This window comes from Medicago sativa, chromosome 1, assembly GCF_051527215.1.
Source record: "Medicago sativa cultivar Bolivia chromosome 1, Bolivia_mono, whole genome shotgun sequence".
Taxonomy (NCBI): Eukaryota; Viridiplantae; Streptophyta; class Magnoliopsida; order Fabales; family Fabaceae; genus Medicago; species Medicago sativa.
This window is the reverse complement of record NC_140749.1, coordinates 11,749,333-11,857,158: the sequence shown is the minus strand read 5'-3', so window position 1 is coordinate 11,857,158 and position 107,826 is coordinate 11,749,333. Positions and strand designations below refer to the sequence as shown.

At 33.2% G+C, this 107,826-nt stretch overlaps 7 protein-coding genes and 1 long non-coding RNA gene across 11 annotated transcripts; 3 read left to right on the top strand and 5 right to left on the bottom strand.

Moving 5' to 3' along the window:
- Positions 1 to 2,064: 2,064 nt before the first annotated feature.
- Positions 2,065 to 5,825, bottom strand: LOC146952682 (E3 ubiquitin-protein ligase, putative (DUF1644)). 4 transcript variants are annotated; one of them, XM_085704638.1, is made up of 4 exons: positions 5,630 to 5,825; positions 3,467 to 4,494; positions 2,997 to 3,033; positions 2,065 to 2,419 (listed from the first exon to the last, which is right to left on the bottom strand). In XM_085704638.1, exons 2-3 carry the CDS (start codon positions 4,354 to 4,356, stop codon positions 2,997 to 2,999), a joined length of 927 nt encoding a protein of 308 aa, XP_085560764.1. In that variant the 5' UTR covers positions 4,357 to 4,494; positions 5,630 to 5,825; the 3' UTR covers positions 2,065 to 2,419. The 4 variants fall into 4 exon arrangements, with proteins under 4 accessions (XP_085560764.1, XP_085560778.1, XP_085560772.1 ...); XM_085704652.1 differs by having other exon boundaries at positions 2,065 to 2,405; XM_085704646.1 differs by having other exon boundaries at positions 5,678 to 5,825.
- Positions 5,826 to 14,889: 9,064 nt separating this feature from the next.
- On the top strand, positions 14,890 to 16,836 carry LOC146952681 (multiple organellar RNA editing factor 8, chloroplastic/mitochondrial-like). The gene is made up of 4 exons (XM_085704566.1): positions 14,890 to 15,458; positions 15,576 to 15,673; positions 15,771 to 15,836; positions 16,210 to 16,836. Exons 1-4 carry the CDS (start codon positions 15,097 to 15,099, stop codon positions 16,605 to 16,607), a joined length of 924 nt encoding a protein of 307 aa, XP_085560692.1. The 5' UTR covers positions 14,890 to 15,096; the 3' UTR covers positions 16,608 to 16,836.
- A 3,567-nt stretch (positions 16,837 to 20,403) lies between these two features.
- On the bottom strand, positions 20,404 to 30,154 carry ACDO1 (Protein kinase superfamily protein). The gene is made up of 14 exons (XM_085704556.1): positions 29,793 to 30,154; positions 27,863 to 28,069; positions 27,697 to 27,786; positions 27,451 to 27,597; positions 26,661 to 26,825; positions 26,364 to 26,504; positions 26,077 to 26,256; positions 23,705 to 23,900; positions 22,665 to 22,792; positions 22,329 to 22,400; positions 21,552 to 21,664; positions 21,292 to 21,439; positions 20,763 to 20,832; positions 20,404 to 20,676 (listed from the first exon to the last, which is right to left on the bottom strand). The coding sequence occupies exons 1-14, from the start codon at positions 30,033 to 30,035 to the stop codon at positions 20,612 to 20,614; spliced, it is 1,965 nt and encodes a 654-aa protein (XP_085560682.1). The 5' UTR covers positions 30,036 to 30,154; the 3' UTR covers positions 20,404 to 20,611.
- Positions 30,155 to 38,251: 8,097 nt separating this feature from the next.
- Positions 38,252 to 39,042, top strand: LOC146952679 (uncharacterized). The gene is made up of 2 exons (XR_015025350.1): positions 38,252 to 38,326; positions 38,707 to 39,042. It is a non-coding gene; the product is annotated as an uncharacterized LOC146952679 (long non-coding RNA).
- Positions 39,043 to 44,047: 5,005 nt separating this feature from the next.
- LOC146952678 (replication protein A 32 kDa subunit A-like) lies at positions 44,048 to 49,125 on the top strand. Its single transcript, XM_085704545.1, has 10 exons — positions 44,048 to 44,222; positions 44,317 to 44,427; positions 45,237 to 45,334; positions 45,448 to 45,489; positions 45,579 to 45,656; positions 47,698 to 47,773; positions 47,996 to 48,094; positions 48,168 to 48,244; positions 48,681 to 48,743; positions 48,843 to 49,125. Exons 1-10 carry the CDS (start codon positions 44,127 to 44,129, stop codon positions 48,916 to 48,918), a joined length of 816 nt encoding a protein of 271 aa, XP_085560671.1. The 5' UTR covers positions 44,048 to 44,126; the 3' UTR covers positions 48,919 to 49,125.
- A 5,580-nt stretch (positions 49,126 to 54,705) lies between these two features.
- On the bottom strand, positions 54,706 to 55,456 carry LOC146952677 (flowering-promoting factor 1-like). Its single transcript, XM_085704533.1, has one exon. It carries the CDS (start codon positions 55,341 to 55,343, stop codon positions 55,014 to 55,016), a length of 330 nt encoding a protein of 109 aa, XP_085560659.1. The 5' UTR covers positions 55,344 to 55,456; the 3' UTR covers positions 54,706 to 55,013.
- Positions 55,457 to 87,919: 32,463 nt separating this feature from the next.
- On the bottom strand, positions 87,920 to 88,916 carry LOC146952676 (fasciclin-like arabinogalactan protein 14). The gene has a single exon (XM_085704526.1). The coding sequence runs from the start codon at positions 88,869 to 88,871 to the stop codon at positions 88,008 to 88,010; it is 864 nt and encodes a 287-aa protein (XP_085560652.1). The 5' UTR covers positions 88,872 to 88,916; the 3' UTR covers positions 87,920 to 88,007.
- Positions 88,917 to 98,951: 10,035 nt separating this feature from the next.
- Positions 98,952 to 99,998, bottom strand: LOC146952675 (fasciclin-like arabinogalactan protein 14). Its single transcript, XM_085704521.1, has one exon. It carries the CDS (start codon positions 99,959 to 99,961, stop codon positions 99,098 to 99,100), a length of 864 nt encoding a protein of 287 aa, XP_085560647.1. The 5' UTR covers positions 99,962 to 99,998; the 3' UTR covers positions 98,952 to 99,097.
- Positions 99,999 to 107,826: the final 7,828 nt, after the last annotated feature.

Here is a 107,826-nt window from a genome sequence, read left to right as displayed (position 1 = left end):
TTTAGTAGTGATGTTCATCACCTATCAAATCCACTATTCTTTTGGCCACTTGGAGCTCTAGTATTATAACACCCAAACTAAAGACACCTGATAAAGGTGAGAAATGTCCATGCAGTGCGTGTCATATACGTATCAATCAATGAAAGCTCAATTAGATTAAATAATTATCAAAATAATTCAGTTTTTACAATTTTTTTAGTCAAGGATCTTGGTTAGGAACTAATCGCCCTTGGTATTATAATCAAGTATGACTTTTCTTAGTACCCAACTATGGTTGGGTAATCCATTGATCAACAAAGATTACAATTTGATCTTTCTTCTGATCATAAGAAATATATTTAGCCCTCTCTTTAAATCAATTTAAGTTTGGTTAGATCTTTAAAAAAAAAAAATTGGTTAGATCTTTAGTCATCAAAGGTTTAATCTTTCTTCTAATCGAATGAACTATAATAAATTTTCTCTTGATAACGAAGTTAACCAATTCTTTGCTAATAGCCTCTGCTATTCTTTTTAGATTTATATCAAACCTCTCTAGAAAGAGATTCTTAACCTATTTCAGTTGACTAATTGGAATGCCTCTTTCGTTCAATGTTCTGTTGCGAGTTTATGCTTGATCACAAGTCACAAAAAGCATGGTGCTCCTTTCACTCTTGATTTACTTGGTTATACTTGTCCTTCTCTAAACATTCTTTTAAGGAATGATTGCATTGGACTTCCTTTCCATTGCTGAGTTCGTTAGTAAAGTGCTTCTTTTCATAAAAGAAACTGTTGTTCAAAGGTCCACTTTTTTACTGATTATATAAGTTGAAGATTTTTTTCTTAACCCTCTAAGTCAGTAAAATTTGACTATAAATTGTTTCCTCTCAGAATCAAACCTAGTACTGCTAAAATAGTACAATTTTACATAATAAAACTCGACAATTTCTTGGGTCCAACCACTTGATTATGATAATTTTAAGATTAATGCTATCCATCATATGGTAATTTAGTAGAAAAGTAAGACTTGCAATGTGCATTATTCTGTATTAAATTTTGATTCCATTTTTTGTTTTTGTTTTGAGACAAACTTCAAAAACTTAAGTATAATGGAACACCTCTATATTTTTGTACATTCAATGCATTTAGTATTTCACAAAACATTGAAGAAACTCAGTATTTTGATACATACTTCTAATTTTCATAGACATTTAACTTCACAATGGATTGAAATTTGATTCTCTTGATGATGTTCAAAATTTGTAAAAGAAGGGAGTTTATTTTTTTCACCTTCAAGTTACTTCAAAATACTTTCATAAAAATAACAGTTGCTTTTCCGTCTAAAATCAAACATACAAACACGTGTTGGTCAAGTAAAAGGTTGCAAGATTCAGACTTGTTCAAGTAAGTCAAATTTATGCCTCTGTGTGCTCGAGTGTTGGTCAATAATAGTTAACCAACTTGTAATGACGATATATATCAATACAATCACATGAAAAAGAAGGAAGAGATGTCCCAACTTTGAAAACTAATTGTAAGACACTTTTTGTTTCAAACATAAGAAAATAAGCACACAACAAAGAACCGTATTGAAAAAAATTGATTACATGGCAATTTTAAGTGACCCATTTGATACTCCATTTTTTAAATGGAAACCTCTATTTATAAGAGATAGTTACAAATGAAAGATTGTTGAAACCTAATTTTTAGATTATTTTTAAAAATTGCTCTCATCAATCTGTCATAGATGGAACTCTCAAATTTATTTATTTTTGACAAATGAAGAGGATCTTGACTCACTTTATAGAAGGAGCGATAGAGTGCCAAATTATCAAGACCATTTGAACCGATATACTCACACTTCTATAAGCCTAAATATAAGACAATTCTACAATTGGAACTGCAAAAATTCCAATTAGTATCAGTGTCCAATATGAAAGACTCATATTGGAACATGCATTAGACCTATTTTACAGAGGTGAGAATCATGTGAATTCTCACATATGAACTCATGTCAACTATACACACACAAACATGCATCAGACCTATTGTAACAAACCACAATCAGTTAATAATATGTACGAGAAATTTAAGATTCTAAAATAGTCATTATTGCAAAGTATGCAGCGCAATGCTGGTGGCGAAATCACTTTGGTTGCCCATGAGTAAATAAAAGGGCAACTAATTGCTAGCATACTTTCTTCACTTGGATTTGACAAGTGAATGTGATTTTTAAAACTAAACAAATAAAAGAAAAAGAGTATGCAACAAAATGGAAATGTCTAGTTCATAAAGTCTTCCAATCAACACATTTCATTGGAAGTGCAACAGTTGATCAACATGTAAATTTTGCATGGATGAGTTGTCAAGGTGTGTTTTCCTTGTCCATTCCTCATTCTGCTCTTCTTTGATTCATGTTGCCTCCAAACCTAGATAATGAAACCTAGACAATGATTCATAAGTAAATTTAAAGGTAATGGTTAATGGAATAAAAAGTCCACAACACCAAAATAGACAATTAGCATTTACTATAACACTAAGACCTTTGTACAAGAGTTGTGTTATTTTGACACACAATTTCGACATCAAACTTCAACATCAAATTGGATGATTAATGCAGTTGAAATGTGGCTAAGAGATGGTTCATTAATCAGCTTTCAAACGCATTTAACCACGCTTTTGAACGTCATTAACCAAAATTTGCAACACAAAATCATGGGTTAAGGAATATCATCTATTTTTGAATACAAATTGCATGATAAATGAATATATGTATATTTGAACACGTAAACATTGTGGTTAGCGACATTCAAAGTGGTTAATTGTGTCCAGTTGATGGTTAATGAGTTGTGTCAGTTTGTTGTATTCATTAACCATCAATTGAACATTGATTAACCACATATTTGAATTGTACTAACCACTAAATTGAGTCAAACTTTGATGCCAATTTTATGAGTGAAAATATCATTCCTCTTTGTACAATAACAAAAAAAAAAAGCAATTTGGCAGACAACACATACCTAAATGTCTTGAAAGCGGGACTGACGTCTCCGTGATCTGTGAATATAATTATCAAAATAATAAATCAAACATATCATCTCAAAATCTATGAATGCTCTAGGCATCTATATCTTCTCTATCCTATTCTCTTTATGCCCGTTTTATCTTTTTTCAATAATCACAGTCAAATGCGAAGTAAATATCGAGATATTAATATATAATAACTAGCAAATAAACATCTAAAGTCTTGTAGAAACATTGACAATCAGCTTAGGATTTGGTGGGGGATAGCTTCAGAAAAAAAAGCAGCTTTACTTGTTCTAAAACATTTATCATAGTATCAATAGAAACAATGAAAATGTTTTGCATAAGAATTCTTAAACCTATAAATTGGCAGACCTTAACAACTCAAAAAGTAATGTCGTGCGAGGTAAAAAAATATAGTATTACAATACAGGAAGAGTAAATGAAGAAGAAACGGTCTATGCACCTGCGATAGTTACTGTTACGCCTTGAGGAACCACTTGTGTTAACAACCTCGAACTCAATCTCGTCTACTAAAACATCGCCATAATCCCCAGATGCTATAGAACCTTCATCAGAATTTGAAGTATCATAACTTAAACGACGATTAGCCCTTTGTGTATCACTGTTTCTTGTCCTTCTTCTATTTCTAGAACTTCTGAAGTTGTCGAAGACCTGATACAGAATACAAGAGGTCCACCAGTTTCCGTCATCTCCAGGGAAGTCATCATACTCATCTCTGCCATCATCGTCCCCATATTCAATCACATAATCTCCCAAAACCATCCCCCGCGGGATTTCCGAATGGATAGTGCTCAAAACATCTATGATCTCAGAGGATTGCTGAAAATTCTCCCAGTCGAGCACTCGAGCAGGATCAATTTTCGATGGACATGCATGAGGGTGTTCAATTTGAGCATGATTTTGTAGCTCCAAGTAACTTCCCATGAATTTACATTTCACCTCATCACAACAACGTTTCTTGTCATCAAGATGCGTGCGAGCTTTATCCACAACAATCCAGCCAGATACTTGGCCTCTACACAAAGGGCAAGTTAGATTGGATTGACCATCTTCATGTACCACAGGCTCGTTAATTTCAACAGACGTTGCATCAGACACTGAAGAGGATGGCACGCCACAGGCAACTTTAAAACGATCCAAACAATTTGAGTGCGATTGATTTGTGTCGCAAACTAAAGCACGACACCCTTTATCATAAGATGAACACTTAAGGAGCACACAATTATGAGGAATATCCAGGCATATTGGACAAACAACATCGTCCCAAATGATATTCAATTGAATATCGTCCATGTTGTTTACACTAGTTGAACTATTACTATCACAAGACATGAAACTCTTCAGAGGTCCCTTATAGCAAACTCGTATTTGCACCTCAAGTCAGCGGCATGATCCTTATTATCCAAATATCAGAATGTCAATGAAAACTTGGAAATGAGTAAATCAAACTTTGTACTGTGTTTTCGAAACCTGAAAGAATAAGAAATGAAAACAAAAATTAGTACTTAAGAATTCAAATAACTCATAACAATTAGGTTCAACTACAAGCAACACATAAAAACCATTTAGAATGTTACTTCCATCCATCACAACTTCATTTTCAGAAAACCATTCTAGTCTCTTTATGTACCGAGGAATATAAAATTCTATCAAGTAAAGACCCAATTCCCAATTTGGTCTCTCACAATTTTCTTGAGGCCCAATTTACTACACAAGACAAATAAAGCCCAAATTAGTCCCTAGTATTTTCATACTAAAGACAAATTTGTCCCTTTGATATAACGAGTGGGGGACTAATTTGTCATCCGTATAAAAATGTCAGGGACAAGTTTAGGTATTATTTTTTGTGAGGGACTAAATTGAACTGCGAGAAAATTGTGAGGGACCAAATTGGGTATTTGCTCAAATTCTATCTGATAAGATAGATGAATTTTCCTGCTCCTCAATGAGATTACTACAATACATATAAGAATTCAAAGTTAACAGAGGTCAACAACAGCCCTAATACCAATCAATCAACTAATAAATTGATACACAAACAGGAAATAAGCTAACGTAATAGCATCTGAGATATCTCATCAGTTAAATTCTACAATCTAACATTTTTTTTTTCATTGAACAATGAAAATATCACCCAAATATGAAATTTTATGAAAAAATTATGACTAGAAAAATACATATCTACATCTAATTTAGCACAAAACACACAATCACAATTAGGCAAAATAATCACATATTAACACTAAACCACCTAGTTCATTGATCATAAAATGAGTAATTCAAATTAAACTATCCATCAACAACAACAAAAATGAATTTACAACACAAGAACAACCCTTCATCCAACATCCAAATTTCCCCCAAAAAAAAAAGAACCTAATTTTCAGCACTGCATGAAAATGATCAAAGTTGACCAATCCAAAATAAATAATATTCTCCTAAAAATCAAATAAAAACACCTAGCACATAAATTGAGCCTGACCCAGATAATAAAAACTAAAACCCAGTTAAGAAAAACAAAAAGAAACAAACTTTGAGAAAAAAACATGAATAACTACATTAAAAAAAACAAGTACAAGTGAAAGTGAAAGTGAAGATCACAAACCTTAAACACAAGATTTGATAACTGAAGAGATAAACATAAACCTCGTACCTATGGATTGATGTTTGGGTGAAAATGGATTATGCCGGTTTGTGAGGATCAGTGAAAGTGGGTGGTTCTCTCTCTCTCTCTCTCTCTCTCTCTTCTTTCCTTTTGCACTTTGCAAATGCAATTTTTCTTTTTCTACTATTTTTTATTTAGAAATTAGAAAAATGAAATGAAAAAATATATATAATGGTATTAAGACATTAATACCCTTTTGTGTCCTTTTGTGTGACTTTTTTTTTTGTAAGAAAAGTTTATTCAACGGTTTCAAGGGATAATTTTTTTTGTAAGAAAAGTTTATTCAACGGTTTCAAGGGATAATTGTGGTCAATTACGTGATACTCTTATTTTCAAGTTGTTTTTTGGTAATTAAAAATTTAAAGTGAGGGGATGATGCCCCATTTAGTTGATAAGAACAATATATATTTTTTTTTAAGGAAAGAACAATACATAATATATGCAAGATCCGGAGTTCGAATTTCAGACACCATAAAAAATAAAATTCAAGCTTAATGAACATTTATATTCTTTTAAGATATAAGGGTGTTCGATCTCGTGATTTTGAATTGGTTTAAAGCATGTCTTTTACAATTTGGTATTAGGGCAAGTCGATTCAAATCGTGCATTGGATCATTAGAATTCAATAAATGTAATGGGATCATTTGGTTCCAGATATTTATTCTGAATGTCGCATCTAACTGAGCCTGATGAACTCAATCTAGTATGTGACAGTTAGACTAAATGTCTGAGAGCTGAATAATACCTAGGAGGAATGAAGCATATGAAGAAGATGGATCATGTGTAATAAATAATAAATGAGTATTAATTTTGATGTGCATGGGTGTCCAAATACTTCTTCGAATAAATAGGATTGTAAATAAATGTTGGTTATATTTATTCAACTTAAGATATTAGTCTTTATAGTTGTGTGCATAGAAAAATAAATTTACACAAAAAATAATACTCATATTTTCAACCGATCAATCTAGTAAAAAAAATGCTCCACTAAATTAGTACTATAGTATTTGTAAATAATACATTTCTAAATTACTGTCAATTTTTATTTTTGATGTGGTATTAATTTTTTTAAAAAATTATACTCCCTAATTAATAATATTTTTTTCAAGCAGTCTAATAATAATATTTCTTGACTAAAAAATTGACTATATTTTCATTATTTTAATCATATCTCTCTCTCTCTCTCTCTCTCTCTCTCTCTCTCTCTCTCTCTCTCTCTCTCTTATATTTAGAATAAAAATATTATTTTAATTTCACTTTTTCATTTGTATATTTTTTCATTTAAGTGAAAAGATCACATATATTGATTATTATGGTACGGTTGAATAATAAATAAAATCATAATTAAATGAAAATAAACGATTTTTTTTAAGGAAAATGAAAATAAATGAATTAAACCATAAAATTTTCATTGAAAATGACAGGTAAAAAGTCAAGGGTATCTTCCCAAAAAATAAACCAAGGATCAACATACTTATCATGTTTTTTAATAAATAAAGTAATTATCTTTGCACCTAAATACAGGTTCTTGAAAATATTAATTTTATGTCTAAGTTTTCTTGAATTCCATTGAAAAAACTTACATTTTTATGTTACATCAATTATTATATTTTATATTTTTCTATGCAGCAATAAAAATTCTTTAATTCTCTCTAAGTAATAAACTAGAAAATAAATAAATTAGCAACATATTTAATAATGTTTTTTATAAAAATATTACTACTACAAATTTCTTAAATTTATTAATAAAAACAATTTTTACAGTAATTTTTTACAATAGTTTTCTTAGATATGTGCTCTAAATGAAATTCTAAGAAATAGGACCATGGACATGTCTTCTAAGAGGTCACTTGGTTGAGAAGAAGAATTAAAGAATTAGGACCATGGCACGTAATAATAATACACAGTTTAATAACACCGAAATTTCTATTCACCAAATGTTCGAAAAGGTTCAAATTCATTCTTACTGGTGGATGAAGGCAGCAAATGCAGTTTTTGTATTAGGGGTTCATAACTAGCTAGCTTGCCCTGTTCTTTGTTTGGGTATAGGTTAGCTGCCCTTTTGCTTATTTCTTTCTTTTTGACCGAACACTTTGTAATTATGGTCGCTCCCTTTTAGCACATCTTGTGTGGAAGTAGCGATGTTTGATTGTTAATATAAGTCTCATTTTTGCCTGTTCAAAAAAAAAAAAAGAATTAGGACCATGGTCAGTTTTTTATTTTTATTTTGCAGTTGAATCCATTCAAGACAATTTTGTCTTACGAAAGTTTTTTTAAGACAAATATTGTATTGTATTATAAATGAATGAAAAATAAGCTATTTAATGAATTAAAGAAAGTTTAGCATGTGAATCAAAATGTCTCTTTATTGAGGGGGCATGAATCAAAAAAGTTATGAGTCGATTAATTTAATGTATCAGCTCTGTTATTATTAATGAAATGCTATAAGCATTTTTCTTTAAAAAAAAAAGTTATGAGTCAATTAATTTTGAATAAAAATAGAGCCACTCTTTCTAACAATAAAAAAAAGGTGTTACGTTCTATCAGAATTTTTTTTGGTGGTGGCCGAGAATTTTTTTTTGGTAGTGGCCGGGATTCGAACCCCGGACCTTGCATATATTATGCATTGTCCTTACCAATTGAGCTAAGCTTACGGGACATTCTATCAGGATTATATGAGGAAAAAAATACTACTATTATAAAATATAGTCTTTTTTTTTTTTAGTTTCCTAAAATGGACTCACTCTGCTAGAAGCACGACTATTTTTACTGCCATCTAATTTGAAATTTGAATGTCATCTATTAAGGTTACAAAATTAAATGTAAGTTCTTTCAAAAAAAAAAATATTAAGTGCAAGTTTTTTATGGATTATTTTGTAATCCTTTTTCTTGTCTCCTTTACGCATATGTTATTCTTAGCATTTTCAAGAAAACAATCTTGTGTGATTTACTAACGTAAAATTTCATATTTCCAAGTACACCGGCTATCTCGTTCGAGCCAGTAGTTTACACTCTTAATATTGAAGTTTAGCCCCTTTTTTTTTTCCTTAATCAGCAAATATTATTAAGGTTAGCACAAGACGCGCACAACCCGCGTATGAGGAAAAAGAGTACAAAGAATGGTTTAACAAACAACACCCCTTCCCCACCAAACAAACCTCAATAAAAAACCTCCTATATTCTTGTTCCCAAAACAAAGTATAAACAAGAAAAGAACAGCTAGAACAGCAAAAGAAAGACAAAGCACCCAAAAAAGGCTTCCCAAGCTGGTAGCCCATCCATTCTCATCTTTGGCCCATCGATTCTCCTCCTCCGACATCCCCTCCAACTTCTTATATATAGACTTAACCGGGAAAGACCCTCCCTCTTCTAACCTTCAAAGCCGCACATCCTCATCTTGAGACCTCTCAAACCCTTGAAGATCACTCAACAAATTATTAAAGAGCTCTTCCTTCCAAACAAACAACCGGCGCCTCCACTCAAAATTCCAATTGGAACTCGAGTCTCTATCCAATCACATATCTGCCACCTTTGACTCTTTTTGATTTGAAATCGCAAAAAGTCTTGGATATTTCTCTCTAAAAATCATGTCACCCCTCCGCTTAATATTCCAAAAGGAAGTATTACGACCATTATGCACCTTCCTAGTCACCTCCTCATTGAAACAAGTTTGGTCACCTCCATCATCCAACATCACAATATCTTTCCACCATCTAGAGACAAACCGAGGCCAATTATTGCTCCCACCCAACAAAAGATTTCCCACCGTCGGACCATATTTCTCCTTCAACATCGCTTTCCAAAGAGTATCTTTCCCCTTGAATAATTCTCCACCTCCATTTTGCCAAAAGACTTAAATTAACAAGTTTTATGTCCCGTATACCGAGACCCCCATTTTCCTTGGGTTGACAAACCTTACTCCACTTAACCCAATTAATTTTCCGACCTCCTCCCACCCCTCCCCAAAGGAACTCCCTTTGTATGCGAACCAACCTTCTCCAAACTTTTACCAGCATTCTCATAAAAGAAAGATAAAAGATGGGAATTGCGTTCAAAACCGAGTTAAGGAGCACCACCCTCCCGCTAAAACTCAAAAACTTATTTCCCCAAGAATTCAAACGATTATTGACATGTACCACGAGCGAATCCCAAGTACTTGTACTTTTATGGTTTGCACCTATTGGGAGACCCAAGTACTTGAAGGGAAGATGTTTTTCACTACAACCCAAAAAATTATACGCCATCTCCATAAAGTCTCTAAAGACATTGATCCCAATTAAGCAACTCTTACCAAAATTCACTCTAAGCCCCAACGCCGATTCAAAGCCATCCAACACCGCCTTCAAGGTCCATAAATTCCGCACCGTCGCCTTCCCTATGCTAACAGTGTCATCCGCATATTGGAGGTGCAAAATTACCAACCCGTCTTCCGGAAACCGAAAACGAAATGAAAGAAGTTGAAAGAAAAGAGATTAGCACAAGCGACTCCTCTTGCACCCTCTCGCAGAATGGCTAGCACTCCATACTGTGAGCTATTATTAGCTAAGAAGCCAAAATAGTTTATGTAAATACGTAATGAATGGTCCTTTACATTTTATACAAGTGACTTGACTTGATCTTTTTTCTATTTTCTATTTAAGTGTGTGGTACTTGATAAGTGTTTGGCTAGCTCAAGTTCTTTAATTAAGAATATATGCATATAAGAAGCTTTTCTGGTGAACTGAATTTTGACTTTGCAGTGTTGGTGTTTGTTTGCACCAATATCTTCCTCATCTCACGCATCAGTTTTACTATTAAGTCAACCAATATCTTTTTAACTGTGATTAAGAAATCTCTACATGTTTTTGTAGAGTGACAATAATCATGTGAAAGCTCACAAGTGGTGGAACCCTGGTTTTATTCAGCTGTAATTCACATGATTGCAAGTTTCTTAATATAAAAATTGATATTTCTGTAAAAGCAACTGTCATAAAAGATTTTTCTGTAAAAGCATATAGTAAAAAAGAAATCACATGTGTAAACTACCGAAGAAATTTGCTTAATCGGTGACTCAGAATTTGCTTGTTGTGATGAGCATAATAGGAAAATCAATTGGAAATTGATACACTTCGTAATAGAGGATAGTAATTAAGTTTAGAGTTAAAACTTCCGCTATAAATAGCAAGTTTAAAGTTAAAACTTAGAACGCAATTGGGTACATCAAAATAACTTGTGAGACTAGTTGAAAATGTGGTTTCTCATACAAAGCATGAACTACCTCATTGGTTTGTGTTGTTGGAACCCTACTAGAGAGTTTGTGAAAAGAGTGGTAAAGAGTCTTGCAAGCTGTGATGACATTACCAAATTATGTCACATCAATTCGAGCATATGGAAATCATCCAACATCTTTTTTGAATATGTCACAAAATCAACATTGAAAAACTGCATGTCGCTAATTCATTGCAAGACATGAAAGAGACCCAAAACCTCTCCCACCGAGACGGTGCACAAAGGGGACAAACTCAATGTTTTTGCCAAAACAAAAGCTCCATCATTATCTCTTAAACACGTTCCGATTCCAATCCAGTTCAGCTGGGTCGAAAAAGACGTATCAACGTTAAATTTGAGTCACCCTCGTTGCGGTCTTTGCCAATGAATCTGAGTGGTGTACCTGATGAAGACGCAACCCCTACGGGATGGTCTGTGAGCTTAGCAGTCGTGTTAGAAACTTTAGATGACCCGCGATTTCAATTCCATGGTTGTCTAGCGTTGGCTGTTGTCCAATCCCTAATTAAATGATACGCCCGATCAACAATGTGTACACACATTTTGATTCATTATTTGAGTAAAAAAAAAAATTAGAACATTCACAACAGGGTCATTCACTTTTTCTTTTTTTAGGAGGGGGTCATTCAGATGTTTCTATCAACAAATATCACTTGTCACTGATAAAACCTTGATATATTTTTTTTACACGAGAACATCTCATAACATGGATTCTACATTTCTAGCCAGCCAAGTTCTTACTTGTTTCAACAGAAACTAAGCTAATATTTACCAAACTAAAAAGTAAATTCAAGACAATCAACAATTATCATATCAAATGCAAGGAGAGATTGGATACCTTGGCTAGAGGTCTTCAAAGGGTGCATATGATCAGCATAATCTTTGATCTCCTCTATAGTAAAAGGTGAGTTACACCAATCATTATGTTCCAAGAGATTTTATGTTGGATTACCTCACAAAATTGATGCATATTTGTTGGAGTTACACCACGATCCTTCTTTACTTTTAAATTTCTTGATCTGATTGACCTTCTTCCTGTTGTTTTCTTTCCCATGAAATAAACTTGATATTCTTGTCTCCATTTTTCAACCAAATATAGCTCGATCGGCTTCTTTGTCGTCACATGATCTCTTCTTTTTTGAGAAGGTGCACGCATGTAGCTTCTCTCGGTCATTGAATTTGTGTAAACCCTTAGCATCCCATGACCAAAGGGAATCATCTTTCACAAGAATTTATGTTTTCACTATCTCCTTTCGGATCTGCAAATTTATTGTCCATGATCTGGGTTTGAAATATTCAAAGTGCTTATCAATTCTCAGTTGTTTTTTCCCAAGCATCTTCTCGGAATCCATAAATCCCAATGATAAACCATGAAGGCCTCCCATTTTCCGCTTTAACTTTCCCATCGATATGGTTTAAGGGGCAAGACAAAACAACATTGCAGTACCACCAACCAACCCATTTTTCCCTCACCAGTACAACCAACCACCAAGCTCAAATTAAAACCAGAACGAACTTTGTCGTCATATGAACTTCATAAAGCTTAGCCTCCAATAAGAACAATAATCTGAGATTTTCAATACAAATGAGCCTTAATTAACAAGGCTCGAACTTATCGAGAGTTTTCCAACCCCTTGTGGTTTCCGCTTATCATTTTCATCGAGGTAGGAGGTGTTGGTCATCCAACATCACCTTTCGAGACTGCAAAATTGTTGTTTTTATTTGTCAGTATAAAACATTTGAAGTATTGATATATGTGCAATGACGAGTAAAACCATTTTTACACATGTAACCAATTAAATCATGTCAAATAGACATTTATAGAGCTATTTTAGGAAATAACCTTAGAGCATTTTCAAAAGAAACCCCTATTTTTAAATATTAAAGTGGAACTCACATCTAGACAACACTCATTTTTTTTTAAGGATCCGAGAATCATATGTTGTAACTGCTCCACGCAGTTTCACGTAGTAGGCGACTCAAGCCACATAAAAGCAATCTAACAGTTCCGATTTATGTAGTGCATTTTCAATTTTAGCCAATTATTTTTTATGGGACGATACTTACCGATTACTGCATTAAAGCATAACCGCGTGGAATCCATTTCGTGATGAACAAGTAAAATCCTTCGCTGATATTTCACACTTCACAATACTTTATGTTGTTTTGATTTCAGAAAAGAACTTCACAATACTTTATGTTGTTTTGATTCCGTAAAAGAAAAAAAAACTAAGGCTCTGTTGGTAAAAATAAGCTATAAGCTAACTGATAGCTGAAAAGCTAGCTTATAGTTGATGATTGATAGCTGAAAGCTTATAGCTGAAAAACTAGCTGTTTGAAATTAAAGTGTTTGGTAAAATTAGCTTCTGAAATAAATGATAATATAAAATGACATAAAAGTACATGTATGTTTATTTTTTTATAAATTACATATATAAATATTTTTAACTGATATATTTATCTTAAAAATTTAATTTATTTCAAAGTATTTTTTATCTTTAAAATGATAACTGTGATTTATGATTTTCTTGTAAAAAAAAACTGTGATTTATGAATTTAATTGATATATTTTTTTAACAAATCTTGTCTAACTTCATTTTTATATCTTTTTTAATTTTTTCTATGGTTTTTTTTTTGAGTAAATAGGCAATTACCCCCCTGAAATTGTAAGTTTCGTCAATTACCCTCCTGAAATTAACAAAACTTCAATTACTCCCCTGAAATTGCATAACGTTAATCAATTTACCCCTTCCGTCAAATTTTTCTGTTAGTCAACATGACATTTTGCAAATACCCCCTGAAGTTTTACACTTATGTGCAAAATACCCCCCGAACTTAAAAACAAGCATCATACATCCTTTTTAATGTAATTATTCTCAAATTAGACAAAATACTGTAACATGGGAAATTGAAAAGGAAAAAAAAACAATTGTTTCAGTTTTTCAAATCACATAAATTTAAGAACAAAGACAATTTTAATATAATTGAAAGAGAAATGTGATAGATGTTGGTAAACATAATTGATCAATGATCATAACTCTTGCAGATGTTCTTTCTTAGTAAGTCAAATTAGCTAAAACCTATGCTAAATAACACCATTGTATGCATTAATAGTATATATCTCAGTTTGGTGTGACTAATGCTTTAGCTAGCTATGCTGCCAAAGGAGCAATGTTTGGTACATACTCATGAATCCAGAAATGTTTAGCATAATCTAAGGGTACTGTTTTGAGTTGACACACAATCAGTTGGAAAGAAAAAACCAAAACAAGGATACTTATTCTACTTTGGTGTATTAAAATTGTCTTTGTTCTTAAATTTATATGATTTGAAAAACTGAAACAATTGTTTTTTTTTTCCTTTTCAATTTCCCATGTTACAATATTTTGTCTAATTTGTGAACAATTACATTAAAAAGGATGTATGATGCTTGTTTTCAAGTTTGGGGGTATTTTGCACATAAGGGTAAAACTTCAGGGGGGTATTTGCAAAACGTCATGTTGAGTGACAGAAAAATTTGAAGGAGGGGGTAAATTGATTAACGTTGTGCAATTTCATGGGGGTAATTGAAGTTTTGTTAATTTCAAGGGGGTAATTGACGAAACTTACAATTTCAGGGGGGTAATTGCATATTTACTCTTTTTTTTTTCTTTTAACATGTCTAACTTGTCCTCGTGAGCTTAGCTTAGTTGATAAGGACAATGCATTAATGCATTAATATATGAAAGGTCCGGGGTTCAAACCCCGGCCACAAAAATTTTTTTTGTCTAACTTCATTTTTATATCTTTTTTAATTTTTCTATATTTTTTTTTCTTTTTATTTGAATCAGTAAATAAGTTAAAAGGAAAAAAAAAAAATTTATATCTTTTTTAATTTTTCTATATTTTTTTTTCTTTTTGTTTGAATCAGTAAATAAGTTAAAAGAAAAAAAAATTATAATATGAATATATAAGTTCAATAGAAAGTGTCCCTTTTGGATCAATATTTCAAAGAACTAGAATTAATCCTTTAAAAAAAAAAAAAAAAAAAAAAAAAAAAAAGAACTAGAGTTACCAAACACAGCCTAAAACCCTAAACCCTAGTCATTCTCTATTTCAACTTGTTTCATTTCGTTTCTACACTCATCGCTCACACACAAACTATGGCGAACCAAATCATCACCCGTGTCATTCCTAAAACCCTAACTCCCTTCTTCTCTCGCTCCCTCTCCACAACCACCACTCTCTCCTTCCTTTGCCGTCGTCTCCGTCCTCTCGCCGCCGCTGCCGTAACCTCCCGCCACATTCTCCTTCCTTCCTTCCGCGCTCTCTCAACATGCCCTACCACCTCTTCCCTCAACGATCGAAACCCTAACTGGTCTAACCGTCCCCCTAAGGATACCATCTTGCTTGATGGATGTGATTTTGAACACTGGCTTGTCATTATGGAGAAGCCTGATGGTGACCCAACCAGAGATGAAATTATCGATGGTTATATCAAAACATTCGCGGAGGTTATCGGAAAGTAATCATCATAATATATAAATAAATGCATGATTTGGTTTAATCTTTTAGTGTGTTTGATTTGTTTTTTTTGTCTTGGTTTAATCTTTTAGTGTGTTTGGTTTGTATTTGTTTATAGTGAAGAACTAGCTAGGAAGAATATATATTCTGTTTCAACTAGACACTACTTTGCTTTTGGAGCTCTTTGTTCTGAAGAGCTTTCCTATAAATTCAAAGGTATACATATACATGGTTCCAAAATTCTCTTTAAACTTTGTCTTTTATATACTATATACCATAAAGGGTTTTAATTTCCTGTTTTTCAAATTTTCAGAACTGCCCAAAGTTCGGTGGGTTCTTCCTGATTCTTATTTGAATGTGAAGGAGAAAGATTATGGAGGTAATTTCTCTTGTTTCATCACCTAGCTTCTAATTATAATCACTCTGTGTAAGTGGTGTGTGTGAATAAGGAATAACATGTTCAATTTGTATTATGGTGGACTGATATATGGTGTGGCAAATAGACTTGTGTTATGCCATTTCACATATCTATATAGCATGTAAAAAGTTTAAGAAAAAAACAGTCGGGGCCTTGGCCGAACACGTCCGTTTTCCCTGTGAATCGATGTTTTGTAACCTTTGTAGTACATTAAGCTGTTATATATTGGAGTTATAGTATTATTAGGTGGTACAATAAGCATATCATATGTGAAGTCTTTCCATATATAGCATATAATATTTCTTGGTGGACTTGTTTGTTTCCCTCTCACCAGGTGAGCCCTTTATAAATGGCCAAGCAGTTCCATATGATCCCAAGTATCATGAGGAGTGGGTTAGGAACAATGCTCGTGCTAATGAAAGGAACAGGCGGAACGGGCCTCGTAATAACGACAGGTCAAGAAATTTTGAAAGGAGAAGGGAAAATGTGGTGAACAGAGACATGCAGAGTAGGCCTCCAGTGCACAATTCTGGTCCACCTCCAAACAATGCTTACCCTCCCAACAATGGTGGCCGATACGCTCCTCCAAATGCAGGTGGTGGATACCCTCCTCCTCCCAACACTGGATATCGTGCTCCTCAAAATAACTACCCAGGCAACATGGGAGGGGGGCAACAAAACCAGAACATGGCAGGGATGTCTCCAAATGCTGGCTGGTCAAATAATCAGTAGACTCTCGTCCTGACCTCCGAGTAATGAGATTTTATTGATCTTAGGTCTAGTTTCCCTTCTTCTTAATGAATTTGTGTTCGGGTATTGAAGTTTACAATTTTTGAAGTTCATTCTTTTGATGGTTTATTCGAAAGTTAAGTGTCGTAGTTTATTAAAACAAAATTGTCTGATACACTTCAGCCGAATAGTCGTGAGAAATTTATGATCATGATCTTTGTGATTTGTCTTACTGATTGTGATTCAACAAAATATATTAATGACTGAAGCACATAGCACCTTCAATTCTTCACTCAAACCACATTGAACTATTGTTATTATCATCCGGTTGAGAGTTGTTCACGAGCTGGAAAAAATGTGAAAAAATGAATTATTGGAACGTAATTACGTGTATTTGTGTCGTGTTTGTCCCTTGATCAGAGATATCGGTACTATAGGAACAGGAATGTTTTTTGTTAAAGTTCTGTTCTAATTTGGATATGGAACAAATAATGAATGAGTTTGTCATGTAAATTTGATAATTATTTTTTTTATTCTTTAGAGGACCAAGTCAGAAGACTCCTAGATAATAACGTTGGATCGTGGAGGCCTTATATGCAAATTAAAGTACAAACTAATTTTAATAAAACACTAAAGTGTAAACTGATTTTAATTTCATGTCAATAACCATATCTTTTTTTTTTTTTGGTAGATAGACGAAATGGCAAAGTCATTATAAACTCACACACACAAGTAGAGGTACCGGGGTTCGAACCTCGGTCATGGTATACAGCCTAACAATTTCGGTATTTTGCCAGTTGAGCTTGGACTTCTGGATAATAACCATATCTTTAATTTCATTCATCTTGAATTGAAGAACATATTTTTTTTGAGATGCATGAATTGGAATAAAGTAAATATTGAGATAAAATAGCCAAAACATTGTCATTGAAGTAACTTTTTGTGTGTGCTCACAGGGTTTATTTACATGAAAAAACATACAGGATAAAAAAAAAATGTAAAGATTAAGAATAACTTCAACCAAAGTTTCCTACACTCAGCCAACAATACTCACTATTAATTCTCACTATATTTTTGATCATGTCACGTAAAAGTAGTTCACTACTAACCTTTTTAGTACTCATCATAGATGAGAATTTAGGAAAAGTTCTAGCCTCAGGACTCATAAATAATGGAACAATAATTAAAATGAGAATCAATGCTCTAGACGTTGTAGTAGCCATAAGCTTACAAACTCAAGTGACAATAAAATTACAAATTCCTAAAATTGCTACATGTTGTGTGTGTTTGTGAAGTAGCTTAGAAGATAGCAAGGGTAACCTATATACATATACATCCAAGGTTGTCTAATGAGATAACTAAATAATTAAAAAATAAACAATGATATGTCTTATTCTCTCTTTTGGATTCCTCTTCATATCTATTGTGTTTAATTTGTTTTGTATAAGTGACAAATGCATATTGTTTTATAATTAGATTAAGCTAGTTTTGGTTGGTACAAATTTTAACATGTCAGATATTGTTCATTAACATGTGAGATATTGTTCGATTTGATAAATATAAAGTGGTTAACCGCGATATATATATTTTAAATCAGAGAGAGTGATACATTTAAGACATTTGTTAGCATTTACTTTACTGTCTCCACTAAAAAAAGTTAGATATTTAAAGAAAAAACACTTTTAAAAAAATAGAAATATAAAGAAATAAGCATTTTTTTTATAAAGAAATAAGCATTTATTTCTCCATGCTCGCCACTAAAAACATTTTTTTTATACTTATTTTAAAGTGAGCATCTAAGCAACACAAATTGACCAAAAAAAAACTAGAATATTTTTTATTTTTGAGGGAAAAAAAAACTAGAATATTGGGATCAAAATCATATTCAATTCTTCGAAGATTCTAATCTACCAGACGCCGCCAACATCTCTCCATTATTTATTAAATTAAATTTCTCTCATTGAATTTCCCATTTTTCTAAGAGACCACAATGACTCGCACTCTAAGTTAACAATTGAAACTGAACAATTGCAATTTTAGGGAAGCAAAGCATGTATTTGATGTCACATGTAAAGACTAAGAGAAACAGAAAGTCACTTCATAGAAAGTTTTCAAAAATTGAACAAATATCCTACCATTCTCCTGGTCAAGATCATTAGGAGTCCAGCCATTTTCTTCCCTTTTTCTCTTCACCAAACCATTTTCAAAAGTCAAGTTCTTGATCATGAAGACTATCAAATTTTTGTTGGATCTTAACGAATGACCAAGATAGTATCTAGTCTAGACGGAGTGCTAGATATTATTGTAGGAAATGGAGAGGATCTCAACTCCTAGATACGCAAAAATAATTTTTAGATTTAAGTGTAGTGGAATTGTGAAAGTGTGGGAATACGCTTATTTGACACACTAAAAAGAATTTAAAAAAAATGTGTAGAGGAATCGTGAAAGCGTGGGAGTAACCGATATGAAGATCTATGCAAGTCACAGATACCTAATTAAATATGGTCTAATGATTAAATCAAATATCTATAGCAATGGATAACATATGACAAATATTTATGTTAACACAAAGATGATACTCAACACATTCTGCACAGATGACTCAATTATTTTTTCATGTCAAAAATATCATGAGAAATTGCGAGTAAAGACAAATATGGTCTAATGATCTCTAACATGAGACTCATTTTTGACACATATCAAGGATAAATGGAAACACGGCGTTTATTGGAGAGATCTTCATGTGTTTCCATTTATCTTTGGTGGTGCTTTCAAGGATTTAACTGAAAATGTACCACAGTCAATGCTTCAACCATGAGACTCGACGTTTATTGGAGTTGTCATTTATCCTTGATAGTGTTTTTAAGGATTTAACAATGAATGTACCAAAATCAATGTTTCGACCATGAGACTCGGCGTTTATTGGAGAGATCTTCGTGTGTTTCCATTTATCCTTGATAGTGCTTTCAAGGATTTAACTGAGAATGTACCACAATCAAATAAATATTAAACTTACATTGTTTCTATTACAATTTCCATTTTAGTGAAATTGTTCCTATTATAGTTGGATTTAACTGATTTTTTAATTAAAGATTTATATAATATTATAAAAAGGATAAAACTGTAATTATAATAGTTTAATACGAAGATATAATTAGAAGAAAAATACTACACCAAAATTATGTATTTCCTTTATATATAGGTATAGAAAATGTATAGAAAATGTATAGTTATAGATATATAATCAGATAATCATGGCGTTTGGGAAACTCAACTAAATCAAAATCACATAATTGAATGATAATGTTTAAAACTCAGAGTCGAAGCAAAGTGTCAACTTTCTGCGTCTTACAAGCAAGCTATAAACTGAATTCCCAGACAACAAATAATAAACAAGTTCAAGTTCTCAACTTGAATAAAGTTGGAACAAAATAAACAAGTTCAAGTTCTCAACTTGAATAAAGTTGGAACAAAATATCGACAATAATTATTTTATTTTATTTTTATCTGCAGACGGAGTGGTAAATACCACTTAAAACTCACAAGCCCAAATAAGAGAGTGAGATCATGGGTTCAAACCCGGGACACCACAAAGATCCAACACATAATTTCGACATTTGTCGGTTGAGCTATGTAGGACTTACGGATATAGTAATTGTTTAATATAAACAAAATTATACAAACGGAAGCAACATGATAAGTGGAGTCTAGTGAAGGAAATTATTTGACATACCAATGAGCAGCTGCAACAGAATTTAAAGAACTGAATGAATAATATATGTTGAAGGAAGCTCGAGGATCAATATGGACTTTTTTACTTCTTCCATTGAAAATTCAACTTAATATTTACTGAGAAATATATTGTTTCCTATACAAATTTACTAGTTATTTCCTTTACCAACCAAGTCTTGGCGGTCATTTATAATTTCATATAATAATCCATATGCAAGTATGCTCATCTGACTGAAACAATATTTGTATTTGCTATACACCGTTCAAAAATTCAACTATCTATCAGATAAGACTGACTCGCTCCATGAAAGTAGGAGATCCCTGACAACAGTTGGGAAGTCTACACCAAAAAGATATTTATATTCAGTTCACCTCATGCATATAACAATTGAACTATGACAATTACAGGATGCACAGGAACTTTACCTCGAGCTACTTCTACGGCCACTGAGGGTATATCTATCTGATCTTCAACCAACCTATATACATCAACAAGCTGTATAGAACACAAGTCAGATTCTCCATCACATAATTTGGATTCAATGCAGTCATATTATGACCGAACCACTGCAGTCATGTGATTGGAGCCATTGGATGAAATCAGATGGCTCACATTTGACTCTTTTTATTAAATCCAATTTACCAACATGGTGTTGAGAGAGTTGGTAACATGGAAGCCTAACTCTACAAAAAAAAAAAAAAAAAACTGGTTGTCCCACTGCGATTTGGATATTAGTAATAGCAGGTCCAAATGACCTAAGCTTGTAGAGATACCCTGAGGCACCCATTAGGGCATCAAAGGCCCTAATTGCAATGGGTTAGCAAGATAAGCTATTTTGCTAATATTGAATATGGCTTGTTCAATCATTCATCCGATGACTAATTGCATGATTGCAGTAAACCAAGATTGCAGGCTTAAAGATAGAGGAAAATGCTAGATATCATCGGGACAAACCTCTTCTATATGAAGCTTTGAGTCCTCGGTCAAAGCAAGTAGAAGCTGCCGGCGGATTCCTTCGTCAACAAAGAAAAGGCGAGCTCCATCTTTGATTGTATCAGTAAGGTCCAATTTTTTATTAACTTTCCAGTTTCTCTGGGTTTGCCTGTATAGATATGGTCTAGTGTGTAACATTGGAAGATGAACGGAGGTAACTAAACATGAAATGCAGGTTTTGTTTCTGCAATAATGTTATAAACTTATAATAAAATACATACGTGTTTTTCACTTGCAATGCTGGATTGCTGCTCATCTTGGCCACATTTTCCTTTGCAAGAACAATAAGGTTTTCAAGCCGTTTCCACTGGAAAAGGCCATCTTTGAATAGAACCTAAAAGATTAAGTGAAGTACATCAAATTACGAGCAATATATATTCACATAGCAAGTGTGACTAGGTTAGATTGACAGATATTGATTACTAAGTTATCTCACAGGAAGTGTACAGAAAAGTTCACATAGGTATAAGACCACTTAGATTTAGTGCTTTGACAGGCGGCAAGGAAGAGAGAAAGTGATTTACTAGCAAATCAAGTTTTAAGCACATCTGACTGAATTGCGTGCCCATATATTTTACATGTTTAAGACGGATTTGAAAAGAGAGCTTGTATTGCTTCCATATCCCAGTATAACAGAATAATCTTCCACTACTATAACACAGGTGAATGTTGTGTCATCAATTCATGACTTCTATCTAACCAACTTCAAAATTAAACCCATGACTTCTAAACAACTATATCTAGAATGACCGTGACAAAAAGTACCCTTGGCTCATGAATTTGAATATAATGGGTAAAATGGCATCAATTCATACAGTATGAAACCTTGGAATGCATAGGTCACCTATTTTCAAATCCCCCCTCCTCCAAACAAAACATATGATAGTTGATACCAAGAATGAGCTCTCTTTTGGTTGATAGTCACAGACTAAACAGAATAGTAGTTGTATATTATATGCACAAAAGCAAGTATATACTCTTTGAAAAGCATTACTGACCTGTACGAGTCGTTCACGTAGAGCTGGATTTGGATCTGTTAGTAGTCGCTTAGCCACATATGGATATGCAACCTATTTGACATCCTGATGTTAATGTTGCAGTGACAAATAATGATAGAAAAGGGACAGTTGCCACACCTTTTTTTATTTACAATAACAAACGTATATAGCAAAATATTAGTAATTATTTTTCTTCAAATACATATTATGAAACCGATTTCGTTCTTGAAATACAGCATTATTTAAAAAATTAAAAAAAAACAATTCTTAAAATAAAGTGCATACAACCTTTAAATCAAATTGAAATCCGGACAAGTCAGAAATGGGAATATTTACCTCAAGAAATTTGAAGTCAGGCTTCAGAGTAAAACAGATGCCTTCTTGAGTCAATAAAGAACGAATTACAAGTGAAAACCTTTCTGGGATTCGAATGGGATAATTGTAAACCAACTGGTTAAACTTCCCTGTAGTATATTCATTAAAATATCAGTTGAGAATTTATGAAATTGGGCATGACAAAAAGCTTCTATTCTTGCCTTGTTCCCTCAAAAATGCCAAAGAAACATTGCATCATTAGACGGAAATAATTTGAAAAACCATGATTCCATAAATGATGTTTCATTGACACATTGGTTACGATGCAAAAACAAAATATAATAATAATTAACAGATAACTACTGAATCCTAGATTACCATGAACTCATAATACCAAACTAAACTGAACCATTGTAATGTACAGATATATTACTACTTTATCCCTGTATAAAGCAACAGATTTGTCCCTTTCTTACGATATCTCTGATACCCTCTGCACGTTATCATTGAAGAAAGCTAAGAGGTAAGATGCAACAACAGTCACATAACCTGTACTGTAACTAGGGTCCTTAACTTGATTGGATTTCTTTCTTTCAGATTCAGGCAGTACATAGTATAGTGTCTTGTTATTTTAAATTTCACTTCCAATATAAAAAAGCATTCAAACCAGATTGAGAAAATTTATTTCAAAAACATTAGAGTTTGGATCAAATGGCCGCTGTTAGAATCCTAGAGTATTTTAGATAATCTGGGATTAGTTTCTTATCATAGAATATCTCACAATATTTCTTTAGACTAGTTTTCACATTTCTTTGTTATTTTCAATTTATCATTATTTGTTTCCTTATTTAATTAGGATTTGGAGTCTAATCCTATATTAGTATAAAAGGAGTTAATGTTTAGTTTTTGTATCAAATAATAATAATCATCATCAATCATATCAAACCACATTCATAATTCAAAGTCCGCATTTCTTTCTTTTTTTTAATCTGATACTCTATAACTTAAAATGTCACATGGCAATAATTGTTTATATTAAGTGATGAAGTGAAAATGCCTACCAGTGACACTACGAAAATTAAAATCTGCCAGTCCTTTTCCAGCAGAGTCTTGCCAAATTGCTTCTAAAGCAGGAACTATTGGAGAGACATCAGTCCCTGCTGCCAGGAAGCCTAATCTGGTGAAATCATTAGCCATTTCATAATAGTCCTCATTCACAGCGTGTACAACAGCATCAGTTAAAATCTGTTTATTTTGCTGAAGAAAATGGAAGCAGATAAACATGTCAGCCACAAATTTTTCACTATTCTGCAAGAACAGATAATATAGCATACGATTTAAATTATTATATATATTATTTTATTTTATTTTTTATACACACACATTCAAGACTGGAAAAATTAGAAAAAGAAAGCATGTGGCATGATTACCAGTTGACTCTTTATTAGTGTACAAACATTTTTATGCAGTTTCATGTAATTAGGAAGACAGGTTTGATTTGAAGAGATTTTGTAAGCCATTATCTCCTTGTAATATCTTAATTAGGTTGGATTGGATATATTCTAATATGTGTTGTAAACATTCAGCAAACTTTGTAATCAGAAAATTAATATTTAGACTCTTTTCCTCTCTTTTCAAGTTGGAATTAGAACTCTTGATTTGGGAAACTTTGCTTCCATGGTAGAACCCTAGCTCCATTTCAGCCAGCCCTTAGGTGCTTTCATTACAATTCAGCTTTCTTTTCAACTTCACCATGCGCAGCCATCGCTGACAACTGCCAGAAGTTGCTTGGGAAAGCATTTCATGCACCTCCAGTTGTGCTTCTCATCATTGGCACGTGCTAAAAGTCCCACCGTCTCATTCTTTATTTGCAACACCACTAGCATAGAACAGGTCGTCAACATTCTGTGGTTCTATTTCAGGGTCGATTGGTTCCAACTCTAAATCATTTTACTAATATTTGAAAGCCCCAGACTATTGCTTGTATGCTACACTCTTCTGTTTGAATCCACACCACTTTAACAAGAAATCATCCCCTATACTGTTGAACCACAATGACCTCTTCATATTGCAGGGTTCATATCATAGAAAATGGATCATCAGGCAATTAGATTGACAATCATCATGATATCATCACCAAATCACCATGTCTTATCTCCAGGGATGTCACTTTCAAGATAGAGTCCTTTTACGCTAGTTCTCAACTTCAGGAGCAGAATAGTCTAGAAGTTCACTCTCTTGAGTCGTCACCTCTTAGACTAATGTTGGATCATCTTGTGCATGATTTGCATTTTCTTCTGGTACTTCTTCTGAGGACAATAGTACTCATAATTAAGGACCCTCAACCAGTATTAGTTCCAATATTAGTATCAATTTCGAACAAAACCAGAGATTGGAACTGATATCAGTACCAATATCAGAGATGGCAAAAACCCAACTTGATCCAACAACTAGGGAAGTCAATTTGCCCCCGTGAGTAGGGATCCCATCAAGACTGCCCTATTTGGGGCCTGCAGGAGGCATTTTTTTCCCGTGAGGACAGGAACGGGGAAGAAAATCCCTCCAAAGAAAGTTTGGGGATGGTGATGGCCCCCACCATGTAGGTCCCCTTCCCCAACAATATCCTCTACAAATATGTTACAAGTACGATTTTCTTGTCATTTTTCCTTTTTTTTTTTAAAAAAAAAAACATAATTTAAACAAATTAACACATCACATTACTCTTGTTCCCATTATTTCCAAAAAAAATCCCGTGTAGATCGAAATTCATCCTAAAAATAATATAGAATTTACAACTTTTTTATGTTGTTAGATCCTCACGGGAAAGGGACGGGAGAAAATCTCCTTGTGTTCAGAATGGGGGACATTTTGAGGGGCAGGAGAGTACGCCCGTCCCCACCCTGCCCCGTTGACATCCCTGCAAACAACAACTTATGTCATCAAAATTAAAGGTGTTTAGGAACTTTATCAAGGAGAAATTTGATAGTGGTCTCATAGCTATGACGTACATTCCTACAAGGCTTCTGTTGGCAAATGTATTAATCAAAGGACTTCCTACAGAGAAACTTCAAGAACTAACTTGCAATATAGGAATGATAGAAACAGATATAACTCACCAGTTAGAGAGTGTATTGTGTGCATAATCATAACAATTATCGGGATTTGACTCTATTATTGTACAGATTTCTTTTTTGTAGTTTCCTGTCTTTTATTAGATATTATTCTCTTGTAATTCCCTAGTTAACAGACTTGATATAGCCTATATATTGTAATCTATTTATTTCTATCAAACTTAACTCCACAGCTGTCTGGTGAAGAAACACAACTAAACATTTCATTACATGATATTTACAAGAAGGAGACACAATTACTGGTAGCCATAGAAGGACTAACACAATTTTTTTTCCTCCATGCTAAGCATGTGAAGAATTACCTGACTAAGAACAGCAACATTGCCAAAGTCCACATATGCAATCCGTCCATCACGCATGGCAAAAATATTTCCAGGGTGAGGGTCTCCATGAAATAATCCAAATTCCAACAATTGTCTAAGGGCAGCACTCACACCAATTGTTAGAAATCCATCTAGATCAATACCACCTTCTTTAATTGCCTGGGTAACAAGATGAAAACTTATTAATCCATGAAATATAACAAACCACTTTCACTGACAACAGATACAATATATTGTAAAGGCATCAACAATCCAAGTAAACAAACCTGTGGATTGGTGCACCTAATACCATCAATCCATTCCATCACTAATACACGTGGCCCAGAAAGTTGTTTGTAAACCAGAGGAATTTTGACAGTAGGGTCGTTTTTAAAATTTTCTAGAAAATCTTCAATATTGCGGGCTTCCTGAAATAAAAAGAGGGAAATCAGAACATTTGTTTAGAACATATATACTGAGAAAAACACACTCAATATGCCAAGCAATGCTCTTATTTGATGCTTTAAGAAGTTCAAAGCAGAAAATAAACTACTATGACAAGCACAAAAGGTTCTGAAAGTTACCAATGTATAATCAAGCTCTTCCAAAAGCTTTTCGCCAAATTCATCAACAATCAGCTCGGCATTACAACCCAGTTTCTGTATACTGATGCCGTTTAAGAATGAAGCTAAAGTACGAAACAGGAAAAGATCTCGATAAATTATGGGCTCTATCCCGGGCCTTTGGACCTGCATCACCAAGCTATGTCTTTAGAAGTGGATTTTCCCCTTTGCTTATATTTTAGTAAGATATATGAATCACTTTCATAACATACTTAAACAAAGCCAAATTTTTCAATCATAAATAGAAGACAGCAAAACGAGTCTAACTTTTTTTTGGTGGTGGCCGGGATTCGAACCCCAGACCTTGCATATTTTATGCATTGTCCATACCAACTGAGCTAATTTCACGAGGACCAAAACGAGTCTAACTAGAAAGGGGGGAAAGGGTCAAAATTTGTATACCAACAAAAATAAACAAACAAAGAAACAAATGAAAGTAACTGAACTGGAACAGTATGGGTAAGAAAATATCAAAAAATCACCCCAACATGATGAAAAAGTATAATAAAGTGCATGTGATTCAGGCAACAGCAGGAAATAAAACCATTATGAAAGTCTAAAGGTGATGGCTCAAGTACTGCAGTTATAAAAGTGAAAAAGCTAAACATGTAAATTTTAAGAATATTAGTTGATCAAGCTATGGAGACTGCAATATAATCTGATGCCATGTCAGAACTTCTAAAAACCATGTAATAAGGGCTAAATTGGAAAAGCATAACAGAAATTTAATACAAGGTGAGTTCAATGAAACCTTTATAGCAACATCCTCGCCAGTGGCACGTAAAGTAGCACGGTAAACTTGACCTAAACTCGCAGCTGCTATAGTCTCTGATGAGATGCTGCTGAAAACAGTTTCAAGGGGCTGACCCAGTTCTTCCTCTATGATACCGAAGGCAATCTAAGACATTATTATGCCATACATCAGATGATAATTCTATGCTAACCACTTAGCATAAAATAGATTAAAAAACAGTTGAGGCTCGGTAATTAGATTTACTTGATTGGGAAATGAAGGGACATCGTCTTGAAGAATGCAAAGTTCACTCATATAATCTTCTCTAATGATATCTGGCCTGTTTGCAAGGACCTGTCAAATGAAAGAAAATCTATGATCAACTGGTAAACACAAAACAAATGTTTGACAGAACTGAACAACAACACACCTGACCAGCTTTAATAAATGAAGGCCCCAGATCACACAAGAGGTTCCTAAGCTGTCGAGCACGAAATGGAACAACTTCTTCATCTCTTCCAACAAGGAAATCATACACCAAGGCAGACCAATACAAGCCCAGACTCAAAACTATCTCCACTCCTCGTGAAATTAGAGACAAAATAGATCCTCTTGATCCTAATACCTTATTCCTCACCTAACAGACAACAGGGGAAAAAATAATCAAACAAAATTTTCTTCGATTAGGAAACAAACATTCACCATATTGAAATAATTTTGTTTAGTTCCACTACCCTCCCATGCTGAGATCAACCTATCCCCTTTCAATCAACAAGAATAACGAAAATGTACAGTGACAATATTTCCATCTTATACTAGAATGCTTGACATGTTAATAGTACAGAATAATGTGAAGCTTTCTAAATTGGTGATAAATAAAGTATACTCTAAGTACATTCACTACAGTGATAGTAGGTTGTTAATTCTGTAATGAAAAGAAAATATTAAAAAATAAAAATAATGGATGAAAACAACGCCCAAACAGCCCTACTCTCAATGGTTTTTCCCATACAAATGAAGTTATTATTGCATTGTTAAGGGACCCAAACCCCTTCCTACATGTTAATTAAAATACACAAAAAATAAAAGTTTTTTTAACATGCAAATATTAGTCATTGGTAAATTAGTAGTTGTTACGTTTATTAGTTTTCAGGGTTTAAATTTTATTCAGCATCTCTAGAACCGGACTACCAACTTAGAACTAGTATCCAATAAATAAATAAGTTGACTGTGACCAGCACCCAATTTTGTTTTCCCAAAGAGACCCTGCTCTCAAGTTCAACAAGGTTTATCCCATACACATAAAGTGAGGATCTCATTGTTAAGGGACCCAAACCCATTCCTACATGTTAATTGATGGTATGTTTGGATAGATAATTTTGGAGTTGAAGGGTGGGGATGATTTTTTTTCTTTTTTAAATTAAGAAATCTATTAAATGTTTCTAAAAAGAAATTAAGTGTGGTTGAAATGTTATATGATCATATAAAATCTCGAATATATAACGAAACATAGACTTAACCCTTCAAGACAATCCAAAATTCTAAAATATCAAGTGTTATGTTTGTTAGTTTTAAATTCGAATTGATCCTCCTTGTTAAAACTTCTCCGACGTCTCTCAGATCACCAATCTAGCTACCTACTTGACACTTGTGTCTCTTAGCTCAACAACCAAACTAACTAGTTGGACCATCACTCAAGTGCCAAATAAGTTGAGTGTGACTAGCACCTAAAATTCAAAAGTAATAAAACAAAAATAAAATAAGTTGAGTTATGTTGTCGTTAATAGTTAAAAAGCTACTATTTTCTCAAGCGTTAGCCAAACACAATTAAGGGTCTGCTTAGATTGTTTGGATTAACTTATTTGAGATTATCTACTAGCACAAGCACTTGTGAGAGTGTTCGGGAGAAGTTACGAAAACAGCTTATTTTTTAGCTTATGAAAAATAGCTTATGCAAATAAATAAGCTTTTATGTTAATTCATAAATCATAAGTTCTCGCTAACGAAAATTGTATCTTCATAAGCTGATTTTTCATAACTACCTTGACAAGCTTACGAATAATGCATAAAAGCTTGTTTATTTACATAAGCTGTTTTGCATAAGCTCAGAAATAAGTCAATCCAAATGGGCCGTATTTGGAAGAACTTATGAAAACAGCTTATGACATGTGCATAAGCTCAGCTTATTTTCATAAGTTCTCCAAAATAGACTAAGAGAACAATTTAACTTCATTTTATGACTTGTTTTAGAAATAGCTCGTATTGTATACATAAACACTTGTAACTATAAGCTGCAATGAACGATAAACTTGAATGATAACGCAAAACACAGCAAGAATGCTAAAATAAAAAAAACGTACAATCTCAGGTGAGTACTTGCGGAAAGGTATACAAACACCACGCTCAATATCAAGCTGCTCCAACGCACTATTATTCGACTTTGAATTACTCGGCAGCTGCAACGGCCTCACAACAGCACCGTTTCCCGTCGTCGACGCCAAATTCGAAATTCGCACTCGCCGTACATTCTTCCGATTACTTCCCGGCGAAATAGTCAATTGAGGAGAAACTGTGTACAAAGAGTTGACGCAGAAGGATTCCATGGAGATTGAAGATGAATAGAATTGAGATTTTGAGAACCCTAATTTGAAGAAGAAATTTGGGGCATTTTGATGCTGAAAGATGAAGATGAAGATTCTGAGAGTGAATAAGTTGAGAAGTTAGTTATTTTGAAAATTAGTTTTTGATTTAAATACGGAAATTGGGATGTGAGAAAAGTGTGAGGGTGGGGTTGGGAGGGAAAGGACAGCCACATGAAAGAAGTTCCAAAAATTTACAATGCTTTGCATTTTGTGGTCTACCGTCTACGTGGCCTAATAGAAAAACATTCATAAATGCATGTGCTTTTTTTTTTTTTTAAATTTGGTAAGAATGGTTGTTATAAATGGATAACAATAGATGAATGTTATGTGCATAAGTCAATTAGCAAGGATAATATATTTTTTTTTTTGTTTTTATTTTTGAAGAAGCGATAATACATTGTTATATGTAAGAAATGACGTTCGAATCCTAAACATCTTATATATTCATCTTAAAAGATGAATTTTAGACTCTAAGTTATTTGTCTAAAGAAATCATCTTTAGAGTAGATAAATAGAGAATTAAGATTTAAACATGCGATCCTACATATATATATAATATGATGTTCCTATCAATGGGGAGCATAATGGAGACTAGAGGAATGTATTTTAACACCCTTTTCTAATTCATAGCATTTTATCATATAAAGGAGACAAAATTGATAAAAAAATAAAATAAAATTCTATTTACACTATACATGGATTTTTTTTTACATGAGAAAAAGAGAAGAAAAAAAAAAAAGAAAACTGGTATAAAGAGAAAAAAAGACCCTTTTGTGGTATTCAAAACGAAGTGTGGAAGAAAGACAAGATAAGTGGTTCATGAACAACGATTAAGAGTTTGACGTCATTTGCTCTCGGCTTGGCTATAATATTTGCATGGTGGTTCCTTCACGAAAAATACGATGTAAGGAAGCGTGTTTCAATTTTCACATAAAATTGATGGATAGACACCAAAAGTTGGCATAATGAAGTTGGCATAATGATGAGATCTATCAATACTTATTACTCCCTCCGTTTCAAAATATAAGCAAAATTAATGTGGTCCATATTATGAACCACATACATCATTAAATAAATAAACTTAAAAAGTGAATTTTGCTTATATTTTGAAACGGATGGAGTAATTGTCACCGAATGCATCACATACAAAAAGTCTAAAAAAAACATACTCCCTCCGTTTCAAAATGAGTGTCGCTTTAGCCAAAAAAAATTGTTTCAAAATGAGTGTCGCTTTCAGTTTCCAATGCAATAATAATTTTTTCTTTTCAATTGTACCCTCCAAATAATACTTTGCACACTAGTTTCAAATTATTACTTTTAAAACTAACTAATAGTTAATAAGGATAATTTGGTAAAATAATCATTCTCTTTCTTTTAATCATTGCATTTCTTAATATGTGTGTAAACACCTAAAACGACACTCATTTTGAAACAGAGGGAGTAATTTTTTGAAACCTACGTACCAATAAAGACTAAGGCCCCGTTTGGATTGGCTTATTTTGAGCTTATGTGAGCTTATCTACTCCCATAAGCCTTTTTAAAGATGTTTGGGTAAATAAATAAAAATAGCTTATCATAGTTTCATAAGCTGCTTATGTCATATTTTAATAAGCCTAAATTTTCAGCTTACCCTCCGGCTTAACAAGGAGCTTATGAATTTATGTAACCTCCTTCGATTCTCTCTGAATCCACTTTTTTGAAACATATATTTTAATTATAATGTTAGTTATCTTTGGCGGTGCATGAGTAACAAAATTGCTATATACTTATCTTAAGTAGCACACGTACCTAAGATTTTTTTTTTGAAGAAAGATTTTTATTATTTGAAGATTTTTATTATTTTTTTGTTACGTAACAAAATGAAACTGAATAAAAAAACAAATTTAACTTGTCTTTTTTTGCTAACAAACTGTACCCTAATATCTATATATGGTAAGTTTATTTACACCTTTAATGTTAATTTTGTCTTATATGAATATTGATATTTTTTTAAGGACGAATATTGATTATACTATATATATAATTATAATTAATATATTATAATATTGTTTTTTACATCTTGATTAATTTGATAAAAAAAATCTTGATAATTGTGGTTCGATTCTTTGATTTTTTTTGTTAAATTAAAAATATTTAAAATTTTGATAATTGCTTATGTAATGTCACATCTAAACACTTCAATTTATGTAAGTACTTTTTAGTGTACATATCCAAACATAAATAGCTTATCAAGTATAAGAGCTTATGATGTAAGCTCTAATGTTATAAGTCATAATGCTATAAGCATCTATATAAGTTGTTTATCCAAACGGGGCCTAATTCAAACCAAAAGAGATCTCAACATGAACCACATTTGAAATGCATATACCGCTATAAATGCAAATTGGAACAAGTTTTCATAGAATTATCAACCGACTCAACATAATCCAAGAAATTAATTGATTGTAAAACCCCCTTTTATCCCTATAACAACACGAGTGTAGTCCCAGACAATTTTGTCAAAGGTCTTATTGATATCAAGTGTAAGAGCCACATCAGCTATTCACCCCTGATCTATCGGGTGCATAAGTTGACTAATTATCTGAAATTCGTGCAACACCACAACCATTACAGCAGAATACCGACCTCCCTTCAATACTCCTGGAGCAGCTGATGTAGTTCTACGAGTACATATGTTCCTGCGAATATGTTGCCTTTTGTTTCTCCATTACATTACATTACATTACATTCGTGTCATGGGCTCCTAGCGTGCAATACTCAATTGTCATTGCTCTTCTCGAAATGGTCTCTCAACTCTTTTTTGTATTGACTGTATATTCATTGCAAATAATTCTTGGGTAATGAGAGGAAACATGTTTGCAAAAGCTCTCAACTCTAACCTGAAACACACACAATCCAATCTTTGATTGCCAGGGATTTAGGACCAATCTATCAAATACAAACAAAATTGACTCCATGTTTGCAAAAGCTCTCAAATTCTCCCTACTACAATTCAGCGTCATTGACTAATTCTTTTTTGTACTGAGCTCTACTATTTTTAATCCACTTTCTTGGGGAACAAGTTATTAATGGTACTACTAGTAACCATACAATCTCATTTCATTCCCTCGCGGTGAGTTTACACTTAGAAAGAAGAAGAAGAAAAATAGAGAGACTCAGCGGTTAAAACCACAAAGGGAGAAGTCAGCAAGAAGAGAAACAACTTATGATTAATCTAATTCGTCAGAAATGCTAATAAAATACTAGTTTTAAAATCATCAGGACCCGGGCAGTTATCTCGTTTAACGAAGCACGTGACATAATAGGAAGAAGAAGAAGAAAACAGGTGAATGGTCGATTAAATCAGTGCAAGTTTGTAAAACTGTGTCATCGACGTGACATGAGAAGGGCGTAATAGAAAAAGTGGAAAAAAAAATGTTTTCTCTAATCTTTCTTCACAATGGGTTGTCTGCTCCCACTTTTTTTTAAGTATCTCTTTGTCATCCTCGTTAGTTAATTGCATTGTTATTCTATCTATATCCATTATTTAATTTTATCTTTTTTAGATAAATAATTATTTAACGAGTTGTGTTTATTAATAAATCAATGATTTATTTTTATGATTTGGCTTTATTTAATTGTTTTATCAAAAATTGCCGCTGACGCTTCTTCGGTGCCGCCGTCGCCCGGAGGAAGAAATTTTTGTTCCTCCGGACGAGTGACTCGTTCCAACTCCGAAAATCCTAGGCTTGTCTCGTTAGAAGACACTCAGAAGAAATCTGAACTGAAGGATAAGGGAAAGAAAGCTGCTAAAGGTGAAGGTTAAGAGCTTTAGATGTTCTTACAAGGCAAAAGTAGAGGATAGCAAAATCTAAGACTTTCGCTATGAACGATTTGGTCTAGAAAGTTATCTTACCTATGGATAAGAGAGATCAAAATCTTGGAAAATGGTCACCTAGTTGGGAAGGACCATGGAAAGTTCTAAAGGTATTTTCGAATAATGCTTACGAGATCGAAGAGTTAGCGGATGATAATCGAATTATGCGCATAAATGGAAAGTATTTGAAAAAATATAAACCATTACTACAAGAAATCAAAATAACGCAAAACTAATTTGATTCGAAAATATAAAAGTTGGCATTAATAGATTAAAGCCACTAATGGGCAAAGTACAAAAGTGTCGAATGATTAAAACATTAAGTGAGGGTTTCATTACATAACATTCGACACATACATTACAAGAAAGATAAAAAGCCCTAATATAAGCTAAAGGCCAAAGAAGATTGGGCCAAAACTGAATGTTCTTCGAAAGTAGCGAAGTTCGCTGTCGAATCGGCAGAGGATACATACTTCAGTTTGGGAGTATTCATAGTCATCCCCAGGAGCAGGCCAGTTGTAACCTGTCAGCCTTCCATCTCCCTTGCAGGTGTCTTTTCATGGGCAGAGAGTCCTGAGAACTAAACCTTCTGGCATACACCTACTCCAAAAGAGAGAACGAGTACGAGCCAAATAAGGGGTTCCCCAGCCAGTCATATGCAAACGAAACGCACTTAACTTTTGTGCCCGAAAAAACCTGGTAAAGGTGGAGATAGCTTCTTTGATGTTCTCACCTCCTGCATCAAAAGCATCTAGCAGTGCTAAGAAGTTACCCGCGCTTTTGACTCCAGCAGTTGACGCAATATTCAGGACGCGTCGAACCTCTATTACATCAGGCTCATAATGATACATGAGACTATATGCACGCAATATGCAGTAATATGCATGCCCGTTCTCAATCATCAAATTGAAAAAGTTCACTTGGTTGAGGGTTAATTCATCATCATCAATCCAGTTTACATACTCTGGGGGCAAAGCCCTAAGAACAGTGGGGAGTTTGCATACCCTTGCACGAGTTTTTGAAGTTGGCATAAGATGATGAGCACCAAACTCAACAACTTTCTTCGTGACGAGGATGAGTTCATCGTCACTTAATCGCTCCATAGTTTCAAAGAATGTGAAGAAGAAAATGATATACAAATAGTGCGTTCTCTGAGAAATGATGGAGATAAAAGATTAGAAGGAAGATGAGGAAGAAGAAAGGTTTGTTTATATAAGTGTGTGGGGGTTTTTAGAGAAATTATGGTTAACCTTTGGTTTAATTAATCAAACAAAGCCACGTGGCCACTCCCCAAAATGGGGTTTTCGAAGAAGTGAGAAGTTGAAAGGTTTTGGTTTAGAGGGTTTTTTTACCTTTAATCCTCCATTTTTTTAGGGGATAAAACTTTTTCGTTTTTTCTGGATTATTTTCTCTTGTGTTCCTCGTATTGAAAGGAAAAGGACCCTTTTTAGTTTCTCAAAACGGATCGAACCGTTAGATATAAAAAAAAAAATTACAATCGCAGAAACAACTAATACAAGGGGATCGAAGCACTTAAGAACTATAAAGCACAAAAGTTTTTAACCTCAAAACTCAGTGGTGAAGTTCGCTAAGTCTAACCATCTCTGCGCCCAGGCAAGTCAACCACAATGTGACCCGAAATGAGTTCCAACTCAATAGCAAATTGAATGAATTTGGGTTCAGGGCAAAAAAAAAATTGGTAGTTGAGTTAGTAAAGTGCGAAGAATTTTCTTTGTCTTCACTTTGCTTCACCTTCTTCAAGAGAAGCGTCAGCTTTTACCTTCGATAACTCTCTTCCTTCGATTGCATCCCTCTTTCCAGATGATAGCAATAAATCTAGAGATACATCGAGATGTAGGGAAAGAGGTGACAAAGTTTCGTCATGGAAGAGAATAAGGAGAAAGTATGAAGAATGGACGAATTGAAGAGGGAAAGAAGAAAATGTCCATGCCTTTTTTATAAACTTCAGATGATCAACAGGTGTCAACAGATCTCAGGTTGACAGTTAACAAAAGCAGAAAAGAGTGGTAGTTCCTAAGTACGGAACATGACCCATTACGCGGGATTTCATAACATAATAAAAGGTTTTTCAACTGCCTTTGGATGTTGGTGATAGTGATGTTATCTGTTTCGACGGAAAGATATGTTCGACGAAGTTCAAAAACATATTTTTCTTCTTCTATATTAATATATAAACGAAAAAGACATTTTCGGAGGGCAATTTGTTAGCCTGTATTTTTGACAAGCTACAATAAATGCAGTCAATTAACGTTGACTTAAGTTTTGAAGAAATCTGAAAGAGTTCGACGCACAAGCTGGATCGAGTTTATGAACTTAGAGAGAATACAACATATCAACTAATTGTTCACAGTATTTTGAAGTGGACGTCGTTTACTGCAACAAAGAGATAATGAAACTCACGAGTCTAAAGTTCATAATAATTTGAGTTGATTGACGTTTGATACATCGAATGGATAATGCAGCCCACATATTAGGGGCTTGTAGTATCATGGTTAACTATAACATAAGACCTAGTACATAGTTTGATCTTTACAACGAAGAGATAATGTGGTATGTATGCCCATAGTGAAATATAGATTTGTGAGGTGAGACCTTGACTCAATGAGATGTGTTACATTTGTTTTCATTATATATTTTCAAGTTCAAAAAAGAAAAAAACATTCACTTGTTTTATGAAGTTTGTCGTATTTCATATGATTTACTCCATTTTTTTTGTGTTTACAGTAATGTTGTTTCTCCTTCTTATTCACTCGGTGTTTTATGCTATCACTTAGGCTATGTGACTCACCCATTTTTATTTCATTTTTTTCCTTCAGATTCATAAGATTGCGTTATAAACATTTCCTGATAATTGTAGACGCCCAAAGTGTTTGCTTACTTAGGTAGGCATTTATCTTTAATGGCAGCCATTGTTCTCCAACTTCAGTATAATACAACTATTTTGGTTAGAATTGCTCAGTAGTTTAAGTTATGTGTAGCGATATGTGTTTTGAAGTTCTACCTGTGTAACCATTGTCCTTTTGAAAAAATGAAACATTAATTTAATATATGATAAATGTAACTATTGTTGGATAATATTTTGGCATAAATATTTAATGCTGATATTATTGATATTTTGAAATTGTAGGAAAAATAAAGAAAACTCTGCCAAATATTTGATAAAATCTCATAACTTAAACAAATGTGTATTTTTAGGTTAGATATGTCACACTTACTGATTTGTTAAAGAATGATATTTTATACAACTATTTTGCGATAACTTTTTCTTTCATTTCGTTTGGGATAAAACCGAGGCAAACAGGGTGTAAGTCATACCGGTTTTGCAATCAGACAATTTTCCATGAATGCCAATAGGATAGATAGTCTTATGCAACTGATATGACAATTGGAGCTGCAAATTTCACTTCCACGTGAGACATTTCACAGGGTGTGTAATGTTGGTATGGGTTTACTGTCAAATCAAACCGAAGAACCAATCATTCATGATCCTAATGATATGTTTTTGGAGTACAGCTTAGGCTATAATGCAAGAAGCAACCGATACAAAATTGCTGAATTCTCACGTTCTGTTCAGGTATGGGGAGAAGGAACGAGAATACTTGTTTATACCTATTGATCAAGGCTGGAGATATTTTGGTAGAAATCGCTTTCGTATCTTGTTTGACGAGATACCAAATGTAGGAATTTCAATTATAGACGGTGGTTTGAGTACTGTGAGTTTTCTCGGTAGTAGATTGGAGGATAATATATTGAGGGAACGAGTCTTATCATTCAATTTTTCAAGTGAACAAATTCATATTTTTCCAACTCCCAAAAATGTTGATGGAGATCCAATTCTCTGCAACTTGAGCAACAAATTATGTTGTTCATTTTATAATGAAACAACTTTGAGGATATTTCAGGCAAGGTCTGACCACACTTGGCAGCTTACATTACATATCAATTCACTGCCCAACTTTGGTGTTTTGATAGATTTCTTTCCTATTCCTATTGGAACACACAGGACAAAGCTCCTCGTTGCTTTTGTTTGTTGGCTTAACCCAAGGGATGGCATCCCACCAGAAATCCCAGTGGACGCCCCAAACTTTTTCAACCTTGATCACGGGCTCTTTTTTTACCGTAGAAATTGTGGATAGATATATGAGCAACTGGGATGAATGTTGGTCATGGCGTTTTTTACGATTTCTTTTTGAACAACGAGACGGACTATTGAATTCATATGCTATATTATTTGACTAGTCCTTGTTGTCTTAATACTCTGTTTTTTATGTCAATAATACTTGATTGATCCAACTTTTTCCTTAAACATTTACAGCCAAGGAAAGGTTGCTTTGAAATACGCCAGCAAGGTGGCCAGACATTCATTAGCCTTTTGGTAAGTCCTGCTCTCTTGTTATCAACATGAACATTTTTTAATTGGCAAGCTAAATCAACCTTTGTACTTTTTTTTCTATTTGTTCATATGCTATGTTTGAAGTTTTTTGGATATATTGGCCATTATTTTTTAGTCATTTTTCTTGCTCAAGAAAGTATTAAGATTTTTTAGATTGTACCATTGTATTAAGATCTCAGTCTCTTCAATGGATTATTTCATTCACATGAAAATATTTCTTTTCTGTATGTTTTAAAGAACTTCAATTTCTTATTAGTTTAAAGGCATCCTACTGACAATCTAAATGATACATGCATACATTTAATTATATTTTTATGATATTCTGTTTTAATACTAACTTATGAAATACTGCTTAATTTCAGGACATGAGTCGTCCATTCAAGCCAATGAAGGATCTTGACATGGCCAAGGTCATCGCATATATTGTTGCTGATTTATCAAGTGCTGGTTGACTTTAGTTGTTTCACAAATTCTCTTTTGGCTTGACTTGTAGTTGAGTTAGATAAACTGATTTTACCGTACAAATTCTTGGATAGATATATGAAACATGGTATTAAATGTTGCATTTGTGATTGTTATTTTGGGATGAGGCAACTAGGAGTTTATGCAGTCATTTTGGATATGTTAATTGTCTCTAATGAGTACCATTGGTTTTGGTTTTAGGAAACCACATTCAGGCTTCATTTTGGATATTCAAATCAATTTCAAAGTTAAATATTCATTATTAAAAACAAATTGTTTTATAAATATAGTTGTGACTAAATAGTTTTTATTGGTCAAGGACTAAATAATTTTTTATATGTTAAATTGATATTTTACTCTTATCTTAAAATATTTGATTCTATTTGGTATTGAAATATTTAGTTCATTTTGATATGAAAGCATCTTACCTTTAGTTCATTTTGATATGAAAGCATCTTACCTTTGTTTGTGTTAAAAAAAAAGGAAGAATAATGACTTGCATATTAACAAGATAGAAGTTTAGTCACAATAGCCTAAACTATATAATAGTTGACTTAAGATCTAACATGATTGATTTACAGGATCTTCTGGCTGTTTAGTATTTTGATTTGAAAATCTGCAACTAAATTATAAGGAGACGACGCCAATAGATAGAAAGTATTGTATGTGAATGACCATTCACTTCTTGCAGTAATAATTCATATTCATTGCAGCTATAAAAGCAATTACTGTCAAATGCTTTGTAATGCATTATGACGTTTCCAATTCCAAAAGTTGTTAGTGTCAATCATAAATACCAATAGTTGACATTTGGCGTGGCCATTTGATAGCGTTAATGAACTATCTATTGATTGAAATAATTTCACCTCTGCAATAATAAGTATTAATTTATCTTTTATTCACAATTGCGTATCATTAAGTTCCATAAATATTTGCAATTCGAATTGTAGGTCTTTAAATGAGTTTTCAAACTCAACTGGTGTCGCCTATAAGCTATAACTAATATCATTAAGTTCCATATGAATGATGTGATTGAAGAAGGTTTAGTACTTGCTAATGATATTTGAAAATCTGCAACTAAATTGTTCCATATGAATGACGTGATTGAAGAAGGTTTAGTACTTGCAAATGATATTTGAAAATCTGGAACTAAATTATAATGAGATGACACCAATATATAGAAAGTATTATATGTGAATGACCATTCACTTCTTGCAGTAATAATTCCTATTCACTGCAACGATAAAAGCAATTACTGTCAAATGTTTTGTAATGCATTATGACGTTTCCAATTCCAAAAGCTGTCAGTGTCAATCATAAATACAAATAGTTGACATTTGGCTTGGCCATTGGATAACATTAATGAACTATCTATTGATTGAAATAATTTGACCTCTGCAATAATAAGTATTAATTTATCTTTTAATCACAATTGCATATGATTAAGTTCCATAAATATTTGAAATTCGAATTGTAGGTCTTTAAATGTGTTTTCAAATTCGACTGGTGTCGCCTATAAGCTATAACTAATATCATTAAGTTCCATTAAGTTCTATATGAATGACTTGATTGAAGAAGGTTTAGTACTTGCAAATGATATCTGAAAAATGTTAGACTTGATGAACAACATATGTATGAAAATAAACTAATTATCCTTTCCTTACCATACTTAATTGTTATATGCTATTTCAAATTGTTTTATGTTGACATAAACTTTTTGACATGCTAATACGTTGACAGTACATTTAAATTAAAAATGTTAAACTTCAGGCACATCTAAGAAATGAAAGTATATACAAAGCCTTAATTGTCGAGTCGAAATAACCACTGAAATAAGTTTTGAATAATATTGTTTTTCAGAGTTTTAGCCTAACTGTAAATACACATGTGATTAGCCATCGTTGACTTCATAACAGATCACACATATTACTCGAAGAAATTTATCAAATAGAACTTGAAACAGAAGTGCAGAATTATGAATTTTATCCATAGATGTTGTTTGGATTACAAAACCATCAACACATAAGATAAATACTCAAACTAAATAGAAAAACGCAGAAAAGAAAGCAATTAAAAATGAGTCGTTGATGAATATCACATCTGCATCATACATGCCAATAACCCCTTGATCACATTTACGACAAATTCATTGAATGCAAAAAACCAAACAAAGAACAAAATGAATAACAATGAATTATTCAATATCAGAAATGAGGAATACAAAAGCTGAAATTAGCAATTAACCTTGCAAAGTAAAAGAAGCTTCCGAGAGCGACCCAACGCAATGAAGAGCGAATTCCGACGTGGTGTACAACGGCGGTGGTTCAACTCCGACGTGGTGGAAAGCGGTGGGTTTTGTAGATGATGAAGAGATGAAGACATTGATTCTTTTACTTTAGTGGGAGAAGGACGAAAAATGATCAAAATGAAGGTAGAAGATGAAGGGTTGGTGTGTGTTTTTGAAGAAGGATAAGAGAAGGGTTTGTGTTGTTACGCGTGAGAGAGGAAGTGGGTTGTTAATCGAATTGGCATTAACTACGTTTTCAATTGCCATCAAAAGCGTGTTATTCATTTTCAATTGCATTAAAAGTGTGTTATTCGTTTTCAATTAACATTAACTAAGTTATATGAGAGAAAATGAGGAGTTTGAAAATAGAGATCAAATCAACGGGTGAGATTAGATTGGCATGTTTAGGAGGGAAAAATGCTAGGGATTAGGGCAAATTAGGGCAGCATGTTTGCTAACCAAGTCTAGCTTTTATAATAAAGGATAAAGAAAATAACTCTTTTCAATACTTTTTGGCCGGTTTTTTCTCTTTCCAAAAATGCCTTCAATTTTCAATACAAATAACACAGATGTTGAATTTTTTTTCTTTATCATTTAAAAAGTGTAACAAACTAGACGAGTTTCATTATCTCAATTATACCTTCAAACAATAATTTTTTTTATAATAAAGATTGTTGTTGGTGTCATTAAAAAAAATAAGAATTTAGATTATATTTTTTTTTGTTATATTGTTGGTTTCATTGAAATAAATAATCAGAGTTAGTTTGTTTTGTTATAATTTGAAAGCAGTAAGCATTTATATTTTTACTTTTAATCAAAATTAAAATTTCATAAAAAAACACTATTTGTTACCAATGTTTGATCTATATTATATATCAAGAAAACACTCATTTCAGCTCTTTTGGGCTGACTTTTTCTTTCCAATGATGCCATCAATTTTGAATACAAAAAACACATGTAACAAACAGATAAGTATAAATTTAGATATTAAAAAAATGTAACAAACACGATATGAATATATGTATATATATATATATATATATTTTTTTTTTTTTTTCCCCATTATCATTTAAAAAGCGTAACAAACTATATGAGCATATTTATACTTACTTTTTCATTATAACAATTATACATTGAACAATTTTTTCTACAATAAAGCATGTCATTAAAAAAAGAATTTAGATTATATTTTTTTTGTTATATTATTGGTGTCATTGAAATAAATAATCATGATTAGTTGGTTTGTTATAACTTGAAAGCAACGAACATTTATATTTTTAGTTTTAATTCAAATCAAAATTTCATAAAAAAAATACGGTTAATGATTTTGAAACGTTAGCCCAATAAAAATAGCGAAAAGACGAGCGCTATTTGAAATAAATAATCAAGGTTAGTTTGATTTGTTATAATTTGAAAGCAGAAAACAGTTATATTTTTACTTTTAATCAAAATAATTTTTTTTGTAAAAAGCACTGTTCATAATTTTCAAACGTTGGTGCAATAAAAAGAGCGAGTCGTTTGCCTGGTTGATAATAAAGAAAGTGACAATTAGTCAACTACATATATCATATATTCCAAAAAGAGAACATCATTACTTAGTCGATTACATATATACCAAAAATAATATAAACATCATGTATCCCGCACGTATCAACTTTTCACCGCATATCCAATGCGTATCCCCGATGTATTTGAAATGTACCAGACAATTGTTTTTTAATAAATAAAATTCAATCTTATGATACTCTCGAGACACATATCGGGGTGTATCAAACAGATGTCAGTGCAAATTACGTATCAGATACCAATACATCAGAGGTCATGACATTTGCCTCATTAAAAATAGAAGTATTATATTCATATATTTTGGGGACATAATAGTCATTCAATGTATCGAAATTTTAAAATAGTCTCTGATTGTGTATTTTTTTAGTCAAAATAGTCTCCGACGCTAAAACAATCTCTCAATACTCACAATAACTCTTTTCATATAGAGAATGAAATGACAATAATTAGACCATCTCCATTGGGAGGGTCTTAACTATTTAAGACCTGGTACCTATTAGGTACCCCAAATGAGGAGAATCTTTTCCAGGGTCTTATAAGACCCGGAGTCTTATTTAAGACCCCCAATTTTAAGCGGGACCCACACTCTTTTAATATTAAAAAATTGAAATATAATGATATAAAGTTATTGATAGTTGATTAGTGGGTCCCATTCAAGAACTTTGTGTGAGATCTAGGTTGGAGTGATTGAGTGCTTATTAAGCACTACTATTAAAAAAAGGCTAATGTTAACTTCTGCCCTCAAGGCACATGTTAAGATACTCATTATAGAAATACACATATCAAAAGGCTGCATTCAACTTCTTAAAAGTTGTTATATTGTGTTTTCCAATGCAAACTTGCTCTATTTAGGTTGCTTAACAGGTGCCCTAAGGGCACAAGTTAACATGACCCTTAAAAAAATTATAAACGAGTGATGTGTAGACGTGAGACCCATTTAAGAACCCAAAAATGAGTGTCTACATTGTAGATGCTCTTAAGTACTTATAAAGACCGATATGGTAATAAGTAAATATATTGAAGGACTAATATAACAATATTAACAAAGTATTTTAATGTCATGAATTATTTTGAATAACAAAGCGCACAACCAAAAACTAGTTTAAAATTTTGATGCATTAAAATATCAGTGTATCTATATGTTATGAAACAAAATATTATTATTACTCCATTTATTTTTGTTTATATTAGCCCAAAAAAAAACAAAAAACAAATAAGTAAACAGAAATTAGACTTGAGAGGGAGAGAGCCATCTTTCATTTCATTTTCGAAAGACGAAAGATAAAAACCGTCAAAAGTTGAAACCCTAAGCGGCGGGAAAAATCGAAGCATTTCTAGCGGGAAACAATAATTAAAGTAACAAAATCACATCACGCTATTTCTAATTCACTCACTTCACTTTCCACAAATCTCTCTCTCTCTCTCTCTCTCTCTCTCTCTCTCTCTCTCTCTCTCTAGGGTTTCACGATGTTCTCCAACTCCCAATTCGATGCCTCCAACGCCTTCTCCGGCGGCGGATTCATGTCCTCGCAACCCAACGATTCTTCTCCGGCACCGACTAAAGTAAGCGCTATCTTTCTCATCTCGCTGAAACGAAAATTTCGCTTTAAAGATTATCGATTCACTAATTTTTGTGTTTTTTTGTTCTTTGTTGAAGAGTCGTGATTCTCAGGGTTTGATTCCGGTTACGGTGAAGCAGATAAGTGAAGCTTCTCATTCTGGCGATGAAAAGTCCAATTTCTCAATTAACGGTGTAGATCTGACTAATGTATGATTCTTTCCTTTTTTTTTTTTGAATTAAAATTGTTTTAGCGTTATAATACTTGCTTAATTTGCTACAAGATTAGTGAATTATGTTATTTATTTCTTTTGTATGATTTTCGTGGATCTGTTGCAGTACTTTCATGCTGTTTGATTTAAATCAATATTGTTTGCATATAATAATCTAGTAAACTTTTTATGTAAATTTGAGATTAAACCAGCAATTTAGTTCATAAACTGTTGTAAATAGTCCTTAAAATATATGAAATCAGTCAATTTAGTTTATAAAGTACTCTAACACGTGTCACTGTCATGTGTGATTATGTTAAATCATGTCATTTTCTCATATTATTATGGGTATTGATTTGTCAGTGGGTTGTGTCTCGTGTACATGCTTCATAGCTAAGGTATATCATAACCTGTCAATTTAGTCCTAACAACTTGATAGCAGGGACTAAATTAACAGATTTTATATACTTGAAACACTAATTATATTTGTATAGTTTATAAACTGAATTGAAGAGAGTGAGATTTTAGAGACTATATGAATGATTTATTCTAAATTTGAAGCTAGCTTTTGTGGTAACAATTATAAATTTTTTTTTTTAAAATATCACCCATTCATACACAACAGTCATTATTGTAGCATGGTTATTTTGGGACAAATTACTAGCAGTTGATTATTTATCTTGCAAAGTTGATTTTTTTTACAAAATATGAATGAATTTCAAACAAATGATTTTTTACATTTTTTTTGTTTTTGTTATGATGCTTTGTTATTCCTCTTATTTAACTCGTTGTATATTTTTGGTTCAGGTTACATTGGTTGGAATGGTGTATGAGAAAGTGGAGAGGAACACTGATGTTAATTTTGTCTTGGATGATGGAACTGGACGGATCAAATGCCGAAGATGGTACTTTCTGCAGGCTAAATGCTATGTTGATTATTTATGACTTCTTTTCGGAGAAATTTCTTAACATGTGTTGTGGAAAGTAGACTGAATTTCATTATTGGTTGTTTAATCAGGGTAAATGAGAGTTTTGACACAAAGGAAATGGAAGAAGTACTGTAAGTACTTTAACTATGGTTACACATGATATAGATTTACGAGTCTGGGGTTGTAATATTTCTCACCTTCTCTAATTATTCATTGACAGGAATGGCATGTATGTTCGTGTTTATGGGTCCTTGAAAAGCTTTCAAGGTGTAAGGCAACTTGTCGCCTTCTCTGTCAGGCATGTTTGCCATACCCATTTTGTTTATATTTTATTAAATATTCCATGTTGTTTATTTGCTTTCAGTTTGTTGCCTGCATGGTTTGATTTTCTCTTCTGAATCTTTGATAGCATATGTTAGCCTTTTGTCACTAGTTCAAGGAAATTACACACGAGGTGTCTGCCTCTTTCGTATCATCACATAAACTATATAATTATAATTTGGATCGATAAGTTCTAGAATGTGTTTGTCGATATCCAACCTCTCGGGTGCTTGATCATATATGGGTGATTGTGTATAGGCAATTGCTTTGTCCCGAGGGTTGGATTTTCATGTTTTGTCTCATGGGTCCGTTCAAATTATGGGTTATGGTACTATTAACTGAAACATTGTTGTTCAATCCCTTGTCTCTCATCTGCACCTAAGTGAGATCCTTCTGTGGATACAACTCTGATTTGTTGCTTTCTCAGGAAGGGGGTGGGTTGTCAAAGGGTAACTAGTGTGTAACTGAATGCTTAATAGGAGCAAGTTGGAATGGTGCTGGGGGCGGTGAGATTTAAATTTAAATGGTTCCAGAGCCTGAAGATTGTAAAATCATTTTACAGTCCCCTGATGGATGACACCGACAAGACATATCCTACAGTTCAGCTGCAGACTTGCAACCATTGATTAATGATTCAAAACACCATCTAGTGTATGCTTCCAATGTTGAGCTTTTGCTTTGTGGTTTGATCACTGAGCTTGGGAGTCATTACTGATATGCATTTTGTGTGATTGGTGGTGTTGCATTTGCCTCTAGTGTATACTTTTGGCTGCTTTAAGAGGTTTCATTAATGGGTGTTATGTAGGTTCTTACTAGATATTTGTTTCTTCCATTATCTATAACTGTTCTATTTTGCTAAGATTAATAATGCATAGAGAAGAAACTTTTGCTGTCTATTCTTATTGGAAAATTTGTTTGTTTCTGCTATGTCAGCAGTGTTGTATTTTTGCTTGTGTGCCTGCCTGTTATGTCTTGTGACAGTGCGTTTGTGCCTAATAAAATTTTGCTATTAACAAAAATAGTGCATAGAGAAGAAAAGAGGAGAGAACAAAGGGAATGAAGCTCTGCTAGGTTTCAAGCAGTTAGTGTATACAAATGTGCAATAAGTAAAAGACTAAACTACCCTAAAGCAGAGTGAATAATAAAAGCATAAAAACCTATTATCTAACAGCCGACACATTTCCAGTAAAATAAAACATATTTAAGTTTTCGACATATCATTTAGTTCTCTCTGTTATTGGTTATAAAATCCTAAGATCAAAACAAACAAAAAAATGAATCTGCGTATTTTGTAGCTGAATTTTTCTTGGTTGTGAATGTTTTATTGCTTCTAGAATTTCACTGTCAGTTTTTCATTTTCTATCTCAGTTACTTTTTTTGAATTTCATCTTCTGTTTTTCATTGTCAGTCTGAATCAACTTTGACAAATGCGATGTCAAAATTTACACCTTACAGAACATGGGGATGATGTTTGCCTTATTTAGCCTGCTTTCAGACTATGTTTTTGCAAAACTGTTAGTTTAGTTTGCGAGTACACCCAAGTTTAGAGTCAACTAGGCTAATTTATTTTAACTCGGTATTTAATTCTGTCAATGAACATCAACTGGTACATGATTGTTTTTGCCTAATGTTACTCTGGTTTGTGATTATATTTTCCACATTAGCTCAAAAACTTATAAATCGTTTGTCTAATAGCTGGTATCTAATTAGTTTCAATTCAAATTGAACTATTAGTAAAGACAATCTTATACCTGGTTATGGGTGTCCTTGTTACATTTGTGGAGGTAGAAACTGCATATTCAAAAAAATAATTCCCAATAAAATGATTTTTTGGTTTGTAGTTGAGTGTTTTACCTGTTTGTTGAATTACAAAGCATGATATTTAGTAGTGGAAAAGTGACTTGCTAAGTTGCCTTACATATACTAGCGTGCTCAAGTTTCACTATTAGAGATGTCTTTGATTTGTCAAATTGGCTGTTTTAATCATATGGTTATTTCATATTTGTGATGTTTCACAGGCCCGTGACAAATTTTGATGAGATCCCGTTTCACTTTATCGACTGCATACATAACCACCTCCGCAGCAAACTAAAGGTAAACATAGTTTTTGTATTTTATCATACTATTTTTTGTTATATTATTGCATGATAATTGATGGCAGTGGATACTGCATAAACTTTCTGGAATTTAAGCAATAAGAATTGTTTATAACCCATTTATAAGATCATTGGAAGTTTTGACTATTCTATTGTCTTTCTTAAGTTGTCAAACATGATAATTTAACATAATGCCTTACTTTTGTTTTTTGGATTATAGATAGAAGGAATCACTTCTGCACTTCCTTCATCAAACTCGTCTATGAATACTCCTGTCAGAAATGTTTCAAATGGATCTCAGGCACCATCATCAAATCCGGTATGATATTTGATGTAAGTAGCTGTTTCTTTAGTTTTTCATTGGACTGCTGATATAATTTTTCTAACTTCAGGGATATGTACAATATAGCACTGGACTCAAGGATATTGATAAATTGGTCCTTAACTATCTGCAGCAGCATTCAGACATGTGAGTTACTATAATTCAGAAAAGAATTAAGTTGTATTTATTACTTTTCATTAATGGTTTCAAGTAGGATGACTAAGGACCCTTGTACTTGGTGAAAACATTTTCTGTTTTCACTTTCTTAAATTTGTGTTATTTTTACATGTTACAAGGAGATAACAGACTCTTGAAGTGATTAATTGTATGCATTTTTGGAAACAATGAAAATGTCATAAAACTGTTGTCAATATTTCTGGAAATCCATCATCTTAAACCAACATTTCATCTTTTCCGTTACAATCATTCACTTCAAGATTCTCTCAATCAAAGCAAATTGAACGTGGATTTTAGAAAATGAAACAATGATTTAGCAGACCCTAAATTTCTCCTCTTTCAACAATATTTGCCAATTTCAGTTTATATGATACTGAAAGATGTTGAAATTGATTTTAAATTGCAGAGATATGGGAGTACATGTTGATGAGTTATCAAGAGAGCTCAAGCTTCCAGTGGACAAGATCATGTGAGTTCTCTTATTTTTTTTATATATTTTTGTATTTGTCTCATTTTGGGTTTGCAAAATATTTGCTTTGATTTAACCCAATGCTGTTCATAATGCCAGGTTGTCGCTGAAGGCTACTTTAGAGGACGGTACGGTTTACTCCACCATAGATGATTCCCACTACAAACTTGCTTGATATTTTGTCATCTAAAGAATATAGCTGAGGATCGGGCCAAGAACCACCGGTGATATTGATGTTGGTCTGTTTTGGTTCATAGGTTGATGTAGATATTTTCTGGATCAATTAATCTTTTACTATGTTGTTTTTTTTTTGACGATCTATTACTATATGCTTAGAAACCGTATTATGTCTTTTGACTAAATTACCGAGCACTTTAAATGATCTCACGTCTGAATTTAACATCTATCTTCTATTTTTATTTCTTCAACATGATCGTGTGATTTTTTTGTTTATAAATAACCTATTTTAGGGTCGGCAATACTCATACTCATTTTAAATTAAGGGAATAAAATTGCAAAATTAATATTTGTATTGAAACTCTAAAAGACCAAGCTAAAAACTTGTTTCTTGTTCCGAACACCCCACCTACAAAACGCTTAAAAAAGTTAAGTTTTTTTCTTTTCTTTGACCTATTGCAACAATTTTTTTTTGAGGAATGCAACAAATATTTATTATTAATGTAATATTCAAGTGGATTTGTTCAAAAACCAACAAATTTGAACTATCTATTGACTAATCGGTGTGCACACATGCCTCTTCAATGTGGACACTAAGCAGCTTTTTTTACTACTGTGGTTGATTGTGTTTCTTTTATCTGCAATTTTATAAAATACTTCATTCATCTTAAAATATGAGTAAAAATTGATCAACAAAAATTAATATATTTAATTTAAAAAAATTAAATTATTTAGTTTAAAATTGTTTACATTTTGAGACGGAGGAAGCATATGTGATGCTAGCGGTATTCCTTCTCGAGTTACTGAATCAACCTCTTTTATAAAAGAAAATATGTTTTGACTAAAAAACGTGGTTCTATATAAATACATTTTCAATGTGTAGTGAAATATAGACAAATTTCATCTTTATATGGACACACAGTACCTTTATAGAATAGGATAAAATAAAAACTTAGTTATTGTTTTATTTTATTTCTTTCAAATCAAAGGAACAATCTTTCACGATAGCCTACGAAATTATTGATGGGTCCAAAGCCAAAAAGAAAATCCAATTCTGTGAGCGTAATGGTTGAGGTTTTCGTTTTCACAAAGTTTAGATTCTACAAGAAGCACATGGCAACCAAGGCTAAGCTAGTGTGGTCAGTGACCACTACCTTTGGCTTTCACAATCAATCTCACGTGAACTCCATCTCCTCTCTTATAGACTAAAGAGTTACATCTAAACACTGTCATGCTTGTAATCCTTAACATCGTACATTCATTTCTAATTGCCAATCCAAAACTTTTTCAAATAAATATCCTTATCCAAAACAAGATTGTATGATGTGTGGGTGGATTTACTTACATCTCGCGTTGCTATGAAAAGAAAATAATTAAAATAATAAGATACTGTATTTATTTGAATGAAAGAAACACAACAGGGGAAGGAAAATATACTATATTTGCCAGTAAAAGATGTTGTACTTGTGAAAAATCTCTTGCTTGATCCTCGTATAAAAATTAAGGGTCTTGTTAACGAGTGCTCCCGGAGCACTCTTTAAACATTCCTAATGAAGAAATTATTCTTTAATAAAAGTAAAGATTTCAATTTCCAATACATGCACAAAATTTTATAAAATATTACTATTTTGGGTGCTTAACTTAACTAGTGCCCCGGTGGCACTAGTTAACATTTCCCAAAAATTAAATATACATCCTAAAATATTTCACTTTATAACATCAAGTTATGATTATTTTTTGACTAATTTAACTAATATTTTAGTCAGACATTTTTTCTCTATACATTGGTTTTTATAATAAACTCAAATTAGTATATTATATTCTTTTTATTTTTATTTAGCAAGGCGATAATGCAATGGTTTAGCACTTTAGCTATTGAAGACTAGAGCATTAGCTTATTTTATTATGTATACTAATGAACTGGTTTCATGTATTTAATTGAAATTTGCATCTTGTTCTCATGATTAAGGCAAGTATTTGAATTAATCTTGTATTTCAACTATATTTTTTCAATTATCCAATATAGCACTCTAAATGCATTTTTTTTTTTTTTAAATATATCACTTATTAATATTGGGTTATGCTAACAACTAAGGACATTTGGTGGGTCGGAAACCGGTGCGAAAGCCAAAAAAAAAACTAAGGACATTTGTTAAGGTAGTCAAAAGTAATAGACTTGAAAATTACAACTTTTAAACTTTTAAAAAAGTTGAATTTATTACTTTTCAACATTTTTCAACAAAATATATCTACTCCCTCCGGTCACTATTATAAGCAAAAATCAATTTTTTATGTTCATTCATTAATTGATGTATTTAGTCTATATTATTGACCAAATACATCTATTATTGAATGAATCTAAAAAGTTGACTTTTGCTTATAATAATGATCGGAGGGAGTATTTTGTTTCCTCAACCAATATCCAAAAGACATTCTTTAACATTTCCCATAATATTACAGATTTATCTTAGGATTTTTTTTTTTTAAGGTGGCATACAAAAAAAGTTAACATCGAACATTTATAAACAAAGAATGCTAACGAGTGCTCGATGGCATTGGTGAAGTATCTCAACTAAGTTTTCATAAAAAGTGGTGTAATCATTAATTGATTAAAAGTAATATCTTCTAATATTTTATAAACAAAATTTTTATTTGTGAATTTCTTAACTAATGTCTCGGGGCATCCGTTAGAAAGAATTTTTTTTCTAATCCACTTGAGTCGGTCTGGTGGTATTGTCTTGAGGTCTGGAAATGTGTTATTCCTCAAAGTCCCAGTTTCGATTCTCTTAATTTGAGTGGGCAAATTTAGATTTTCAGAAGGAAAAAAAAATGACATTTTTCTTGATATGATTTTTGTTAGAGGTTTTCTATAATAAATGGACGGAGCAAAAATTTCTTAGTATGGTATGGGAGAGTAGACAACTATGAACAGCATAATGATACAAAAAAGGTAAACGACTGTTGGCATATATCACTGGCTGTGAGATTCTTCTAATTCAGTCAACATTCTCTTTCACTGACACATTACACATATAATTGGATGTGTTGTCTGTCTTTTTGTCCCTTTCAAAACCATTCTGATTGGGTGACATTTTTTATTCTGGCGGAGGTTATATACTGTAGTCGTGCCACTCCCCATGTTTTCGGCATAGTAGTTCACACTTAAGATTCTAGAGAAATGATATTTTGACAACCACTTTTTGACAACTTTTGGACAACTTTCTCTCTCATATTCACATGATGTTGTTATCCTTTCTCTTCCTTTTTCTCTCTCCATTGTTTTTGACCAATAAAAAGTGAGAAAAACAAGGTTGTCAACAAAGTTGTCATCAAATGGATGTCAAAATATCATTACTCCAGATTCTATTAGCCCTATGAGGCACCCAAAATTATCTCACACAACTTGCAAACTTTTGAAAACATAAAGTAGCATTTATTTAAGGAATTTTTTTTATCATGGACAAGGGGAATAAATGTCCATGGTTTGATGTTGAAAGTGAAACTCTGCCTCATCTCTAATGATGTATTTTTTTATGATGACCTACGCCAATATTAGTAGTATTATGTTAGGAGTACTAAGGTTCTTACCCTACTTGATCTAATAATACCATTTAATCAATTCAAAACTCATTTCTTCTCCTCAATGCTATGTATTTTTTCAGTTTGAAAATGTTTGTTGCATAAAAGTTAGGTCACACCTTGCAGAGAATGAAGAAAGAGGGAGCAAATACCGAAGGAATTGAAACCACAACAACAGTTGGGGTTTTAGTAGAGAAATTTAATGATAACTTAACAATTTTTAACAAAAGTGGCGTAGAGCACTACCGAGGGTTCAACAACGAGTCAATAATTCAATGAAGTTTTTTTTAGTCAAGAGTAGGTGATGTTTGAGAAAAATATATTTTGTATGAATAGTAGTGTATCATTCGATCTATCGAACCTGCAACATCTATCGTGAGTTATACATTGTTCATGATGGACCATTTGTCTCACTTGTCCGTGGAAGCATTCATCTTTGCTAAGGACATATATGTTTTTTTTTCCCTTCTTATATCAAGGTTGGCGAAAATATCTATTTGGTTTTTCTTTAAACTTGATTATATAGAATCTTACTATAATTGCAAAGAAGAAGAATATGGCAAGATATACATCTTTTTATAGAGGAAAATATGTTTTTTTCCCTTCTTATATCATGGTTGGCGAAAATATCTAATTGATTTTCTTTAAACTTGATTATATAGAATCTTACTATAATTGCAAAGAGGAAGAATATGGCAAGATATACATCTTTTTATAGAGGAAAATATGTTTTTTTTCCTTCTTATATCAAGGTTGGCAAAAATATCTATTTAGTTTTTTTTAAACTTGATTTTATAGAATCTTGCTATAATTGCAAAGAGGAAGAAGAATGTGGCAAGATAGACATCTTTTCTATAGAGTAAATTGAAAAGAATATTGCTATTTTTTTAGTTATTATATTATAGGCACAAAGTTTCCACCTCTATTTAACGATGACTATAATCTTCGTTAGAGAATATGTTAAACATACAAAGTGAATTCTCTCTTCCAATCAATTTTCTCCATACAAAAGTCATATATCTAACCTCTGACCACTTCTTAAGGGGTCGAAATCACTTACCCCTTAAACCAATTTATTGTTGGTATAGAATAATTGCTACTTTTCTTACTACTCTAGAACCTTTTCTTTTATTTTCTTTTATTAATTTCATTTTTAAATAGTATGAGGGTAATGGGATTTAAAGTAACTTTAACTATTTTTTATTTTGCTCCCTCATAAAAACTACTTTTTTATTTTTCCTTTTCATTTTACAAATATTCATGTATATGAGTTGCAAAATACCAATCCGTGTGTGTAGTTTATCTATCAACATTCTCAAATTTAGTCTGTCAAAAAGAAAAAAATTCTCTAATTTTGTCTACTAACTTTGTAATGAGATGTAATTTTGTCATTAATATTCCTCTTTCTATAATACATGTCTGTCTTATTACATAGCTACTATTTCACAAATGAGAAAGTTATGTGACAATACCATACTCTTATATAGAAAAGAGATGTAATGTATTTGCCACTTCATTTTAGAAAATTGATTAAATATTTCAATTTAACTCTAGAATTGCTTATTTGTAGTTAAAAAACTCTAAATTGCATATACATTTTGAGAAAAGATAACATGAGATCAATTTATTCTCTACCTTTTGAGAATGTGAACAGGTGGCCCTCGTGCTCATACTCACAGTAGTACTACATATGTTTCATGGAACCAACCACATCATGTACTGTATTTTTTTTTTTTTTCTGATGTATTTTTTTTTTTTTCTGATATATTTTTTTTTTGTACTAAATTTTCTTCTGTTCGGTTTGTGCTGAAATGGCTTTTCCTAGTCAGTAAACAATTATACTCGTATAAAATTTGAGAAACATTGGACTTTTCTCTCTCATCTCAATTTCTCCCCCGAAATAAAGTATTAGTAATAGCTAAATTAAGCCACCAAGATATTAAAATTTCTTCTTCATTCTCTATTATTTTTTGTTGATAAAATCCATTCTCCCTTTCTCTTTCTTAGAATTCTGATTTCCTACGCGATTAGAGGTTGGCCATCAAATTCCTTCAATGATCAAGTCCATTGATGCAATGACCAACTTCTAATCGCAGGAATATCAGAATTCGTATCAAATTAGGAAAATTGTCGACTATCGAAGATCATATATATAGATGAGAATTTTTTTGAAGCCTTTAGATGAAAAATTAAAATAGAAGAGAAATTGTTGAAATGCAAGAAATAAAATTATTATTAGAAACCAATACTCAATATGTTACAAAGAGCACTCCAAGCAAATATACATTAGTCAAACACATCAACACCATCAATCATCTATATTTTACTTATTCCCCTCTCTATGAACATAAACCAAAAAGAAATCAACAAGCTTTATCACTAGAGTTTCCAGACAAAACTCTAGCCATATATATATATGTATAGAAAAACACACCAGCGTCATAAAAAAAATCTAAACCCCTAAAAAAAGATAAATGAAGGAGCTAGCTACTTAGCTAGTAGTAGCATCCAAAATTACCACTTATCCCTAACATGGAAAACATTGGGGTTTTTTATGACAATATCATACATATGTATGGAATTGAACTTGGAGAAATCTTTAGGCAGAGAAATTAGGTCAATAGAACAGTGTTTATGAAATTGGTATAAATCAACATCTCCATCATAGTACCTCTCCCAACCTAAACCAATCAATATTCTCTCAAGAAAAGCATAAGAAGTTACCACTTCCCCTGTGGGCAAGTGAACCAACATCTTCCTCTTCCCATGCCTTCCTTCCGATTCCGCTTGAGGATTCTCGACCAATCGAAACACGCCATTCTTGAACACCCAAACCCCAGACATTTTTTGTTTTGTTTTTGTAAAGGCAAAGATTATGCAAGATGTATATAGCACAAGAGAAGAAGAGAGAAGTGAGATTGAAAATGAATGAATTTTTTTTTCTTCTGGTTTTGGATGAGGAATTATGAGAGGGTATGAAGGGGTATATATATGTGTCAAAAGTGGATACGAGGCTAAAATAAAACAAGAGGAAAATACTCTTTGTTTGAAGTGGAAGAATTGAAAGTGATGTATATGCTGCATGTTTCACTTTGGCATATAGAATCTATAGTTTTGTGGGGCATAGCGTTTTTTTTAATGTGACTACATTACTTATGATATGGGGTGACCCTAGGGCTTGCACCATGGGGGTTTATTTTGATAGAGAGAGTATCTTTTGGTGGTTTAATTTTGATGCAGGCCTTGCTTTTGGATTGTGTATGTTGTGTGCTAGAGAGAGCCTAGGGAATCTAATATTATTTATTTAACAAAAAAAATATTAGAGGAGGAAAAAAAATGGTATCTAGCTTAGCTACAATAATTTGTGAATCAATCACACGAGATGTCCACGTGAAGATTGTGGGGCTCCCTTTGTAGCTGTTCCCGTTTGCGTTAGGTACTCATCATTGGGAATAGTTGACACCCTTAAAAGGCATTTTTTAGTACTTTTCTATTTAGTCAAATTTTATATGCAAATGATATAAGGTTATATATTTATTTTCAACACGACAAAAATGATTTGTAATCAATAATTTGTTTATCCATATAGCTAGATTTCCCCCTAATATACATGTACACATGTTTTTTTTTTTTTGAATGCAATGTTGTTGTAATTAATAATTTTTTTTTGACTAAATTTACAGGGTTGATTAAAGATCGCAAAGTTTCAGAGCAAAAATTAGATAAACACCAAAATGCTAAGTATGGACCTTGACATATGAGTTAATTGGTGTACTTAAGCAGCCAAATTTGTTTCTTCTTTCACTTTATAAATTACTGCTTCCTTTTTAGTCGCACTCATTCTTCAGTTAACCACTATATCTATTTACAACTATAATTGCCAAAAGGTTAAAATAGTCTTGGTAGGATTTGTTTAAGAAGGCTCCACTTGATGAATCATCTAACATTAACCTTATTGAAGATACCCGGTCATCATAGAAAGACTTCGTTTAAAGGATTAAACAAGTAAATGGTCCCCATAAATATACCAATACACCCTCCGGTCACAGATATAAGCAAAAAATCATGTTTTAGATTCATTCAATAAATGATGTATATAGTCTTTATTGTAGACAACATACATCATTTATTTAATGTATCTAAAATATGAATTTTTGCTTATATTTGTGACCGGAGGGTGTATTTGATTTTAGTCTTTTTAAAATTTTTCTTAGGTTTTTGGTCCCTCTAAAATTTTTCATTCATGAAATTAGTCCATATTTTTTAGTTAACTCATGTCTAACTTTCATATTTTTTAACGAGATTTTCAAAAAATGTGTAGAAAATTATGACAATATTTTCCAAAAATAATTAGAATTTTTTTAACGTAACATGAATTTAATGTGAATTTTTTAGTACCAAAAACATAAAAATTCATATTTAATCCATATTTTGTTAAAAAATTCTAAATTTTTTTGCGAGAGATTTTCATAATATTCTACCATTTTTTTTGGAAAATTTCGTTGAAAATTATGAAGTTTAGACATGAGTTGAATAAAAAGTAATGATTAATTTCATAGATGAAAAATTTTATAGGGACCAAAAGCCTAAAGAATATTTTAAAGGGACTAAAATCAAATATTGGTATATTTACGGAGACCTTTTACTTATTTAACTCTCGTTTAAATTTGCACTAGTATCTATTTATGAGGAAATTTCTTGAATCTTTCCCATGCCTCAAGTAAGTTTTTTCATTAGTTTGCTTAAAAAATGTGATGTAATTCGTCTTTCTTGCACTCAGAACAAGAGGAAGGCATTTCACCAAAATACTTTTATGCTAATTCATTCTAATTATTGACCGAGTTCGGCTCAAATGGGTTTAGTCAACCCTTGCATCAATCTCTCAGTAAGGGTTACCTTAGGATATCTTGAAGATCCAACCCTACATCTTAAAAGTGGTAGCATGAGTTAACTCACGTAAAAAAATGTCGAGCGGACTCACACTGAAAGAAGGAAATGAGCAAAATTCAAAATGAGAAGAGCAATTTTCAAATGATTAAGATGTAGGGTTGGATCTTCAATTAGTCCTCCACTAAACTGTGCAATAGCTTGTAACATTTGGAACATCATTGGCAACAATTTGATTTAGTGCAAAGTCGGTCTTGAATCTTTTGAACGTTCTTCTATTTCTTCTAAAAGTTCTCATTATTTTCAGATTAAATTACAATTTTGGTGATGATTTTGACCTATAAATTTAAGTCATACCCTCCAAGCAATCACCTAAATATTAGTAACAAAAGCAAACAAGTAATCTATCTAGACAAAAAAAAAAAAGCATCAATCTAAAAAAAATAAACAAGTAATTTATCTAGAAAATATTTGAAAATTTTAACTCCATTCAAGCCTCGACAATATCACTAAAAACATGTTTGAAAAATGAAAGAACGCATTGGGTAAAGGAAGTTATCTATACAAGGGAATTATCTTGTGATCAGGTAGATATATCACTTATTTAGAGGGGAAAATCAAGGTTACTGTTAGAGCAAGTAAACCAGCAAGAGTTATTTTTCTCTATCTAATTCCAAGTGGAATAAGGGTGCCTAACATCTAGTTTTCTGATTTTAAGGCGCAACGATGATACTGTTCATGTGCAGTCGTTTTCGTTTACGTCAAATCATATCATCACTCAGAGTTAATGAATAACGCAACACATGAGGGATTGATTTGCAATTAAAAATAATTATCCTTTTACTTGAAATCGACATATAGACAACAATTTAAAGATAGATGAGCACAATTTCAGCTTAAAAAGAGTCAAATGATTCTTTCTCGAGTCTACTAAAGAGTAAGCGGGTCTTAAAGACATCTAACTTAGTCAAAATTCCACAAAACTGGACAATGTCAATCCATGTTCCATATTTATAGCACCACTAACCACAAGGAAGAATGACCAAGGACTAGGGGTGGGCAAAAATAACCAAAAACCGAACCGAACCGAACCATATCAAAATTAACTGAACCATTTCACAAACTTTTGAACTGAACCATTATTTTGATAACAGTTAATTAACCGAACCGAACCATTAATAACCACAGTTATCCAAACCGAACCGAACCGAACCATAACCATATAACACAATTACACAACACCTCTTAATTTGCATATAGTTCATGTCAGTAAAATGGATCCATTTGCATACTAGATACACAAAATCGAACTTATCGTGATTGTTCTGTTCTTGTATTAGATCAATTTTAGTCAAAGTTTACAGTAAAATAAATTACATTATACAAAATTCTTGAATGAAACTGGCCAAACTCCATACGTTTATTCATCAACAAGTGCCAAAATATCTGCACTATATACAATAATACACATGATATAAATTGATGAAAAACCTTGACAATTAGAAGTATAAGGTTTACATTAAAGATTACTCAGCAGCTTTTCTCTCCTTCAAAGTTATAATAACATTAGAGCCAAAAGAAGAAAATACATAGTGAAAACTCTCATCACCACTATTATTCACAAACAAACATTTTATCAATGGATTACACTTAATACAATAATAATGTTTCGAATACCCTACAATTAAATTTAAAAGGACAAAAAAACACAATTAAATTAGCAAAAGGATAAAAAAATACATTTTGATTCAAAATTTTGGTTTTGGTTCGGTTCGGTTAATAAGCAAGCAAACGGTTAACCGAACCATAACTTTGGTTCAGTTCGGTTAATTCCAAACCTTAAACGGTTCGGTTATTCCGAACCATTTCAACACTTCGGTTCGGTTCGGTTCAGTTAATATGGTTAACCGAACCATGCCCACCCCCTACCAAGGACTCACATTTCAAGAAAGGTTGTGCACATTGGGTTTTCTCAACAAATTATGCTGAGAATAAATCATATAGGTTTTTAGTGTCTTTTTAGATTTATTTTAGAGTAAAAATAACAATTAATTTATTTGTATTTTAGTAGAGTTTTGTAAAGGATTTGTTCGAAAATTATGAAAGAGCAAAAATGGGAGAATGACCTTGAAACCATAAAAAATCACTCAAACTAGACAACTTCGTGACTTGTACTATGCTTACTACAAATTTTCACATTTTAATTCTTGGGGTATAGTCGTCATAGACTTTTTGGTGAGAAGAAATGGGATACGGAATGAAGAAAAGAGAAGGGTCAGCTACTACCTATCTCGCATGCTACAAGCCACGAATCGCGACATCGAAGAAATTTCAGAAGTGTTTTGCTACTACTCACCCCGTGGACCATAAGTTTTGTGTCATGGTATATAGAAGAACTCTGAACCAATTCTTCACTGTTTAAGTCACATTGCGGACTATAGATTGTGTCACGAGAGCTGGAAAAATTCAGAAGAGCCACGAGTCGAGAAAGTCACTTACTGAAGAGGTTGAGTGCAGATTGGAATAATATTTGGGTTATTGGGATTATTTGGAGGATCCAAATAGAATTTTTGTTTGCTTAGAAACTAAGTCAGAATACTCCTATAAATACAAAAGGTAAGCAACACAAGAAGTAAGCGATCAGAAGAGAATAGAAGAAACACACAAATCAGGGTTTTAGAGAAGCCTCAAGATGAGGCAACCACAACAAAGAGAGGAGAAATAATTAAGGAGCAACTACAAAAAATATCATATACTTATTCTTTTATTTATTTTCTATAAACAAAACACGTGTCTAATGCAACACTCCTCCGGTGGCGGAGCCACTTATAGTCTTGTGTGGGCATGTGCCTACACTACTAATTCATTTTAGTACATAATGGTATATATATGCCAACTACATGCCCCCATTGCAAGTCTATGTTTATGAGGTTATGTTATGGTGAACATAGTCAACCAATAGGATGAACACCTTGGTTTGATGGCTAGCCTTAGCAAGACTATGCATATAATGGATGCAATTTCTAGATTCTCATTAACTAACCTTGAATATCCTATGGTTTTTGTAAGCCTCCACTATGACCCTTTCATGTTCCTTAGATGTGATGGACTTGCACGACGTGCATTGCATTTCTTTTGAACAATTAATGATTTATTTGTAGTAAAATTTTGGTTAAATAATTTTTTTTCTTTAAGTTTGACAAAAATATCGAGTTAGTCCTTTAAGTTCATTAAATTTTGAATAGGTCATTTAAGTTGTTAATTTAATACACCGTTAACCTTTTAAGGACCTATTTAAAACTTAAAAAACTTCAAATATGTGTATTAAATTAACAACTTAAATGTCATATTTGAAACTTAAAAAATCTTGGGACTTATTTAAAACTTAAAAAACTTGAAGGACTAATTCGGTATTTTTGTCAAATTAGTTTAAAGGATGAAAATATATATTTGGCCTAAAATTTTGTTTCAAATTAAATTATCATTTTAATTTTCAATGCAATTTTAATTACTTTTTCTAATTACACACTAATATTTGCATTACTTTTTTAGGCATTATTTTCAAGTTAATAATTTCACTTTGTATCGATAAAAATGTATTAATATTTAATAAGAGTAATTTTATAAAAGTATTATTATTTCTCTTTTATTAGGGGTTTAATTTACTTTTAGCTTGAAGAATCTTAAATAATATGTATATTTTTTTTTTAGAATAGTATTTTTAACATTCAAGTATAAGAATATTGCCCCCACAATCTAAAATTGCTGGCTACGCCACTGCTCCTCCCCCTATTTACACATCCTATTAACAATTGATATTGGTGAGTATTCCGTGGAGACAAAATTTTAAAATTTAAGATTTAATTGCATTTTTGGTCTCATATGTTTATTTTAAGGTTTCAAGTTGGTTCTTTATGTTTTAAACATTTCAAGTTGGTTCCTTATGTTTTAAAAGTTTCAAGTTGGTCCAAAACATTACTCACAAATAAATAAGTCACTTCCGTCACTTGAGTGTTTAGAGATCTGGGTTGAGAATATGAGTGTTGGAATTTAACTTACAAAACACCGCAAAGGGGAAAAATGTAGATGAACACGAGACGTCACACACTACCCGCACAAATAGCCAAGCAAGACAGAACATTGCAGGCCATGTTGTTGTTTTGCCAATAGGGATAATTTTTCCCATTAATTCTCATCTTGTACAATGCATTACACACATAATCAATCAAACTCAACCTATTTACACAATTTTATTTATTTGAATATATGTCTTTATCTTTATTTTACATGCATCTCCTAGTTCGTTAGCTAAAAACCCAAAAATACCGTACTTAGCGCTATATTGAAGTAGTTAAGGAGCACGTAGCTAAGGGACATAATTCCTTCCTAGGGTAATCGCTTGAAGAAAAAAAATCACAATTGAGAACTATAAGCAAATATCTTAGCTAAATCTCTCGTTTGAGAACAAGAGGACTTAAAGGAGTGTTATACACACCCTCTTCCTAACACTATCTCTAACATCTTTTTTATTAGATGAAACTCATCTAAGTTTCTTTCTAACACTATCTTCGCTAATTCCTTCAACCTTCCTTAGTGTCTGTAAAAGAGAAGATGTTAGAGGAGTGCTACATACACTCTAGCTCTTTTTAACATTTTCTCTAACATCTTCTCTTTTATTAGATGAAACTCATTTGAGTCTCACATTTGCGGTATTAAATGTTCTAGTGAATAGTGATTAATAAGTAATGTTGCACTAGCCTTGTCTTTCCCATGATATGCGGTGGAGGCAAACCCCAATATGCCTAATTGCCAAACCCGAAAAATATTACTCCCTCTGTCCCTAATTATAAGCCTCTTAAAAAAAAATTGTCCCTAAATATTAGCCCTTATACACATTACTATGTGCATTTAATTTTTTTTTCTAAACATACCCTTAATTAATACTTGCCTTGAAATATGAAGAGTCAAATGTTAACTTGTGCCCTCAAGGGCACATGTTAAGGAATTCATTATAGAAATATACGCATCAAAAGTTGTGTAGTCAACTTCTAAAAAGTTAAAATATCATCTTTTCCAATACAAAGTTGCTTTTTTTGGGTTCTTTAACATGTGCCCTTAGGGCACAAGTTAACATGATCATTTCTTAATATATTAAAATTAGTCAAAGAGATAGGACAATGAGAGTACCACCACGATCTTCTCGTGGTATGATTTTTGGGGAAAACTAGCATTTCCCTCAACTTAATATGCTCTTTTAACTATTTTCTCGGTTAGTTCTAAGTTGCATAAGTCAAATAGGGGGCCTTTTTTTTTTCTCCACAATTTAATCTAAAACCATATTTCATTTGATTTAATGATGATATTTGTCAATTTAATAGAACACCTACCATACTGATGCACGATTTTTTTTATTTTTTCATTTTTCCAGAATTTTTAAATGTTTTTTATTATTTTTCATTTTTCCAGAATTTTTTAATATTTTTTTATTATTTTTTTCATTTATTTAATTTAAAAATTAATTTTTTCGATTTTTTATTTTTTTAATTAATTAATTACACACGTGGCATGCCACGTATGCGTTGACTTGGTCAAAATTGACCAAAAGGACCAAATATGCAAAGGGGCTAAAACATAGGGGACGAAAATTGTAGTTTTCAAACTTAGGGGGCCAAAATCGCAACTTTTTAAAAGATAAGGGGCCAAAGTTGCACTTTAGCCTAATTTCTAATGAAAAGCTATAAGCTATTTTCTAAAAAAACAAAATACCTTTTATTCTTGTGTGGTCCTACATTGGTTACCAAATGACATACACGTACACAACTACTAGATAAACTTAGTTATCCATGAAATTTATATATCACTTCTAAGCTCTACCCAATCTCATCCTTGATAGTCATTGGTTTTGTATCAAGTCACTTCAAAAATGATTGGGTTCCTAAAGTGCTCCTCAATTTTAAAAGGACCACACAAGGGTCTCATAAATCCTATAATGTTACTAGTAGTCTAGAAGCAACATATTCTTCTTTCTGTAGCTTGAAATTAAGAGTTGCCCATATGGCATCACATGGGCATTGTAGGTTTCATGGTCCTCCACATCAAAATATCCATAACCAGCCGCCTTGTCAAATCTGTCGTCAATACAAGTCTCCCCCCAAAAGCTAGGATTTTAGTTTGCACAAAAAATATTCTACATTATTTTTATAATGAATACTAATGGATAAATTTTTGGATAAGGAAATACATATGATCCATCCTTCAAAAAAAAAATATGATCTTAGCAAAACACATGTTAATATTTTAAAAATGGAAGTTATGTATTGAATATTATGTTAATTTTTTTATCAAAAAATTAAAATTATTTTTTAATAAATACTTGTTATTTGTGAAATCACTAACATGTGTCTTTAGGACACATGTTAGCTTAACCTTTATTTCATATGAAACTTTAAAAAATGGAATCATTACCATTTTTAGTAAAAACAGAAACAACAATGATAGGTAGACACCCTTAATGTATGCACCCCTTTGTATCACTCTCAAAAATTTCAGTTAACCAAATATATGGTCCGTGCGACCATATTTTTTTAGTTGCGTGACTACTATTTTTTCAGAATTTATTTGGTTAACTAAGTGGAAAAATAGTTGTCACGCGCATTTAGTTGCGTGACCACATTTTTCAGCTTCTAAATAGTGGTCACACAACTGAAAAAATGTTGACACACAGACCATGTATTTGGTTAACTGAAATTTTTCAGAGTAGTACAAAGGGGTCTATACGTTAAAGGTGTCTAACTGAAATTAAAAATGTCCCTGCAAAATATTTCCAGGGACTATTTTTCTATAAAATAGGTTCAGTCATCATGTGCCACGTGTGCAAATCATCACAAAAGTAGGGTCGGGAACCAAAACCAAAACGAGACATATTTGCAGGGACTAAAAACTACAAAATTTTATAGAAACTAAAACCAAAACAAGACATATTTGCAGGGACCACAACTATATTTTAGGTAGAAAAACGGAGTGAAAATATTCACTAAAAAAACCCACACAATAAGTGAGAATTTTAGATTTGAACTCGAATCGTGAGTAATCCCACTGTCTCAATATCAGTTCAAATCTAGCATTAATAACTGTTAGGTGGATATTGTTGAACTCCGATCATGAGTAATCATGAGATTTGAACTTATTTGACACACACATCTAGCATTAACAAGGTAATAATTATGTATGATTATGTGTAGGGATGTCAATGGGTACCCATGGGTACAGATAGTATGATACCCGTCCCCGCCCCGTTGGATAAATATGTTACCCGTACCCGCCCCATACCCTCGTGGGTACCCACTATGCGGGTACCCGCGGGTATTGAGGTATCCATGGGTACCCATGGATTTTTGAATTTATTTATTTTTTTGTACAAATAATAACTTTTATTAATTACCTACCAAAAACTTCAACTTTTAAACATCCATACATAATCCATTCAAAATTTCATAAATCATACATAATCCATAGAAAATTTATGATTCTTATATAATCGATATAATATGTTTTATGATGTGAATGAAGTGAAAATGGTGAACTTAATAAGATGAATTAAAAAAATTAAAAATAAAAATAGGTTATCAATGAGAAATCTTAGGTGGGCGGTAAAATTTCCTTCAATAAGGTAACAACTTTAAGTAATAACATAAGATATATAAAGATAATTTAGTAATTTACTTAACTCATTATCGGGTATGGGTACCCGTGGGTATGGATACAATCAAATCCATGTCCATATCCATATAATAATGGGTAGTCAAATACCCGTTATTATACCCGTGGATACCCGTTTAGCTACCCGCCCCATGCCCGTGACGGATTTTACCCACGGGTACCCGTGGGCATGGGTATTTTTGCCACCCCTAATTATGTGTGTTCAAATCATTTATTTATAAAAACTAAATTAACTCACCCAAATTGAAACTAGAGAAAATCAAACCTGAAACTTTGAGGAGAAGTATATTCCCACCTTCTAATTCAATACTACTAGGCTATGTTCAAATCATTTATATTTATGAAATATGCTCAAACAAGTGCCGCTCGCATTTACATTGTTATGTTGGTGGTGTTGGGGTTTGTCCATGCGATTTCTATGCATATATAGATATTGCTCGATAAACAATATCATAGCTAGATTTGACTGTATAAATATATTGGGGATGAACCCTAAGGTCGACTGTTACTACCTAAAATTATCATAAATTATCTCCTAAAAAAAGGAATTTATCACAGATTTTAATGATGGTATTCTTGAAAAGTAAAAACTCATAACCCTCTAATTTGTATGGCTAAAACAATTATATGATTGATTTTTGAAGGAAACAATTATATGATTGATGTTAGTTCAATACAAGTTACATATTTAGTTTTTATTATTTTAATTGAATGAATATCAATTAAATCAGTATCTCAATCTTAAAAACGACAACACGATTAATCGCTACTACCAAGAGACGACGCATATGCCACTGTTGAAATTTTAAATAATTTTTTAAGTATTTATTCATTGTGGACCATTTATGAGGATGACCTATATCAGAATTTGTTATATATTGGTTCTAAACTAGAAATTGATGAAGAAGAATAGTAAAAAGCAAAATTTGTGTGTGTGCCTTTAGGCATCCAAGGGTGAGTGCACGTAGCTGTATGCCCCTCTTTATGCAAACAACAAAGTCATTTTGATAAAGACGTGTAAGAGGCGCCCATGGAACTAGACCAGACCATATGGCATTGGGAAATCTAGGTGGTGCAAAAGCTTATGTTTATTAGTTTCATTTTAATAGGGAAAATCCTATGTTTTTTTTCATTATTTTGAGAGTATGGAAAAAGCCTATATTTATTAGTATCCCATAAGAGATTATAACAATAACAAGACACACCATAAGATGCAATTATCTACATTTATATCTATTTTTCTAAGTGCATCACTTAAGTCTACCAACTCATTAAAACAAAGGATAAACAAAATGAAACAGTCCAATTTGATACTTGATAATAAACCTCACAACACAAAACATCCCCAACAAGAATCTATTTTAGATTTTTTTTAAAAGTCGACCCTAGTTTTTTAGTGAGAGAAACTAATTTTTTTAAGTTCTTTTTTTCCTAACTAATTGAGGATGAATTGTTTTAGGTCATTTTTTTTTACCTATATCACCCATTTGCATATTTTCTCCTTTCTTTCGATCTAAATAAGAGGTTTCCACATATATCAAGTTTATCTTTTGTGTCTTTTCATGATTTTGTCGTCTTCAGCGGTCTTGTTTGATTTTGCGTCATGTTGTGGTGTTCGTTTGATTCCTATTGAAAGATCGACTTCAGTCAATTACAGATTCAATCAATGATTTGAACTTCAACATTGCAGATGCGGAAGCACGTGTATTCCAGTCACTTGGATTCATATTATTTGCAGACATTTTACAGTTGTATGCTATTAGTTTGAGTGTTGTAAGTTTGTCAGCATATCATTTATATTTTTAGTGATATTGAATATGTAGTTGTATATGATATACTTTATTAATTTGAATGCATAAATATCGTTTTGTTTTTATAAAAAAAAAAGTCATCCTCATAATTTTTTTGTCTATATTTCTCTAAATTGAGTCATCCTCATCCATCTCTCAAAAGAAATGGAGAAAAAATTATACCATTATAAATAAGGACGGGAAGAGAGTGTGTACTTGTGTTGAAGGTGAATTAGGATTCTCTCAATTTACTTTCTCCATCTCGACTCATAAGATACAAGGAGTAGTGCCGACAATTCCTTGAAAAAAAAAAAGCGCTAACAACACTAATTTTTTAACACTCTCTTTAATATTCATTTTCTTATCAAATGAAATTCAGGTGACTTCACTGCTTTGTGTTAGACCTATTTCTACGGTGCGAGACATTCATAGATTTAACCAATAAAAAGTGAGTGTTAAAGAAAATATTGATAACACCCCTCTTACAATATAGTTTTTAATGACAGCAACTTCTCCGTCACTTAATTTTTTTTAAAGAAGTGATATTTATACAGCTATTTTTTGAAAACTTTTGTAACAATTTTTCGTCTCATACACACATTGTTTTTTTTTTACTTTCTCTTTCTATTTCTTTAAATTTCGTGTCGATACATAATTTTCTTTGTATATATTTGATTGTCCCATAAATTGTACAAATGATTGTTTATGTCCGATTAGAACAGCCATGAACTCAATATAGTTGGCGGTACCGAATTTTGGAGAACAAATCCAACTCAGCTAAGATTTGATTTCCAATTCCTTTTATAGCGAAAGAAACATTAATTCCATTTTAAGGGAAAAAAACTTTTTTTTTTTTGAAAGGAAGGAAAAAAATTTTGGTGGGGGATAATCACTGAATTCCTTGAGGCACACACAAAGAACATGACAATATGAGTATTTCATATATTTTTTATGAACCCTTTAGTTAATAGGGAAAGAAGACTCTAATAATTTGAAATTCTCGTCTAGGTAAGTAAAGTTTGTTAAAAATTTATTTTATTTAAGAATCAAACTCAGATTTTCTCAAACCATTTACTCTTAAGTTGAGTTTATCAACCACTTGAACTCATTTACTTGGTTGATACATCACCTATTTAACATCAAGCTAAACAAACACACTAGCTGTGTATTAAATGTTATGTGATTATAGAGAATAGTGTTTATGACTTTGTCCCAGTCAACAAATTGTATTAAAATAAATAAAATTTATTGAAATATAATTATATAGAATAATTAATTAGTGAGACCTATTAGTAAAGATATGAAGGTGTTAGATTAGTGGAATTGGATGTTTGTTAGATTTTACATTAAAAAGTTATAAAATGGATGATATTTACATATTTTTTTTTTGAAACAGGATGATATTTACATATGAGACCGCTTTATTGTGGATTTTTTTAGACGATGAGTGTTAGTTAGGACTGTACTATTTACACATTTGGCTTCTGGAAATTCCATTGGAACCTCTCTTCAATCAATATGCCCTCCAGCTGGATGATGCATGTAAATCCTTGATTGAATTTGAAGTCATTAATTACGTAATACTAGTGATATTTTACTAGTAGAAATATGGATGGAGATTATAATATACTCTAAATATTATTTAACTATATAATAAGATTGCCTTAAAAAATTATAAGATTGAGTGAAAACTTATTAGTAACATAATTGTAAATGAAAAAGATAGATAAATATCTTATTAGTTGTTTATATTATATGTGGCGATATGTAGTTCATTTGATTTAACTAAGGGATAGAATGATTTAAAGAGTAAATGTCAGAGTTTGAATCTTAATAAAGAAGAAGATACTAATACAACAATTAACATATTAACAATTGTCATTAAAAAATATTGTTTATTTTTTTGAGAGAAAAAAAAATTGTTTATATTATATAAAATAATTAAACATGTTAGAATAATTTAAAGGATAAATATGCTTATTTATCCTAAAAAAAATTCTATAATCCTCCTTAGTCCCCATTTGAAAAGTGACATGTTATCATCTTAAAACTTTAAGAATAGGGTTGGCAATGAACCGAGTCAACTCGACAATAGTTCGGAACTCGATTCAACAATTAACTCGTTGAATTTGGTTCATGAACCAAATGAGTTGAACTGAGCTAAAAATTAAGTTCGATAAATAAAATAAGTTGAACTTAAGTTATATATAGTTCGACTCGGTTGGTTTATGAGCTAACTCGATAATATATATATATCAGTTTGGTAAATATTAATAGTACAAGTTTTGATATTAAAAACAAACTATGTAATTTATTAATTAACAATTAACAATAATTATAATAAAAGATAGAAAGAAAAAAAAACTAAAAAAATATACTTGTGAAGGCTTTCAACCAAAGATGTGTACTAAGAAGATTAGTCCCACAACGGGAAGTTTAACAACATTAGAGAAGGGGAGTAGATATAAAACATGAGAAATTCAGCTTTTTACCCAAAAGAAATTGCTCGCTCTCAACCGAAAAGACTAAAATGCTCCTGCGTGAGTTAACCCACGCTAGTGTTAATTCTGCGTGAGTTAACTCACGCTGCATGGGTTAAGTTACGTTGAAAAAAACATAAATTTCAATCATCATGATTCTCCCTCTTCAATACTGTTACGTTTTCAATTCCATCCCACACACCCTTTTTTATTGCATCAATTTATAATCTCCCTAATGCATGTGTTGCAATTGTAATTGTTACATTTTCATCATGAATCAAATTAGTCATACATGAATTCATAGCAGTACTGTTACGTTTGTGAAAATTAGCCATACATGAATCAATTAGCGATACATGAATTGCATCAATTAGCGATACTTGAATTCTGGTTCTTGTATTTGTGTAATTGTGAAAATCGTGTGAGTTAACTCACGCAGGGCATTATAGTCATTTCAGTTGGGAATGAGCATTTTTGGTTGGGTAAAGAGCATAATTCAAACAAGAGTGCATGTATACTAACTGCGCTGCAGTAGCGATGACCAACTGCTACTACTTTTTTCCTTAAGACATACGTGGTCAAGGTTATTTTAGTTGAATTTTTGTTTTTTTTTAAACAAAATTAAATGTTCAAGATATACATTCTTGACAAAAACAAAAAAAACTTTTGAATTATGTCACTCGAATAAACGAGCTGAACCTAATAAGCCAAACCGAGTTGTTCACGAACATTAAACGAGCCGAACTCGAGTTAAAAAACAAGTTCGTATCGAACTCAAGTCGAATTTCGAGCTAAGCCGATTCTTATCGAGTTGAGTCGAGCTCAAACGAGTTCGACTCGACTTGACTCATTTTCAGTCCTATTTAAGAATATGTTATTTGTGGTCTTTGAAATTTGAATTCGAGACTCATTTATTTGTTGATGTTTCCTACAAGGAATTGACATATTTCTAAAGTTGGAGATGAAAAACATATATAACCTTCATTTTACCTAACATTTTTTTTACTCTATTTAGAAAGTTTACATGCATGTTTCAATTATGTAAGTCAAATTTCTCATTAATTGTTTAAAGCAAGATATCATAAATAAATTAATTAATAGAAAAATCAGTTTGCATGATTTTGATTATATAAGTTAGGGTTAATATAAAAAAACAAACAAATCTAAACTTGTACTAGAATTGGCACTAGCATTTGGGATAGGATATGACATGGACTCTCCCTCAACTTGAGGGCCTCAAGTTAGGGAATTACTTTTCCCACCCTACCGCGCCCTGTAAATTTTCCAAAAATGCCTTTGTACATTTCGGATTATAGAATCCGGATTGCATTAGCACCATAAAAAAAAGTATAAATGATGGAATTTTGAATTTTGGGTGTAAAAATCATGGAGTTTGACATATATCAACCTTAACAGGAGTTTGACATATATCAACCTTGGATCATTAGTGAATATATATGCTGAAAGTTATTATTTTTCACTTGTAAGTGTGGTTTGTTTCTGCATATCTCATAGTTTTTTCTAATATGCATATAGATGCAGTATGCAAATATCATTCGTCCAACGCTGCTAAAAGGCTCGTTCAGGTCCATAAAGTATCTGAAATTGGGTGGTGTGAATTTCAATGATAGAGGAGAACTTTTGTATATTGTTAGTGCACTCCAATCTGCTCCTGGCTTGGTTGAACTTATTATATAGGTAAACATGATTACCTAAGCTTCTTAGCTTATTTCTTATTGTTGTAATTTGACACTTTAATTTTTACACTTCAGAGTTACATCGATGTTTCTACCGTATAAGTGTCGGATCATTCAGAAGAGTTAGAATGCAAATTCAACATCGTTAAGGACTCTTACTTTTAAAGTTTGTCCTGGTTCTAAGAGTTTAGATGCACATAGAATTTCAGAAGACTTGTTACATAAGAAAAAATTGGTGCTGGTGCATTCCGGATTATAGAATCTGAATTGCATCAGCACCATGAAAAAAGGGTGTTTAGGGGGTTTTCGGATTATGTAATCCGAAAAATCATGTAACGCGCCCTATTTTTTGAGATTTTCGGATTACAAAATTCGGAAAAATCCGTAACTCATTTTTTTCACCCTTTAACAAAAGAAAACACCATTCCGGATTATAAAATCCGGAAACTCAAGGGCATTTTTGGAAAAAATAGGGCGCGCGAGGAAACCCATAGGGTGGGAAAAGTAAAACCCCTCAAGTTATATTTGAGATGGACTAAAGTCATTGTCGTATGGTTTGTGAATTGACTTCTTATACTCTTTCCTCCATGAACTCGAATTCATATCCTTGTTTCGGCAGTTTGCTAGGAAAATTTCGATTATTCATGTCTATCGTGAGACAAATTGGTTTGATAATTTTAGGGACTTTTATTAGCAAAAAAAAAAAAAAGTAAAAATTTTAGGGACTTTTCAATGCCTAATTAATATTACTTCCGTTTTTCTATAAAACAAGATTTTTTTTTTTTTTTAGATTTTCCTCTTAAAAAAAGAAGTTTGTTTTATATTTATTGCTCAATTAAAGCAATATATAGAAATTAAAGCAATATATATTTTGAACTACTTACGCAGCTAGAAGTTCTAGATTTTCTTAGTGATAGTAGTAGTTTTTTTTTCAGTTTTTTTTGTTTGTTTTTCTTCTGAGGGTTTTGGCCTAGTCCCCCCTCTTCTTGTATATTTTTTTTCCTTTTTTTAATAAAATTTTAGAGTTTGGCGGCATAGGACGGAGGTTTCCCAGATGCCAACCTAGTTGGTATGTCGGTGTTTCCTCCCGATATCTGCCATTACTCCTTGCTTAGCAAAAAAAAAAGTTCTAGATAAAGTGAGCTTAATCAGATTTTTTATTTTCGACAAAAGCTTAACCAGATTCTTATTCTGTTAGGTTTTATGGAAATTTACTATGTTTTTTTTTTATTTCACCCAAATTATATAAGGAAATGAACTTTTACCTTCTCTTTGGGGTATGTGATTCGTACTTTCTTTGGGGATATGTACCCCATAAACAAGCCACAATTTGTTAAATTAAGTAAATATCTCTCTTATTTCTATTTCCTATACATAAAGCAAAAGATAAGATCAAAAGTCAGAACTAATTACCTAATTATGTGTTCGATAATAGAATAGCATTTGGAGAGAATATCTAGAAAAAGGAATAATATTGTAAAATTAGGTGAATAATTAGGTCACCTTATCATTAGTAATTTAGTAGGATGAGACCATATTTTTGTTCTTATATACCATATTCCTTTTATAAAGAGCTTACAATATATTAGAGAATGAAAGTGGAGAAGAAAGCATCTAATACCTCAAAACAATTTCTTCAAAAACAAAAAATGAGGACATATTCCACTAGTTTTATAATTAATTATCTAATTGCAAATGATTATAGTTTGTATGGGTACCGTACATGTTTTCTAAGAATGTGTTTTTAGTAAAGAAAGCTTTCTTTTTAATAAGCTAAGAATGTTTAATTAGTAGTATATGCGTACGTAATTTATTTGATGACCTCTACCCAAAAAATGCGATTCGAAATTTGGTATGAAGCTTTTTGGTTGTTAATTTATGGAGCATATAAGAGTTGACATCAATGGTGACAACGTTATGAAAAAGAAACCCATTTGAAATAAGAATCTATATATCCTTCAAATTAGTAAAGCTTCCCATTTATAGGATACATGGAACGGTACGTAATCAGTAAGATATCATATACAATTTTGTTACGTAACATGTACTATTAAATACGTACAAGATTCTCTATCAAAAAATTAAAATTAAAAAAAGTACGTATAAGCTATTTTATTTTAATCTGAATTTTCTTTGTTAAAAAAAATCAGGGACCGGTCCACAAATTTCAATCGGCGGGGCAAAATTATATTCCATATATATTTTATTTCGTAAGAGATAAAATAATGATTTTTTTTTTTAGGAAAGAGATAAAATAATGATGTCACTATAAAAGAAAATGAGATATTATTATTGGAAAAACCAAGTTCCTCTTATATCAATGATAAAGTGTCCCAAGGGCAAGCCAAGGGCACTTGCCCGGAGAGCACTTCTTAAAAATATTAAAGAAATTTTTTTATCTTGAAAATGATGCATTCATTGCATTGAAACTTAAAATGTAATTTTTTTACTTAAAATTTATCAATTATTTTTATTTTTGTATCTTTAACAAGTGTATTTAATGACACTTGTTAGCAAGACCCTAAAGTTTATTAAGTGAGACACTCCCTGATTAATTACAAGATAATTTTGTAAAGATGAATTATATTCAAATTGTAACATCCTCAAACCCAAAAGTAATATTTAATAATAAATCAGAGTTAAATACAAGGTTCAAGATGTTACACCTTCAATAATAGAAAACATGCATAATTCATTTACAAAATTCATAAAACAATCGAAGCGGATTTATACAATAAAACAACATAACACCAACTTCTCATCATCTCAAGGTATATCATCATACACATTATGGTTTCTCAAATATAATCCAACAAATCAAAATAAACAAAATCCCGACAAAGACCTAATCATCGCCCACACTAGACTCCAAAGCAAACAATAAAAACAAGGAAGCCACAAGCTATCCTCGGGTACTCACGCCGTCTCAAGCGTCCTAAACCTGCACGTCTACACCAAAAAGGTGAGGCGACCAAAAAGCCACTGGAGGGTAAGATTACATTCAACATACATAAATTATGAACTCAAACATAATATATTAGGATTTCACATCATACATATAATTATTTTCCTAACAATAATATATTCACATGTAATATCATTCAATGTATCAAGTAGATGCAATAATTCTCAAATCATCAACAGTAAGATATAGTCTCATGAATATAACAAGTATTCATATTTCATCATGAATAAGCATCAAATCATATTCCACATACACCTATATCTTCTTGTTATAAAGTCAACAAGTTTCCGCTAACGTTTCATAAGCATATATTCATTTCAACGACAATTAACAACTTCAAGTTGACATATAATCAAAATAAGCATCATTCCAAACTTAACATAACAAAATTCATCAACAAATATCATAATTTCAATTAGACATATATATTGACACAAAATTTATCGTTACAGTTCACTTTATCAAATAACATATCATCACTTTTCACATCTTCAATTACACATGTTCATCACAAACCAACAATATTCACATATATTCTTATCTAATTATTTCAAATAAACATAATCATCATCTGAAGAGTATAGACAAGAAAATCATCATCATCAAAGAAATCACCATAAGTTGAATGCACCTCATTCAAACATATTCACCATTTAAAAGTTCACCAAGAACACACAACATTCACACCATATTCACCAAACACCAATTACATAGATTCACATAGGCTCACATAGTCAAGTACATATTGTTCACACTTCATGACCATCACTAAAATAATAATCACCATAAGAATACACATAGTTCGCATAATTCACATCATTCACATCAGTCAAATGAGATATTTCACATATAATCAATGCATGCAATGTTCTAGACACAACTCTACATGCATGTGATACCGTTCTGGATGTCGGAGGTCTGTACCAATTGATCCCTGCGTCACTGGATACCGAAGTATCCTAAATCTCGTCACTGGATACCGAAATAAAATAAATCTCATCACTGGATACCGAAGTATCATAACACCAAGATGAAGGTGAGAAAAACACAAGAAGGGGGGTTGAATTGTGTTTTTAAAAATTCTTCGTTTCTCTAAATAACTGAATACACTGATCAGAAGCTAAGTGAGACAGCTTCTGAAGTGATGATCAGAATCTAAATGCAGCGGAATAAAACAGAGAGAGAGAAGAAGAACGACACAAAGCAATTATACTGGTTCCTTCCACAATCCGGAAGTAGTCCAGTCCCCCTTGCACTTCCAAGGAGATTTCACTATGAGTAATATCTGATTACAAATGCTCAAGCACACAAGCAAGAGACTTCCAATGCTCAAGCACACAAGCAAGAGACTTCCAATGCTCAAGCACACAAGCAAGAGACTTCCTTTGCTCAAGAACACAATCAAGAGACTTCCTGCTCAAGCACAACTGCAAGAGACTTCCTAACTAAACAAAATTACACAGAAAATTGTTTAAGGTTGAACACTTGATGTACAATCAGAGGTGCTCACAATACAAATCAGATACAGACTCAATGGACTTAAGAATTTCTAAGATATGACTTTGAGACACAGAAATTCTAAGTGAATGCAGAACAATTTCAGCAGAGGTTTGGTACTTGTGAAAATCTTGTGAGTCTTTCGTTCAGCGTTCTTGCATTACCAATTCTCTAGGTCTTCACTCCTTTATATAGAGGTGTGAAAGAGACGTTGTGAAATTGCCAGCACACCAAAGAGTCGTTGTTGAAGCTTGATCTTTCACCAATGATCTTTTGCCTGATTTGGTTGTTGTCCTATGAAGAACAAATTTGAAATCCATTCCTTATCCAAAGGAACATCTATGCAGGCGAGACCGTATTCTGGAGCTGTTTTCTTGTCTTGAAGTGCAGACACAAAACAGAGTAGTGGAGAACGTGGTTGTACAATTCGTACAAAGTACAATGTCAACGCTTTCGTCCAAATTGCAAACACGCACCTTCAAACACCTTTGAAATGACCGTTGCAAGCTCCATTAATCCTTTGTTTGTGTTTTCGAATCCAATAGACAGCTTTTGCATTGATGATTCTTCAATACTTGATTCTTTGCAAATCCAGTTGATATTCAGCTTCTGGTGAAATGGCTTCTGATGAGGCAGCTTCTGATGATGCAGCTTCTGATGAGATGACTTCTGCAGCTTTCTGATGATGCAGCTTCTGATGATGTGACTTCTGGACCTCTTGTCTTCAGGAGCACTATTCTTCAGGAGCGCTATTTCTTCAGGAGCAGCTTGACTTCAGGAGCGCTTTTTCTTCAGGAGCAAGTTGCCTTCAGGAGCGTCCAAGCTTCAAATTTTTGTTGTTTCCATAGCTCTTTATTTGCTCATTCAGAACCAATGATGATGTAACTTTATAATTATGGTCCTGTACACTTGAACAAATATTAGCTAATCCAATTTACAATTTTTAATACCTTGTTATCATCAAAACTCTTTAAGGTTTATTGTTAAACACATTTTGTTCCAACAATCTCCCCCTTTTTGATGATGACAAACAAAAGTATTTAAAATTGATCAATTGTTGTTAATCTAATTAACAAGTTGACTTTGGGGTTCTGAGGTTTGTAAGCTCAGAATCTGAGGTTTGTAAGCTCAAACTCCCCCTGAGTCTGATAGTCTTTAAGGTGAGGTTTGTAAGCTCCCCCTAAGTTCTATCCAGGTTAATTAAATTCATTTTGCGCGCAATAATTATTATCAGAGCTTAAAAGCAAAATTGAATCATTGAAAGAATTTACTTATAGATAAGAAGAATGGTTCAATTAACTTTACTTGAATTTTGATACTCCTTCGTTCATTCATAGCTTATACCAATAAGGTAAAAAGATAGAAGTTTTTCAAAAATTTCAAATGCCATTAATGGGGCTCAGAGCCTTTAAATACTTGTCACATATACTCCCCCTTTTGTCATTATCAAAAAAAAATTAAAATAAATCTAACCACAAAAGACAAAAAGATATGAGAAAAACTCAAACGTGAGAGAGTATACTAAGTAATGAACTAAATAAATCAGAGCAAAAATCATGTATATTCAATTGTCAGAAGCAGCTAAACAGTCAGAATCAGTAAGCATTCAGAAGCAAAGAGAATTAAAACAGAATGGTTTCAGAAGCAAGGACTAGGAATTCAAAACAAACAACAAACAAAAAGAAAAACACAAGGGTGTGCAACTAAGTGTTGGTTTGATGTTGTTTCTTCATCTCCTCCATTTCTTCAATCTTCTTCTGCAACAGTTCTTCAAGCTGTTGTTGCCTCTGGAGAAGAGCCTGTTCCCTTTCCTTAGCTTCTTGCTGCTGCTGTGCCATCTGTTTCTTCAGAAGCTTACACAACCTTGCTTCTCTGGTCAAGTAATCCGTTTCTAAGAAGAAAGGCTGGTTTGCCAGGAGCAGTGTAGAACTTCTTACTCTGAGACTCTGATTCAGATGCTCCATTAACTTCCTGACAGAAGCTTCCTTGCTTCTGATGCACTTAGCCCTTAAGCTTTCAATTAGCTCAGTTGCCCGGTTCTGAAGTGATGCCCAGGAGTCTTCATATGCACTTGTGAGATCAATTGTCCTTCGTTGATCCACAAGATTAAGCAATTGACTAAGGATTGTCAGAAGCTCAGAATTGATATATCCAGATTCCAGGATGTTTGTGGGTGGATGTTCAAGGATTTCAAGATCAGAATCACTGATTTCTAAGTCTTGAATAGGGTTAGGAACTGGAATGGTAAGGTGTGTTTGTGTGTTAGAAGATGAGGGCTGATCAGAATCAATGTGTGTGGTGGAGGTTGAGGCTTGAACATTGACTAGGGAGATGTCAACATCCATGGGAGTTGGTTCAGGAGAGTGTTCAGGTAAAGGTTGAAATTCAGTTTCAGATGGTGGTTGTTGTGGTGAAGTTGATGTTTGAGTGTTGAGTTGGGGGTCAGTGATGGCTATTGGTGATTGTGGGGGTGTTGTGGGTTTTTGTGGTTCAGGTGTTTGTTGATGGGGGTTTTCTGAAACAACATTTTCAGAAGCAGCTGCTTCTGGAGTTGCTTCAGAGGCTTTTTCTGAGGCTTTGTCTATGGGTAACTCACCTGAGTAGTGGAGAGCAAGATTGTCTAAGACAGAAGTGTCTTCTATTGGTTCAGGTGCTAATGGTGAAGAGGGTGAAGTGGGGATGGAGGTGACTGGAATCTGGATTACCTGATCTGCAGGGCCAGCTTCAGAAGTGATAGTACTAGGTGCTTTCAGAACCGCTTCTGAAGCTTTAACAGCCACTTCCTTGACTTCTTCAGACTTCTTCTTGAAAAATTCATCACAATTCTCCAGACCTGAAGCCTTGAGCCTTTGATCCCTCTCCAAATTGTATTGAGCTTCTTTCCTTTTTAATTCAGCTAGCATCTGAACAGCTTGCCCATCAGCTTCTTTCTCCATATCAGAAGTTACTTCAACCATTGGAGTGAAGGTTAGTTCAGATGCCTTCTTCTTGTGCTCATTTGCCTTTATCCCATCAAGAGCTTTATTCAGATGCTCTTCTGTGATGACTGACTCTGATCTGTCCTTGCTTCTTTTTATGGGAATAGAAGCAGCCCTAATTCTCTTCTTCTCCTGTAACTCTGATAACTTAAAAGCAGCAAATTCCTTAGCCATTCTGGCCTTGGCAGGAGTCAGCTCAACCATAGAGCTTTTTATATCAACAGGTGCCTTTTTCTTCTTCAGCTTGGGCTCAACTTCCTCCTTTTCTATTTCATCCAAAGCTTCATCCAGTTTTTCCTTGTGATAAACTGTTTCAGCTTTCCCCCTCTTTCTTTTGACATCCTTCTTTTGCTTGCCCTTATCAGTAATTGCTTCTGATGCAGTGGCACTCTTTACCTTCTTTACTTTAGCAGGAACAGCTTCCTCCTGAGTGCTTGCATCTTCTTCCAGGACATACTCAGCTACTGATTGAACTAGGAAATCAGAGTCACTTTCCTTAACGATGGGAGGAAAGTCCCTGATTATCTCAGTTTCAGCAGTTGTCATCTCTAACCACTTTTCATCTTTAGGGGCTTCTTTGATGAACTTCATAGAGCATAAGCTCCTGCTACTGATAGTCCTTTCAGCAGTAGAGACTTCGAAACATCTATCAGAAGCACTCCTTGTCCTTTTTAAGAACTCCAGCACCCTTCCTTGATAAAAGATTTCAGACAGTAATCTTCCATAGGGTACTTGTTTTCTTCCTCTGATAGTGCTTTCATTTATGGCCCAGCAGAGATGATCCATAACATATCTTGGGAAGTTTATCTTTTCCAAAATAGCCATGAAGTAGATTGCTAGCTTCTGTTGATTGTTGGGTTGGTCAGATCCTCCTGCTCTTTGAAAGAAGCAATCATTACTGAATTTCACCAACATCCTGTTGTGAATCTCCATTTCAGAAGGCTTTGCATCCTTCTTCCCACCCAAAAGAGTGTTGTAGTAACCTTGTAGCAGGACATCTTCCTTCCTGACTATTTCTTGGAATCTTCCCTCTGCATGCCTTCTACAAGCTTTAGCTATAACTTCCTCAGTGATGGTTATAGGAATGCCCATCACTTCAGACCTTATTTCTAAGCTGTCAAATGATGTAGGATTCATATCCATGACCATTTTCCCTTTCTTTGACCCAGCTTGTTTGCTTACAACTTTTGCAGGCTTTTCATTGTACACTTCAGCTTTTAACCAAAAGTCCTTGACCAAATTCACATATGTTGGCCCATTTAGCATTCTGAAATACTCAGACAGCTCCTGTGTTTCTATTAAGCCTTCCATGTTTACTTCGTACTTCTTGAGTGAAGTAAAATCCACTGGTGACTCTATTTGGACTATCAAGGATTCCCATGGAATATCCATAGTCTTTTCTTTGTAGATGGACCCAGATTCTGATACGCTTTGCTTGTTTGAAGTAGATTCTGAAACTTTTGAGCTTGATGATGCCATTTGATGATTGACGAAGATTTGAAGAAGATGAAGATTTTAGGGTTCTAAGGTTGAGAGAATGCGCTTACTTCGCAAACGGTTTGAGAGCAAATGTGTTTGTTGTGAGTGAGTAGTGTGTGAATTGACAAAGTGTTAAAAGTAAAACGATTGCAATTCAAAAGAGACAAACAAACATAACATTAATGACAAAATTGGGGGCGCGTGAAAAGTACTTTCAAAGCTTTTAAATCATCATTGCCCTTTTAGTTATACACCAACACATACAGGCCACGTAAGAAGTTCACAGAGTAACTACCAAGTTAGTGGGCCAGAAGTTACTTTAACAAGTAACTCCCAACGTTTCCACTTATTCAACTATTCAGAAGCAACAAATCCAGCTTCTGGACTTCAGATGCTGATGTCATCATCAGAAGCGAGTTTTCCTCAGAACCTCAATAAAGAGCTTCTGATGGACTACTGCTTCTGAACTAACTTCAGAACCTAAAATCCTATTCAGGAGCAAGCAAACATTTAATCAGACACGAAGTGCATGTTCAAATTTTTCTTTATAAAATCAAATCTTTCAACAGTTAAAGGCTTAGTAAATATATCAGCCCATTGATTTTCAGTATCAATGAATTGTATATCTAAAATTCCTTTTTGAACATAATCTCTGATAAAATGGTGTTTGATTTCAATGTGCTTAGCTCTTGAATGCAAAATTGGATTTTTAGACAAACAAATAGCAGCAGTATTATCACAATAAATGGGAATACTGTTAGCAGTTATCTGATAATCTTCCAACTGATGTTTCATCCAAAGTAGTTGTGTACAACAACTTGCAGCTGAAATGTATTCTGCTTCTGCTGTAGACATAGCAATAGTTGTTTGTCTTTTGCTAGCCCAGGATATAAGATTATCACCCAGAAATTGACAATTGCCACTGGTTGATTTTCTTTCAATCCTATCACCAGCATAATCAGCATCACAGAATCCAATTAGCTTATAATCTAAGGATTTCCTATAAAGGAGTCCAAGATTAGTTGTTCCCTTCAAATACCTGAAGATTCTCTTGACAGCAGTCATATGAGATTCTCTAGGATCTGATTGGAATCTTGCACACAAGCATACACTGAATAAAATATCTGGCCTAGATGCAGTGAGGTATAACAAAGAACCAATCATACCTCTATACAGCTTCTGATCTACTTTAGCTCCTTCATCTTCTTTGCTCAGGTTGCACGTAGGATGCATTGGAGTGTTCATCACTTTACAATCTTCAAGTTTGAACTTCTTCAGAAGCTCCTTTGTGTACTTTGATTGATGAACATAGACTCCATCTTTGCATTGATTGATTTGAATGCCAAGGAAGAACTTCAGCTCTCCCATCATGCTCATTTCAAATTCATCCTGCATTAACTCAGAAAATTCCTTGCAAAGAGATGCATTAGTAGAACCAAATATTATATCATCAACATATATTTGCACAACAAGAATATCTTTCCCAAGGGTCCTTCTGAAGAGTGTAGTGTCAACCTGTCCTCTCTTAAAATCATTTTTGATTAAGAAATTACTTAGTCTATCATACCAAGCTCTGGGAGCTTGTTTCAAGCCATATAGTGATTTCTTCAGTTTAAAAACATGGTCAGGATATTTAATATCCTCAAATCCAGGAGGTTGCTTAACATACACTTCTTCTTCTATGACACCATTGAGAAATGCACTCTTGACATCCATCTGATATAATATTATGCCATGATTAACTGCATAGGAAAGAAGTAACCTGATTGCTTCCAATCTTGCAACTGGAGCAAACGTTTCAGTGTAATCAATGCCTTCTTGTTGACTATACCCTTGTGCAACAAGTCTGGCTTTGTTTCTTGTTACTTCACCTTGCTCATTCAGCTTGTTTCTGAATACCCATTTTGTTCCAATAATGTTCTTGTGCTGAGGTTTGGGTACCAGATCCCACACATCATTTCTTTGAAATTGATTCAACTCTTCTTGCATAGCTAGGATCCATCCATCATCTGAAAGTGCTTCATCAACTGTTGTAGGTTCAATCATTGAGATTAGTCCAATCATTGACTCTTCTTGTCTGAAATGTGATCTTGTTCTTCTTGGACTATCTTTGTTTCCAATGATTAGCTCCTCAGGATGTGAAGACTTGTGTTTGAATGTGTTTCTGGGAGGATCTTCTTGATGTGAGCCATCTTGTGCTTCATCAGAAGCAGTTTCATCTTGCGCTTCTGATGTGGGTTCAGCTTCTGGACTATCTTCAGACTCAGCTATCTGATCAGGTTCTGGAGTAGCTTCAGGAACCTGTATCTCTGCAAAACTTTCACCCTGCTTTGAAGTTTTATCTTCAAGCTCCTTGTCATCAAATTTAACGTGCATAGATTCTTCAACACAGAGTGTTTCTGAATTATACACTCTGTATGCCTTTGACCTTTCAGAGTAACCTAAAAAGATTCCTCTTTGGGCCTTGGCATCAAATTTCTTTAGGTAGAGCTTGTTGTTCAGAATGTAACAAGTACATCCAAATTGATGAAAGTAAGAGATACTGGGTTTTCTTCCTTTAAAGAGTTCATATGCTGTTTTCTCCAAAATAGGTCTAATATAGATCCTGTTTTGAACATAGCATGCTGTATTCACTGCTTCTGCCCAAAAATGTTTTGGTAAATGGTTTTCATGAATCATGGTTCTGGCCATTTCTTGTAAAGTTCTATTCTTTCTCTCTACAACTCCATTTTGTTGTGGTGTTCTAGGAGAAGAGAATTCATGGAAAATTCCATGTTTTTCACAAAAAGCTTCAAATGGCTCATTTTCAAATTCTCCACCATGATCACTTCTGACTTTCAAAATTTTTGATTCTTTTTCAGATTGAATTTGAGTGCAGAAGCTACTGAATACCTCACACGCAACATCTTTACTCTTTATGAATTTCACCCAAGTCCATCTGCTGTAATCATCAACAATGACTAATCCATATCTACTTCCATATAAGGATGCAGTACTCACTGGTCCAAATAAATCAATATGGAGTAATTCTAAAGGTCTTGAGGTTGAGACAATGTCTTTGGTTTTAAAAGATGATTTCACAATTTTCCCTCTCTGACATGCACCACAAAGTGCATCTGAATGATAGTCAATGTCTGGTAGCCCTTTCACAAGTTGTAACTTACTAAGCTTAGAGATTAACCTCCAGTTAGCATGTCCCAACCTTCTGTGCCACATCCATTTCTTATCATTCACTGATAGTAGGCAGATCACCTTCTGATCAGCCAGTTCAGAAAAATTGATTTTATAGACATTGTCAACTCTCTTTCCCTTGAACACAATGGATTTGTCTTTCTTGTTGATTACTGTACAGTTGGGTTTTTCAAAAAGCACATCATAACCATTATCACAAAATTGACTTATGCTCAAAAGGTTATGTTCAAGACCATCTACCAACCATACATTATTAATTGAGGTAGAGGAATTACCAATAGTTCCTGTACCTATGATCCTGCCTGACTGGTTGCCTCCAAATTTCACATTTCCTCCCTCTTTCATTGTTAGGCTGAGGAACATGGACTTGTCTCCTGTCATGTGTCTTGAGCAACCGCTGTCTAGGTACCATGATCTTTGCTTTGGCACTGCTCTTAGACATACCTGCATCATTGACATTTTTAGATTTAGGTACCCATTGTTCTATGGGTCCTGGAAGGTTAGTACTTAAGGCTTTACTCTTCACTTCTTGTACCTTGTGCTGTGAGTTGGGTTGCTTCTGATTAGCCATCACCTTAGGTTTTGGTACTTCAGAAGCAGTAACTGTCTTCTTCTGAAACTTAGACTTCAGAACCCCAGATTTTGGTTTCACCAGACTCTGAGGAATAGGTTCTGATCTTTTCAGGATCCTAACCTTTGAAGTTTTGGAATCAGATTTGATCATAGCCTTTGACTTAGAGTTCTTTGGCTTTGAAGTAATCTTAGCCTTAGAACTAGAAGCTTCAGGTTCTGATTGAACAACAGTTTCCAACTCAGCCCCTTCTGGTACAAAGAATGTTTTCAGACCTTCCTTGATGCATTCACAACAAGACTTTAGATTGGTTTTCTCCAGTTTCACTTCTGGAAAGCCAATTCCTCTGCCATTGTTCTTGTAAATGCTATAAATCATAGAAGCCACTCTGCTTCTGTCAATGCCAGATATAATGAAGTCTTCAAGAGCAATTTCATGATTACTTAAAGGTTTTTCATTACACTTTTCTTGTAGCTTCTGACATAAGAACCTGAGCTGGTCTTCATATGTTTTACACATGAAGTCAAAGCCCCTAAGTCCCTGTTCAGAAGCTTTCAGATCCAATAGAGTTGATTTTTGCTGTTGTACCAAATCAGCATATTTTTCTTTTAAATCCTTCAACTCATTGGTTCTTACTTCAAAATGTGTAAGAAGTTCTTTAAGTGACTCAACAAGTTCATCTCTGGGAATTTTGGAATATACCTCATTTTCATCTTCTGAGTCTGAATCTGATCCAGCTTCTGAAGTTGCTGTTGCTACCAACCCAACAGCTACCTTTGCATCTTCATCAGCTTCCTCTTTATCAGATCCAGATTCACTACCCAAATCATCCCAGGTTGCCATTAAACTCTGCTTAATCTGCTTCTTGAGTTTGCTTGGTTTGAAGGTAGACCTCTTTGACTTGTCCTTTGACTTTTCTCTTTGAAGATCAGGGCATTCAGCAATGAAGTGACCTGGCTTCTTACAGTTGAAGCATCCCTTCTGATCTTCTTTCCTTGAGCTTCTGGAGTTACCCCTTCTGGAGAGAAACTTTCTGTTCTTCTTGGCCAGATATTGAAGTCTGTTTGAGAGCATGGCCATTTCAGCAGCATCTGGTTCAGAGTCTGAACTTGACTGTTCTTCCTCTTCAGATTCAACCACTTTGAGAGCTTTTGATGACTTGCCTTTGGATGGAAGAGCTATTGATTTACTCTTCTTAGTAGACTCATGTTCATTAAGACTTAACTCATGAACTTTGAGAGAACTAACAAGATCTTCGACACTTAAAGTGTTTAAATCTTTAGCTTCCTCAATGGCAGTCACTTTTGGTCTCCATCTGGCAGGTAAGCTTCTGAGTATCTTGCTTACATGATCAGAAGCAACATAGCTCTTCTTTAGAATCTGTAGACCAGAAACTAAGGTTTGAAACCTTGAGTACATCTCCTCAATAGTTTCATCATCCTTCATTTTGAATAACTCATACTGATGTACAAGCAGGAGAGCCTTTGCTTCTTTGACCTTCTTGCTCCCTTCATAATTTGAACAGAGAGAAGCAAACATAGCTTTAGCAGTGGATTTGTCACTCATCTTCATGTATTCTGCTTTGGGTATGGCAGTGACAAGAGCTCCTCTGATAATATGATGCTTCTTGTAAAGTTTCCTCAGTTCTGGAGTATGTTTCTTTCTATCCACAGCAGCTCCTTCTTCATCAAGGACTAAACCACCAACGCCGTCTTCCAGAATATCCCACAATTCTTCATCTAGGCTCATGATGTAACTGTAAAAATTGGTCTTCCACCAAGAGAACTCTTCAGCATCTCCATTGAACTTTGGAACTTTTCCAACACTGGTTTTCTTACTATCACTATAATCATGTGAGACATTTTTATAGCTAGTATCACCATCAGGAGGAGGAGTAGTCATGTTTTTCTCAGATCTTTGACTGTTGCACGGTTAAGTGATACACAACAGACCAAGGCTCTAGATACCAATTGAAGGTGAGAAAAACACAAGAAGGGGGGTTGAATTGTGTTTTTAAAAATTCTTCGTTTCTCTAAATAACTGAATACACTGATCAGAAGCTAAGTGAGACAGCTTCTGAAGTGATGATCAGAATCTAAATGCAGCGGAATAAAACAGAGAGAGAGAAGAAGAACGACACAAAGCAATTATACTGGTTCCTTCCACAATCCGGAAGTAGTCCAGTCCCCCTTGCACTTCCAAGGAGATTTCACTATGAGTAATATCTGATTACAAATGCTCAAGCACACAAGCAAGAGACTTCCAATGCTCAAGCACACAAGCAAGAGACTTCCAATGCTCAAGCACACAAGCAAGAGACTTCCTTTGCTCAAGAACACAATCAAGAGACTTCCTGCTCAAGCACAACTGCAAGAGACTTCCTAACTAAACAAAATTACACAGAAAATTGTTTAAGGTTGAACACTTGATGTACAATCAGAGGTGCTCACAATACAAATCAGATACAGACTCAATGGACTTAAGAATTTCTAAGATATGACTTTGAGACACAGAAATTCTAAGTGAATGCAGAACAATTTCAGCAGAGGTTTGGTACTTGTGAAAATCTTGTGAGTCTTTCGTTCAGCGTTCTTGCATTACCAATTCTCTAGGTCTTCACTCCTTTATATAGAGGTGTGAAAGAGACGTTGTGAAATTGCCAGCACACCAAAGAGTCGTTGTTGAAGCTTGATCTTTCACCAATGATCTTTTGCCTGATTTGGTTGTTGTCCTATGAAGAACAAATTTGAAATCCATTCCTTATCCAAAGGAACATCTATGCAGGCGAGACCGTATTCTGGAGCTGTTTTCTTGTCTTGAAGTGCAGACACAAAACAGAGTAGTGGAGAACGTGGTTGTACAATTCGTACAAAGTACAATGTCAACGCTTTCGTCCAAATTGCAAACACGCACCTTCAAACACCTTTGAAATGACCGTTGCAAGCTCCACTAATCCTTTGTTTGTGTTTTCGAATCCAATAGACAGCTTTTGCATTGATGATTCTTCAATACTTGATTCTTTGCAAATCCAGTTGATATTCAGCTTCTGGTGAAATGGCTTCTGATGAGGCAGCTTCTGATGATGCAGCTTCTGATGAGATGACTTCTGCAGCTTTCTGATGATGCAGCTTCTGATGATGTGACTTCTGGACCTCTTGTCTTCAGGAGCACTATTCTTCAGGAGCGCTATTTCTTCAGGAGCAGCTTGACTTCAGGAGCGCTTTTTCTTCAGGAGCAAGTTGCCTTCAGGAGCGTCCAAGCTTCAAATTTTTGTTGTTTCCATAGCTCTTTATTTGCTCATTCAGAACCAATGATGATGTAACTTTATAATTATGGTCCTGTACACTTGAACAAATATTAGCTAATCCAATTTACAATTTTTAATACCTTGTTATCATCAAAACTCTTTAAGGTTTATTGTTAAACACATTTTGTTCCAACACAAGACTCATGAATGCATAAACATATGAATCAGCCACATTCACAAAATATAAATTCCACATCTTATTCTTTTAATTATTTCAAAAGTAATAATAAAGTTAATTTTATGTTTTGCTTTTATGTGAGTGTGTCTAAACTTGTGTCCATAATCTTGTGACTATGGAAGACTTGCTCTACTCTATACATTAATTTCCTTCTATATTAGGATGTCTCATGAATTAGCAAAGGTAATCCCATGTAATACTAGATCCCATCTTTATATTGATGTATCATCTTGTATTTGTCCCATGATTGATAATGAAACAAATTGATTTGAGTTGTTTCATTCACAAAAAAATAAGAACATCGTATAATATATCAAACGATTATATATATCAATAATTCAACGCATATGGTTTATGACTATTAAGTTTATTTTTAAAAAAATATTAAATTTGATAGTCAAAATTAGTCAAAAAATAATAATAATTTGATAGTCAATATTATATGTATGTATGTATATCTGCTTGTGTGTGTGTGTCTATATATATATATATTATGAACACAAGTTGAATAAGAATTTAATTTGGGTAAATTTTTTTTTATTAAAAAAAAGCCCTTAATTAGGCTAACTTGTCACAAATTAAAGCCAAAGCCAAGGAAAAGGAAAATTGATGAAATGATATATTAAGGGGTAATCTATTTCCTAAAGTCTACAGTAGAAAGATCCACATTCCTCTTCATGTTTCAAAAAACCTCCCTCTTCATGTATTATAATTAAAATGTATACATTCTTAAACATTATGTTTTCTGCATATATATGTCACTCTACATTACATAACGACCAAGAGAGAAGCGAAGCACATCACTGCTCCAACAAAACCTACAACAATCCTTGAAGAGCTGCTAGTAGGTGCAGCATCAGCAGCAACCTCATCACCACCTGGACCAGGAGCCAAAGATGGGCTTCTTGCAGGGGCTTCAACGGGAGATTCGCCGGGCTCATCAGAAGGTGAAGGAGAATCTGAAACTTCTGTGATGGGCTCTTCAGCAGCCTCAGGAGAGCTTGCATTCTTTGCCTTTGCCGGCGGTGCTTTAAAAACAGGAGAAACATTTACATTCGTTTCGGCTGCTGGAGCGCTTGCATTAGATGGTGCACCGGTGGTTTGTGTTTCAAGTCCAGGGAACAAGATAGGTTTCACGACTTGGATTATGGTGATGTTGTAGGGCTGGGCGAAAACAACGTTCATTAGCTTAACGTCGATTGGAGCACCACTCATAGCAGATCCAACGGCCAAATCACCGTCACTAGTGCGATTAACCTTAAGGTACCCTTGTTGGTCCACGGCGATGCCTGAGGATTGGTAAAGGGTGGTCAACTGTTCGCCCTTATGCATAGCTGCATTGAGCTTCTTTGGATCGTAATAATCGAGGAGCACGTGGGTGGCCATGATAGCCTTGATAGCTTCTGGCATTTTGTCGGATATGGAAGAGATGGCGCCATTATCAACGGCGAGGATGGTGATGGTATTACGACGGTTGATTGGACCAACAAGCTTGGTTTCGTTGAGGTATTTGTTGAAGGCGGAAAACTCGGGGGTTCTATCTAGCAATTTTTGGATGTCAAATGCATGAATGGAAGAAGAAACTGTAAGGAAGAGAGCCAAGTAAATAAAAGACGAGCTTTTGAAACCCATCTTTTCTTTCGGATATTATGCCCGAAACCAAGTCTGCCTTTAGAATTGAGAGGATTATGAGGGTGTTTATATATGTTCCATGTTGTGTTTAATTAAGGTTTAGTTATTTTGAGGTTTGTGTTTCAAATCCGTTTTTGTCATCGTGACATGTGAACCTCTCTCTCTCTCTCTATGCAACTATGTTATGACAAGTTTGAATGGGTGAGCATGGTTTTCATTATTTTATTTTATTTTTCTTTTCCTGGTTTAGCATGGTTATAGATTAAAAAAAATCAAAATCAAAATTTGAAGAAATCCATTTTTTGTCATGGTGAAATGTGAACCTCTATGCAACTATTTTATGACAAGTGTGAATGGTTTAGCTTGGTTTTCAGATTTTTATGTTATTTTTCTTTGCATGGTTTAACGTGGTTTTAGGTTTAAAAAAAACAAAATGGAAAACGATGTTCATATTATTAAATAGATAGTACAATTAAAATAATCAATTAAAGCGAAATTGAAAAATTAAAATGACACTTTTTTCGGAGACAATTCTTCACGCGGATGTGATGATATTATGGTATAAAAATATTTTTAGTGTATCATGAGATCAAATACATCAGTCCTTGTATAGCCTTCAAAAAAAAAAAATCAGTCCTTGTATATTTTTTTTTTGTCTATATACTATAGTCATTAAGACTATTAAATTTTATTTGTAAAATAAGAATGTTAAATTTTATTTGTAAAATAAGAATGTTAAATTTAGCAGTCAAAATTCATATAATTAATAATAATAATTTGATAGTGTGTGTCTCTATATATATATATATATATATATATATATATATATATATATATATATATATATATCATTTTTGCTTCGATTTGTTTATATTTACACATTTGGTGCATTATTTTATTGTTGTAATTCTTATTTGTATTGGGTGTGATCCCAAATTTTCAAGAGAAGTGATATCTCTTAGTTTTAGAGGTTATTCTACAAAAGATATTTTAGTTTGAAGAGTATTCGCTATCTTGTAAATGTTACAAGCTTATCCTGTTTAAAAGCTTAATTAGTGAAAATTTTGATGAGTTTTTCTTTTGGAACTAGATGCAGACCATGTTGTTTTGGGCTGAATTAGGATAAACCTTTTTGTATCTTTCTCTAATCCCTTTGTTGAACCAAAATGTGTTTTGAACAATGCCTATGAAGTTTTGATAATAACAATGTATAAAAGAACAATTAGATATGTTAATGCGTGTTCAAGTAAGCAGGATCAAAGTATTAAATTAAGTTTTGATTCTAAAAGAACAAGATTCTAAGAACACTTAAGAGCATTTGAATTTTGAGAGAAGCTGAAGTTCTGGATCAAACTCTAAAGGATACAAGCCTCTGAAGGACTCAGATACTGAAGACCTGGACTTTGAAGAAGTGAAACTTCTTAAGGACTCGGACTTCGAAAGTCACGTAAGTATTAGTAGACTATGATCAGTTTTGTCATCTTTTGAAGAGGTCACTATCGGACTCAGATAGTACAGTTTGTCCTCTTTTGACCATGTGCAGAAACAAATAAAGAATTTCAAGGACAATAGGAATGAAACATATAATTTCTTTTGAAGCAAAGGAATTTCAAATAATCTTTCAACGATATTAACCATATCAAGAAACATTGCAACGTCTATGATCAAGCATCTCAAGGACTCAAAGTAATGTGCTGACACCTCTCCAATGTCTCAGATTTGTGTCTATATAAGGAGCTGAAGACTTGAAGAAAAATAACGAGACTCTGCATATTTTGAAAGTGTCCTATCTCTGTTAAAATCAAAGCGTATAGATACTTATAATTTCTTACAAAGTTTATATTTTGAAAGAGTCCAAACTGATTTATATTGGTTACACCTCTGATTCAAATAATATTTTATTTGATTAAGTTAGATTGTAGAAGTCTCTTGCTTTTGTGCTTGAGCATTAGAAGTCTCTTTCTTGTATGATTAAACATTTGAAGTCTCTTGCTTGTGTGTTTGAGCAATTGTAATATTTAGTGATTATAGTGAAAATCTTTTGAACGTGCAAGGAGACTAGACTACTCTCGATTTGTGAGAGAAACTAGTATAAATTGCTCTCTCTCTCTCTCTCTCTCTCTCTCTCTCTCTCTCTCTCTCTATGTGTTTTGATTTTAAACCGCCTCATTCATAACTTTATCTCTGACTTTGAACTGAAGCTTTAGACTCTGATCAGTTTAAAAACATAGAAAAAGTTTAGAAAAGTCAACACAATTCAGCCTCATTCTTATGTTTTTTCTCACATTCACCATTTATCTCCTTTACTTTATTTGTTATTTATTTTACCTCACCATCTCAAATTTTCATATTTGTTTAAACTTTTTAATAAACACTTTATTTATTTGGTTAAACATTTTTTTTTAAGTGCTTATTTTCAAAACATCTTAAAGAACACAATTCACCCCCCTCTTGCGTGTCTGAAGTCACTCGTTCAACAATATGACCTCTATGTTCACTCTTGTTTCAAATTTATAAGTGTAGATTTTAACATAAAATGGGAGGTCTTTTAAAAAAAATATAAGAGGGGAGGAGAACCACAATTTCATTCCTAAGAACGAGAATTTGTTACTAAACTTTACTTACCTTCCTGCCGAACCCCGAATTACCAGAATCTCATTCCCCAGAGAACCAGAGTGTTAACATAACAAAAGTTTTTACAATGTTATACCTTTATCTCTATAAATTTATATGTCACTGTAACAAAAAAATTCTTTTGTATGTTAATTTACAATATCAATGAAGTATTATTGCTTCTTTTTCTATTGTGTCTTTTATTTTTTCAATTATTTTAATTTCTCTTTTCCATACAGCTATAATGATGAGTAGTTTTGTGATGTGTAATTTAGGCAAATGCACCAAATCGTACCAAGTAATAAAGTAGTAAATTAATCGTCTTCACATGAATTGTCGTTCAACTCGGTAATTAGCGGAATCTATTTAGAAAAGCAAATAAAAGAGAGAGATTTGAAGTCGTTGCAGGGTTTAATTTTTCCTACCCAATGCGAGATTAGGTTTGGTTGATTAGATGTTTAACGGCATTAGTGAATCCTTGAATCCTCCCTTCGTCTTTATTGGAAATTAAATATAGAAATCATTAGTTTATAACTTGTCTTATGTTTGGATTTAAGAAAGTAGAACATAACCCCGTGATGAATCAGTATAGGTTTATTTAATCCCCGCAATTCAACCATTTACAATTGCGGGGTTCCCTTAAGATGAGTTATAGCCCTAAATTCATACTTAGATTCAATTATATTAGAAACTAAGCAATTCACTACTGTCTTGGTCGAATGGAGGTGAAGGTTGTCAATCCTAATATTGATCCATCTAAGATACGATATAGGAACAAACATATACGAATTAAATTAAAATTTAGATTATAAACTGAATAAAAATTTTATTAATATAATCCTGAAATTCCGGCACGTTAGTTTTCAGATGTTTTATAAGATGTTCCAACATCAGACATAAATTGCTAATGTTGAGTGTAATGTTTAAAACATCGTGCTAACAAACATAACCAAAATGATGCAAACATAAAAGACAAGAAAGTAAATGGCACATGTGAATTGTTAACCCAGTTCGGTGACAAACACACCTACTCTGGGGACTACCAAGTCAGGAAGGAAATCCACTAGTGTAGTCCTTATTCTAAGTTCTCAGCAAACTCCAAGTTCACAACTTAAGACCTAGGACCTACCTATACTGACTTCAACCCAGGAACTCCTATATCTGAGATCCCATCTCACTTCCACTCAATCACACACCCTGTGATTATCAGAATACAAAACGATGATGAAGTTACCTTTAAACACAAAATACCTCCGTGCTTCAAAGCTTAGAAGTAGTGTACACAATTACAACTCAATAAAACACAATCCTTATCATGTATCAAGGTGACACAAGAAAAAGCTCATAATTCACAATGACTCAAAACCCTAAAAAGCAATAATATCAAAATGACGGCTTGAATGATTAATTAGGTCTTGCGTCCTTGTATATACTGATACAATATGGGCTAGATAGTCTTAGTGGGCTTCAGAAAACAATACTGATCCATCAAAAGATCAGCTACACGCGAATCAATAACAAACAGATTGTCTCCTAGAATGTCGGAACATCTTCAGGAACAATCCAAACACATCCAAAGTTTCCTAAAATATTGTCACTACTTTAGGAAATAGTAACACAACTGATTCTGTACAAAAAGCACGCATCTTGGCCAACAAGTAAAAAAGTGTGGATTCCTTAAAATGATAAAGCGCGCGTAAATCTTGGCACATAAACAGAGCACACTGAACCGTGCCAGGATGTTGGAACATCGTATCCAAAAATATTTGTTATTTTTTTGTAATATTTTTCATAACACCAAAAAAATGAAATTGTCTTATATATAATTTTAAAGTATTTATAATTTAAAGTTATACCTTTAGTGTTATGTGCCTTAAAAATTAATTGACATTGTAACACATATTTACGATATTAACATATTTAATATATAAATATTTAAAAATTGTACATAAGACAATTTATGATTTATTAACATTATTAAAAAAAGTTTACAACAAAATAATTTATTTTTTTATCAATACAATTTCACACAGTATAAATTTTACATATACAAATGTTTACTGAAAAACTCATTAATATATAAGTCATAAATATAATGGTAAACTAAAATGAGTTCCTTAAAAAACAACCATTGGAAGTTCCTTAAAAAACAATCATTGAGAGTGATACGATCCATGGGAGGAAATGGATTTTTCCGTCAAATGCAGAAAGCAAACAAAGATATGGAAGAAAAATAGTGTGGGAGAACATAAGTTAAGGTTCACTTTAGATGATTAATAATTAATTTGAACCATTAGATTAGAACTAAAATGAAGGGATAAGATTTGGAGTAACTTAATAAACTTACTCTTGGAGTCAATGGATTCCTTCTCATAAATATAATGGTCAATTTTGTTATTAGGTCTTATTAGAGTCGTGGTAATGTTTAATGAGAGTTCAATAAACTACACATAGATTTGACCAAGCCTAGAGGATAAATAACTATTTTCCTACATATGTAGCATTATAAAGGAAGTGGTGAGAGAGAGAGAGAGATGACCCCAAGGTCTAAATGGAAAAATATGGTTAAACATCCACTCCCTCAAAAATAGAAATGCGAAGAATATGGAAACAACAACGGATCTAGAAATTTCCATTAGTTGGGAGCAATATAATATATCATAATTTTTTATACACAACCATAAAAATGCATAAATCAGAAAATAGTCGCATTAATTATCATTACCATATTGGAGATCACAACTATATCATTATATATCTATAAAATTTAACACACTTACAACTATTTCCATTAGTTTTTATTTGATTTTTTCTGAGCAAAATACAAATTTTTATTTTTAATACTATAAAAATATCTCTCTATTTATATGATAAACAATCATTCAACATTTCATCTTTCATACCATTATGCATTTAATTCTTTACATATAAAATATTTAATATTTTTGTGGGGGCAACACATAATATTTAGTTGAATAATAATAAGAAATGAGGTAGTGGGGGAAACTTCCCCCGTTTTCATATATGTGTGTCCTTGCATGGGTAGATGAGGGCTAAGTAATCACACTTACAAGTACAATTTTACCTTCAACTCCCCCCATTTTCATATATGAACATATCATATATTCGGGAAGGAAAATGCTGAGGTGCACGACAAAAAATTTCGTTAAAATTGCACGAATCATTCTTCTCTGCAATTGATCTTGTTAGATAGTAACTATACTTTCTACCCGTACGATGCACGGGTCCTGTCAAATGAAATAAATACCAATAATTTAGATTATACTGATATCCATTAGTTAAGAAATATGGTGGAATGAGAACATTCTTTTAAAGTAACTCTTGAAATTACAACTTATAATCGAACATGCGTAAACACAAACTTTGAACGATAAATTCAAACATGTTTAAGTGATTGCTCTTGACTTTTACTAATAGTCATTGCTAATGAAACGTCCCAAAGGAAATTATCTCTGTTGAAGCTTGAAAGGAATTTTTATGTAAGAAGGTGTCAAAGATAACCAAGATATGAAATCTTTATCACCAATATTATTTCCTAATATAACATTTCCTTCAAGCAAGCATCTTCCCATCCTTGTTATTATTAGTCTTGTTCCATTGCATAATCATAATATCTCATCAATATTCCTTAATAGCTTTATTGACACTCCAACTTTTAATCTCAACTTTGAATTTGGAAGTACCAAAGTAGTAATTGTGTTCTGAAAATCGGGGGTAGGAACATCATCAGCTGCATCATCATCCATGGTTTGTGAATATGGAGTATCATAACTTAAATATGTTTTCTCTTCACATCGAAGAGAAAACAAAGGTGACATTTTCTTCAGCTAAAAAATAAATGAATTGTCTCTACTATTCGATTTAATTTTCAAGATTTTCATTAAGTTGTTTTACGATAACACAACAATCTATATTTTCAGAGAAATTTAAAATATTATTATTTTACTACTTAATTGCTATTACATTAAAATGACTATTTTAGCGTAGAACTAACTACCAGGTAGTATTGCTCAAAATAAAATTACCAGGTAGTAAACATCTTTTTTTTTCCTAAAAAATAATAGCCTCATTTTTCTAAAGAATGAATATTTTTAAGTAATTTTTTGTACCAAAATCTGAAAAAAGTAAATGAATTGAATATAACAGGAAAAGCAAAGGCTTCAACTTCTTCTAAAAAGAAATTGACAACAAAATGAGAACTTAATAATATTAGAATGAACACATCATAACATAGAAATGTGAAGTCTGTGGCTGTGGCTGGGAGTTTTTCCTCGGCACATGTGGTTTTGTGATAATGAAACCAACCAACAAAAAGCATTAAGTAACATGCTTCAAACTTAAAAAAACACATTACCAACATGGATCCCATTCTATCAAACCTTGTTAATAATAGAACAAAACAAACATCAAACTGTCAAAAGTTTATCTAATGTAGTACACTGTGAAATAAAAAATAAACAAAAATGAAAGGATTCAAGTCACATATTGATCCATATGACACTATGCACATAATTCTTGAGATCCACATTATACAAATATTATGTAAGTTTAGAAGAATGGAGAGTTGGAACTTAAAAGGAAGAGTGGTATGAGAATAATTGTCATTGACATGAGATTAGTTAAGGATATTCCATGGTCTCACCTTTTACACTTTGGTATGCAACACCCTTGATAAATTTGAAGTTCATTCCACAAAAACCACAAAACTGAAAAATAGAAATAAACACAGATCTATTTATGAGATAAACATAACAAAATAGCTCAGATGAAAAGGAACCATGCCAAAAATGTTGAACGCAATAATGAGGAAACAAAAGAACATTCACACAAATAGAATATGAATGTAAGAGCTTGAAGAATCAAATAGTTAAAGAAACAAATATATGATTGAAAGAAGACCTGCTGATTTAGTCTATAATGGTCGGAATCTCAATTCCTTTCTCAGATATCTCAATCCTAATTCCACCATATTTTATCAAACACAAAATTACATACCGCCTACACAATAGAAACATATAAAGAAATCCTAAACTCGAAAAAAATTAACAAAATGAAAACGTTCAGGGAGGAGACGAGGAAAAAATCAAATAAGAAAAATGATGAGTATAAATTAACAAAAAAAAAACCTAGCAAATACTTTGATTTTGCACAATCAATATTAGACTAGTCAGTCTCTTATTTCACAATTTGTCCTGCAATGTTCTTGATCAGGTTCACTATACCACAATACCTGGCACGTTGATAATCACTAAAATCTGCAACAATTCAACACTAAATATCATCATAAATAAACACAACAAATGTTAAATTAATCAAGAGAGAAAAAGATAAGAAAGGAAGACTTTTGGGAGGGTTAGTGGTGTGAGTAGCGGTGATATGCAATCAAGATAAGGAGAATGACCGTGAGTTTGAAAAAATTTATCAAGAGAGATTTGGATTTCAGATGAGGGGATTGAATAGCCTTTGTCTAAGAAAGAAGTAAAGAAAAATAAATGATTTAGTTGCTCTCATTGTAATAGTGAATGATCAGATAACATAAGAGAAGCATTTACAACCATTACCTCAACGATTGAAACCAAATCGTCACCGAAATGCTATCCTAAGGCGTGGAGTAATTCAGAGGATTTGAAATTACCTCATCCGTTGGAGAAGAATAACCTTTGTGCCTCGCTGTGACTGCCACAACTCATTATGGCTCGGCCGCTGAGTTCATGACCACCGGAATTGAAAAAGGAAGACACGAAATAAGGGTGGGAGGATGGCATTAACTTTCCAGAGGAGAAGGACGAATAAGAGGAAGACACAGAGGATTAAGAGTGGCAGATTTTGTTGAGAATATGGCGAGTTCCTCATTGCTCGTGAGGACGAGGCTTAGAGTGAGGGAAGAAGAGAGGTTTAAAAAAAGAAGAAGAAGATGATTATCATGAATTTTTTTAAAGGAGGTGGGTCCCTGCAAAACGTGCATAAGATTTTTTGCTTTCGAAATAGTAGTAGAGAATGGTTGAGACGAGATGTGATTGTATAATTCCAATTCTTGTCATCGGTAAACCAAAAGACTTAGTATAGGACATGTACATTTGGGAAGAAAATTTGAATTTGAAAAAGCATTAAATGAGGTCCCTCTAGCTTGTATAACACTCCTTTAATCTTTGGAGGGAAAAGCCAAAAGCTATTAGGGTTTAGAAAAAGCTTGACCTAATAAGCTTTTATAGTAAGAATGATGTTTTGACATTAGGCACATGAGCTTATAATGATTTATATTTAACTCCTCTTTTTCACAGAATAAAATATGAATTTGTAGTGTGTTGGGTGTTGTGATAGTTTTTATCGGTGCAACGATGACAATGATGATGATGGGGCTACCGACAGCAACAACAACTACAATTATAGATTACGAGTCATTGTATAATTTATATTATTTTATTTTATAAAATCATAAGCCACCAAGAGGCTCAATAAAAAAGTAAATTGTGTGCCATGAACATTGTCGTGCAAGAGTCGTGCATGAAATCTCTCGTGCCATATAACAACTCTCATTTGGGAAAATCTGTTTATAACAAAAAGTGTGCTCATGATGATACACAAGGACACGAATCTCCTATAGATACATTTGAGAACCAATAAAAATGCCCAAATCCATGTGGCAAATTAATGGTTGGAACATTTTGTGTCTACACTTTATTACATTCCTATTAAATCGTAAAGTAAACATCAAAAAAGAAATTTATTTCGTGGCCAAAATTTAATTACATTCCATTAATTTGTAAGCACATACACTACAATTATATATATGAACACAAGTTGTATTTTTTTTTACCAACAGAAACTTATATTCTTTCATTCATAACAATATTCGTAATACAAGATGGAATCCAATCAAAAACGTGGCGACTAGCATACAATTTTGACTCCCTAGCTAATGTATGGGCAACAAAATTTGCTTGTCTCCTAGCAAAACTTATCTTAAAGTTTGGGAAATGAGTTAAAAGTGATCTACACGTTGACATAATGTTGCCAAATTCGGACTGGTTTTTGGTTCCATCAACTATGCTATCCACCACTAGCTTACAATCTAGCTCAATAAGCACATTTGAAAGACCCAATTCACCAAGCTATAAAATAGCCTCTTTCAAACCCAACGCCTCAGCTTCTAAAGGAGGTGGAGTACACTCAAACCATCTTGAAAGTGCTTTAATAAATAGACCTTGAGAGTTTCGTATACACATACCAACACCGAAGCATTTCTGATCACTAAATAGTGCCGCGTCGACATTACACTTGACATATCCTTCCTCCGGTGGCTGCCAGCTGATATTTTGCTGTTGTACCTGCTGCTATTCACTGTTTAACAATTTAACTTTGGGTATTTTTTTTAAAAGCCCTAAATTAGGCATACGTGTCACAAATTAAATCCAAAAGCAAGGAAAAGTAAAATGGATGAAATAGTATATCAAGTGGTAATCTATTTTCTAAAGTCTACAGTAGAAAGATCCACCTTCCTCTTCATGTTTCAAAAAAACTTCCTCTTCATGTATTATAATTAAAATGTATACACTCTTGAACATTATGTTTTATGCATATATCACTCTACATTACATAACGACCAAGAGAGAAGCGAAGCACATCACTGCTCCAACAAAACCTACAACAATCCTTGAAGAGCTGCTAGTAGGTGCAGCATCGGCAGCAGCCTCATCACCACCTGGACCAGGGGCCAAAGACGGGCTTCTTGCAGGGGCTTCAACGGGAGATTCGCCGGGCTCATCAGAAGGTGAAGGAGAATCTGAAACTTCTGTGATGGGCTCTTCAGCAGCCTCAGGAGCGCTTGCATTCTTTGCCTTTGCCGGCGGTGCTTTAAAAACCGGAGAAACATCTACATTCGTTTCGGCTGCTGGAGCGCTTGCATTAGATGGTGCACCAGTGGTTTGTGTTTCAAGTCCAGGGAACAAGATAGGTTTCGCAACTTGGATTATGGTGATGTTGTAGGGCTGGGCGAAAACAACTTTCACTAGCTTAACGTCGATTGGAGCACCACTCACAGCAGATCCAATGGCCAAATCACCGTCACTAGTGCGATTAACCTTAAGGTACCCTTGTTGGTCCACGGCGATGCCTGAGGATTGGTAAAGGGTGGTCAAGAGTTCGCGCTTATGCATAGCTCCATTGAGCTTCTTTGGATCGTAATAGTCGAGGAGCACGTGGGTGGCCATGATAGCCTTGATAGCTTCTGGCAGTTTGTCGGATATGGAAGCGATGGCACCATTATCAACGGCGAAGATAGTGATGGTATTGCGGCGGTTGATTGGACCAACAAGCTTGGTTTCGTTGAGGTATTTGTTGAAGGCGGAAAACTCGGGGGTTCTATCTAGCAATTTTTGGATGTCAAATGCATGAATGGAAGAAGAAACTGTAAGGAAGAGAGCCAAGGACAGAAAAGACGAGTTTTTGAAACCCATCTTTTCTTTCGGATATTATGCTTGAAACCAAGTCTGCCTTAAGAATTGAGAGGATTATGAGGGTGTTTATATATGTCCTTGCTATGTTTAATTATGGTCTAGTTATCTTAAGGTTTGTGTTTCAAATCCATTTTTGTCATGGTGACATGTTAACCTCTCTCTCTCTATGCAACTATTTTCTGACAAGTTTGAATGGTTTAGCATGGTTTTCACTTTTTTATTTTATTTTTCTTTTCCTGGTTTAGCATGGTTTTAGATTTAAAAAATAAATTTTTTTGTTGAAGAAATCCATTTTTGTCATGGTGACATGTGAAACTCTCTCTATGCAACTATTTTATGACAAGTCTGAATGGTTTAGCATGAATTTCACTGTTTTTTTCTTCTTCCTGGTTTAGCATGGTTTTCACTTTTTTATTTTATTTTTCTTATCCAGGTTTAGCATGGTTTTAGATTAAAAAATAGTCAAAATCAAAATTTGAAGAAATCCATTTTTGTCATGGTGACATGTGAACCTCTTTCTTTGCAACTATTTTATGACAAATTTGATTGGTTTAGCATGGTTTTCACTTTTTTATTGGGGAGAGAGAGAGAGAGAGAGAGAGAGAGAGAGAGAGAGAGAGAGAGAGCTGATCCCAGGGTCTATATTGGAAAAACACGGGCAAACATTCACTCCCTCAAAAATAGGAATGCGTAGAATATGGATACAATGATAGATCTAGAAATTTCTACTAGTTGGGAGCTAGATAATATATATAAAAAACTATACAAAAACGTAGAAATGCATAAGTCAAAAAATAGTCATATTAATCCTCGTTACAAAAGTCGAGATCACAACTATATCATTATACATCTATAAAATCAAACACACTTCAAAATTTCCATTAATTGTGTCTCATTTTAAAAAATGTTATATAATTTTTTATTTTTAATACTATAAAAAATATCTCTCTATTTATATGATAAACGATCATTAAACATTTCATCTTTTATACCATTATGCATTTAATTCTTCACTTATAAAATATTTAATATTTTCGTGGGAGCAACACATAATATTTAGTTGAATAAGAATAAGAAATGAGGTCGTGGGGGAAACTTACCCCATTTTCATATATGTGTCCTTGCATGCGTAGATGAGGGCTTAATAATCTTCTTTACGAGGACAATTTTGCCCTCATCTCAGTCGTACAAGATATTAGTTGAGTAAGTCCATACCATGCGTTATGACCTATTCCCTTAATAATATCATGATGGAGGATAGGGATGGCTGATATCGAAGTGTATATCTTATCTGAAAAGGCAATTTGAGGTTGTAACTCAGCCTACAGGGTAGTTACATACATTAATGATGACATGTGATGGTCGATTTAGAAAGTGTAGTAAATTGTCGTCAAACAATAATATTTAGATTAGTTCGTCTCCACATGGATTGTGAAGTTTCTACTAAACAATATCAATTGTAACAAGGATGTGTAAATTTTGCATTAAAATGTACTCAACAAATTATATGGTTCAAGGAGTTTATAGTGGAGATCCTTTAATTAACCTAATCAAAGAGAAATTTGCCATACATAAAGAGAAAAATAAATAACATGGAAATTAAAATAACCATGATGTTGTTGCTTCTCATTTCTTCTTCCTCTTCCTCGTTGCGAAATTGCTTCCTCCTCTTGTTCTCCAAAGCCTAATATTTTTTATTCTCCTCTCAGGTGTGTGTTATTTGTGTTGTGCAACTGCGTGTATATAAGTGTGTGTTGCTTGTTACCCACAAAATCCTTAATGTTTTTTGGGTCAGCCAATAAAGCCAATTAACCCAAATAATTTCACGCGCAATCCATAATTTCGGAAAATGGATGTGCACGATCTAAATCTTCTTCTATGCATCCTTTATGAGGCAGTAGTTGAACACTTCCAATTTCTTCACAGCTGCTTGACGTGCAACTCATAGCATGTATCGTGCAACAAAGTATAGCAAGACCACGTAGTTGTTTGTTTTGGGTGATTTGGCATGTTTTAAGATCTTGTATGCTTAATAGCTCTTCCATGCTCATCCATTGATTTATTAGCAAAACTCAATTAAAAGAAATGAAAAGTTTTTAGGAAGCCTCTAAACTTACTCCTAAACACTGCTAAAAACAATATATAATTAACTGTCATCATTACACATGATCTTACATAATATAATATGGTAGATAGTGGGTCAACAATGTGGCAAGTAATGTTAGTGTAGGTGATTAGTTATTCTAGGCCTATAAATATCCCATTGTAAAGATATTCAACACACACATCAAATCAAACAAATCTTTACATACATTAGACGTTCTTTGGAGTAGTCTAGGAACCTAATGGACGAAATTGATAAGTGCATCAAATCGTAACAAGTAATAAAGTAGTAAGTTTATTGTTCTCTACTAGGATTGTCATTCAACTTAGTAATTAATAAAACTTATTTTAAAAGGCGAAAGTAATAAAAAGTGAATAGAATTGGAGGGTTGAATTTCCCCGCCCAATACAAGATTAAGTTTTTGTGATTTATATGATTAACGGCGATTAGGGTTTCCTTGAATCCCCCTTCGTCTTTATTGAAATTATCTTTTAAGAAACCAAACAACTTATGTGGTGCATCATTGATTCAACGAATCCCAATGGTAAAACTCGCACGAAGTTTCTTTAAATAACTTGTATAGGACCAACCGGAGTCGTGCACTACGTTTTTCTAAAGAAAGGAGTCATGACGAAAAGAACTTAAACTTTAAACTTCCTAAACTCTATAAGATTTAGTAATTAGAAAATCCAGTGAATTAATAAAAATTCGGGTTGTCAGAGCCTACTTTAATCCTACGGATCAATTCTCAAGGTTACACACAAAGTTAACTAATTGACAAAGCATTAATGAATGGGTATAATCTAATTTAAATCTTAGCACAATCAAAGCATATACTGAATGAAAAACTTTATTAATAAATTCCAACAAATAAGAAGGGGTTCATCGTGGAACCCTAATCAAGAGGTTTAGTTGCTCATGGCAACATACATCGTAAGAAAACAATAGGAAATCATACCCTAGTGAGAACAAAAGAAGGATGAATCATGCCTTGGAACATTGATGCTTGACCCTTGCCTTCACCGTCAAATGTTTCTAAATGAATAAAATAGTGTGTAAGGGTCTCTATTTATAGCATGACGTTACTTAGGGATTAAGAGAAGAAAAGTAGGCTTTATCCATCGATCCAGCTTGGAAAACAAGCAAAAAGCGATTTTTACCTGCATCTGGGCACTCGGGGCACACTCGGGGGGCTTGAGGTAGCAAGAGACGTTGTCCCAGATGCAGGGGGCGCCTGAGGCAGCCCCTCATGTGCGATTTCTTACATTTTCGTCCTGTTTTCGATCGTTCTTCCGTCTGAAAACTCCTATGAACTTGAAATAAATTCTCTTGACTTTGTATTGTATTCAACAACCTTTTAAGAACCGTTTATCTTAAACTCCTCATCCTTGATCCGTCACGTGATTTCTTGATTTTTCAATTTACATGATTCTTCACTACAAAACACTCAAAACAACTATGAAGTTGCATGATCTAGGATAAAATTGAATTACAATGACTCGAGTGAAAACAATACAATATGTTCCTCAAACCATTGACAACTCCTCTAATTCTCATTTTATTTGCCTTCAAATGCAAAGGAAAAGTACTAAAAACATAGCCAAAATGTCATATGATGCTATGTCATTATAACCTACAGCTGAGAAACAAAGTATCTTTCTTGGCATATTCTCTTGATCTAAAAGGGGATAATTGTCTCAAGTGAAAGTTATCATAAATATCATCTTATCAGCTGAAGAATCCATAAATCAATAAAGTTGTCATGACATCAGCAGATCACACATCTAATTGGCTAAGACATAATTTTACAAGATGAAAACAAATTGAACAACGAGGGGGGCCATGAAAGTGAACTCACCAATCATATTTTTTGTCTCCAGAGCAGCAATAACAATGTGTTGGTGCATAACATTTACCCTGTGTTCAACCGTACATTGTTCAGGCATAACTTTTATGACAAGTTCAGCCAAAATTTACTTAGGCATGATCTTTACCAATGATTCCACCGAATATGTTTGTCGTTGCTTGCCTTGGGGGTCAAACTATGGTGAATGATATGGTGCGACTTTACATGCCACTGATAAAAATGCCCAAGTCCATATGGCAATTAATGGTTGGGACATTTAGTGTCCAAACTTTATTTACGTTCCTATCAAATCGCATAAATAAAATCAAAAAAGAAATTTATTTCGTGCCCAGACTTTATTTACATTCCTATAATTTGTCAAGACATACACCACAATTATAATGTACATTACTATAATCACACACACACACACATATATAAGGAGATAAGTTGACTGTGTGAGGAATGAGATGAAAGGATGAAAATGAGATGGGTTGAGTGCATGAGTAACTTAGTATTCAAGGCTTGTGTGATGTGTGTTTTGACCGAGTGTGGTGTATGTAAATTAAACATCAATCTTTATATTTTCGTGAATATTCATAATACTCAATACATCAGCTTCCTTCTATAGTGCAACAGTGCTAGAAAATAGAATTTGCAAGCGTGCGGCTTCAATGGAATGAATTTGAGTATGCATTATGATATTTAAAAAATTAAACGGAACAATTTTAGTTAAAAAAAATTGCATGCAGAGAAAATATCTAAAAGGGGAAAATTCAAATTTATTTTTTATGGTAACTTAATATGAATAGGACAATGAAAAACAAAATAGAAAAGGAAATATATTTAAGCGTCCTCAATCAAAATAAACTAAGATATCATACATTTTTACGTGAATGATGATGATTATGGTACAAGAAGATTATCGTATGGTGTGTTTGGTTAAGAAGAGAAGTTGTGAAGAGAGAGTATGAGAAGAGAGAAAAAGGTGAGAAATAAAATAGTTTTGATGTAGTGTTTGGTATAAGAGAAAGAGAAGAGAAATAGAAAAGAGAGAAGTGTTGATTGTTAATAAAGAAGTTCCTTCAAAATAATTTTTTATTAGCTATTTTAATTTTAATAGGAAATCTTTTGACTTAACTTTTATTTATTTGTAGGCCTTATTTGAATTATAACTATTAGAGAAATGATATTTTGACAACCACTTTTTGACAACTTTTGGACAACTTTCTCTCTCATACTCACATGATGTTGTTATCATCTCTCTTCCTTTTTCTCTCTCCATTGTTTTTGACCAATAAGAAGTGAGAAAAACAAGGTTGTCAACAAAGTTGTCATCAAATGGATGTCAAAATATCATTACTCTAACTATTATAGATAAGGGGTTTGCTAGGATACACCCACTAGTTTTTATTAAGGTGTGTTTTAGCAAAGATATAACTAAAAAGTTGTTAAATACACCTTAAGGTGAATGTTGCTAAAACACACCTTCTAAAAAATAAGTGGGTGTTTGTTAGCAACTTCTATAGGCATTTGCTAGGATACACCCACTTATTTTTTAAAAGGTGTGTTTTAACAAGTTATAACTAAAAAATAGTTAAATACACCTTAAGGTGTAGCTTGCTAAAACACTCCCACATATAAACTAGTGGGTGTGTTCTAGCAAATCCCTATAGATAAATAAGTTAACTATCGATTTAGTTATTAAATTTTTTATTTTAAGCACGTGGTGGTGGGTATGTTGAAGTCTGGAAACAAAAACTACATAACAATAGTCCAATATACTGTTTCCAAAAAAATCCCAATCTGATTCTCTTTCAATTCTCTATCAATCTATCTGATTCTATATTATCGATTCTTCAATTCATGAACTTCTGTTGATTCTCTATTAATTCTTCCTCAATCTATCTGATTCTCTATCAAATTACTAGGATTATACCATTCAAAGAAACGGCTTAAAATTGGAGAAATATCGTTGAAATCAGAAGATACCAAGATCAAGCTATCTGATTCTGTATCAATTCTCCCTCAATTCATGTACCTCCGCTGACTTTCTTCATTGCCGCTCTCCTAGGGTCTGATTGCAAAATCTAGGGTTTCAATTGGTTTGATTGGGGCCGTTGCTGATTCCTAGTGTGAGATTGTCTGCGTCTGGTAAGGGTTTCCTTAACCTAGATGATGTTTAATCAGTATATATGGCCAGTAGTGCCTTGGTGTTTTTCACAAATCTTTCCTCCTATAATAGTAACCCGACAATACATGTTTTCATCTTTCCCCACAATTAATTCCTTCACAAAAAGCCTAACACTAGTCGTTTTTATTCTCCTCTCCCTCATTATCACCATGGACATTAACCTAGATGGCCTCACTTTAGATGATGAAGGCATGACACTGAACCTCGATGCCTCTGTCCAAACTTCGATCATCCTTGACCATTGCTTGATTGGCCGTGTGCTGTCTGATAAGGAGGTACGACTGGCTTACTTTAAGCAACGACTGAGTACAGCTTGGCGGCCGGTGAAGGGAGTTGACGTCATCCCTACCACTGAAAACAGGTATCTGTTCCAATTCAACCATAAAAATGATGCTGAGAATGTGTTAAATGATGGACCTTGGATTTATGACAATTGCAACCTGGTCATCGAGAGAATTTCTCCGGGTATGGTTCCTAAGAACGTGTGCCTTGATTTTATGAACATTTGGGTGCAAGTGCATAATCTGCCTTATGGGTTTATACAACTAAAGGTAGGTGAAGCTATTGGTAAGTATCTCGGAGAACTAGTGGAATATGACAGTAAAAATTCAGTTCACAGTATGTTTATGAAGCTGAAGGTGCGCATCAATGTCACACAACCTTTGAAACAAGAGTGGAAGGTTCGTACTGCTGGTGGTGAATGGATTCAGATCCTTTTTAAATATGAAAGGCTCGGTAATTTTTGTTATGCTTGTGGAATTCTCGGTCACACTGACCGTGCTTGTGAGATGTTGTATGATCAGGAACATGATGATGGTACAAGAACATGGAGCGCAAGTCTGAAACCGGTTGCTCGTAAGATGGGTACTGCAGCCTCTAATAAATGGTTGCGGGACATTGTCAAAGGAGAGTCCAGTGGTGTCTGCAATAAGACAGATGAACCGGCTAATGTTCCTGAGAATGTGCAGCCACAAACACCAACTGTTGCTGCCTCTGCTATGGTGACTTTAGGTGGGAGAATCACTGCTGTGCACAAAGAGATTGATTCAATAAAAAGTGACATGTCTGCTGCCAATTTTTCTCTTGCTGTTTGCGCAGGTTCTACTAAAACTGGTGGGAAAGATTTGACCTTGCTAGCTGATAATGGGGTGCGGCCTGCTGTCCTTTGTTTGGAGGCTGCACCAACTGATGAGGAAGAAGCTGGACCTGAACTCCGAAAGCGGAAACGTAGTGTAAAAAATTCTGATGTTGGTTCTATTGTTGATATAACCATGAGTATTGCTCCTGTAGATGTTAGTCAGGATGCAGAATTAGTGATGAATAATGATAGTAGTGATGATATGTCTGTTAGGGAGAATCCTTTGTTTGAAAATGATGTAATAACGGCGGGACCTGAACACCAGGCCCGCCGAGAGCAATGAGTATCATAGCTTGGAACTGCCGTGGTTTGGGGAACCAGAGCGTAGTTCCTAAATTAAAATATTTAGTCCGCTACTATAAGCCGGACGCCCTTTTCTTAAGTGAGACGTTAGTCCACTCGAATAAAACAGATGTTTTTCGTTACTTGCTTGGTTTTGATAATTGTTTTTCTGTTAGTAGTAATGGTCGAAGTGGTGGCTTAGCTTTATTTTGGCGTAATTCTTTTGTCTGTACAGTACTTAATTATTCTGCTAATCACATCAATGTAGAGGTTAATGATTTGAATAAAGGAAAATGGCAAT

Coding starts and splice junctions, on each gene's coding strand:
- LOC146952682 (XM_085704638.1), bottom strand. CDS start 4,356: ATGTCTTGTGATAGTAATAGTTCAACTAGTGTAAACAACATGGACGAT. Junction 3,034..3,466: donor CGTAACAGTAACTATCGCAG/GTGCATAGACCG, acceptor TTATATTCACAG/ATCACGGAGACGTCAGTCCC.
- LOC146952681 (XM_085704566.1), top strand. CDS start 15,097: ATGGCGAACCAAATCATCACCCGTGTCATTCCTAAAACCCTAACTCCC. Junction 15,459..15,575: donor TTCGCGGAGGTTATCGGAAA/GTAATCATCATA, acceptor ATTTGTTTATAG/TGAAGAACTAGCTAGGAAGA. Junction 15,674..15,770: donor GCTTTCCTATAAATTCAAAG/GTATACATATAC, acceptor TCAAATTTTCAG/AACTGCCCAAAGTTCGGTGG.
- ACDO1 (XM_085704556.1), bottom strand. CDS start 30,035: ATGGAATCCTTCTGCGTCAACTCTTTGTACACAGTTTCTCCTCAATTG. Junction 22,401..22,664: donor CTGACTTCAAATTTCTTGAG/GTAAATATTCCC, acceptor GATGTCAAATAG/GTTGCATATCCATATGTGGC. Junction 21,665..22,328: donor TACGTGAACGACTCGTACAG/GTCAGTAATGCT, acceptor TTAATCTTTTAG/GTTCTATTCAAAGATGGCCT.
- LOC146952678 (XM_085704545.1), top strand. CDS start 44,127: ATGTTCTCCAACTCCCAATTCGATGCCTCCAACGCCTTCTCCGGCGGC. Junction 44,428..45,236: donor ACGGTGTAGATCTGACTAAT/GTATGATTCTTT, acceptor TTTTTGGTTCAG/GTTACATTGGTTGGAATGGT. Junction 47,774..47,995: donor ACCTCCGCAGCAAACTAAAG/GTAAACATAGTT, acceptor TTTGGATTATAG/ATAGAAGGAATCACTTCTGC.
- LOC146952677 (XM_085704533.1), bottom strand. CDS start 55,343: ATGTCTGGGGTTTGGGTGTTCAAGAATGGCGTGTTTCGATTGGTCGAG.
- LOC146952676 (XM_085704526.1), bottom strand. CDS start 88,871: ATGGGTTTCAAAAGCTCGTCTTTTATTTACTTGGCTCTCTTCCTTACA.
- LOC146952675 (XM_085704521.1), bottom strand. CDS start 99,961: ATGGGTTTCAAAAACTCGTCTTTTCTGTCCTTGGCTCTCTTCCTTACA.